This window comes from Equus caballus, chromosome 10 (assembly GCF_041296265.1).
Source record: "Equus caballus isolate H_3958 breed thoroughbred chromosome 10, TB-T2T, whole genome shotgun sequence".
NCBI classification, from domain to species: domain Eukaryota; kingdom Metazoa; phylum Chordata; class Mammalia; order Perissodactyla; family Equidae; genus Equus; species Equus caballus.
Window position 1 is genome coordinate 25,954,514 of NC_091693.1, and position 103,362 is coordinate 26,057,875.

A 103,362-nucleotide genomic window follows, 5' to 3' on the forward strand; every position below is an offset into this window, starting at 1 on the left:
TCTTCCTGTGACAAAACTTAGCACGGAAAGAAAACCACACTCCACAGACAGGCTCAGAGGGCTGAGCGACACCGCGGTCACCAGGACACACACAGCGTCACAAAGCCGCGCACAGGAGCGCACCACGGGCTCGGCCGCTGCGAGCTCCTCGCTGGGACACTCCGGGTCCGGTAACTAGGGACGCTTCTGGTCTCCAGGCGAGGGGCGGGAGAGTGGGCCTACTACGCGCCTGCGCACACTCGCGCCCGGCCCCGCCACGCCCCTGAAGCCGTAGGCCACGCCCTTCGAGCATAATCACACGCGCTGGGTCGTACGCTGCGGCGCTAAGGTCCCTCCTCCCACTCTACAGGCTAAGGACACGCCCCCTCCGCGAAACCACACCCCATCCCCGCCCCTCGCGTCGGGCTCCTCCCCTTTACCCTGCACGCCTCTGGGAGATTCGGCGCTTGCGCACTCGGAGCCCGGAGTCGACTCCCGAAGGCCTTCGGGTGAGAGCGGCTGGCTTCCGGGCTGAGGCTGGTGGGTTGTCCTGGGTGGTGGGGAGTCGGAGCCCCAGGGCCCGGCGGGGCAGCCGGGGCGGACCGCTCTGACCCGGCCGAGGCGCCCCAGCCTGTGCGCCGCTGCGCCGTCGTCCCCGTGCCGACTACATGTCCCAGGGGCCCGCGGCGCGGCGCGTTTCCTTCGGTCCTCAGGGCGGGTGCGCCGAGGCCGCGGCTGGAACCAGGTTCGGGACTGTGGGGCGGCTCGAGCAGGGTGTGTGTGAGGCAAGGGCGTGTGCAAGATCAGTGAGAGACCGGGGTGTGTGTCTGTGTGAGACAGAGCCTGGTCTGTGAAAGTCCGGAGAGGGTGCGACCGGGGTATGTTGGTGTGAGTGTGAGAGGGAGGGAGACAGACCGGAGTGTGAGAGACCGAGTGTGAGAGAGATGAGCGTGCCTGTGTGTGAAAGGTCAACAAGTGTGTGAGACTCCGGGAGAGACTGAGTGGGAGAGAGCGTGGTGTGTGTGCGTAAGAGAGAGACCTGAGTGTGTTGGTGTGTGTGTGATTAGAGACCAGTGAGCCGGTGAGACTGGAGTATGTGTGTCCTGCACGTGAGGTGTATGTGCGTCCGAGTGTGAGACCAGGATGTTAGTGTATTTGTGTGTGAGAAACCCATCTGTCTCTGAGAGAGACCCCTGAGTGTGTGTGTGAGACCATCATGTTTATGTGTGGAGAGAGGAAAACTGGCAATGCATCTGTGTGAGACCCAAGTGGGTAGGAGAGAGACCATGTGAACCATGGATTGTCACCCTAAGGCTTGCAAATGTGGCCTCTGTGGTTGTGGCGTGTGTGCAGGTGAGAAGCAGTGAGACGTGGGTGTGTGTGAGCCAATAAGATGGGGGGGTGTGTGTGATGTTTGAGTATTGCCACAGGGGTTGGTACCCATGGCCCGTCTGAGACCATTGTGCATGTGACTGCATATAGTGTCCCTTCCTTTGGCTGCTTGTGACTGTATCCTCTGTGGGATCAGGGAGTGTGTGAGGATCTGGTGTCAGTGTTCGTGTGTCACCCTGTGTGCTTCTAACAGGCCCTGTGTGCCTGTGGTGTGTACGGGGCGACTATTGGGAAGATTGACAGCACTGGCTTCTTTATGTGTGTGGCTGTCTGGAATTGTGTGTTGCCGGGGGAAGGTTCCTGGAGTGGGATTCCCGCCCCCAGTCAGGGAGTTCCAGTAAGAAGCAAGAGGTTGGGGTACTCGAGCTCCTGATGGAGCAGGAGACACCCTCAGTTTTGAGTGACAGAAAGGAGGGGAAACCAGGGGGCTGAGGACAGAGGTGAGAGTCAAGATGGCAGAATTTGGTGCTAAAGGATCCACTCCCTGGCCTGTCGTGGTGTTTAGGAGTCAGATTTTCAAACTATAGACTGTGTCAAAGCATGAAGCAGACACACAGGAAGGGGAAAAATCCACCTTTACCTATAAAATAGAGGAAATAGTAACTATTTCATAGGATTATTTAAAAAATAAAGTGAAAGAATATAATCTGTGCAGAGTACCTAGCATGTCTCTAATTTTTGTTCTAATAAGACCAAAGAATGGGAAGTCAACTTTTAGAAAAAAGATTAAATTCAGGACTTTAAGCATAAGAGAAATAGGCATAAGTTATACCCCCTTAACTGTCATACGTTGCCGATAATCTCCCAGTTATGTGGGCAGTGGGACCAAAGAAAGCCGGGAGGGAGAACGGGAAGACAGGATTTTTAGGCTGGTGGTTCTGGAAGTTCAGAGAAGGCCTCATCTTTTGCTCTCCTTTCTCTCTCCAGCGTTGCCTTCCCAGGACACGCTGTTCTCCAAGACTGAAGCCAGGAAGAGAAGGCGGAGATGACTGTTGAGCTGGTGAAAGCCGTGCCTCAGGTTAGGTGTTATTTCTTTTCTCCTCCGTGAAGGGTGGTCTTACTGTTTAGGACTTAGTAATGCTTCTTTTCTTTTGAAAATTCCCTGATTAACAATCTTGTCCAAGGGCCTGGTTGTCCAAGGGCCTGGTTTCCCCTTCTCTCAGAAGACGCTGTCTTTAGCTCAGACTGCCTAATGGAGAGGTAAAACTGGGTGTGAGGAGACATAGAGCCCTCTCTTCTTCTCACCTCCTGTACATTTTTAGTTCAATGTTGACATTTGTGAAAAGATCTGGTTTCTGTTATATGGAATCGAGGTATCTCAGTGTCAGCGAGTTGCGTTCCAAGTTAAATGTGCATCTGGTAGTCCTCTGCGGTTCAGAGAGAGCGTCAGGAATCATGCTCCCAGCAGAAGTTTGTCAAATCTCTAATTATATCCTTAGTTTCTTAAAAGTTGTTCTTTATTTTTTTATATATGACTTCCCAGCCTCATTTGTTCACCTAAAAAATCTTATCCTACTTGGCTTTTGAAAATTTAAAAACTTTAAGTGATAGATACAATTATATATACACATAGTACAAAGTTCAGAAGTCATGAAGCCTCCCTCTTGCTTCCCAGTTCCTCTGAGACAGTGACTATTCTCAGCTTCTTAGGTTTCATTCTAGGGCTAGTCTATGTATATATATATAGGTACTTTCCCCCTTGATAGTGTTTTTTGTGTCCTGTTCAAGAAATCTCTGTCTACTCTTAGGGCATGTAGATATTCTATTTTTTTTTTTATAAAAGATTTGTTTTACGCTCACAGTTAAGTTTCTGACAAATTTAGACTTGATTTTTTTCATTTTTCTATGAGAGTAAGGTTCAAAATTACATGAAATTTTTATATTAAATGTTTAACCAATCATGATAAGGAAGGCAGGGGTTCATTTTTTTTCCAGTTGCCTGTCCATATGTCCCAATGGAATTTATTGTATAATTCATCTTTTTCTCACTGATATGGGGTGCCACCTATATCTTGTACTAAATTCCTGTATATACTTGTATTTCTGTTTTTAATCATAAAAATTTAAAATATATCATTTCCAAAAGGAACTCTGAATATAAGGGAGCCCTTAATTTTCTCAATGAGAAGTTTTTCCAGGTGGAAAACATACTTTCATTATCTAGATGAAAGTCAGTGTCCACTTATTAATATTTAATTAATTTAATTACACATTTTATATTGAAAATGATATTAAAATTAATTTTTTTGCTTGGGGAATATTGGCCCTGAGCTAACATCTGTGCCAATCTTCCTGTGTTTTATGTGGGATACTGCCACAGCATGGCTTGAGGAGTGGTGCTAGGTCTGCACCTGGGATCCAAACCTGCAAACCCTGGGTCACCAAAGCAGAGTGCACAATCTTAACCACTATGCCACCAGGCCAGCCCCTAAAGTTAATTTTAAAACTCTATACTTTTTTTTCCCCACTGTCAGAGTTCATTAAATATTCATAAAAATTTACATGGATTTTGAGCATCTCTGTCTTCCTCAGCATTAGAACTACTTTATGAATCATCTAACATATTTCCAGAATTACGGTTTCTCTGTATGAGGTTGTTTGACATTGTATCGAAAGTCACAAGCACCAGTTAGCATATCATTAGGATTTTGTTTTTTTTCTCTCATTTGTCCTATAGGAATAAGTGGGGGTCTCCACGTTGTTACCACTTAACTGACTTAGTTGTTCTGATATGTAACTTTGTACTCCTGAATAATATGTTTGGAACACTCTTCCTTGATATTTTAATTTTAGATGTTATCTGTGAACCTACTACTATGGTTGATAAATGTGTAGTTCATTAATTACCCTGACACCCCAAATACACATACACACACAGTTTTCTTTTTCGTCAGCCTTCAGACATTATTTTATTACTATTTCTGTTTTAAGTCAGTGTTCAGGGTAGCTTGGTGTCTTTCATCAATTTTGGAAATTTTTCGACCACTGTCTTTTCAAATATTACCTCTGATCTTTTCTCTCATTTCCTTCTAAAGTTATAATTAAATGAGTGCTAGGTCTTTTTCACTCTGTTTTATGTGTTCCTTGTGCTTTAATTCTCTTCAACTCTCTAATTGGCTGTTAAATCCATCATTGAATTCTAAACTTCCATTATTGCATTTTTAGTTCTAGAATGTCTACTTAATTGTTTTGTATCATTTTCCATTTTCTGCTTAAATTCACCATTTTTTCTTTTAATTCTTTAAAAATATTGGTCATGATTGTTTTAACGTAGTTGTCACGTAATTCCATTATCTGAATCTCCCGTGAGTTTCTATTTTCTGAGTTTTTTTCCTCTTGATTTTTGTCTTATCTGCTTCATATTTTGGGTTAGGTGCTGGACTTTATATATGAAAAATTTTAGGGATAACTTGAAATGTTGATGTCTTCCTCTTGATAGGACTTTTAAAAAATAAACTTTGTTTTTTATAACAGTTTTATATTTACAGAAAACTTGCAGAGCTAGTACAGAGCTCACCCATATACACCAACCCAGCTTCCCTTGTTACTAACATCTTGCATTAGTCTGGTGCATTCGTTACTATTGATGAACCGATATTGATACATTATTATTAACTAAATGCCTCGGTTTGTTCAGATTTCCTTAGTTTTTACTTACTGTCTTCTTTCTGTTTCAGGATCCTATCTAGGACACCACTTTACATTTAGTAGTTCTATCTCCTCAGGGTCCTCTTGGCTATGACAGTTTCTCTTAACTTTCCTTCTTTTTGATGAGTTTGTCAGTATTGAGGAGTACCCACAAATTTTGTAGAACCTCTCTCAAATCTGATGGCTTTTTTCATCATTAGATTGGAGTAATGTGTTTTTGGAGGGAAGATCACAGTGGTGAAGTTTCATTTTCGTCACATCCTATCAAGGGGACATACTGCCAGCATCACTTATTCCTGTGCCTTGATTAGTAGGTTGAGGCAGTGTTTGTCAGTTTTCTCCAGTGAAAGGTTACTCTGTTTTGCACCGTTCCATACTGCACTCTTTGGAAGGAAGTTACTATGTACGACCCACACCTAACAAGTGGAAAGTTAAGTTCTACCTCGAGTGCAGAGTATCTTAAGTAATTCATTTGGAATTCTTACGTGTGAGAGATTTGTCTGTTCTCCTTCATTTATTTATTCAGTCACTTATTTGTATCAGGATGGACTCACGCATGTTTATCTTATACTTTAGGTTATATTCCAGTACTACTTTATTTTATTGCTCTAATTGTTCCAACCTTGGTCATTGGGTGCTCTTCCAGCAGCTCCTGTGTCCCATTGTCATACCCCATCATTGTGGGATATTTTGTTTTTTGAGCGCTGACTTTCTGGTACTGCGTATCCAAGTGCATCCTGTGTATTTTCTGCCCAGGTGCTAGAATCAGCCATTTCTCCTAGGTGGAGAGGGTTTACTGTTGCTTCAGGCAGACAGCTATGCTAGGAACAAATCTTAATCTTAATCCAATCAGGAGCTGAAAAAATTAGAGGATGGGCATCAGTCTTTGTGCAGGCTAGGCTATTTCCCATTCACCATTAATCCTGGGGTGTAGTCCTTCCTTTGGGTTCCCAACCAAAAGGCTGGGATGTTTACCAGGACCTGTCTTTGGCAGACTTAAGTGATCTGTAAACACTCTAGATTAGCATCTATTGCTGTTGTTTCTCCTGATGTTTCATTCCTCAGAAGTCCTCAACTAGTCCACTGTGAGAGTTTCATAATCTACTTCTGCTTGTGAACACTGGGTATCTCCTAACATGGGAGACCTTGGAAATAATTCATGGCATAAAGTATGTTGGGGAAAATGTTTGCCTTGTATATGGGCACTTGTGGTATTTTTTAATGTGGAAGGGCTAATACCTAATACTCTCTCATTGCTCATCTTTTCCAGAATTCTCCAGACTGTTCTTATAAGTTTTTCCAGCACTTTTTAGAATCAGGCAGCTCTTAAAAACCTCTCTCATTATTTTAAACTGAGATGTATGTCTTCAGCAAATACACTTTTGAGGGCCTTGTATGTGCCAGGTGTTCTTTTAGATTCTGAGGGTGCAGCAGAGAATAAAACAAAGGCCCTGCCCTTGTGGAGCCTACCTCCTAGAAGGGGAGAATAGACATAAAGAGACAAATTAGTATATGTCAAATAGTGAAAAGTGAAATGAAAAAAGATAAAAAAGAGTAAGTGGGAGAAGGAGTACTGGATAGGGAAGGTCTGGATTTCGCTGTTTCTAGATCGCCGTGCAAGGCCCCTTTGACATTTGAGCAGAGACATAAAGAAAATAAGATAGCAAGTACGTGGATGTCAGGAGAAGCTCGTTGCAGGCAGTGGGGACAAGATGTACAAGGGCCAGAGTCAGGAACATCTTTACTGTGTTCTGGAAGATCAGGAAGGGCAGAGCAAATGGGAGAGGAATAGTAGATGATGTCGGGGAAGTCCTGAGCGCCAGACCATCTGAGTCTAAAAGCCTTATAAGGACCTAGGCTTTTACTCTGAAGACTTAGGGGAATTTTAAGCAGAGGTGAGACATGAGGATTCCTCTGGCTGCTGTGTTGAAAGTAGACTGTAGGCGACCAAGGACAGAAGCAGGAGGGCTTGTTATAAAAATCCAGATAAGAGGTGACGTTGGCAAGGGCTGGGATGGAGAGTTTGTCACATTTGTAGATTAATTTAAGGAGACTGAAAAGCTTGAGTTTTCTTATCCTAGAATAAAAAATGAGTGTGTATTTACATTTATTCAAGCTTTTGTATTGCTCAGTAGTATGTGTTCCATCTGTTCAGGACTTGTTTAACTGCCTTTAAGAAAATCCAACAGTTCTTTTAGTGATAGATTTGGTACTTTTTCTGTTAAATATATCTGTGTGTTTTAAAGAGATACATTTGTGAATGGAATGTTTTCCCATTGTCATCTCTAGTTGCGCATTTCTAGAAAAGGGTAAAAATTTTGTTAAATATGTATCTTATATCCAGGTATATAAGCCTATTTTTATGGCTTTGTTTGCTTTATATTTTTATGTTTTTTTGTATGTGCAGATTGATGATATATCTTTTATATATCTTTTATCACATTTGCTTTTAAAAATCATTACATTATATACTTTTTATATTGGATTTTTATTTACTTCATGTCAGAATGGATTTTTAAAATTTTTTTCACTTTTTTAATGGAAAATTTCTAACATATACAAAAAATAAAGGGACTAGTTTAGTGAAATTCCCTTGCCCACCTCTTCCCATATTCCATCACTCGGCTTTAATACCAACAATCAGAACAAACCTGGTGTATGTTTGTTCTCAATTCCACATATTTGCAGCATTAAATACATTTATCCGTGACAGAAATAATTATGTTAGCATCAGTCACTTTTGGGGTTCTCCCCAGGTAAATTTTGGGTTACTTTCTCAGCTGGTTGAGGTTGCATAGTGTGCCCAACATGGCAGATTCTAACATTCAGTGTCCACTTCAGCTCCCTTCCAGTGCACCATGGTACACCAGAAAGCTAAAAACTGCATTATCTAGACTCCTTTGCAGACGAGAGTTCTATATATGACTTATGTTACCCTTAGTAGAGGCTTCCAGTATGACTTGTGGAAACAGGAAGCAGAGGCTGTGTGCAAGGAAACAGGATTATATAGCCAGCATGTTGGTACAGGGGTTTGGTTCTTCTGAGGCAACTGTGGCTGAAGTTCTGCTGGTGGATCCTAGCATGTTAGATGCTCAGCTGTGAGTAATGCTGGAGAACAGAATTTTTGAAAAATAAATTTTTTTTTTTTTTGGGTGAGGAAGATTGGCCCAGAGATAACATCTGTTTGCCAATCTTCCTCTTTTTTTCCCCTCTCCGAAGTCCCAGTACCTAGTTGTCTATCCTAGTTGTAAGTCCTTTTAGTTCTTCGGTGCAGTGCTGCCACAGTATGGCTTGAAGTGGTGTGTAGGTCCATGCCCAGGATCTAAACCAGCAAACCCTCGGCCGCTGAAGTGGAGTGCACAAACTTAACCACTACACCACCAGTCTGGCCCTGTACCATCTTTGTATAATTGGGATTTTCTCCTGATTGTGTACCTCTTAGTTGTATAGCATCCAGATCTGGTTCCTTAGTCCTCCTGGAAATCCTAGAAGTTATTCAGTACCTTGCAATAAATGTTTTTGTTCTTAAATGAAAAAAAAAAGAATGACAAGCTCTTCAAATGCTGTAAATTAGGATGTACTTCATTGAATATAAGATTATCAGTAAAAAACAATCACGGGACATACGTTGTACGTGTATATAAAGATACCTGTATAGACATTGGGAAGAATGGTATACATACCAACTAATTAACCATGAGTATCAGGATCACAAGCAAATTTGTTTTTCTGTGGGAATAGCCAAAACACCTATTTACTTACCAGTGACCAAATTGTACCAAATATTGGAAAGAATGTGACCGCTTTTTGCTTGCATCGATAAATTCATCTCATTTAATTTTATAAAAATGTGAAATGATGGGTCTCAGCCAAAATGGTGGCCTCAACTAACTAGAAGGTGAAAACCAGAATTCAGGAAAACCAGTAGTTCTCAGTCAATCTTAAAAATCTTTTAATACCTTTTTGTGAAAAATATAGTAAACATTTTTCCAAAGGTGTGTACATCCTCTAATGTCCCATACATTGAATATTGTTGTATCATGCCTTTGTTCTAAACTTGTGTTGACTGTTTAAAAGTAAATTAAGATATTCTGTGCATTGTCTTTATTAGTTAATTACCAATGTCTTTGGTAACTTTGCAAATCAGGCACTGAGCATTAAGAAGATTATTTTCAATGGAAATAAACTTGAAGATGAAAAATGCTCATAATACTTTAAAAAAATCCTTACAACCTGCTGGTGATTGTAACTGGACTTAAATTGTTTCTCTTAGCACATTTAAATCTTTAGAAACTGAAAATTATAATTATTCAGTTTCTTTTTTTTTTTTTAAGATTTTGTTTTTCCTTTTTCTCCCCAAAGCCCCCTGGTACATAGTTGCACACTTTTAGTTGGGGTTCCTTCTAGTTGTGGCATGTGGGATGCTGCCCCAGTGTGGCCTGATGAGCGGTGCCATGTCCGTGCCTGGGATCCGAACCAATGAAACCCTGGGCCGCTGAAACGGAGTGCACGGACCCAACCACTCGGCCATGGGGCCGGCCCCTCAGTTTCATTTTTATATATCTTAAGTATATATTAGTTTGTCGTACTCAAACTCAATTCACAGGTTGGATGTGTTGTAGTGCTGGGTGACTTCTCATATTGCTTCCCAGCTGCCTCTGGTATGGCATTGCATGCTAGTTCTTAATGGTATAGCATAAGAAAACTGCGTTTTAATTATATTCATAATTTTTATTGTGTAAGAAAAAAAAATCAGCCACATCAGTTCAGTGCCTCTTCCCCTCTGAAACACTAAGATCCCATAGAGTGCCATTTGTAACATATCAGTTTAGATACTCTTTTATGTTTTTGAAGGTTCAACCACAGGTGTACGTTCTTCCTTGAAGCCTCGGTTTACTGCCCTGTGGCCAACTGTCCATATTTCCCCATGCTGAGAAATGGATTAGCACCACTGTATGCAATGCAGTTTAACACTTCAATAAGTACTATTTGAGGCTGGAGGTTAATATTATAATGTGTTTAAGTTTTTTCTCCTCCAAGGGCTGTTTCTCACATAAAGTAGGGGCAACTTAACACTTCGGCTTGGAGTCATGTGTGGACATGAGCATTGGTTGATCAAGAATGTATTTGTGTTGTTCCAGGACTTGGTGACATTCAAGGATGTGGCAATAGACTTTTCCCAGGAGGAATGGGAATGGCTGACCCCTGCTCAGAGGAGTTTGTACAGGAGTATGATGTTAGAGAACTATCGGAGCCTGGTATCACTCGGTGAGGATATTTTCCCCTCTGCATAAATCAGAATCTACCCTGAGGGACTCTTTACATTTTTATTTATTATTAAAACTTTTTTTTTTTATCATATGTAAGTTAGAATAGAATCGAGAAACAAAGAGGATATTCAGAAATTGATGGAAATTTCAGATTTAGAGTCAGTGAATTTGATGTGTATCGGATACTCCCTGGGTATGCCCTCAGGCAGTTGGGAACACAGGCCATGATGTGACTCTTACTGGTCTCCGGTCTCCTGTGCTGCTTTGTTCTCTCTGTCCTACAGTATCGTTATCACTGCTAGACGGTAACAAGGTTTACCAAGAATATAGCGGGATTACTATAAATTCAGAATATTGCTTTTAAAATCTGTATCTTTTTATTAACTTTCAATAAGTGAACCATTGAAACACAAACTCGGAAAATGGCTTCAGATATTGTTGGGGAAACTAACGTGGACCCTTCTCAGCCCTGGGCCCACCTCATTGCCTAGACTAGCTTTCTTTCCTCTAGAGGCCCCTGTTATCCTGCTTGTGGTTCAGTGAGCTCCTTGAAACTAAATTTATGACTTTCACCAAATTTGAGAAGTTTTTGGCCATTATTTCTTCAATTTTTTTTTTTTCTTTTTGCTCACTCTCTTCTCCTTCTGGGACTTCATTTACAAAGGTGTTAGAACCTTTGATATTGTGCCCTATGTAAATGAGGATCTGTTTACTTTTGTAAGTCTTTTATCTCTGATTTTCAGATTGATTTCTCTCGATTTATCTTCAAGTTCACTGACTATTTCCTTGTCCTCTTCAATGTCTTGTTAAGCCCATCTAGTGAATTTTTAAATTTCACGTACTGTAGTTTTCAGCCCTAAACTTTCCACCTGATTCTTTTTTATAATTTCTGTTCTCTACTGAGAAATTACAACTATATTTTCCTTTACATTCTTGAGAATATATATAATAGCTATTTTAAATCCTGGTCTACTAATTCCAACATCTCTGTTATCTCACGTTGGATCTCCATCAGTTGTCTTTTCTTCTGAGTTGATTCACTTTTTCCTCTTTCTTCTTATGCATAGTAATTTTGGACTTTATCCTGGACACCGTAAAACACTGTAGAGACTCTGGATTCCATTCTATTTCTCTGAAGAGTATTGACTTTTTTTAAAGCAGGCACTTACCTCGACTCAAATTCCAAACCCTGTAACTAGGGGCCCTTTACAGTACGTCATTTGCTGCTGCCTGATGATCCTCTGAAAATGCTGGGCTGAATTTCTGCCCGTGGCCCCTTAGGGAACTGTTTAACCTTTATAGAGTTGACTCTTGGCATTCTCGCTAGACTATATCAGAAGCTTTCTGTAGTCTGTCCTTAAAATGTGCTGTACCCTTTTATCTAATCATTCCTATAACATTATTCCATCAGAATTAGGGAACTGGCTTATAGTTCTGAAATACCTAAAACACGACCATTTTTCATGTCTTTTTTCGTATGCAGGACTTTGCGTCTCTAAGCCATATGTGATCTCTTTATTGGAACAAGGGAAGGAGCCTTGGGAGATGAAGAATGAGATGACAAGAAGCCCATTCCCAGGTAAGTATGGGAGAGCCAATGGGGGAATCCTTTCTAGGTAATGGCTCAGCCATTTTCAAAGATGATCCCTCCTCACTTATGCTTCTTAGAAACTCTTCTCAAGGCTCCTAACCCTTGGAAGAAAGGTAAAACTTTACTACTTAGCATGGGATCCCCAAATATCTTCTCTTCTACTTGACTCTCTTCTCTCTAATAACTCGTTTCGCAAAAATCTGTATCTAGCTCCCTCCCATCCTCTCTTTCCTTTTGCCATACAGACTTGTATAAGCTTCTTTGTTTCTTAAATCTTTCTTAACTCCGAATTAGGTGTCACTTGCAAATCATAACACCCTGCTGCTTTAAATCTTTCTTTGCTTTCCTGTTATCAGTAGGAAAAACCCAAACCCTGCCAGCCCCTATGTGATCAATGCCTTCCTACTTCTCCAGCCTTATCCTCTATCACTTTTTAGCTTTTTCGCTATTCGTTAGTCCAGAGTTTTCTAAACTATGCAAGGTACCCAAGTATGCTTCAGGTGCATTACAGGTATGCCAAGATAGGAGTCTGTCAGCCTTATGAGACCAAATGGGGCCAGTGTTTAAGGCACATTTGTTCTTTCTTCAAACCTTATATTCTAGTTCACAAGGCAGGAAAGGTGGTAAAATATGAATGTGGTAAGTAAGAATGTAAGTAAATAAGAATGTGATTAGTAATAGTGATACCAATGTACATATCATTAGAAAACAATATCTTCAAAAAGACACAAGGCAAAACCCCTCTGAGATGTGGCCTGAGTAGTAATACTTTTCCTAGGCTGGTGAAAGTAAGAAGATAAATGGAAAAATCCCTTAATATGCAGGCTAAAGTTCAGGAGTCTATGAAAAATGAAGAGTTCAATGTATTGCAACACATGGAGATGGTTCATAGGAACACTATTTTCTAATTATGAAAAGATAACTCTAGGATTTTACCTAGACCCCAAGGGAAGTCACAAAGTATAAGGTATTTATGACTGCTGGGGATCTGTAGAGATTTCTGAGCAGCAGTAGTTATTTGGTGATATTGGTATTTAAACAAAGTTAACCTAGCTGTATATGCAAGTCAACAGGAAGTGGGAGAGAATAGAGAACGGGAGTTTAATTTATAGTCTGCTGTTTTAATGCAGGCATAAAATATTATTACCATTGCAGACTACTTCTCCAGGACTTCATTATCCTGTGTTTAATTTTTTTAATCATCTTTTCCATGTCCCTCTATAAGCTCTCGTTCTCTGAAGTCTGCTTGAATATTTTTCAGTTGATATGCCTGTACGTAATAGATTTTGTGGGGTTCGTTATTTTTTAATCTTTTTTTCTACGTTAAGTGTTTCCTTTGTTATAGCCCATGATAAAGGAAGCATTTGCTTTTTTGATATCTTTTAGATTGGGAATCTATGTATGAGATGCAAGAATTATCTCTGAAGCAGTTCATGTGTGATGATGTGTTAATGAAGAGAATTACAAGCTATGGACTTAAGCGTTCCACTTTTGGGGAAAATTGGAAATGTGAAGATGTTTTTGAGAGGCAGCTGGTAAGTCAAGAGACATTTATCAGGCAAGAAACAATAACTCATAAAGAAACCCTTACTAAGGAAATAGACCATAAGTATAACAAATATGGGAAAATTGTCCATCTAGACAATGTAGAAGAGAATGTTTATAATCACAAGTCAGATAAAAAAATCTTTTCCAAAAATTCCATGGTAGTGAAACCCAAGAAAGTCTATGCAGGAAAGAAACTTTTTAAATGTAATGAATGTGAGAAAACCTTCACCCAGAGCTCATCCCTTACTGTTCATCAGAGAATTCATACTGGAGAGAAACCATATGAATGTAAGGAATGTGGGAAAGCTTTCAGCCAGAGTCAACACCTGTCTCAACATCACAGAATACATACTGGAGAGAGACTCTTTGAATGTAAAGAATGTAGGAAAGCCTTCAGCCAAAATGTACACCTTATTCAACATCAAAGAATTCATACTGGAGAAAAACCGTATAAATGTAAGGAATGTAGAAAAGCCTTCAGCCAGCCTGCACACCTTGCTCAGCATCAGAGAATTCATACTGGAGAGAAGCCCTATGAATGTAAGGAATGTGGAAAAGCCTTCAGTGATGGCTCATCCTTTGCCCGACATCAGAGATGTCACACTGGCAAAAGACCCTATGAATGTATTGAATGTGGGAAAGCCTTCAGGCAGAACACATCCCTTATTCGTCACTGGAGATATTATCACACTGGGGAGAAACCTTTTGATTGTTTTGATTGTGGGAAAGCCTTCAGTGATCACATAGGCCTTATTCAGCATAGGAGAATTCATACTGGAGAGAAACCCTACAAATGTAATGTGTGTGGAAAAACTTTTAGCTATGGCTCATCCCTGACTGTCCATCAGAGAATTCACACAGGAGAGAAACCTTATGAATGTGATATCTGTGGGAAAGCTTTCAGCCATCATGCTTCACTCACTCAGCATCAAAGAGTGCATTCTGGAGAGAAGCCATATGAATGCAAGGAATGTGGGAAAGCCTTTAGGCAGAGTATACACCTTGCTAGTCATTTGAGAATTCATACTGGTGAAAAACCCTATGAATGTAAAGAATGTGGAAAGGCTTTTAGCATCAGTTCACAGCTGGCTACTCATCAGAGAATTCATACTGGAGAGAAACCTTATGAATGCAAGGAATGTGGTAAAGCTTTCAACCAGAGGGCACACCTTGTCCAACATCATAAAATTCATACTGGAGAGAAACCTTATGAGTGTAATGAATGTGGAAAAGCCTTCAGCCAGACTACTCGCCTTATTCAGCATCAGAGAGTTCATACTGGAGAGAAACCCTATAAATGTACTGAATGTGGAAAGGCTTTCAGTGATAGCTCATCCCGTGCTCAGCATCGGAGACTTCATACTGGCCAAAGGCCCTATGAATGTGTTGAATGTGAGAAGGCGTTCAGAACAAAATCATCCCTTGTTTGTCATCAAAGATGTCATACTGGGGAGAAACCTTATGAATGTAGTGCATGTGGTAAAGCCTTTAGCCATCGTCAATCCCTTACTGTTCATCAGAGAATTCATTCTGGAGAAAGACCATATGAATGTAAGGAATGTAGGAAAACCTTCAGCCAGGTTGGACACCTTAATCTACATCAAAGAATTCATACTGGAGAGAGATCTTATGAATGTAAGGAATGTAGAAAAGTTTTCAGACAAAGTGCACACCTCACTCACCATCAGAAAATTCATGCTACAGGGTCATCTCTGGGATCCAGCTCATCCTCACCCCTTATGTCACCAAGTCCTGTCCATCTTTCTGCTAAATATTTTTGGAATTCATCCACTTCTTTCAATTCTCATCGACCTAGTCCAAAACACAATCGTTTTACCTGGACTATTCCAGTTGTCTAAAAACTGGTTTCCATGCATCCTCCTTTGTCCCCTTCAAATTCATTCTTCACACTCCTGCCACAGTATTCTTTAAAAGATGTAAATGTAATTTATATATTCTTCTGTTAAAACCTTTGTTATGAAATTTTAACAACTTGATGCATATGAAGTCCTTTGCATGGTACCTGACTCAGACTAAGTGCTTGGTAAATGTTAGGTCAGCATTCTTCAGAGTCTGCTTAAAAATTATTTTTAAATAGTAAACTCTGGAAAGCAGTATATCAGTGCTAGGAGATCATAACAATTTGAAACTGAAACTATATCTTAAGGTGAATGATGATATGTTTAAAGCTTGATATCATAATCAAGTAATATAGTGGCTTTGTCATGACTCTAAGGCTGTGTTTCTTTGTTGGTGAGCAAATTCAGTGTGACTTGATACATAGAATATGTTTTAGGAAGTGTCTAGAGATCTGGATAAGACTAGAACAAAAGAATTAGAATTTGTTGGGAAGAATGTAAGATGATACATAGTCCAAAACGAAAAAATTACTAATATTTAAAACTGAAGGGGGGCCAGCCTGGTGATGTATTGGTTAAGTTCACATATTCTGCTTTGGCGGCCCAGGGTTTGCAGGTTCAGATTCCAGGTGCAGACCTACACACAGCTTGTCAGGCCATGCTGTGGCAGCATCCCACATACAAGGTAGAGGAAGATTGCCACAGATGTTAGCTCAGGGACAATCTTCCTCGAGCAAAAAGAGGAGGCTTAGTGGCAATATTAGCTCAGGGACAACCTTACACATGCACAGAAAACCAAATCGGAAGAAATAGAGAACTTGAATAGTCTAGCCCTATTTAAAGGCACCTGGGTTCATAGATTAATTCTTAACTTTCAAGGAACAACTAATTGAGCTGTTCCAGAGTATAGAAAAAATATTTAAAATATTCTACTTCTTTCATGAGGCTGACTCAACTCCGATATCAAACCCAGAAACAGATGAAATTATAGATGCATGTACTCATGCTTATATAGAGAAAGGAAATTATTAACCCCTATTGAAGGAGAACAGAGGTTCTGAATAAATGGAGATCCACACAAGTTTTTAGATGGAAGTTTCAGTATTGTAAAGATGTCTGTACATTCACTCAATTCCAGTCACAGTCCTTGTAGGATATCTTTACATTGACAGTTTTATTCTGAAAATCACATAGAATGATAAATAGGCATTACAAAGATTTTTTTTTTGTGCAAGAAGATTTGCTCTGAGCTAATGTTTGTTGCCAATCTTCTGCTTTTTTCTGCCCCAAAGCCCCAGTGTATGATTGTATATCCTACTTCTAAGTCCTTCTAGTTCCTTCTGGCAGCATGGCTACTGACAGATGAATGGTGTGGTTCTGCTACTGGGAACTGAACCTGGGCTGCCGAAGTGGTGAGGGTGCTGTACTTTAACCACTAGGCCATCAGAGCTGGCTCCACAAGGACATTTTTGAAGAAGATCATATACTTGTGAATTTAGTATATTGTAAAAGTGGTATTTTTGATGTATCAGTGGGAGGGATGGATTATGTAAGTGGTGTTTGATCTGTATTTCACCACTTACAGAAAAGTTCACTCAATATGGATTGAAGATGTAATACGAAACACAATATTAAGATTCTAGAGGAGAACGTAGACTACTTCTATCCCATTGGGTTCAGGAAGGCTTTGGTAAGCAGGACACAGAGCCCAGGAGCCATAAGGAGAAAGAGAGACAGGTAGGACCATACAAAAAATTTAAACCTTTTCTATGGTATCAAACCATGTGTGCAATATTAAAGGCATATGACAGGCTGAGAGATTTTTTAAAACATATATTAGGAAAGATATCGCCCTTATAAAAAATGCTGTTGAAAAGCAGCAAGGTCAAGATAAGATAGACAGTCTGGCAAAGCTTACCAACAAACAACTCTTAGATGAAGAAATTAAAACAATCAAATAAAATACAGGAGGTTTTAATCATGCTAATGATCAGATGTATGCAAATTTTAAAAGTCCTCACCACCAACACAAATCACAAATTTTGTGAGAATGTTGGCTAATATCAAGTACTGTTGCAGATGTAAGAAACCATATTTTTTTTTAAAAGATTTTATTTTTCCTTTTTCTCCCCAAAGCCCCTTGGTACATAGTTGTGTATTTTTAGTTATGGGTCCTTCTAGTTGTGGCATGTGGGACCCCACCTCAGCATGGCTTGATGAGCCGTGCCATGTCCGCGCTCAGGATCTGAACCGGCGAAACCCTGGGCCGCCGAAGTGGAGCGTGCGAACTTAACCACTTGGCCACGGGGCCGGCCCCATGTCAGCATTTTTAATGTAATTAATCTTTGCTGCAATTCTGTATCTAGGAATTTATCTTCTTGAAAAGGAAAAATGCAGAAATGTAGATGCATAAGCACATTTATTAGAAATATAAAATTGGAACAGCTTAAACATCCAGTAATAGTAAATCGATTACGTAAATTATGGAAGATCAGCTCAGTATATTATTATACAGTCCCTGAAAAGAATAAGATAGCTCTCTGTACTCGTAGAAAGATGTCTTGTAGTTTATTAATAGAAAATGTGATTTTCATCACCTTGTAATACAATCACATAGTTATAAATACATAAACTTTATAAAGTTAAAATTATGAAAATGTGTACATATTGGATGGTATTTGTTGTTTTTCCCTGCAATACAAATAGAAACCACACAGACACAAATGCACACAGACTTTTTCCCTGAGCTGCTCTGATGCCATTCCATAAGGTTTTGTTTGTGTCACCAGTTGTACACAGTTCACTTTACTCCACTCAGTAGAGGGACACAGGAGGGAGTTGCATATGAGTCATCTCTGGCCACCACTTAAAGGTGATGCATAAGTTCCTGCTGCTCTGCTTTCGAGAGCTGACGTGATTCATCTTCTTTCCAGGTTGTATCCCACCTCTATCTTGTTTTCATTTTAAAATTACATTAAGTTCTTTTCTAGTCAACCAAAGAAACCTAACTAATACAGAAATTGGTAGCATTGAGTTGGTTTCAGGCAAAAGGTCCTCAGAAAATGTGGATTATTATTAAAGTTTGGTTATTGGGTGAAATGCAGCAAGGGATTGTAAGGCCTCTAATCATATTTTGTGCCATGAGAGTAGCATGCATTTATAGTAACGGTAAAACAACTCATCTGTGGTCTCGATTGCCAATGCCTTGAGCAATTGAAAGAGGACGAGAAGTGCCAGTTCAAGAGGTGTGTGTGCTGCCTGTTCGTAATGGAATTGGACAATATAAAGCAAGAGAAAGAACAACTTAGATCTTAAGATTTTTGTTTCGAGGCATGTACTAGATCACAAGCCGTTTTGGTAACAGTTGAAAGACTCTTCCTCCTTATGGCTCTATGGCTCTGATTGCTAAATATCAAAGAATGAGCCTGTAGGTTGCTGAGCTACAGCGCCAGTTGGCTTAACAATTTTGGCAGGTTTCTTAAGTAAGATGTTTGACATTAATTAGGAATGGTCAGTATCCTGGTTTTTGGAATGAGGATTTGTGGGAGAATTTGGGGATTTTAAAACTCTAAGCCCCAAAGAAACCTTAAGAAACAATACCAATGAATTCTCCTTTGCCTGAGCTACCCATGGATGAAGGCAAACCAATTTGCCTTTTAGCCAAGCAATATTGTACCTCCGCTGATTTAAAAAAAGAAAGAAAGGGGCCAGCCTGGTGGCATACTGGTTAAGTTCACATACTCCCCTTCGGTGACCCAGGGTTCACAAGTTCAAATCCCAGGCGTGGGCCTACACACTACTCATCAGGTCATGCTTTGGCAGTGTCCCACATACAAAATAGAGGAAGACTGGCACAGATGTTAGCTCAGGGCCAATCTTCCTCACCAAAAAAAAAAAGATTCTAAAGTAGTCTAGAAGTTGATATAAAAAAAGAGATTAGGGAAGGGAAGAAAGACTCCTGTATTTATCAACATTTATATCAGAAGGTAGAAAATGGCTGCAGGAGTGGGTTTTAAAAGTGCTTGACCTCAGAAATTGGAACAAAATTTTGAACTGGGCTGAAATTATTTATAGGTGTACACATGAGTAATTACATATTCGTAGTGCTAATTTGTGTGGCTTATTGCTTTTCTTATAATTTTCTGGGTAGATGACTGCAAAGCTATTAAGTCCTGACTGATACTAAGTGACATTGAAAGCCCAGAAATGATCTTACCTGATACACAAGAAAGACGTGGAAAAAGTTTAGGATGCTGAATTCGCTTTCTCATGTCTGAGTTTCTCTTACCCTATCATTAGGCTCCCTGAGATGGGGCCAAAATGCCTTTCCTTGAACCTGGGGAAAGTATCACTGCCTTAGAAAGTGCTTTACTTGTCGTCAGGACGCTGCTCATACTGGAGAGAGGCCCTGCTTTTGGAAAAGGATTTCTGATCTCTAGCAAATGAGGGAGACCAGGGAAGCTGAGCCCCAGGCAGCAGCAACTCAGAAGAAGCCAAGTGGTCGATGCAGTGGTGTAGGTGGGTAGGCTCATGTGTGTGTGTAAGTGTGTTTATGTTTGTGTATAAATATCTACATGTATATGTAATATATGTATATATTATATATAATGTGTATCTGTACTATGCGTATATAATGTGCACGCATTGTATATATGTTTATATGTTATATATGTACATATATACATACATTATAACTGACAATTCAATAAGTTATATTAAAAACAAAGACAGTAGTTTGGAAACAGTGAGTTCTGAATATTTATTTCCTACATTTTACTAATGACTACATATCTGGATGGGAAACCTGCATAATGGTCCTTGAAATATTGAGTCTTCCAGTTTGTGAACACAGTATATTACTCTGTTTATTTAGATATTCTTCCGTTTCCATGATCAGTGTTTTAAAGTTTTCAGCATTTAGATCCTACACATATTTTGTTAGATTAATACCCAACTACTTCATTTCAGGGGGGAATATCATAACTGATATAATTCTTTGGAGTTTTCTGTGTAGATAATCATGTCATCCTTGAATAAAGACACTTTTATTTATTCCTTTGCAATCTGGATGTTTAGAAATGGTATTGTATTTTTAATTTTTGTTTCTAAGTGTTCATTCCCTGAGGCACTTGGTTTTTTTTTTTCCTAATCTTTTTTCCTCTATGCTTCAGATTGGATAATTTCTATTGATCTCTCTTCAGGTTTACTGAATCTTACTTCTTTCATTTCCATTCTGCTTTTAAGCCCAGTGAATTTTTTATTTCACATACTGTCTATTTCAGTTTGATGAAGTCAAATTTATTACTCTACTGCCCTTCAAGTAGGTTCATAAAAATTTAATCGAGGCAAGACTTCACCTCTTGGGCTAAGCCTTTTTCTTTTACATTTATGGTAAGTGATGACTATTCTTTATGATAAAAGACAAAGTTTATGCTATTGCTTTCCGTTCACAGAACTACTTATGGCAACCTTTTCTTTCTAGCCTGAAGCTGGAAAACCATAATTTTAACAAAAGCTGATTGAAAGTATTTGAGGTTTAGAATATTTTTATTCTAAATTTTTATTCAGGTAAAGAAGTTCCCCACCATTACTAGTTTACGAAATTTTTTTTTTTAAGTCAGAGACGTGTGTTGGATTTTATCAAATGCTTTTCCCTCATCTATAGAGATGATAGAGGATTTTTTTCACCTTTTATTTATGAATGGTGGTGAATTTCATCACAGATTCCCACCCTGGCATTCCTGTGATATAGCCTTGTAAATGAATAAAACATAGCTAACTCAGATAATGGTGAATGTTCTGGAGAGGATTTTAAAAGGTCACGAGGGTGGTATTTGTGACTGGGAGGCCGGGCAGCCCTCTAGGAGGAGATGGCAGGTGAATGACAAATAGGCGCCAGCCCGGACCCAGGGCCTGCAAGCACCAGGGGAGCGGCATTCGGAGGATGGCTGTGAGAGGTGGGGCCCGCGTACCCAGGGAGAAGCGGACCCATCTGGGCTCAAAGGTGTGATGCGAATCGGACACACGAAGGCCCGCTGCGCTCACAAGCCCCACCCCCATCAGAATCACACTCTGGAAACTGGCAAGGCCCAGAGCGTCCCCCCAACTCTGTCAGCGGTGACACCTCTGGGGACGCCCACCGCGACGACCGCGCTACCTGTCCCGCCCAGCCTCATCTCAATCATCCCTGAGGCCCCGCCCCTCGGCGTAAGCCCCGCCCCTGCAACCGAGCCTGCGCGCTCCAAGCCCGGCGCCGACTCCCAGAAGCCCTTGGGGGGCGGTTCTGTCTCTCGGGGCGTCCTGTACTTCCGGCCAGACCCGGGCCTGGTATCGACAACCACTGGGCAGCCGCGATCCAGAGGGGCAGGGAGCGACCGGCCCAGGGCCGAGCCAACGGACGCTGTGCAGGCTCGGGGCAGGTCCATCCACCTCGCTGCCTGCGCATCGCTCGGCGCCGCCGCGCCCCGGCCGGGACTACGTTTCCCAGAGGGCGTAGCGGCGGGCGGCCACGCCCACCTCCGGCGGCGGCCCCCTGCACAGTTCCTGCGGGCCTGGCGGGGTCGCGGGCTCGGCGGCCGGGGTCGGGCGCGGGGCGGGGCCGGGGCGGGGCCCGCTGGCTGCCAGGCGGGCCCGGGGCGGGCCGGGTGTGTCGGCGCGGCCGCGGGGAGCGTGTGCGCGCGCGGCGGGGACATGCCGGGGGCGGCGGGCGCGGGCCGGAGGGCACGGGCGCGCGAGCGGGGGTCCCCGCCGCGGCGAGGCGCCCCCCGCACAAAGCCCGGGGTGGGCCGAGGCCGGAGCGCGGGGCCCCCGGCCGTCTTTGCCCGCCCCGCCCGGGGAAGGCCGTGCGCGAGGAATGGCCTCTCATCCAAGGGCCAGCGAGGAGCGGTGACCGCGGGGCCTGAGTTCAGAGGTGAGATGACAGGTGGCCGGCCGGGAGGACGGGAACGACTCCATCCCTCGGGGCGAGGGGAGGGTGAGGCCCTGGGGCAGGGGGCCTCTCTGGGCCCGGGTGCTAGTGCGTGTCTTCCTGTGGCTGCGAGGAGGGGCGGGGGCGTCAGAGGGTTGGAGTTAACCTGAGTCAGAGCATCAGGCAGCGGGCAGGGAGAGACCTTGACTTGCCCAGGGTCACCCTAATCTGGCACCTCCCCGTTTCGGTGCTCCCAGAAAGAAGCCACCACCCCCGCCCCGCCCCGCGGCAGCCCTAGGAAGAGTAATGACAGTATCCCAGCTGCCCCTTCAAAATTCGTCCCATCCTGCTCGTGCCGAGCTTCTGATTCTCCACCTGTGGAAGCCCTTCCTGATTGATGGCTGAAGTTTAAGACTCAGCAGGAAGGCCCCCCTTACCAGGTTGGTGATTCCGGCGTGTGGTATAGATCTGGTCTCTAACCACTCCTTTCCCTTCCCCCAGCTCTGCCTGCCAGGGACACTGCTCTCCTCCAGGAGAGGAGGCACAAGCAGGAGGCAGCAGGGACAGGAATTGAGCTGAAAACCATGCCCCCGGTGAGTTGGCATTTCCTCTCTCCTCTCTGAAATGCAGTCTTGCTTTTCAGGACTTAGTAATGTTTATTTTCTTTTAAAAGTTTTCAGTTTAAGAGACCTGTCCTGGTTGCCGGTTCCCATTTCCTCCCATTCTGGTGAGTGATGGGCTGCGGGCATAGCCCAAGATCTCCCTTCCTGCTTCCTCGTCATCCCATTCAGTGTTCATTCTTCATTGACGTAGTGATTCAGCCCTTCCCTGGGCCACTTGTCTCAGAGGGACTCTGATGGATGGGGAAGGACTCCTTGGGGCAAACACGGCAGCTCCTTGTACGGTCCCTGGTTTGTTTGGGATCCGCTTTGTGCCAGCCTCTGGAGAAACAGATGGCTCAGCCCCAGTGCCTGCTCTCAAGTTGCTCACAGCCTGTTGGCAGAAAGTCGTGGAAGCAAACAAGGTTCTGGAGTGCAGGAGTGCTTGGAGCAAGTACCGTGAGAGGGCGCTAGAAGACCTCCTGGCTTCTGGCCGCCTGTGGGGGAGGGTAAGGAGTCTACCAGGAGGATGAGTTTGAGCCATGCTTTGAAGGGAGAGATGTTTGGCAGGCAGAAGAGGGAAGGGCAATGCTGGCGCAATGTGGAAGGGCTCAGTTGATTGTGTGGCTTCTTAGAATGCTGATAAACAGTTTTGTGTGTGTCTGTCAGCTGTGTCCCGTAAATGTATGAACCAGGTTCCACTCATCCCACCCAAACTGCTTTTAAGCAGGTCACCAGTGATTTCTGCATTACCAAATGCAGTGCTCAATTCTTAGGCTTTTCTTTGTCTCTCATTGGCATTTGAAAGAGCTCAGGGGTGGGCACACTTTTCTGTAAAGGGCTAGTAGTAGATCTTTTAGGTTCTGCAGGCCTTAAGGCTCTGCTGCAGCTACTCCACTCTGCAGCCTAGAGCTAAAGCAGTTGCAGACAATATGTAAATAAACGAGTGGGGTTGTGTTCCAATAAAACTTTATTTACAAAAACCAATGGCTGCCAACCCCTGAAATAGCTCATCCCTGTCCTCCAATGGGACCCTTTCTTCCTTTGACTTCTGGGTCACCACACTCATCTGGCTTTCCTTCCACCTTCCTGACCTCTCAGTTTTCCCTACTAGTTCCTCCTTATCTCCCTGGCCTACAGCTGTCGGCGTGCCTCAGGACTCTTCTTGGCCCCCTCTTGTCTGCACACCTTCCCCTGGGAAGGTCAGCCCATACCTCTCTGGGAAAACTAGCCACATGCTGGCCTCTCCCAAATTCACCTTTCCGGCCCCAGCCTCTCCTCTGAGCTCCAGGCCTGTGTATCCAACACGACTCCCTCTTGGATGTTGAATAGGTGACTAACACATCCAAACCCAAATTCCTGAGATTCACCCCAAAACTGGCCCCTCCCACAGTTGTCTCCATCTCAGATGAGGGCAGGTTCATGTTCTCAGTTCCTCAGGCTGGAAAGCTCGGTGTCATTCTTATCTCCTGAGTTTTCCTCACCTCCTGAATTTGGTCCATTTGCAAATCCTGTCAGCACTGTTTTCAAGTTGTCTCTAGAATCTGACTCTCATCACCATGCCCACTGCCCAGTCCTTGTTGTCTACTGTCGGCGCTGACTCTCCTTCTGTGACCACCTGCTACCTATGGTCCCCATGCTTGTTTCCCAACCAGCAGCCAGATGGGTCTCTCTTAGGTCTGTCCCTCTGCTCAGAACCCTCCTGGGGCTTCCCTGGATGAAGGCCAGACAGGGCCCCTTGTACCTCTGACACCCACCACCACACTCCCTCGTCACTCACTTTGCTATCTCAGAAGTTGCCTTCTCCTTGTCCCCATCACCCTGTCTGAAATTTCAAAGCCTCCCATTCAAATTCCTCACAGCCCTCTTCCCTGCTTTACTTTTTTAAACTCTTAGCATTTTTCAACGTCCTGCATATTTTACTTAAGTCGTCTGGTTTTCTCTTGTCTGATTCCCTTACTCCAAAGTACACTGGACACAGAGATTTTGGACAGTTTTGCTCCAGTGCCCAATACAGAAAATATTTGGTGGATGAATGTGAATATAGTTTAAAGTTCACTTGTAGCCAGTGTTTCACTATTTAATAGGGTATTATGATCACCATTTTTATACCTGAAGATGTGCTTTTTCCCTGATTATTTTCTATGGATATATTTCCAGAAGTTTTTCTTACCTTGTAGACTAAAGTTTACCAAACTTACATGAAATCAGAATACTTTTAAAATGTATATTTGGGTGGAATAGCAATAGGGCCTCAAAAGCTAGAATTCATGCTTTAAAAAAAAGTAAACATCACCAAAAAAAAATTACTACCAATTTTTCATTCCTGTGCTTTAAAAATTAACTGGGGGCCTGGCCCAGTGGCGCAGCGGTTAAGTTTGCACGTTCTGCTTCAGCGGCCCGGGGTTCACCAGTTCAGATCCTGAGTGTGGACTTATGCACCACTTGTCAAGCTATCCTGTGGTAGGCATCCCACATATAAAGTAGAGGAAGATGGGCACAGATGTTGGCTCAGGCCCAGTCTTCCTCAGCAAAAAAGAGGAGGATTGGTGGCAGATGTTAGCTCAGGGGTAATCTTCCTCAAAAAAAGAAAATTAACTGAATGAAAAAAACTTTTTAATGCATTTTTTCCTATAAAATACTTTTTTCCCCTTTTTTCCTGTAAAATATTAACACAAAGTATTTTTGTAAGGCTAGAGTTGCTTTTGTTTTAATGTCTCTATCTCATCTTCATTAAGAGTTAAAGCACCAAATCAGATTGCTGTATCAGGTGCAGATGCTGCCCCTGCGTGTTTTCTCTGAGGTGTGGTGTGATGTTGTGAAACCCGTCTGGAAATCTACACATTTACGTGATGGCAACAGGAGGAAGCCTAGGACCTGCATGTCTGAGGGCCTTTTATGTCCTAAAGCAGGTGAATCCAGACATCAGTTAGAGAATGTTTGTTTGATCTGGAAGCTGTGTTGTCTAGTGGATCTTGTTCCACTGTCAAGGTGAAGGGATATCACACATTATTGCTGTTGTCAGAGTGGAAGCTTTTGCTAGAGGCAGGGTAGTGTAATGGTCACAGGTGTGGACTGTGGAGCCAGATGGCGCGGGTTCAGACGTTAGCTCTGGCATTAATCGCAGGGTAACCTTAAGGCAACTTTAAATGACTAGGTTTTTTTCGTCTATAAAAATGAGCTTATAACAGTACCTGCCTTGTGTGGTTCTTGTAAGGATTAATTAAGCTAACACATGTAAAGTGCCTGGAACAGAGTAAGTGCCTGGCACGGAGTGAGAACTCAGTAAGTGTTAGCTGTCAGCATCCTCATGTCATTCTGATTGTTTTAGAAATTTACAGACAAGCCCCTTAGGTGACATACATTAACAGACAATATATAGTGTTCGACAGGAGTTGGCAGTCTGGCCCACAGGCCAAATCTGGCCCACCACCTGTTTTTGTGTAGCTCGCGTCCTACACATGGTTTTTACATTTTTCAGTGGTTGAAAAAAATCAAAAGAACAATATTTTATGATGTGAAAATTATATGAAATTCACATTTTGGTGTCCATAAATAAAGTTTCCTTGGAGCACAGCACACTCGAGTGTTTACATACTGTCTGTGGTGGCTTTCGTGCGACAGGGGCAGAGTTGAATAGTTGTGAAAGAGGCGATGGCCCACACAGGCTAAAATACTTGAGTCCCTGCGCATTACAGAAAAACTTTCCTCATATGGAGGTTAAGCATTGAGTATGGAGCCAGACTGCCTGGTCCCACATCCTGGCTCTGCAGCTGACTGGTCTTGGGCACATTACAGCGCTCCATTTCCCCATCTGTAAAATGGGAATAGTCGTAGCACTGACTGTGAGGGGTGTTATGGGGATTAAAGGAACCTATATATGAGTATCTAGAATTGTGTCTGGAATATTATAAGTGCTATGAGCTATAATTGTTACTATTTACAGTAAAAGACATTTGCTAACTCTCTTAGTCCGTTTGGGCTGCTATTACAGGACGACACAGACTGGATGGCTTATAAACAACAGAAATTTATTTCTCACAGTTCTAGGGGCTAAAGTCCAAGATCATGGTGCCAAGCAGATGCCGTGTGGTGGCTGGTTCCTGGTTCCTAGCTCATAGCTGGCACTTTCTCACTGTGTCTTCACTTGGTGGAAGGGCTGAGGGAGCTCCCTAAGGTCGATTATAAGGGCACTAATCCCATTCCTGAGGGTCCACCCTCGTGACCTCAGCAGCTCCCAGAGGCCCCACCTCCAAACACCCTCTCACTGGGCATTAGGATTTCAACATGTGAATCTAGGGGCACACAAACATTCAGACCATAACACTCACTAAAGTCACTGATGCTGTGCCTAAAGGGCAGTCTCTATAAACTGAGAGAATGTCTTAGAAAAATACATACTGTTAATATTGGGTCCCTCTGGAGCATGGGATTAGAGAGGTAGAGAAGGGGACACTTTTTGTTTCGGTTTGTTTTTGGTGACAAAGGCCAGCCCTGAGCCAACATCTGTTGCCAATCCTCCTCTTTTTTCCTGAGAAAGAGTGGCCCTGAGCTAACATCTGTGCCAGTCTTCCTCCACTTTGCATATGGGACATTGCCACAGCATGGCCTGGTGAGTGGTATATAGGTCTGTGCCTGGGATCCAAACCTGTGAACCTTGAGTCATCAAAGTGGAGTGCATGTACTTAACCACTACGCCACCCAGCCAGCCCTGGGATATTTCTTTCTTTTCTTTCTTTCTTTCTTTTTTTTTTTTTTTTGGTGAGGAAGATTGGCCCTGAGCTAACATCTATTGCCATATCTTCCCCTTTTTGCTTGAGGAAGATTGTTGCTGAGCTAACATCTGTGCCAGTCTTCCTCTATTTTGTATGTGGGATGCCACCACAGCGTGGTTTGACGAATGGTGTGTGTGTCCGCACCTGGGATCTGAACCTGTGAACCTCGAGTCACCAAAGGAGAGTGTGCAAACTTAACCACTGTGCCACCTGGCTGGCCCCTTTGGGACATGTCTTATTAAGAAAAAATCCCAAAAAACCCAATTGCCAAGTATAAGAAAATATTAGAACTTATGTTCTTCTCTTTAGGAGCCCCCAGATTCCGGTTTTCTTACCAATGACAAAGTTGTGACAGATGCTAGAAAAATGGATGTCATTTTCTCTTGTACCAACAGACCTATAAGTTATTGTAAAGATGCTGTAAAGATATTGTAAAGTTTTAAAAAAGATATTGTAATTTGTATACAATTTATATACTATATATAGTATATAATTTGTTTCATTTAGTAAAGAATATCTGAAAAATATTTGAAATATTTGAATATCTGAAAAAATTAAGTGCAAGATGTGCCAGGCAGGGCACATGCAGTTAGAGTTATAAGACTGGGATCAGTGGAAACCTGCCTTTTAGAATCGGCTTAGAAGGGAAGCACAGAAGGAGCGTGTGTCTTAACACCCACATCTTTGAACACAATTGAAAATCTTTGCACTGAAATGGTTTTTTTTGTTTTTAAACCACTTTATTGAGGTATGATTGATATGAAAAGAGCTGCACATTTTTAATGTGTACAATTGGATGCGTTTGGGGGTAAAGGGGTAAGCGAAACCGCCACCATTGAGCCCATAAACTTATCTATCACCTCCCAAAGTTTCCTCCTGCCCTCTTTATTATTATTATTACTTTTGGTAGTAAGAACACTTTACATAAGATCTACCCTCTTAGCTAATTTTCAGCATGCAATACATATTGTTAGCCACAAGCACCATGCTGTCCGGTAGATCTCTGGAACTTGTTCATCCTGCAGAACTGAGACTTGTCGCCTTTCACCATCGCCTCCCCATTCCCTCCTCCTCCCAGCCCTGGCCTCCACTTCTCTGCTCTCTGCTTCTCTGAGTTTGACGATTTTAGATTCCGCATATACGTGAATCACGCCGTATTTGTCTCTCTGTGTCTGGCTTATTTCACTGAGCATCTGCATTGAAAGGTTTGAATTTTAGTATACTTGAAGATTTCTACTGCTGAGTCTTTCACGATTTTCAAAATTGAAGGCATTTAACAAGCTGCTGGTGTAAAATGCAGGTCAGTAGCAGACCGACATGAACAACCCCAGGATCTAGAGCCGAGCCTTTCTGGCAAGATGGGCGCTCCTACCAGTTGTTCAGCTAGCAGATCAGTTCCTCTGCTTTCATGGGCAGGTGCTCCAACTTGCACAACTATTGTTGAGAGCTGACCGGCGTTCAGTGTAGACCAGCTCGCTCAGGTAGACCTATGAGTACCTCTTTTACCCAAGGCTCGCTAAGCAGTTCTTGGCTCTTTCCTGCAAGTATTACCAGGTGTTTTCCCTGGCCCAGGGCCTTTCAGTCTCCGGTTTAGCAGCTTTATGCCTCAGGAGTTTCCTGTCTTTATGCAAAGCAAGCTATCACTTACAAAACCCTTGTGACTTGTCTTTACACAATTCGGTTAAAAATGTCTTCAAACCTGGTGTGGGTTAGAGAACATGTGATGGTATATTACTCAACCGATGCCGAACCTCAAAGGGACTTTTGTTTCCGGGAGAATTATGTGACCCTTTAAACCAAAGGTTCAGCTGTGGGTCAGCGTCAGCACAGCTAACATTCATTGAGCACTTACGGGGCACCGCATGTGGTCTGAGTGCTGTGTGTATGCTGTCTCGTTTAATCCACATCACAGTCTATGAGATTGGTTTGTTGATTTTTCCATTTTACAAATGGGACTCTGATGCACAGAGGGGTTGAGTAGCTAACTCAGGTTTCAGAGCTGGTGAGTACCCCAGTCTGGATTTAGCCTTTGGGGTAGTTGAACTTTTTTGCTTATTCGAGTACATACTTTGAAAATCCCAAGGCTGCTGGTATTTAAATCTACCTTCGGTTAGCCACAGATTCCTGGGGTCAGAGTTTGAATTCAATAAATGTTTAAAATACGTCCGAATGGGGGCCGGCCCCATGGCCTAGTGGTTAAAGTCCTGTGCACTCTGCTTCGGTGGCCAGGGTTCAGGGGTTTGGATCCCATCTGCAGACCTACACCACTTGTCAGCCATGCTGTGGTGGCAACCCACATCCAAAAAATGGAGGAAGATTGGCACAGATGTTAGCTCAGGGCTAATCTTCCTCAAGCAAAACAAGAGGAAGATTGGCAGTGGATGTTAGCTCACAGCAAATCTTCCTCAGCAAAAAAAAAAAAAAAAACCTCCATTGGAAAGTATCAGAATTATACACTATCATAAAAATATGCCATATAAAAGTGCACCAGCAGTAGATGAGCAGCATGCCCACTATCGTACATGTGCTCATGACACCTCCTTGATTCTTCCCAGCTTTTCTGAGATGGCACCTTGATTCCCAAAGGCATTTTATTAACTAAAAGCTTTATAGTAGGGGCTGGCCCAGTGGCACAGTGGTTAAGTTAGCACATTCTGCTTCAGCAGCGCCTGGGGTTCACCGTTTCGAATCCCGGGTGTGGACATGGCATCACTTGTCAAGCCATGCTGTGGCAGGCATCCCACATATAAAGTAGAGGAAGATGGGCATGGATGTTAGCTCATGGCCAGTCTTCTTCAGCAAAAAGAGGATGATTGGCAGCAGATGTTAGCTCAGGGCTAATCTTCCTCAAAAAAAAAAAGCTTCATAGTATTTTTTGTTCTTATTATACACTTTATTTCAGAAAAACAGAATTTTTTTTTTTAAACACTCAACATCAATTGAGCACAAAGTCAGAAATCCTTAGAACCCGGTTTGGGGTTTAGTTGTGTTGTCTTTTGAGGTTCATCTCCAGCTTTATTCCTCCATTCTTCTTCTGGTCCAGGCCACTCAAGTGTCCTCATGGTGAAAAGTGCTCTGGTATTTGTTGTGCCTGGAACAATTTACCTCCGTTGTTTATTGTTTTGAATTGATGTCAGATATTTTTCTTGCATGTACCTCCTTTCACCTGCACAAAATTGCCAGTTCTCCCAGGGCAGGGGCTGTCTCCTTATTTTTCTCATTTCTCTGAAGTTTATGTATGACACAGTGAGGCCAGCTGTCCAATAATTAACTAGATTTCCAAATAATTAGATGTTATTCCCTACATGTGTAGTCTCTCACCCAAAATGGAAAGGTAATCCTTGGGCCCCTAATTGGTTTTTGAGGGCCGCCATAACACAACGCTGCAGACTGGGGGGCTTAAACAACAGACATTTATTTCTCATGGTTCTGGCGGCTGAAGTCCAAGAGCAAGAAGTGGGCAAGGTTGGTTCCTCCTGCAGCCTCTGCTGGGCTTGCAGACAGCCTTTGCTCGCCCTGTGCTCACATGGCCTTTCCATGGTGCTCACCCATTCTCTAGTGTTTCTTCCTCGTCTTATAAGGACACAAGTCAGATTGCATTCGGGCCCAACTATGACTTTATTGAACTTTTAACCATTTAACTCTTTTTTTTTATTGTCATAATAGTTTACAGAATTGTGAAATTTCAGTTGTACATTATTATTTGTCACCATGTAAGTGCTCCCCTTCACCCTTTGTCCCCACCCCCCTCCCCTTGGTAACCACTGGACTGTTTGCTTTGTTTGTGTGTTTGTTTATCTTCCACGTATGAGTGAAATCATGCAGTGTTTGTCTTTCTCTGTCTGACTTGTTTCACTTAACATAATACCCTCAAGGTCCATCCATGTTGTTGCAAATGGGACGATTTTGTCTTTTTTTATGGCTGAGTAGTATTCTATTGTATATATATGCCACATCTTCTTTATCCAATCATCAGTAAATGGGCACTTGGGTTGCTTCCACGTCTTGGCTGTTGTGAATAATGCTGCAATGAACATAGGGGTGCATACATCTCTTTGAATTGTTGATTTCAAGTTCTTTGGATAAATACCTAGTGGTGGGATAGCTGGGTCATATGGTATTTCTATTTTTTTTTTTTTTTGAGAAATCTCCATACTGCTTTCCATAGTGGCTGCACCAGTTTGCATTCCCACCAGCAGTGTATGAAGGTTCCCTTTTCTCCACAACCTCTCCAACATTTGTTATTTTTTGTCTGGGTGATTATAGCCATTCTAACGGGTGTAAGGTGGTATCTCGTAGTTTTAATTTGCATTTTCCTGATAATTAGTGATGCTGAACATATTTTCATGTGCCTTTTGGCCATCTGTATATCTTCCTTGAAGAAATGTCTGTTCATATCCTCTGCCCACTTTTTGATCGGGTTGTTTGTTTTTTGTTGTTCAGTTGTTTGAGTTCTTTCTATATAATGGAGATTAACCCCTTGTCAGATATATGACTTGCAAATATTTTCTCCCAGTTGATGGGTTGTCTTTTCGTTTTGTTTCCTGGTTTCCTTTACCTTGCAGAAGCTCTTCAGTCTGATGAAGTCCCACTTTGTTTATTTTTTCTTTTGTTTCTCTTGTCCAAGTAGACATGGTATTTGAAAAGATCCTTTTAAGTTTGATATCAAAGAGTGTACTGCCTATATTTTCTTCTAGAAGTTTTATAGTTTCAGGTCTTACCTTCAAGTCTTTGATCCATTTTGAGTTTATTTTTGTGTATGGCAAAAGACAATGGTCTACTTTCATTCTTTTGCTTCTGGCTGTCCAGTTTTCCCAAAACCATTTATTACAGAGACTTTCCTTTCTCCATTGTATATTCTTAGCACCTTTGTTGAAGATTAGCTGTCTGCAAATGTGTGATTTTATTTCTGGACTTGCAATTCTGATCCATTGATCTGTGTGTCTGTTTTTGTACCAGTACCATGCTGTTTTGATTACTATAGCTTTGTAGTGTATTTTGAATTTAGGGATTGTGATGCCTCCAGCAGTGTCTTTTTTTCGCAGGATTGCTTTAGCTATTTGGGGTCTTTTGTTGCCCCATATGAATTTCAGGATTCTTTGTTCTATTTCTGTGAAGAATGTCATTGGGATTCTGACTGGAATTGCATTGAATCTGTAGATTGCTTTTGGTAGTCTGGACATTTTAATTATGTTTATTCTTCTAATCTGTGTGCATGGAATATCTTTCCATTTCTTTATGTCATCATCAGTTTCTTTCAATAATGTCTTATAGTTTTCATTGTATAGGTCTTTCACCTCCTTGGTTAAATTTATTCCAAGATATTTTATTCTTTTTGTTGCGATTGTAAATGTGATTGTATTCTTGAGTTCTCTTTCCGTTACTTCATTATTAGAGTATAGAAATGCAACTTATTTTTGCAGGTTGATTTGTACCCTGCAACTTTGCTGTAGTTGTTGATTATTTCTAATAGTTTTCCGATGGATTATTTAGTGTTTTCTACATATAGAATCATGTCTTCTGAAAACAGTGAGAGTTTCACCTTCTTCATTACCTATTTGGATTTCTTTTATTCCTTTTTCTTTCCTAATTGCTCTGGCCAAAACCTCCAGTACTATGTTGCATAAGAGTGGTGAGAGTGGGCACCCGTGTCTTGCTCCTGTTCTCAGAGGGATGGCTTTCAGTTTTTCCCCACTGAGTATGATGTTAGCTGTGGGTTTGTCATATATGGCCTTTATTATGTTGAGGTACTTTCCTTTTATATCCATTTTATTGAGAGTTTTAATCATAAGTGGATGTTGGATCTTGTCAAATGCTTTCTCTGCATCTATTGAGATGATCATGTGGTTTTTATTCCTCATTTTGTTAACGTGATCTATCACATTGATTGATTTGTGGATGTTGAACCATCCCTGTGTCCCTGGTATAAATCCCACTTGATCATGGTGTATGATCTTTTTAATGTACTACTGTATTTGATCTGCCAATATTTTGTTGAGGATTTGCATCCATGTTCATCAGTGATATTGGCGTGTAATTTTCCTTCTTTGTGTCGTCCTTGTCTGACTTTGATATCAGGGTGATGTTGGCATCATAGAATGAGTTAGGAAGTGTTCCATCTTCCTCGATTTTTTGGAATAGTTTGAGAAGGATAGGTAATAAATCCTCTTTGAATGTTTGGTAGAATTCTCCAGAGAAGCCATCTGGTCTTGGGCTTTTATGTTTTGGGAGGTTTTTGATTACTGTTTCAATCTCTTTACTTGTGATTGGTCTATTCAGATTCTCTATTTCTTCTTGATTCAGTTTTGGGAGGTTTTATGAGTCTAAGAATTTGTCCATTTCTTCTGGATTGTTCAATTTGTTGGCATGTAGTTTTTCATAGTATTCTCTTATAATCCTTTATATTTCTGTGGTATCCATTGTAGGTTCTCCTCTTTCATTTCTAATTTTATTTATTTGAGCCTTCTCTCTTTTTTTCTTAGTGAGTTTGGCTAAGGGTTTGTCAATTTTGTTTATCTTCTCAAAGAACCAGCTCTTTGTTTCATTGATCCTTTCTACTGTCTTTTTTCTTTTGATTTCATTTATTTTTGATGTAATTTTTATTATTTTCCTCCTTCTTCTGACTTTCAGCTTTGTTTTTCTTTTTCTAATTCTATTACATGTAGTTTGAGATTGTTTATTTGAGATTTCTCTTGTTTGTTAAGGTGGGCCTATGTTTCAATGAATTTCCCTCTTGGGACCGCTTTTGCTGCATCCCATATGAATTGGTATGGTGTGTTTTCATTTTCATTTGTCTCCAGATATTTTTTGATTTCTCCTTTAATTTCTTCAACGATCGATTGGTTGTTCAGTAGCACAATGTTTAGTCTCCACATCTTTGTCCCTTTCGCCACTTTTTTCTTGTAGTTGATTTCTAGTTTCATTGTAGTATGGTTGGAAAAGATGCTTGATATTACTTCAATCGAATTAAATTTATAGAGGCTTGCCTTGTTTCCCAGCATATGGTATATCCTTGAGAATGTTCCATGTGCACTTGAGAAGAATGTATTCTGCTGTTTTTGGATGGAGTGTTCTATATACATCTATTAAGTCCATCTGGTCTAGTTTTTCATTTAATTCTTCTATTTCCTTGTTGACTTTCTGTCTGGATGATCTATCCATTGATGTAAGTGGGGTGTTGAGGTCCCCTAGTATTATTGTGTTCTTATATCTCCTTTTAGGGTTGTTAATTGCTTTATTTACTTTGGTGCTCCTGTGTTGGGTGCATAAGTATTTATAAGTGTTATGCCTTCTTGGTGGCCTCTCCCTTTATCATTATATACTGCCCCTCTCTGTCTCTCTTTACCTGTTTTATCTTGAAGTCTACCTTGTCTAAGTATTACAACACCTGCTTTTTTTTTTGTATGCCATTCACTTCGAGTATCATCTTCCATCCCTTCCCTCTGAACCTGTGTTCATTCTTGGAGCTGAGATTTGTTTCCTGGAGGCAGCATATTGTTGGATCTTGTTTTTTAATCCATCCTGCCACTCTGTCTTTTGATTGGAGAATTCAATCCATTTACATTTAGAGTGATTATTAATATATGAGGGCTTAATGCTCCCATTTTATCACTCATTTTCCGGTTCTTCTGCGTTTCCTTTGTTTCTCGTCCCATATATTTTGGACTACCAGTTCAGTTAGGTGGTTTTCTATGATGGTTTTCTTAGTTTTCTCCTTATTTATCATTTGTGTCTCTTTTCCAATTATTTGTTTAGTGGTTACCATGAGGTTTGTATAAAAAATCTCATAGATGAGGTAGTCCATTTTCTGATAGCCTTATTTCCTTAGACTAAGCTGATTCTATCCCTCTCCTCTACCCCTTCTCAGCTGTTATTGTCACATCTTATTCCATCTTGTGTTGTGAGTTTGTGGTTAAAATAACAAGATTATATTTATTTTTGATATTTTCCTTCCCTTTATCTTTAATGTTATAATTAAGTGTTTGCTAACCTGTTCTGATGGAGAGCTACAATTTTCTGATTTTGTCTACCTATTTATTTTCTTGCTCAGGGCTTTGTAACTCGTCCCCCTTTTTTTCCCAAGTATGAGGGCCTTCTTCAGGATTTCTTGTAAGGGGGGGGTCTTGTGGTGATGAACTCCCTTAGTTTTGGTTTATCTGGGAAAGTTTGTATTTCTCTATCATATCTGAAGGATATTTTTGCAGGATAGAGTGTTCTTGGTTGTAAGTTTTTGTCTTTCAGAATTTTGAATGTATCATTCCACTCTCTCCTAGCCTGTAAGATTTCTGCTGAGAAATCTGCTGAAAGCCTAATAGGAGTTCCTCTGAAAGTTATTTTCTTCTGCCTTGCTGCCCTCAATATTTTTTCTTTGTCATTGTCTTTTGCCAACTTCACTACTATGTACCTTGGAGAAGATCTTTTTAAATTGACATAGTTAGGTGATATGTTGGTTTCTTTCACTTGTATTTCCAGCTCCTTCCCCAGGTTTTGAAATTTCTCAGCTATTATTTCTTTGAACAAGCTTTCTGCTCCATTCTCCTTTTCTTCTCCCTCTGGAATACCTATAACCTTATGTTGCATCTCCTAATTGAGTCAGATATTTCTCAGAAAATTTATTCATTTCCTTTTACTCTTAGTTCTCTCTCCTCCTCCATCTGAAGCATTTCTATATTTCTGTCCTTATGATTGCTGATTCATTCCTCTATAATATCAGCTCTGTTACTCAGGGAATCCATATTTTTCTTAATCTCATCCATTGTGTTTTTCATCTCTGGTGTTTCTCATTCTTCTTTGTAGTTTCAATCTCTTTTTTGAAGAAGTTCCTGATTTGATTGAACTATCTGTATTTTCTTCTAACTTGTTGAGTTTTTTTATGGTAGCTATTTTGAATTCTCTGTCATTTAGATTATAGATTTCTGTGCCTTCAGGATTGATTTCTGGCTACTTGTCATTTTCCTTCTGATCTGGAGATTTAATATATTTTTTCATATTGCTTGATGGTGTATATTTGTGCCTTTGCATAGTGGTAATATGTGGTCATTATGTCCACCTGCTGCCACTGGATGGGAGTCAGGAGCTGTGCATTTTGAGCACCCTGCAATCTGCAGCTCAGCTCACAGCTGCTGCTTTTCTGGATCGGCTGAACTGTGGCGCTGGGCAGGGGGAGGGGCTCTTTCTTTCACCTATGTGATCCTGGGGACTTCTCACTCTGTCCTCGCTGTCTGCTCTCTTGTGGTGCTAGCTTGCTGAAGACACCCCTGCAATAGCTAGTCACCTCTGTGTGGTGCTTTCCCTCATGCTGTGAGGGACCTTGGAGAGCGACGTACCTCCTTCCACTTCCTCCAGGGGTTGCAGCACCTCCACCTTCAGACATATGGCTGTGTGGGTCTCTCAGATATCTTTTGTGTTGTGTGGATGTTCTCTGTTGGTTTATGAATGTCCTTTTCGTTGTATCTTAGAGGGGAGAGTTTAAGGGGAGAGCTCACTCTGCTGTGATATTGACATCACCCTTCCATTTAACTTTTACTTACCTCTTTTAATGCCCTGTCTCCAAACACAGTCACATTTTGAGGTACTGTGGGTTAGGACTTCAACCTATGAATTTGAGGGCCACGATTCAGTCCATAACAACCCCCTAGTTGTGTTGGGGCATGAGCACTGGTTGAGTAAGAATGTGGTTTTGTCCTTTCAGAGCTTGGTGACGTTTGGGGATGTGGCCATAGACTTCTCCCAGGAGGAGTGGGAATGGCTGAACTCTGCTCAGAGGACTCTGTACAGGAATGTGATGTTGGAGAACTACAGGAACCTGGCATCGCTGGGTAAGGCTGTTTCCCACACCTCCTCCCACCTCTCCCCTGACTGCTGCCCTCACTCTGAAGTCTCTCATCCCTTATCACTATGTGCTGCACTGCCCCTCTCCCATCAAGCCAAGAAAGTGTCATCTCAAATCTGGACCCATAGCATGACCATGTTCTACTTCTTATGTTTTTAGGACTTTGCGGTTCTAAGCCTGATATGATCTCCTCACTGGAACAGAGGAGAGAGCCCTGGATCACAAAGAGAAAGTTGACAAGAGGCCGGTGCCCAGGTGAGTGTGGGAGACCTAGGTGGGTTGAAGCCACTCCCAGTCACAGTTCAGTGACCTCAGACCTGTAGGGTCATCAACAGACCCTTCCTAAGCCTCCAGGCTTGGAGGGAAAATTGAGGCCTCTTGAGCCTGGGCTCCCAAATTTTCATTCTCCCCTTGTCTCTTCTCTCCCCTCTCTCTAAACCTCTCTCTGGATCCCATTCTTCCCTAGCTCCTTCTCAGACCCTTTGTTGTTCAGACTTAGATCATCATCTCTGTTCTTTAAAAAATCTTTCACTGATTCTGGTGTAGTTTTTAGTATCTTATTTCTGTTTGACTAGATGGTTGTTTCATTTATGGGCTTCTTTTAACTGGTGTTTCCTGGGTGTCAGCTTTGAGTAAGGCCGTCAGGTGCTGGTTGATAAGATGAGTGTAAGCCATTAAAGAATTAACTTTATTTAATAATTAAATTAATTTAGTAATTAAGTTATCTCCTAGGGGAGCCAAGACGTATCTACATAACTTAAATGGATTAGAAACTGCTCTTCTACGTATGATCAGTATAAATAGGGACTTAAGAGGAAGAGGAAAAATCATTCCAAATTGCAAGCCAGGAAAACAAGAAACTAAAGTAGAACCTTTAGCAGAAACATCAGAATTAGAAGAAAGAGGTTGGTACGTTAGGAGATGAGTTTGGGTTGGGCTGTAATAGTTTGGGTTTCAGGGGGCCTTCCCGGTGTAGACAGGCAGTGTGCACTTGGGTGATTGGCTCTCAGAAGAAAAGAACAGTGATTCTGATTTGATGGAATGTTCTTACAGATATTGTGATGATATTTATACCACTTGGGAATACAGAGATTTCAACCACAGCATTATTTCTGGAACAACAAATTAATCAAGTAAGACAAGGAATCAGAACTACAGATTTCTTCTGGAGGTTATTATAATAGGAAATGGCAATAATTGCTAAGAATTGAGAATCCTATAAGACCTCTTTGTTCAAGTCATACATCCAAGGAAAAGTTTGTATTGACAGAACGGGACAGGTTGCTCACAGTTATAAATTACGGCAACTCACGTGGGTCATCATATGGCCCAGGAGAACTCAAATGGTGTTTTTGTGAAAGTTTTCCATTTAACATCATACTCAATCACATTCTCTGAACTAGTTTTATGAGACAGAAGTGGATTTTTCCTTCTGTCGATCCTTCATCTGTTGCTGAGACTCTTCTCAATTATGAAGACTTGCACTTTTAAGGCCAGGATCTGACCTTTTGTTAGTTAACACTAATGAAAAGCACAGGGCATTGTAAAAGAAAAAAAAAAGAGAGAGCTAGAGATAAAATGGAGAGTCAAAGCGAGTGTTCCTTAATAATGCTGAAATAAGGATTGTATGGCAATTCTCTTCTATGGCCTCCCCTCCCTCTTTGTATTAGCCACATCTTGTCTTAGATTTCAATTTTTATGAGCTCTCTTATCTCCTGCTCTTCAATTTCTTTTTCTAGTCTCCTGCTAAAAACATAATGTGCATGGCTTGCTCAACGTTTAGATAAGAAAGTTCATATTGTGTCCTTTAGGATTAAAGCTGCACAGATTTGGGAATGTAAGGTTGGTTGGTCATATAAAAAAATTTTCAAAACAATGTGCTTTTTTGAGGATTTTAATTCATCTCATTACATTTTTGAAGTTTTCTTCATACTAATACATAACAAAAGAGATATTTACTTTCTTAATATTCTTTTAGACTTGAAGGCTGTGCCAGAGACCAAGGAGTTACCTCCAAAGAAGGACTTCTGTGAAGAGAAGTTATCCAAGGCACTGCTGATGGAGAGACTCACGGACTGCAGTCTGCAGTGCTCCGTATTCGGGGAAAACTGGGATTATGGTGCTCTGTTTGAGAGGCAGCCGGTAAGTCAGGAGATAACCCTTAGTCAAAACACGATAGCCTTCATCAAGAAAGCCTTCTTGATAAGAAAGGAGACCATGACTGCAGTAAGTATGGGAGACGTTTCCATTTGGATACAGTGCTTCTCGTAGACAGAGTCTCCCCACAGAAGAAGGAGTATGCAGCCTTGATACACAGAGGAAAAGTGGGGAAAAATTCAGCTGTAATGAATCACAAATGTGTATATTTAAATCAGAAATGCCTGACCTGTAATGAAGGTGAGGACTTTGAGCAGGGTCTCAACCCTTCGTTTTCATCAGAGGTTTTGTATGAGAGAAAAACCTTGCCGATGATTAAATAATACGTATTGAATGTGGGAAGCCTTCAGTCAGCATTAGAAATTCATACTGTGTGTCAGTTCATGCTTCTCTGCAGAATTACACATTCTCCATGGCAGAAACAGTTTCTCCTCACTGTTTTTTTTTTTTTCCAAAACATGTCTGATATAATTAGGCCCAGTCACTATGTGACCTGGGTCACTCAAAGCCTAAGTGTCAATTCTTGGTACCAAGTGCCTCTTTCACAGCATGTGGATGCAGCCCACCCCAGAGCCACTGTGGGGTCATGAGCATGGTTTGATCAAAAAACATCTTTGTGCCGTTTCAGGGCTTGGTGCCCATCACCAGTGTGGCCGTAGACTTCTCCCAGCAGCTTGAGCCAGCTCAAAAGAGTTTCTGTAAGAACGTGATGTGGAAGAACCATGACCTGGGGCCAGTAGGTAAGGATGTCCCTCTCCCAGATCTGAATGTGTCTTCAGGATCCACCATTTTCATTCCTCGGTGTTGAAGTGTGTGTGAGTGTGTTGCGGGGGCTGGGGTGGAGGGGTGTCTTCTGAAGTGTTGAGCTGCATCTTTGCCTCCAGTTCCTAAGATAAGAATTTGACATTTGTGGAGGTGAAAGTTGGGATCTTCATTACGGTTGAAGCATTGTCTTTGATGTCTTTCAGATGCCCCTCACTTTTCTTTCTGCTGCTTCCTGTAATGACACTTTTCTCTCAAAGCCAAGGAACTGGATCTCAATTTGAGAATGCCAAGAGTATGACTGAACCCCTTGTCCTTTCACACATGCAGGATGTTGTGTTTCTAAGCCAGATTTGGTCTCTGTATTGGAGCGAGAGAAGGAGCCTTGGCTGGTGAAGAGAGAGCTGACAAGAGGCCTGTTCTCAGGTGAGCACCAGAGGCCTGGGGTGGAATTGCCCCCGCAGGTTAGAGCGTAGCTTTCACTGGAGAGGCCGCATGCTCGCTGCTGTTCAGTGGAAGACTTTACCAAGTCCTCCGAGTCTGGAGAGAAAATTGAGATCTGGGCTTTCACAATTATTCTCTTTCCTCCTCCTTTGCCGCCTTCCCTTGAATGGGAACTCCTTCCCTGTAGCTCCTCCTGTTCCTGGCCACTCACGTGTGAATCAGCCCCTTGGTTCCTTAGTGACCTTTTCCTGACCCCCATGTACTTTTGAGCTGTCTTCCAAAGGTTTACTCTTCCGTGATCAGATGGCCCCTTCCCTTCATTAAGTGTCCATTCCTGTAAGAACCATGGCTTGGAAGTTATTTGAGGGAGCCACTCTGCTTGGCATTGGCAGGCCGTTGGAGAAGGAGGGGATTTACACATACATTGCAAACCATCAATTAATTACTCTGATAAGAGGATAAGACACGTTCGTGGGTAACTCGCATGAAGTAGCGTTTGCAGATTTTCCAGTAGGGTGTTACATGCGCAAAGGAGAGGATTCCCACCAGCTTCCTTGTTCCAGTTGGACAGGGTGGGCAAAAGTCAAGTTGCAAGAAGACGTAATTGGAGGGTCTCTTCCTCTTTCCATACACAAGGGAAGGAAAAGAAATTTCTTTAGAAAATACTGGTTTGTGGAAAGTGTAATCCTATCACCTGTGTTGTCTGCAGCCGCAAAGGGCAAGGAATGACAGGTACCGCCAGGGCTACTTGGTTGTTGAAGCAATCAACGTTTATTGATAAAGGGAAACACAACAAGGAGCAGGGATAAAGGGGAACAGCAAATCGGTACTTACAACATCCACACCACAATCAGCCGGGGAAGTCCCAATAGTTTGTACAGCGGGTGGGAATGCCGATTGTCCGGGTCCGAGGCAAAGCGTCCTTTCCTCAGTGAGACTCCCAGTTGTTCTATGTCTCTAACTCCCTTTTATCCTAAGTTTTCTCTGGGCTCTGACTCAGGGTTTCAGACATTTGGATACTTTGAGTTCTTTCTTCTTGTTCCCACGGATGGGGTGCTTCTATCTTTTTTGTTCCCACGGATGGGATGTTTCTAAAGTCCAGTCAGGTGCCCATCAGGGTGCCCAGCCCAGACAAGGAACATGACACAGAACATATTCTTGTAATTTGTGCCTTAGAGTCAGGGCCAAACTGGCCACCTTTGACCCCGAGCCCAGACACATTCCTTCACGTAGGGCCCAGGCCCAGTGTTCTTGGAAGACGGGGAGGTCAATGAACTCTGTACAACCTGTCTGGAAAAAGAATAGAAAATCATGATCACATGTTACCAAGGCAATTCTAGATTCTTCAAGTGATAACAAACATATTTTTTCACAGAGTAGAAATTGCTGTGTGTCTTCAGTTGCAGTTTTTCACATGCTTTACATGTTGTATATGCCATTGCTCTATTAGATTATTTTACATTTCTTGATATTAGAAATATAGGGGCTGGCCCCGTGGCCGAGTGGTTAAGTTTGCACGCTCAGCTGCGGTGGCCCAGGGTTTCACTGTTTTGGATCCTGGGTGCGGCCATGGCACCACTCGTCAGGCCACGCTGAGGTGGTGTCCCACGTGCCACAGCTAGAAGGACCCACAACTAAAATATACAACTATGTACTGCGGGGATTTAGGGAGAAAAAGCAGAAAGAAAAAAGAAAAGATTGGCAACAGTTGTTAGCTCAGGTGCCAATCTTTAAAAAAAAAAGAAACATACTTATAATAGGTATCTTTATGTAAGTGAAAATGATACATTTTGGGGATTGCCATATCCCTGGATATGAACATCTGCTTGGCTTTGAAAGTTTTGTTTGCATTTAGTGACTCTAGCAATGACTGGCTGACCAGATGTCTGGGTTTAATTGCATCCTCATAGCACCAGGTATTTTTAACGAAAATGTGTTCATATTATTTGGTGAAAGATTATAGCCTGAAGTTATTTTTTTATTATGAAACAGGTTGAATACTTTCCCTAAATTTACTTATTCTCTTTATCCTTTTGTAAAATGTTCCTCATTTATACCCATTTCTCTGTTTGTATTATAAATGTTTTCTTAACATTCCCAGTGACTTTTTTATATAAAATAGTAATTCTTTGATGTATTGTCTCAAACTCTTTTTCACATATGGTAATAAGAGTTTTTGTTTTAATTAGACCTTTTAAAATTGTGATATGTAAAATTTTTAAAATTTTCATATAGTCTAATAAATTATTTCTTTTATGATTTCTCCTTCTATTTGTGTCCTTAGAGACTTGATCTGTGTAGTTCTCCTTCATTATTTTAGTGGGTGTCTAGTATTACAATATATGGAAATACCATAGTTTACTTAACTAATTTACTATTGAGGACATTTGAACATTTAGGTCTTTTCAGTTATAATAAACAGGGTCTAGTTTGTATGTATCTTTTTGCATGACCAAATTATACATATTTTTAAAGTTTCATGGATATAGTGCTATAACAATTGGTGAATAATTTATGAGAATACCTGTTTCTAGACATCTTTACCAATAATGACTATTTTGTATTTCTTTTTTTATTTTTGCCAAGCTGTTGGGTGAAAATTGAGTTTTGTTTAATTTTTATTTCCCAGACTACTTGTGATATTGAGAATAAATGCATTTAAATCCATTTAGAGTTCATATTCTGATAATGGTGTGTTCGTACTCATCACCCACATTTCTACTGGGTCATATTGCCTTGCCTTTATATAGTATGAATATAAATCCTGTTTCATAAATGTGATAAATTTTTCCCCAGTTTCATGTGGCCTATAAGTTTGCATATGATGTTTCTGACTATACAGTAGTTTAAATAGGGTGGTATCTTCACTTATAGAAGCGTTTACTTTGTTGACCTTTTGTATCACTCGTAATTTTTTGTTAAAATTAATAGATGTGTGATTCCCATTTGTACCACGTAACAAATTTGTTGGGTCTTGTTTCTATTATGTATTTAATTCTTTCTTGCTGTCTTCCCATCCATGAACACAGGATGTCTTTCCATTTATTTAGGTCTTCTTAATTTCATTCAGCAATGTTCTGTAGTTTTCAGCATACAATCTTGCACCTCCTTGGGTAACTTTATTCCTAAACAATTTATTCATTTAGTGCTATTTTTCATGGAATTTTTTTCATAATTTCCTTTTCGGATTGTTCATTCCTGGTATATAGAAATACAACTGATTTTTGTGTGTTGATCTTGTATCCTGCAATTTTGATGAATTGATTTGTTAGCTCTAATAGTTTTCTTGTGGATTCTTTAGAGTTTTCTATGTATGGGATCATGTCATCTGCAAATATAGTTTCACATCTTCCTTTCTAATTCGGATGCCTTTTATTTCTATTTCTAATTGCTCTGACTAGAACTTCCAGTACATTGTTGAATAGAAATAGTGAAAGCAGGCTTCCTTGTCTTGTTACTGATTTAAGAAGGAAAGGTTTCAGTGTTCAGATGTCATAAAAAAAGACTATTTTCCCTTTTTTAAGATCATCTTTTTCCAAACGTTTGACTCTGCATCATCTCCCCAATACCAGTTTCATCTGTTTGCATTTATTGAGATATAGCTATACATGCACACGTTTTTGGTACATGCTAAGTAATTTAGCAAAGGAACTCAGGCATATTCACTCCTGCCTGTAAGCCTATAGTCTGAGATAAGACATATACTTGTTCAGTAGTGTATACGATATAATTAAATACGCTGTCAGCACTCACTATTTTTATAAAAACAGTCTCTTCAAAATGAGAAATTAAACCGCAAGGCCCTATCCATTAATAAATGGCCAAAGAAGTGAGGATTTTCTCAGGCTTGTGGAAGCAAGCAGGTAAACGTAAAAATGCTTTATGTGACTACTGAGCTTCAGCCATCAATTGGCAATGTGGGTTTTGTTGAAAGTAGTCAAATAAGATATGGTTAACAGAAACTCTATTTTCTGGTTGTAGGGGAATGACCGGACTTTCAGATAATCCTAATGAATGTTATAGAATACATTGTCTTTTTTGTGCTTTGGCATGCTTCCTGGAACAACTTCTGTGATGTGCTGACTGCTCTGGCATTGACGCAGCATAGAGAGTGAGAGATGGTAAAGGCAATGAATGTCATAGCCTATACTTTTAGATGGTGTGATTGCAGAACATTTTTCGAACTCTTTAGTCTTCTGATATGTAACTACGTTCACATATATTTTTTTTTTTTCTACTCACCTCTCCTAGGTTCCTGTATAAATTCAGGCTGGGGTCTTCTTACATACATTATAGACTGCATGTTTACATGTTTAGAAGTACATAAGTTATGTGGTTTAATTCAACAATTAGTGAATTCATTAACAATTTTCCTTTTAGCAGATTCCTCTTTTTCTATCATGTAATAAGGGAAATGTTTGTTTCTTGTTATTTTCTTGATATCTTTCAGGTCAGCAATCTATACGGGAGATCCAGGAATTATTTCCAAAGCAGCATTCATTTTCTGAAGTGGAAACAGACAGAACTTTAAACACTAACCTGGAGTGTTCCACTTTCAGAGAAAATTGGGATTCTGGGGGTATGTTTGAAAGGAAGCTGGTAGCTCAGGAGGCACAATTCAAGGGAGAGACACTCACTCATAACAAAACCCTCTCTATGGAAAGAGAACGTACGTGTAACAAATCTGGAAGATGGTTCCATTTAGATGTTTCAGAAGAGAGAGGTCATAATCGTGATTCAGTTAAGAAAACTTTCCCCAAAAATTCAGTGGTAATAAAACATACAGGAATCTATGCAGGAAAGAAACTTTTTAAATGTAGTGAATGTAAGAAAACTTTTACCCAGAGCTCATCCCTTACTGTTCACCAGAGAATTCATACTGGAGAAAAACCCTATAAATGTAATGAATGTGGAAAGGCCTTCAGTGATGGTTCATCCTTTGCTCGACATCAGAGATGTCACACTGGCAAGAAGCCCTATGAATGTATTGAATGTGGAAAAGCTTTCATACAGAACACATCCCTTATTCGTCACTGGAGATATTATCACACTGGGGAGAAACCCTTTGATTGCATTGACTGTGGGAAAGCCTTCAGTGATCACATAGGACTTAATCAACATAGGAGAATTCATACTGGAGAGAAACCCTACAAATGTGACGTGTGTGACAAATCCTTTCGGTATGGCTCATCCCTTACTGTCCATCAAAGGATTCATACTGGAGAAAAACCATATGAATGTGATGTTTGTAGAAAAGCCTTCAGCCATCATGCGTCACTCACTCAACATCAAAGAGTGCATTCTGGAGAAAAGCCTTTTAAATGTAAAGAATGTGGGAAAGCTTTTAGGCAGAATATACACCTCGCTAGTCATTTGAGGATTCATACCGGAGAGAAACCCTTTGAATGTGGGGAATGTGGTAAATCCTTCAGCATCAGTTCACAGCTGGCCACCCACCAGAGAATTCATACTGGAGAGAAGCCCTATGAATGTAAGGTTTGTAGTAAAGCATTCACCCAGAAAGCTCACCTTGCACAGCATCAGAAAACTCATACAGGAGAGAAACCATATGAGTGTAAGGAATGTGGTAAAGCCTTCAGCCAGACCACACATCTTATTCAACATCAGAGAGTTCATACTGGAGAGAAACCCTATAAATGTATTGAATGTGGGAAGGCCTTTGGTGACAACTCATCCTGCACTCAACATCAGAGGCTTCACACTGGCCAAAGACCTTATGAATGTATTGAATGTGGGAAGGCCTTCAAGACAAAGTCATCCCTTATTTGTCATCGCAGAAGTCACACTGGAGAGAAACCTTATGAATGTAGTGCATGTGGCAAAGCCTTTAGCCATCGTCAGTCTCTTAGTGTACATCAGAGAATTCATTCTGGAAAGAAACCATATGAATGCAAGGAATGTAGGAAAACCTTCATCCAAATTGGACACCTTAATCAACATAAAAGAGTCCATACTGGAGAGAGATCCTACAACTATAAGAAAAGCAGGAAAGTCTTCAGGCAGAGTACACACTTTGCTCATCAGAGAATTCATACTGGAGAGTCATCAACACGCACCCCTTTACCTTCCACATCAAATCCTGTGGATCTGTTTCCCAAATTTCTCTGGAATCCGTCCTCACTCCCATCACCATAGTCTCAAAACATCACTGTTTCAGTTAGACTATTCCAATATTTTAAAAACTTGTCTCTCTGCTCTTTTTGTTTCATGTTGGTTTTGTCCTTTACAAGTTTGTTGTTCACATTGCAGTCAGATTGATTTTTTTAAGTGTAAGTGTAATTCATTCACTCCTCATGTAAACATTTGTTGAGATCTTTTAAATTGGTTAATGCATAAGATGTTCTTAGCACAGTGCCTGATCCATACTAAGTGTTGAGTAATTTTATCTCTTTTAAAAATATTATTTGGAGACATTGAAGAGTTACTGTAGTTAGCTCTGAATAAAAATGATGCATAGAATGAGGCTAGGAGAAACCAGAATTTAGATCAGAAACAGGAGTTTCAAGGTAGTCAATGAGGCTTTGCCAATGTTGGTGTAAAACTTCATTCTGTAAGGTTGAGTTAGTATTGTGCCTTCCCATCTTAATCTGCAAAACTGTAAGGTGATGTGACCCTGTTGGTGAGAAAATTCAACTTTACTATACATCCGCCAGCAGTCTTAGCAAGTGTGTGGAGAGCATGGATGACTGGGCCACTTGGAACAAAAGAACTGGAACAATCAGAACAATGCAAGATTTACATGCATAAGTTAAAACTACTGATATGTTACTCAAGAACTAGAAAACTTAGCAAGATTTGACCTATTTAAAGTCACTTGGGCTTATGAATGAATTCTATTAAACTTTCAAGGAACGGTTAACCTTGAAGTAAACTGATCTAGAGTAGGTGTCAGCAAACTGTGACTCATGGCCAAAGTCTCACTGCCTGTTTTTGTGTGACCCATGATAAATTTTAAAAAAAAGTTTAATGGTTGAACAAGTGAAAATAGTATTTTATGACAACATAAAAATTATATGAAGTTTAAATTTCAGTGTCTCTAAAGTTTTATTGGCTCACAGCCACACTCATTAGTTTACATATTGCCTGTGGCTGCCTTCACCCTACAATGGCAAAGTTGAGTAGCTCTAACAGACAGTATGACCTGCAAAACCTCACAGAGTTACTCTCTATCCTTTTACAGAAAAAGTTTGCCAACCCCTGCTCTAGTGCAGAGAAGAATATGCAAAAGGTTTTAATTATGTCTATGAGGGTAATACAACTCTCACATCAAAAACAAGAAATACCATGAAACAATTTATGAATAGAGGTGAAAAATTATTAAACTGTATTGAACAATAGGAAAAATGTCAATAAAAGAAATATGGTATTTTTCTAGATGAAATAATACTATTAAAATGTTTGTAAATTGTCATTCACAACAGAGTCCCAGTAGGATATGTTTACTTTGACAGTTTTAGTTAAAATAACACGAGGAAGGATAATTTGGCAAGCATAGCAGGGAAATCTTTGAAGTAGATTTCTTCACATTTGAGATTTTGGCATATCATAAAACTGGTTTTTCATTATTGGGGAGATGATGTTTTGACAGTTGGTTATCCAATCTCCAAAAAAAAGTTAGAAGCACTCTTTCACCTTAGAGAGAAATATAACACAATTGTATTTGACATCTCTAATAAATAATGTGTTGGAGGCAAACATAGAGAAGAGGAAAGCTTCACTAAGTAGGACGTGGAGTTGTAGAAGACCTAAGGAGGAGAGTTAGCTGGGCTGTACAAGGATTTGAAACGTGGTCATGGTGAAAGGCGCCAAAAAGATGTAAAAGGCAATTGCCAGAAAATATGCACAACTTGTATGAAAGAATATATCATTTAGGAAGAGAGTGCCATTACACATACAAAGCAGTGGGAGGAAAACTGGTAGTGCTTACCAACAGGCATGTCACAGTTGAAGAACTCAAATGAATAAAGAAAATTTGTGAAGTTCTTACCCTCATTCATCAGAAAATTACAAATTAAAATTTCTTGGCTCTCAGATGGATTAAAATCTAAAACTTGGATAATATTCAACACTGTTGTCAGTGTTGGAAGATAGGTACTTGTTCATCAATAGTGTAAATTTGTCTCCTACTTTTTTGGATGGCAATATGGCATGACCCGTCAACGTCATAAATGTGTATTTCCTTTGAAACAGTAATTCTAGATCTAGGAATTTTATCCCATTGGAATAAATAGGTAGATGTAAATAATGTTTACTGCAGAATTGTTTTAATTATGACAAATAGGATTTCAGTGTCCTGCCAAGCAGATTGATTAAATTGTGATTCTTCAATACTGTATTGTCCAGCTAGTAGAAAAAGTTTAAGCTCTATGTATGCTTCTATGGAGAGTTGTCCGTGCACAATATATTAAATGAAATATGTGATTTGCAGAACCTTATGTATAAAATGATCTTGTAGTCTTAGAGTCAAAATTAATATTGAATATACATATATGTGTGCGTATATATATGTGTGTGTGTGTACATATGTTTATATATATTCAGTATATATGTTGAAATCTGTTTTTGTCTTTAACACGCATATTTTCCCTAGCTCTTTGTTGACACTTTTTGTTTCTTTATTTTATATTGTTCAGGTGAACTGCCAGTTACACATGCCTCCAATTAAGCCAGTCAGATTTTTCCTTCTTTGTACTTTGATTGGATACACAGGGACAGTAGCAGGGCCAATATTCAGTTTTATGTATGGCCATAAAGGATATTTTCTTTCAGTCAGTATGCATTTTGATTGGTTGGGGCCCGTACTGTACTAGCTGTTAAATATATGAAATGTCACTCCTGGACTGGAAGTCACTGGAATTCACTCATCCTTTTGGCAGCAACCTCAAGATTTCTGCATCTCTATACCTATCACTCTAGTCCATTAAAATGACTCCTGCTTTCTCACATCCTAGTTTTGTTCATTTCTTTAAATCTGTGAGGCACCTGGTATTCTTCGAATATTTAACTTCTCATCTTAAGTGAGAGTCGTCATCTTTCAACCAAAGAAAGCTAGCCCATATAGAAACTGATACTAGAGAATGATTATCAGGCTGTAGAGAAGCAGAGTATTAAAGATTGATTATTGAATTAGATCAAAAGACACAGAAACTTGTAACCCTGTTTTGCACCAGGAAAGGATATTCACGATACAGCGGGATCATAAGCTCACTGTGCCCAAGGGGCTGGACAGCTCTTGCCAAAAACTAAAGGTGATGAAGAAGGCTAGTTCCAAAAGTACATGTGATGCTTGTTTATAATGAAATCGGAAAAGTAAAAGGCCACTTGAAATTCTCACTTTAAGCAAGAAATTGAAATGAGGGCCCTGTTATGATTGTGTTAGGAATCATCTTACTGCTTCTAACCATGGGGCTGCAATTGCTGAAGGTCAGATGTAACAGTAGATCCAGTTAGTTGCTGAACTATGGTGCTTACTGAATTCCAAACCTTGCCACTTCTCTTAAATGAAATTTAAGCCTTGGGAAAGATTTGAATCCATGTTATTGGAATGGGGCTATCATAAAGGATTCAGGGGTCTTAGAAAACTTCAGCTCTCGCTCACATCTTAAGAAACCTAATTCTTGCCACACCTGCCTCGGGACAGAAAACTCTCAGCTGAGTCTGCTCGTCTACTTCCACCATCGTTGCTTGGTCGGTAATTGAAATCTGAATTTAATACGACCTGTAGCTTGAAATACAAAAGATAGGGAGGAGATTAAACTCACCCAGAAATATTTAATGTCCTTCACTAATTATAATATCAAAAATCTAGGGAACATTTTTGGAAATGTATTTTGAGGGTTAAGTTATTTTGCATAACATATAAGGACTTGAAAGGATTCAAGAGTTTGTAATGCTGGATTAGATCATTTATGTCCATGCTCCCCACCCATCTTTTGCAAAGTCCTCTGTCAGGACCCCGTAGCCTTTGTATGTTCTTTTGACATAAAAGAAGTGCCAGCATGTTAAATTTTTCCTTATGTCTCCTCTAAGTACTGAGACTTCTCATAAGGGTGATTGCACTTGGAGAAGGTATCTTATTTCTGTGGTGAACTATGGCATGTGTAGTAGCTGAATTACAGGGCATGAGTTAACCATGTGAGGAAAGTGAAATGGTCACAATAAGCCTCACACGCCAAGAAGGTTCTGATAGCTGATATTTCCACTGTATTTAATAATTGATAACCAGAATTGAAACTACACTAAGGTTTTTGTTTTAATTAAAAACACTCCATGGCATGGCATCCAAGTCCCATATTGACTTGAGCCAGTTGAAAAGGTACTGAGTACTCTTAAGTGATTGTTACTAAAATCACTATGAACATTTCCATTGGAATTCGTAAAAGACTTGCATTTATGTAGAGTAAGGGCTTTTGGGGAAATTCTCACCTAATGTAGCTTATAGCAGGTCCAGTGCCCACAAACCCATACTATGGTTATTTCCCCAGGTCCTGGGTATGTATGTGTTAATGATATCTGTGATATGACTACATGGCCACCAAAAGTTTGTGCTTCCTTTCCATTGTCTGGAATTGATTCTGGAATGTCACTGCCCAGGCACATCCTGCGTTACTCATCCACTATTGCTTCTAGTTGTGGCTATAAGATTAATTTTCTTTGATGTGGTTTGAATAGGAGTGATGCATGTCACTCAGGGCTTGATTATTAAGAAAAAGATGTCTAGCTGGAAGAAGACTCACAATATTTAGGATGCAATAAGAATTATTAGATATATGAATATTTATCTATGAAAAAAACAAGAAAACAAGCCACATTCAAGAGGAAAAAGCAACTGAGGCCAGTCCTAAGATAATTCAGATATTGCTGTTAGTAAACAAGAATGTTAAAGCAGATATTATAATTTTACTGAAGGATATATAAAAGAATGTGTGGGATTAATGAATGAGCAGATGGGAATTTTAGCAAATGAACACAATTTGGAAATGGGATTTCTAAAACTGAGAAATACAGTATTTGAAAGTAAAAGTGGATAGGTTTAACAGCAAATTGGAGGTGGCAGAAGAGTCAATTAAGTTGAATATAGATACATTAATCTGAAAGAGGACTGAAAGAAAATGGATAATGCTTCAGTGGCTTGTGTGATAATATCAAAAGATCTAACGTAATTGGAGTTACAAAAGGAGAGGAAAAGGGAAGGAATAGAAAACCTGTTTAAATAATGTCCAGAAATTTCCCAAATTTGGTGAAAGATACCTATTTCCACGTTCAAGAATGTCATAAAACCCCAAGCAGGATAAATACAAAGTAGACCACAGCTGGGGGCATCATTATGAATTTGCTGAAATGCAAAGATAAAAAGAAAACCATAGGGGTCAGCCAGGTGGTGCAGCGGTTAAGTGCGCACATTCCCCTTTGGTGCCCCCAGGTTTGCTGGTTCGGATCCTGGGTGCAGACATGGCACTGTTTGGCAACTCATGCTGTGGCAGGCGTCCCATGTATAAAGTAGAGGAGGATGGGCACAGATGTTAGCTCAGGGCCAGTCTTCCTCAGCAAAAGAGGAGGATTGGCAGCAGATGTTAGCTCAGGGCTAATCTTCCTCGAAAAAACACTTAAAAATGGCCAAAGAAAAATGATACAAACAGGAACAATGATATGAATGATGGCTGACTTTTCATAATCAGGGCCAGAGGACAGTGGAATACTCTTTTAGGTGCTGGGGGAAAAGGAAAGAAAACCTTTCAAGCTAGAATTCTATATCCAGAGAAAATATCCTTCAAAAATGGAGGTAAAGTAGACATTTTTAGAAAAACAAAAGCTATGAATTTGTTACTAGCAAATCTACATGACAAAAAATGCTAAAAGGAAGTTTCTCAGGCTTGAGGTAAATATTGGGTGATAACTTGGATTTTCAAGAAGGCATGAGGAGCACCAGAAGTGGTAAACATGTGGGTGAATTTTAAACACCTAATAATTATTCTCTCTGTTTTTACAAAATTCATTTAAAACATGATTTTTAAAGTCCAAATTATAACATTGTATCATGGAGTTTATAGTGCATATAGATGTAACATATATATCTTTCATAAGTGATGGAGACATAAGTAGAACTATATGTTGGCAAATTTCTTACATTTAATGTGAAGGGATGCAATATTCAAGTACACTGAAAAGTTAAGGATGTATATTATAATTCCTTGAGCCTATATTTATTCTACAATATACTAAATGTAGCATAAATGTAAAATATACTAAATGTAAAGAATTATAGCTAAAAAGTCAATAATTAAAATAGAGTTCTTAAAAATACTCAGTTAACTTAAAAAAAAAGGAAAGGAGGACAAAAGGACTAAAAACAAGTGGTTAAAAAAAGATAAAATAGCAAAATGATAAACCTAAATCCAACCATATCAATAATTACATTAAATGTAAATAGACTAAATACCCCAGTTAAAGTTCAGAGATTGTTAGAATGGATAAAAAAGAAAAGGAGTTAAGAAAGACTTAAAACTAGATGATAAAACACTCATGGCTCAAATGGTGGGAAAATTAAGTTTTAAATACATTTATCATGAAATTAGAAAGGTCAAGAACAAAGTATGTATTTAAGTAAAGAAGCATGTTAAAGAGCAATTGGACATAGGCAAAAACACAAAGGAGAAAATCAGTGAAACGCAGAAGATTAACAGAAGCAGAAGCTCTATCTTTGAAAAGATTCAGAATATATCAAAGCCTCTGATGAGAGAGCAAAAGAGAGAGGAGTTTTTTTTTTAACCAACTGAACAAAAAGAAGAACAATGCAGAATAGAAAAGAGCAATAACCTTAGACACAATAGAGAATTAACCAACTATGTAGTTATTAAATTTGAAATCCAAATAAAGGGGATAAATTCTTTAAAAAATTTAAAATTGCACGAGAAAATATAAATATTAAATCGCAACGTTTCTCCCCAATCTTTACTGTGAGAACTTGATGGAGTTCCTGGAGGTAAATCCATGAAAGTCTAGGGGCCCCTCTAAGACTAGGCCCCTCAGATTTTTTAATTCACAAGCTGGTCCACACTAAGTCTCCAACAGTTCTTCAAGATTACCAATTAAGAATTCCTACCATTTCATGGCTCCAGCAATTTTTGCTTCAGGTAAGCTGATACTGGCTGTGATTTTCTGTATTCTCTTGTCTCTCCAAATTTCAGGGTAGTGGTTTCCTTTGTGACCTCAATTCTCTAATGGATCTAAGAGAAGTTGATTTTCATTTTGTTGAATGTTTTTCTTATTGTGAGGATGGGAGTGAAGATTTCCAAGCTCTTAATACGTCAGTTCTAAAACAAAGTAGCAGTGTCATTTTTATCCAACTTGAATAACCAACCACAAAATGTTAGCAACACTAAGATTCCATTTGCAATTCCTTAGAGATGGCATCTTCACAGCTAGAATTAACTTCGTTATGGAGTCCATGAAGTCTGAGGGAAATTGGATCCCGGAAAGCTAGAGTCTAAACGTGGCTGTGTGGGTTTGAGTGATTGGGTGTGTCTGAGAGAGGAGCTTAATTTTGGGGTGATACGTGGTGGACCAGTCTCTGTACCTGTGTCACGATGACACTGCTCATGTTAAGTTGTGATTTTTTTACTGAGCACTTACCATGTGCCAAACACACTTTTAGTCACTGGGAATACGACCCTAAACAGGACCAACAAGCTGTGTGTCTTCCTGGGACCCTCATTCTAGCAAGGAGGGACAAAATGGGCTGGGGGAGTAGAGTATATCAGAGACAGAGGACCGGGAGGCATGAAATAAGACAGGTCACACACACACACACTCAAAAATCACAAATCACAAGTGCACAAGACACCAGGCAAGATCCAAGCCTCCACTCCTCAGATCCCGAAGGCTCCGCCCCTACACCTGCCTCTCCTAAGCCCTGCCCACTTTCCTTGGCCTCCCCCGGCCCAATGCGCCTGCGCGCTCCCCGCCTCCTGCGACCCGAATCTGCGGAGCGCGGAGAGCTAGGTCTCGGCTGTCTGCACCTCCTCCGAGCCCGGCGAAGGCTCCCAGAAGCCCCCGGGGCTCGGCCCGCCTCTTGGGGGTGGCTTGTGCTTCTGGGAGCCAGAGTAGGAGCTGGGAGGCTTCTAGTCGGCTCTGTTCCGGACCAGGAGCCACTTGTATGGGACAGAGGGTTGTGATCACCAGGCCGGGAAAGGAACCGTGCTTGGCAGCCTCACCGCCCGATTTCAGAACGCGGCCGCTGCCCCTGTCAGGACTACATTTCCCAGGGGCCATTGCGCTGGGAGGACACGCCCACTTCCGGCGAGGGCTCAAACTCCGGGCGTGAGCGAGTGTGACCGGTTCTGAGGAGGAAGCCGGCTCGGGTGGCGGCAGTGGCTGGGCCCGGGCCCCCGGAGACCCCAAGGGGTTGGCGTTCCGGTCCGCGCATGCGGGGCGGGCGTGAACGTGTGCGCGCGACTTGGCAACTGACAAGCGTGGTGTGTGCATGCGTTTGAGAGGATGTGTGACTGACGGGGAGGAGGAGGCGGGTACGTGTGTGAATGGGGCGGTGTGTGCAAGTGTGAGATGTGACTGGCGGGGCGCAGGAGGGATGTGTGTGACCGCGGCGTGTGTGTGTGCGCGTCCCGGCAGCGCGTGAGAGACGGCGTGCGCCGGAGTGAAGGAAGGATGTTACGCGGCTGAGAGTGGAAACCCTCCTGGCCGAGACCTCGCTCCCCTCCGACCCCACCCCGGAGCGCCCCCCCTGGGCCGAAGCCCCGGAGTCCGGGCGGGTGCCGCCTGTCCCACCTGAGGGGCGGGCCCCGGGACGCGTCCACATGTCCACGGACGGAGCACAGGGGTAAGAGTGACGGACGGCTCGCCTGCGGCCGCAAGGGTGGAAACTGAGGTTTGGGGGTGCTGTCTTCGGGGCCCGTCCTGGAGGAGGATGTCCCCAGCCTCAAAGGCTGATGGACCTGGGAGTCCAGAGGTTTGGAGGGTCCCCTTGGTCAGAGTATGGAGCTGCATTTAGGGAGGGCCCTTGACTTGCCCAGAGTCGGCCAGCCAGCCTCTCCGCTTCCAGGTCTTTGTGGGATCTCCGGGGACGCGGGGGAGAGAGCCTTCCCGCCAGAGCGCGGCCCCTGGGCGCCCTGCTGCTCTCCGAGGAGGCCCTCAGTGTCTAACTTTTCCCTGTCCGAAATTCAAGAGTGGGATGGGGCCTGGGAGGAAGGCGAGGTTCACAGCTTCACCCGAAGTGCCGAGCGACACCAGCCTTCCCATGGCTTGGTCGCCTTCTGGTAAATGAGCGAAAATACTCCCATTCCTCCCTCACACTTGTCTCTCCCCCTCCCAATCCCAACTCTGATAACAAAGGAGGGAGGGGGGAAGAAGCGCTGCTCGAAGCCATATCGTTCTTTGCTTGTTCTGCTGCACGCAGTAATAGCAATAACAGCTAATGTCTACTGAGTGCTTACCGTGTGCCAGACACAGTTCCAGGACCTTTTGAGGATGTTAACACCAACCCTCACTACACCGTGAAGTGGGAACTAGCTTACCTTCTTTTTACAGATGAGGACACTGAAGCGTAGAGAGGACAAGTGTCGCAAGTAAGTGGAGGAGCCAGGATTCAGATCCAGGACAGCTGACTCCAGAGTCCTGCATCCTGGCTCTCGTGTAATCCCCTCGACAACTGCTCGAGGTAGGTGTTCATACCCACTTGTGACTGTCGAAGAAACTGACTCGGACAGGGTTAAATAACTTCAAGAGTTCCGATCCTAAAGCCTCTACTGAATAGGTGTCTTTTCCTTAAACTTTCCAACCCTCGATTCCTCTTAAGTAAAATGGAGATGATAATATTAATACCTTATAGGACTGTTATAAGGATTGAACCAGCTCATACCTGTAAAGCACGTGACGTAGAAAGTGCTCAATAACTGTTCATTCTTGTCATCACTATAATAATGCTTTGAGAAAGCAGTGGAGTTTAGAGAAAGAAGCCAGGATTATGTCTGATACTTTCATCCTCTTCCTGATTGAAGAAACTTGTCTCAGGGGGACCAAGGGAATTCTTCAAAACTATAGATTGTCACAAAGCAAAATGAGAACCTGGGTCTCCTGATGGTTTTTGGTCCAGTTATCTGCAAGCCATGTGAACTCTTGGTAGTAACAAAGGTAGTGCCTCTCTCTGGGAAAGATGGCTTTTTCCAGGTCTCATAGAACCTTTGCAAATCCTGAGTAGTTAGTCTCACGGGGTGCCCGTTTCCTGTTATATTCTGGTGTCCGCTTGGGCAGATAACTTGGGTGGTGCAGCAGGGCAGACCTAAGTTGGTGGCTGGTTTCCGTAACTGACAAGCTCTGTAACTCGTGCAGAAGCCTTCAATTCCCGGAGCTTGCACATCTGAAATGATGACAGTATTCCCCTGTTTTCACTGAAGATTGTGACACTTGTCAGTGTTCAGATGTGCAGCACCCGTAGTACATCTCTGTTGTTAATTACTGGGCGGCTTTGAGAGAGAGAGGTTGTGCTTAGCCTGAAAACCCAGAGCAGAGCGGAACCCCACTGTAAACTGTAGGTCTCCCAGGAATGCTGAGGGGAGGGTGTGGTGGGAATGGGGGAGTGAGAACAGAGGGAACTGAAGGGCAGAAAGAGTTTGTAGGCTGTGACTATTAGAGCTACTCAGCCTCTCACTACTCCTTTCTCCTCCCCCAGCTCTGCCCTCTCAGAGTAAAGCTCTTCTCCAAATGAGGAGCCAGGAAGAGGAGGAGGTGACAGGAATTGAACTTCTTAAAGCTATGTCCCTGGTGAGTTAGTATTCCCTCTGTCCTCCCTAAAATACAGTCTTGCTTTCTAGGGTTTGGTGATGTTTGTTTCCTTCTGAAAGCTGTCTGCCTTAGAGTTCCACCCTTGGGCCTGGTTCCCATTTTTTTCCTTTCTGATAAGTGATGGGGCCACAGGGATAGACTCAGACGGCCCAGTGCCCTCTCAGAACTTCCTCTTCTTCCTACTCAGTGTTTATTCTTCATTCAAGAATTGACCCAGTCTGAGCCCTTCCCTGTGCTCAATCTTCTCATAAGTATCTGAAAAAGCGTAAGTAAAGTCCTTAGAGGAAATTTTAGGGCCATGATCTGCCTAGTCCCTAAGTCCCCATCCTGGCTCTCAGCCTATCATCCATTGGAGAAATGAAAAGGCAGTGAACGTTTATTTATACAATGTGATAAGTGCTGCAAGTGGAGAGTAGACTTCTGGTCTCTAGTAGAGGAAGGACCATTAATAGCTCAAATGGGGCCTTTGGGTGAATTAGAAAAAGGTGCCCCTCCCTGTGGACTGGTGAAGCTCTGTGACAGGCCACACAATCTGGCAAGAGGAAATCTACTTTATTTTAGCTCCTTCTTGCCTCCTTGGTGAGAGATCCTCATGCAGAATATAGCCTGCACAGTCATACTGTTGGAGGGAGGAAGGGCTGGAAGGACTTCACAGAGGAAGTAATTACTGAGTTGCAACTTGAAGGAGGAGATTGGCGGGCACAGGTGAGATGGGTGGCATTTTGGGCAGAGTACGCAAAGCTTTCCCCTCCCCAGTTGACTGTGGAGCCATGAGTGTCTTAAAATGCCAGGGAATACTCTACACTCTTTTTTCTTTCTAGAGTGAATACCAGAATCTATTTAATCAGCCCCTTGTTGTTCCATAGGTAAATTGTTGTCACTGTTTTGCTATTTAATAGAATTGCAGTGATCATCCTTGTAGTTGAATTTTTGCCCTCAATTGATTATTTTCTTTGACTAAATTCCTAATTTTTCATTCCTGGTGGATTAGTTTCTCAAACTTACTCTACTCGAGAATGTTTTTAATTCTAATACTTTTATGACCAACAATAGACGCTTAAGAGCCATAATTCATGTTCTGATTAAAGTGAATGCTAAACTAGTGTCACCAGCAAATTAGTTATTGTAAGAAATGATCAAGTTTTATTTATAAACTTAAAAAACTAATCAAATAAAAAATAACTTGAGGGGCTGGCCCCGCGGCCGAGTGGTTAAGTTCACGCACTCCGCTGCAGGAGGCCCAGTGTTTCGTTGGTTCGAATCCTGGGTGCGGACTTGGCACTGCTCATCAAACCATGCTGAGGCAGCGTCCCACATGCACAACTAGAAGGACCCACAACGAAGAATATACAGCTATGTACTGGGGGGCTTTGGGGAGAAAAAGGAAAAAACTAAAATCTTAAAAAAAAAAATAACTTGAATACTTAAATTGTTTTTATTTTATGTCAAAGACAGTGAGCAACTTATGGCAAAGCAAAACACCTTTTTTATCAGCTATAATGTCACAAAACATGCACTACCAATGGAACTTGCTTCTAAGTACATTCAAACATTTTAAACAAGAGCATAATTATTATTTGTCAGAGGAAAATATTTTAAGAGTGGCAGAGTATAGCGGAAAGGTTAGCAATATGGACTCTGCAACCAGACTGCCTGGGTACAAATTCTAGCTCCACTATATACTAGATATATCACCTTACTTTCAGTTTCCTCAACAGTAAAATGGGAATAATAGTAGTACCAAATTCATAGGACTGTTGTGAGGATTAGTGAGTTAATATATTTTAGGTATTTAGAAAAGTACCTGACACATAGTGAGCACCATATAAGCATTAGCTGTATATGCTACTATTTGCCTATGTGTGTATGTGGTTCTTCGTGCGCCCACACGCACACACACACATATACACACACATGCATATATAAATTAAAGAACTACAATATGGTGTATGATTCACAAGAAGCACTGAACATCAGGAGGCTTTTTATTTCCAATGAAATAATAATTTACCCTGAATTTGAGAGGGTCCTGTTTCTGGGTAATATGGACTGAGGACAATCCATCCTTTCCCACTGAAAGCTGCTATAAAACCAGAACAGCATGTGCGGAGCAGCAATTTAAGGTCTCTAAACAGTAGCAAGCAGATTAGGGAAGAAGCTCAAAATTTCGAGTACCACTAAACCTGTGGTGTGTTTACCTTATTCCCTTTGCGCCCCCCACCCCAGTATCTCCTAGCATGGATTCAACAAACCCAAAACCTAGAAGTAGGTATTGTTATGGACAGAAAAAGCTGCAAGAGAACCTTCTAGTTCAGGCTTAAGAAGTGGAAAAGGGATTTAATGCTCAGGGAGGGGGAATTCCCCTTTAAAAAAATGTTATTTGTTTTCTTGTGCCCTGATGATGGCAGTGGGGGTCCGCAGGAGTCTTAAAACTCTGAGGGAGGTGAAATTTTCTCTGTGATTGGAGAGTCTGTGTTCCCCAGACCTGGGGTAAACCCTCATTGCTTTTTTTCTGCTTCCCTCCTCTCTGTGCGTCGTCCCAGGTTTGGGTACAGTTATGGGAAGTGCACAGTGGAATGTAATAAATAAGCCTAAATTATCTGGCCAGAGAACCAAAAAGAGGAGCCCCAGGGAAACAGAAAGTACTAGAGAGCTCACAGAGAGAGAGGAGCTTTGGAAATCAACCACATAAAGTTGTTTATGAACTTCTGGACTTACTCTGAGCTGCTTATGTATGTAGCTGACTCTAAAGAGCATATCATTCTCTTTGAGATGTGAACTAAGGGGTAGGCCACTATCCAGGTCTCAGGCTGGCCACTGGGTGGTGTACAAATAGAACAGTTTAACTGCAAAGGCTTTGAAAATGGAACTGACGTTGAAACACAACCCATAGAAGGCTGGTTAGAACTTGCAGCCTGAACAAAATATCAACATTCTCCATAGGGTTTAGACAAGATAGAGAGTTTCATAACATAATATCCAAAATGTCCAGGATGCAATCTAAAATTACTCAGCTAACAAAAAAATAGGAATATCTCAATTCACAAGGGAAAAGACAACAGATACTAACATTGGTGTGACACAGAGGTTGAAATTGTCTGATAAAGACTTTAAAGCAGCTATTATAAAAATGCTCCAACAAGTAAGAGTGACCACCCTTGAAACAAGTGGAAAGATAGAAAGTCTCAAGCAAAGAAATAGAAAATATAAACAAGTGAAGAAAAATAAACTCACTAGATGGGCTTAACAGCAGAATGGAGGTGACAGAGGAAAGAGTGAACTTGAAGATAAACAGAAGTTATCTAATCTGAACCCGAGAGAGAAAAAAGAGTGAACAGAGCCTCAAGGCCCTGTGGGGCAATACCAAAATATTTAACATTTGTATCATTGAACTCCCAAAAAAGAGAGGAGAAAGTAGAATATAGAAAACCATTTGAAGAAATAACGGCGGAAAAATTCCCAACGTTAGCGAAAGACAAACCTATGGATCCATGAAGCTCAGCAAACGCCAAGGTGATAAAGAAATCCCTGCCTGGAAACTTTATAATCAGACTGCTGAAAACTAAAGACAAGGAAAAAAGATCTCAAAAGAAGCCAGAGAAAAATGATGTATAACACATAGGGCAACAGTGGTTTGAATAACTGGATTTCTCATCAGAAACCATGTAAGCCAGTCTAGTAGAACTTTTTTAAAGTGCTCAAAGAAAAGAACTGTCAACCCAGAATTCTATGTCCAGTAAAAATAGCCTTCAAGAATGAAGGTGATCTCGTAACAAGAGACAAAAATTCTGTAACTATGTATGGTGATGGATGTTAACTAAAATTATTGTGGCAGTCATTTCACAATATATACAAATACTGAATCATTATGTTGTACACCTGAAACTAATATAATGTATGTCAATTTATGCCTCAATTAAAAAAAATGTGGCTAAACCAATGTTAGACCAAAAAAAAAAAAGAATGAAAGAGAAATACAGTTTGTCATATGAAGAAAAACTAAGAAAATTTATTGCCAAATCTCTAAAAGAATTACTACAGGAAGTTCTTCAGATAGAAATTATACCAGAAGAGAACTTGGAACATCAGGAATGAAGGAAGTGCAACAGAAATGGTAAATATATGTATGTAAATACAATTGACTGTTCTCTTGAGTTGTTTTAAATATCTTCAACAGGTGAAAATGACACTAATAGCTTAGGTTTACTAAACAGAACAGTTTGAACATAGGTGATCTGGCTTCAGAGACCCTGTTCTTAACTAGTAATAGATAAAATAAATTATAAGGAAAACTTATATTGAAGTATTAAACCAAATGTTTCGCTTGTTCTTGACCTTCTCTTCCTCCTTTCCCATCCCTCCTTCATCATTATCATGGGTAACAATTCTTGAGCAATTAACTTGTGCCAGGTACTGTATGCCTGTTACTTCATTTAATTCTCACAATTCTGCGATGAGGTAGGTACCAAAATTATTCCCAATTTTAAGATGGGGAAACTGAGGCATATGGGAGTTAATTAACTTGGACGTGATCACCCAGCTAGTCAGTGCAAGAGTCTCAATTCTTTGGACTAATCTGAGCTCTCTCTCTCTGGTTTGATTCAAGACTGGTATTTATTTAAAACTACTTAGATCTTGATATAAGTGAACTCACAAAATGAGAAATGGAAAATCTGCCAGCAACCACAGAATGGATGACTGGCATCACCTTGCTGGTTGATTAGGAAATGCAGCTCATGTAATAAAACAGGTTGCTGACATGTGCTTACCTCACATGCTCCCTTGTGATACTTCTCCATAGATTTTTAAAAACCAACTTTCCACGTGTGTTCTCTCCTAATCCAAATATATTTTTATTTGAAAAGAAAAGCATATCACTAGGCATTTCTTTTCTTTCATTTTTTTAGGCATACTTCTTAACATCTCAAGAACACTAAGATTTCTCAGAATACATTGTGGAAATTGAAATCATGTTCATCAGGTCAGCATCCTTCCTTGAAAGTTTCTCTTGCAGTCCTCGAGCTCCTTGATTTCTCTATGTAGAGTAGTGCTCCAGCTCCTAACCTAGATAACAGTTTGGTACTTGGAGATACCTTGCTTTGAATACAGTCAACATTTTTTCATATGAGAATGTCTTCTCACCACCATAAAACTGGAAATGCTCCAAGAGCAGAGAGTATCTTTCATATCTTCTTTTTCTTAATACGTGCAATATAACTGGGCAGAAAAGTTGTCCGGTAACTACCTGACCTGGATCGTTTAGACTCCCAGTGCAATTACTTATACACAATATTTTTATCCAAAAGTGTGCAGCATAACCCTTTACCTTAGAGCCAGCTAAGTGGGGGCATGAATACTTACTGAGAAAGATGATATTTGTGTCATTTTAGGATTCAGTGACTTTCACAGATGTGGCCATAGACTTCTCCCAAGATGAGTGGGAATGGCTGAATCTTGCTCAAAGGACTTTGTACAAGAAGGTGATGTTGGAGAACTACAGGAACCTGGTTTCCTTGGGTAAGAGTATCGTCCCCCTTCCAACTGCCCATAACTCATTAGTGCTTCATGCCCTTATCAGCATTTTCCTGTAATGCCCCTCTTCTCTCAGTACCATTTGGACTGGGTCATAGCTCTGGAATATCCACAGATTAACCAATTTTATTATTTTTTCTTCTATGCAGGTCTTTGTGTTTCTAAACCAGATGTGATCTCCTTATTGGAACAAGGTAAAGAGCCCTGGATGATGAAAGGAGAGATGACAAGAGGCCTATGCCCAGGTAAGTGAAGGATAAGTAGAGCTAGGAAACTCTTCTCAAGATGTTTCTTCTCTTTGGTACTTGTTGGAAAACACCTCTCAAAACCCCTCCCAAATTAAAACTTTTTGTTCCTCGCACCATTTTTTTAATGGATCTTCTCTTCCCCACAACTGTGACATACCACCTTTACCTTTATGAATTTCCTGTAAATACCACAGTCTGTTTCTGAACTCTGTCATGTTCCATTGGTGTTTACCTAGTTCTGCTTAGCTACCCATATTGTTATAATAATCACTTACTTTCAACATTTCTGAATTCTTTAGGCAAATTTGTGTTTAGTTTTTTGAACTGGTTTAAATATTTTCCATTCTTTAAAAAGTGAGTTTATTGGGTTAACAAGTGTTATAGCTATATTCTTCTCTCTGCTTTTAATTATTTTTCTCTTTGGTGTTTTTTTGTTGTTGTTATTTATTTTTGTTTTGTTGTTTATATCTGTTTTTTCTTTTTTTCCCCTTCACACCATCCTACCTCTTGAATTGGAAAGGTTTTTAGTCTGACAACTTGTTCCTTTATGTGTTTATAATAATTTTTAATCTGTATTTTAAAATTCATCCACTTGAAATTGAAGACATCATCTTTTGCTATCCATATGAAAGGTGAAGAAATGAGCTCGTTAATGCTACCTCCTTCCTCTTTGTCCATAATCTCCCCACTTTTGTTGTACTCGTTGGGATTTTTGGCCCAGTGTACTTTCTTCAAGTTTATTTATTTGTTCCCTGCCTTACTTGAGAGCCATTTTTCTGGTTTAAAAAGCTAGATAAGAGATTATATATATATATTGCAGAGAAATGAGCCACAAGTGAGATGGTTGCAGTTTATTCTGTAGCCTATAGTGTGGCCTAATTTCTTGTTTTCACTTCTCATAGTTTCAAGAAGAGGATTATTGGTAGGTCACTTGTAGCCCTAATTATGTACATTAATAAATAAGAAATAGTGAAAAATAAATGAATTAAGCATTCGATTCAAGATACTAGAAAAAGAACAAAATGAATCTAAGGAAAGTTAAAGTAAGTTACGTATAGTAATTTATACTTTTAGAGATAAAAGTAGGAATAAATAAATTAGAAAACAATAGATCTAATGAAAATAAATCAAATAGGTACTTCTTTAGAAAACCAATAAAATATTTAAACTGTCAGAACAGATGAGAGAAAACAAATTAGAAATAATGATAAATAACCATAAATCTATTTTTCTCAACTCTCTGTAAATAATTTGAAAGCATAGATGAAATGGATGATATTTTAGGAGAATATAAATGACCACAAGTGACCCCAGAAGAGAGAGAAAATTTAAACAGACCAGTTAGCATAGAAGAAATATAGAATGTCTTAGAACTGCCTCCCCAAGAAAAGAAGCAACAACCCCAAATAGTTTCACAAATCAATTCTATAAAACCTTTAAGGAAAAGCATCACCAACATTGTTTAAAGTGTTTCATGACAGAGAATAAAAAGGAGAACTTTAAAAAAAAAGTGTTTATGAAGACAGCATAACATTTGATACCAAAATAGCACAAAAAAAGAAATTAACAGACAAATCTGAATTATGAAGTGGTCCAAAGTCTTAAATAACAGGTTATATTGAAATAATATACCATAGCCAAGGAAAGTTTATTCCAGAAATGCAAGGATGGTTGCATTGCCTAGCTTTATCTAAGAGTTTTCAGAAACATGCCCTTCTTGTGAGCTTCAATAAGTTTTTGAGTCACATGGTTTTAGTTTGGAAGTTTCTATTCTTCTAGCATTAAAGGAGACATTTGCTTTCTTAATATCTTTCAGACTTGGAATATGTGTGGATGACCAGGGAATTATCTGCAAACCAGGACATTTTTAAAGAAAAATTATCCCAGGCAATGATAATGGAAAGGCTTACAAACTATGACCTTGAATCTTCCACATTAGAGGAAAACTGGGGAAACTGTGAAGACCTGTTTGAGAGGGAGCCCGTAAGTCAGAAGACACATTTTAGGCAAGAGAGAATCACCAATATAGATACCCTTACTGAGAAAAGAGACCATTCTAACAAATCTGGGAGAATTTTTCATCTGAATACATTATCTTATATAAAACAGGTATTTCCCATGGAAGAGAGAATATATAGTTTTGACACAGGTAAGAAAATCTTAAAAACACATTCATTTCTTAAGAAAAACAAGCAAGTCTATGGAGAAAAGAAACTTTTGAAATGTAATGACTGTGAGAAAACTTTCAGCAAAATCTCAACCCTTACTCTTCATCAAAGAATTCATACTGGAGAGAAACCCTATGAATGTATTGACTGTGGGAAAGCCTTTAGCCAGAGTGCCCACCTTGCCCAACATCAGAGAATACACACAGGAGAAAAACCCTTTGAATGTACTGAATGTGGGAAAGCCTTCAGCCAGAATGCTCATCTTATTCAACATCAGAGAGTTCATACTGGAGAAAAACCGTATCAATGTAAGCAGTGTAATAAAGCCTTCAGCCAGCTTGCACATCTTGCTCAACATCAGAGGGTTCACACTGGAGAGAAACCCTATGAATGTATTGAATGTGGAAAGGCTTTTAGTGATTGTTCATCCCTTGCTCATCATCGAAGGATTCACACTGGCAAAAGACCTTATGAATGTATTGACTGTGGGAAAGCTTTTAGGCAGAATGCGTCTCTTATACGTCATCGGAGATATTACCACACTGGAGAGAAACCCTTTGATTGCATTGACTGTGGGAAGGCTTTCACTGATCACATAGGACTTATTCAGCATAAGAGAATTCATACTGGAGAGAGACCTTACAAATGTAATGTGTGTGGGAAGGCTTTTAGCCATGGGTCATCCCTGACTGTGCATCAGAGAATTCATACAGGAGAGAAACCTTATGAATGTACTGTCTGTGAGAAAGCCTTCAGCCATCGTGGCTCACTTACTCTTCATCAAAGAGTTCATACTGGAGAGAAACCCTACGAATGTAAGGAATGTGGAAAAGCTTTTCGGCAGAGCACACACCTTGCTCATCATCAGAGAGTTCATACTGGAGAGAAACCTTATGAATGTAAGGAATGTAGCAAAACTTTCAGCCAGAATGCACACCTTGCACAACATCAGAAAATACACACTGGAGAGAAACCTTATGAATGTAAGGACTGTGGTAAGGCCTTCAGTCAAATTGCACACCTTGTTCAACACCAGAGAGTTCATACTGGCGAGAAACCTTATGAATGTATTGAATGTGGGAAGGCCTTTAGTGATGGCTCCTATCTTGTTCAACATCAGAGACTTCACACTGGCAAAAGACCATATGAATGTCTTGAATGTGGAAAGGCATTCAGACAGAGGGCATCCCTGATTTGTCACCAAAGGTGTCATACAGGTGAGAAACCTTATGAATGTAACATTTGTAGGAAAGCCTTTAGCCATCGTAAATCCCTCACGCTACATCAAAGAATTCATACAGGAGAGAAACCTTATGAGTGTAAGGAATGTAGCAAAGCCTTCAGCCAGATTGCCCATCTTACGCTACATAAGAGAATTCATACTGGAGAAAGGCCCTATGAATGTAAAGAATGTGGAAAAGCCTTCAGGCAGAGTGTACATCTTGCTCATCATCGGCGAATTCATATTGGAGAGTCATCCTCAATTATTCCTTCCTCCTCACCCCCGTACCACCAAATCCTCTAAATTCATTATTTTAAATACTTCTAGATACACCTACTTTTTTTCCAGTCCGTGTCCTGTCTTGATAGTCCAAGATGCAACCATCTCATTTGGATTTCTGCAATAGCGTTGTAACCACTTTCCCTCTTGTTCCTCTCAAGCGCATTTTTAACACAGTAGCCAGCTTAATCTTTTAAAAATAAAAATATATATTCATGTTACTTTTCAATTTAAAATGCTTGTTTTGAAGAATATGTTAGGTAATCCATTTAAAGAATTTAGCACGCAATCCTTTTCAGATAATTAGTGCCATTAAGGTAATGGTTTCCTTACAATCATATTCAGCTGTGAGTAAAAAGAAGTAGTAGGTCTAGATTAACAAACCTGCAGATTTTAGAGCAGGAAGAGGACTCTTTATTCTCCCAGTAGGTAGGAAAGATGAACACATTCAGAATTGAAAGGTTCTATGATGTACAAGGTAATATGGTGGCTTACCACTGTCTGTATGAATAGGACACATAGCATTGTTGAGGACTTCTCACTCCACATGGCACCTAGAAGTGAGAATAGGCCAATTAGAACAAAAGCATTTGATAGAATGTAGGACTAGCCCAGGGGATAGTATTAAAAACTAGAATAAACCAGCTAGAAAACTTTAATAGATTAATAGCCATGAACTAAACTGAAAAAGGTAGTTGAACACTTTCACCTGTAGAAAAGCCCCAGAGATAATTCCTGTGAGATTTAAATTGTTCTAGAGCATAAAATACTGTAAAGCTTCCTATCTTGTTCTGTGAGACTGATACCAAAACAAAAACATATACTGCAATTGGCTTATGAATGTAGATGTTAAAGCTTAAACTTATTTTTTAAATATTTAAAAATAGAGTAAATGGAAAGCTAGACATGTCTCTATATAGAAAGACTCAGTCTGACAAAGATATTTCTCCCCAAATTAAATATGTAAATTTATTGATATTACAGTAAAGATCTTGATGTATTTTTAAGTTGAAAAGCTGATTTCTGACCACCTGTAGAATTATCATATAGCAAGGAATGTAGTACTGCATTGGGAATGTAGGACTCATTCAATTAACATTAATTGAGCATTTACTAATGTGTCAGGCACTACTTTAGGTGCTGGGGATACAGCAGGATGCAAAATGTACAAAAAATTTTGCCCTCAGCTCTGGTGGGAAAAGAAAAAAAATTGAAATACATACTATGTAGTAAGAATGTGATGTGTATCATGACAGGAAATGGTCTAAAGAGGGAGCTAGGGAGTGCTGGTCGAGGGTGCCTTCGTAACCCCAGAACTTATGGGCATTAGCCGCAGAGGGTGAGGGAAGAGCGAGAGGTAATGTCAGACACAAAGAGCATAAAGAGAATACAGTCATGCATTGCCTAACAATGGAGATATCTGACAAATGCATCGTTACACGATTTTGTGTGAACCTCAGAGTGTACTTACACAAACCTAGATAGTATAGCCTACTACACACCTCGGCTGGGTGGTACTAATCTTATGGGACCACCATCGCATATGCAGTCTGTTGTTGACTGAAACGTCACTATGCGAAGTGTGACTGTAGTCTTAATAGTTCCAAGGCAGATCATTAATCTGCTCTGAGTGTTGGAGGAAGAGAATTGATGGTTTAACAAGGATCATGAGAGCTCCATTCACTCTTTATCAATAGTGATTTAAGGCTGTTGTTTTGTTTTTTCGGAGCCTTATTGTGATATAATTCACATACCATACAAGTCACCTATTTAAAGTATACAATTCAATGACTTTTAGTATGTTCAAAGTTGTGAAACCATCACCACAGTTAATTTTACAAGCTTTTCATCATCCCAAAAGAAATCCCCTGCCCTTTAGTAGTTACCCCCACCTCTGCAGGAGGACTCCTACCTGGAGCGCCCAGAGCTCCTGGGTTCCCTCTTGACTGCTGCCTATGGCAGTATAGAAGGCCACATGAGGGCAGCTCTTACCAAGAGGACATGACTGCTAGAAAATGGAGCTTTGGGGTCCCTCTTTACTTTAGGATAGAGGCTAGGGGATGGGCGGGCTTATCCAGAGCACATGGAGCTTTTAGACTCTCCTTATAGCTGATAAGAATTTTTCATTGCAGGGGGGAGATGATCAAATGGTGTTGGGACACTTAGCTCTCTGGACAGACATAGATATATACTTTACACACTAATGAAGCTCTGAAAGATTAAAGATCTAAATGTAAGATACTAAAGTACAAGAAAAACAGAGTATAACCTTGGTTTGAGGCAGACCTTCTTAAGCATTACACATAACCCAGGAGCTGACATTAAACTAAATAGCATGTTTGGAAAACATCAGAGTCAAAATTAATAGACAAATGAGAGACTGAAGGTAAATGTTTGCAACAAATATAACAAAGGATAATAACCCCTGACATTCAAAGCACTATTACAAATCAGTAACACCTGCAACTCTGCAGAAAAACGGACAAAGCTAACATCTGGTTAAAAGAAGATGAAATAAAAACAGCTAATGAAAATTACCCAATATCACTAGTAGTCAAGGAAATGAAAAATGAAATGATATATCTACTTTTTTTCCCCCAATAGATTGATTTTAAATCATAGAAGAGTGATAATATCCAATTTTGGTGACTGTGTGAAAAACAAGACAGTTCCATTGTCAGTTATATAAATTGCTGTATGTATATATCATTTGAATCAATACTCTTCAGAAACCAAAGTGTACAAAGGTAGGTAAATGTATAATGGCAAAAAACTTTTTTCTCAAGCGTCAACTATTAGAAACTATTAGGGTAATGGGTAAATGGGTAAGTTAGTCATGCTTTATTCATTCAATAGAATTCTATGCAGCTGTTGAAAAAGGAAATATAAATGTGTATAGTCATAGAAAGATAGCTGTGCTATATGATATGAAAAAAATTTTTCAGACCTGTTTTCTAGTATAAACTCATAATTGTAATATCAAAAATAAAACCGAAAATATATATTTTTCTGTTTTTCTCTGCCAAGTTTTCCTTGCCTCCTCCTTTTGACTGCACCACCTCTTCTTTTCCTTCGAGTAACTGGCCATCCTGCCATGTGGTTCTGATGGACCTGGCCAATCCCGTTCCCTCTGGAGTTTAAAAGAAGCAGTTGGATCTGTGTCATCCAATGGCAGCTCCCTAAACTGATGATGCCAATGTTCCCGTAGCTGTGATCTTTAGAGCCACCCTAGTTTTTGTGCTTTCTAAGGCTGTAATTCCTCAGAATACCCGTTATCCTTCCAATATTTCATTTTTGGCTTACATTGCTCATTTGCTTACAATTAAAGAAACAACCAATTCAGAATTTGGTATGAAGACTCGATAATAAGCAGTAGAATCTTTGGAAATTTTGAGGTGTTAGGGGTTGGCTTTTGGGAGAGATGGGGCAGGTAAAACTCATGTTTCTTTTCTAGCCTAGGAAAGTAACAACTTGTGGTGTACACTGGGCAAAAAGCCAAGTGAATTATTATTAGTTGTAGCCACCTGAGATGAATAGCGGTGATTCTAGGGTCCTGGATAATGACAGTTTAAAGAGGAAGAGAGATGCTAAGCCCAAAGCCTGTATATGATGCTAGTAGATAACTGCTTTGTGTAATTTAAAACTCAGATCTTGAATTTCCAAATTTCAACTAAGGGTGTTTGTATGACATTGTTGAAAGATGTCTTAGACTGTTTGAAGTCGTAGGGTTAAGGTTGCTCAAAACCAAATTGAGAGACTCCTTTTGTGGGTTGCTAAAGTGAGATGCTGGTTAAATTCCATATTTTATTGTGATTATCTCCCCCTCCCCCAAATTCATATGTTGAAGCCCTAAACCCCATGTGACTGTATTTGGAGGTAGGGCCTTTAAGGAGGAAATTAAGGTTAAATGAGGTGATAAGGGTGGGGCCCTAATCTGATAGGACTGGTGTCCTTATAAGAAGAGGAAGAGACACCAGAGCTACTAGAGAGAAGTTGTGACAACTGAGAAACGTTTCTGGCAATTTACCTCAGAAGGACTGACCTTGACCTTTGCAGGAAGTTGGTCTAGAGGTGACACTGGAGCCATGTGATAAGTTGAGGCAATCAACATTTCTAGATCACAGCGGGAAAAACTCCCACCGCCTGCTCCAGATGTGGCCTTCACATGAAGTGTCTGTGCTCCTTAGATCCAAGGAGCCTGGAACTCAGATTGCATGTACCTCATAGAACGTTCTGGAACATTCCTCATATGAGCAATAAATGGTCATCTGGAGGCTGCTGTTTCTTCAACTAAACATGAATACATTCCCAAAAGGAGACAGTCTGACTTACAAATGATTCAGAGTAACTCAAATTGGGACTAGCATCATTGAGGATTTCTTTCTACCCAATAGTCCGGAGATTTTAGTTAATATCATTATTGGCATTTTAAAATATAGTGTTTTCACAGGAAATAAGAGGCTTTAATAAAATTCTGAGTAATTTTAAAGGAAAGGTGAGAGAAAATGTGCCTCAACAGGTTAGATAGACATAAGTGGCTTAAAATGAATGTTAATGTTGAAAAATCAAAATTTAGAAAGCACACATTATTTTGAAAACACATAAAACAGGTGTAAGGTTTTCTTGGGGTCCATAAAATAAATCAATTACATAAACCTATCAGTTGAAACTTTTTAAAAAATGTGCTATCTGGGGCCAGCCTGGTGGCATACTGGTTAAGTTCACACACTCCACTTCGGCAGCCGAGGGTTCTCAGGTTTGGATCCTGGGTGCAGACCTACACACTGCTCATCAAGCCATGCTGTGGCAGCATCCCACATACAAAATAGATGAAGAATGGCATGGATGTTAGCTCAGGGACAATCTTTCTCAAGTAAAAAGAAGAATATTGGTAACAGATGTTAGCTCAGGGCCAATCTTCTTCACCAAAAAAAAAAAAAAAAAAAAGGTGCTGAATATTTCCTTCTTTGGGGAAGAAAAATTTAGATAACCTGAAAATGTTGCTTTACTAAGTAGAACAAGAAGAACAAGAGTCTTTAGAGCAAGACTCAAGATGAAGTGATGAAATAATCTTTTAAAATGCATGAATGTTTTGTAAATAGCTAAATGCACAAAAAGTTGCAAATCGTTCCAGACTTCCAGAAAGTGACAAAGGAGAAAAAAGTTATCAGAATCTAATTTTTTTAAAAAGAAGAAGAAAGAAAAAAAGAATTGCATGTAAAAATTGGGTACCAGCTGGACTCTCACCCTGGGCTCCTGAGGGTGGGAGGGGAGGCTCAGCCTGGCCACTCCACTATGCTCTTGCCAGGGCTGTGCCTCTGGAGAGGTCACAGTTCTTAAATCAGAGGAGACAGTTGGTTGCCGGATTCAAGAACACAGACCCCAGCTCTTGGATTTGGAAGGTTCTGGGAAGAGTCCTGGGAACGGGAAGGGTCTGCTCAGCTGGTGTAGAAGATCCAAGTGGGGCCATAGGTGATGAGGAAGCCAGCTTTGTGAGCAGTGAGGCCCAGGGCCAGAGCTCCCCTTGTTCCACAGGGACGGTGCTATAGACTAAATATGTCTTCCTTCCCCTACCCCAGTTCACGTGTTGAAACCTAATTCCCAAGGTTATGGTATTAGGAGGTGGGGTCTTTGGGAGGGGATTAGGTCATCAGATCATTAGGTCATGGAATCCTCGTGAATGGGATACTAGCCTGGCTCACAGAGGGGGAGCCCACACTCCATCCCTTGTGTCCTCCCAGAAACCAAGTCCATACCTGGCACAGGCACTGAGAGCCCGTCATATTGGTAATATTGGTAATGCTCTGACAGTAGGTCCCCTCTCTCTCCCTAGAAGTAGTATGTCCCTGTATTCCTCATCTGGGCATCTCTGATGCTCAGGGGGTCCCTGAGCAGACGCATTGGCTCTGGGTCTCCTCTGGCACTTTTTGGGCTGAGTCATTTGTGGCCACTGGATCAGAAAAATGAGTCTCATCACAGAACCAGTGCCTGTGAGCTGGGAACACATCAGACAAGATATGCTGGGGGATGGAGGGAGGTGCAGGACACCTGGACACACAGGCCCGCCTCAGCATCACCCAACTCCCACGCTGCTGGCTGGAATCTTGGGTCCTGATCCAGATGTTCTAGAAGAGACAGAGGCTCAGGCTGCAGCCCTTCCCTGTCCGCCTCACCTTGGGCCCACTCACTCTTTACACACACACTGCCTTGGTACCCTGTGGTTCCCAGAGCTCCTCTTTCTGGGAAGGAAGAGCAAAGGCAGAGAATGGAAGCCCCAGCTGGAAGTGGCTGGGTGAGGCTGGGATGGTGAGTGTGCCCAGAAGAGGAACTTCAGACCCACAGGACCCCAGGGCTCTGGCAGCTCTGGAAGAGCCTCTGGCTGCCCCTCCCCCAGTGCATCAGTTTGGTAGGGCTGCCATAATAAGATACTACAGACTGGGCAGCTTGAACACAGAAATTTGTTTTCTCACAGTTCTAGAGGCAAGATCAACATGTTGGGGCGTTGGTTTCTCCTGAGGCCTCTCTCCTTGGCGTGTAGATGGCTGCCTTCTCTCTGTGAATTCACTTGGTCATCCCTCTCCATGTCTCTGGGTCCTAATCTCCTCTTCCTATAAAGACATCAGTCAGATTGGATTAGAGCCTAGTCTAGTGGCCACGTCTTAACTCGGTCACCTCTTTAAGGACTTTATCTCCAAACATGATTACATTCTGAGGTACTGGGTGTCGAGGCTTCAACATATGAATTTGGGGGGGATACAAGTCAGCTTATAACACCAGATTTCAAGGTCTCTAATGCAAATTAAGAAGAAAGTGCAGTCTCGTATCCCAGTAAAAGTTTATCACAGGTGATAAGGGCTGGAGGCTCTGCTCCATTCAGTGTCTCAGGGACCCAGGCCCATCCATCTTATGCCTCCTCCATCCCCCAGGGACTTTGAGTTCTCATACAAATGTAGAATTGTCTACATTTTGTAGACAGGTGAAGGACATAATACATGTCTGATAAAGGACTTTTGTCCAAAATATACAATGAACTCTTAAAACTCAACAATAAGAAAACAACCCAATTGCAAAATGGGCAAAGGATCTGAACAAACACCTCACCAAAGACACACAGATGAGAAATAAACATAGGAGGAGATGCTCACCATCATATGTTGTTAGAGAACCACAAATTTAAACAACAAGGAGATACCACTACACACCTATTAAAATGATAAAAATCCAAAAGGCACTCGCAATATCAAATGCTGGTGAGGATGTGGAGCAAGGATGTGGGGTGATGGGAGCTCTCATTCATTGCTGGTGGGAATGCACTTTAGAAGACAGTTTGGCAGTTTCTTACAAGGCTAAGCAGAGTCTTACCATACCATCCAGCAATCACATTCCTGAGTATTTACTCAAACGAGTTGAAAACATTTCCACACAGAAAGCTGCACACGGATCTTTATAGAAGTTTTATGGAAGAGTTGGAGAAGAGAATTCCTCTACCCTCTCTAGGTCCTTCTGGCTGGGCTACAAATTAAATTCACATGGGACAGAATAACAGGAGAAAATCAAACAAAGCTTTATAACATGTATACATGGGAGAAACCCAGGAAATTGGGTAACTCGCTAAAATGGCTGAGCTGTCAGCTTAAATATCATCTTCAGCTAAAGACAAAGGAGGACGTTGGGGGCAGTGGTTTGGGACTTCAAGGGGGTAGAAGGCAACTTCCATGGAGATGGAAGTGAAAATGGGCCAACTACAGACAATGTGACCTGAGAGACATGTTTTACATTACAGTTATCTTATGGTATTAGCTCCTTCCTGGAACAGGCCATTCTATTTTAAATTCTTTAGGCAGTTGGGGGTAGGTCAAAGTTTCTTTCAGAGTCTTGTTCTCAAAAATAAGCAAGCCAAAAAGACATATGTTGAGGTGGCCAATCCCGATCCCCCACAGAAGCAACCAAGATGTCCCTTAATAGGTGGATGGATAAACAGACTGTGGTACCTATAGTCGATTATTATTCAGTGATAAAAAGAAATGAGCTATCAAGCTGGGAAAAAAAAACATGGAGAAATCTTAAATGCATATTAAATGCTAAGTGTAAGAATCCAGTCTGGAAACGCTATGTATTGTTTGATTCCAACTATATGATGTTCTGGAAAAGACAAAACTATGGAGACAGGAAAAATATCAGTGGTTGCCAGGGGCTCATGAAGATGGAGGAGCATGAATAGATGGAGTACAGGGCATTTTTAGGGCAGTGAAACTATTCTGTATGCTGCTGTAATGGTGGATACATGTTATTATGAATTTTCCAAAACCCACAGAAGAATACAACACAAAGAGTAACCTTAATGTAAACTATGGAGTTTAGTTAGTAATAATGTGTTAATATCAGTTCATTAATTGTAACAAATGTGGCACACTAATGCCAGTGTTTAATAATAGGGGAAATTGTGTGCAGGAAGCTGGGTATATGAGAACTCTTTGTACTATCTGCTCAATTTTTCTGTAAACCTAAAACTGTTCTGAAAAATAAAGTCTGTTAATAGAAACAAAAACCCCACAATGAGATGTCAGTACACATTTCTAAAATTGCTAAAATAAAAAAATGTATAATGGCAACATCAAATATTGGCAAGGATTTGGAGAAACTGTATATTTCATAAATTGCTGGTAGGACTGTAAAATGGTACAGCCACTCTGGAAAATAGTTTGGCAGTTTGTTTTTAAAAAATACTAAAAATGCAAATACCATACAATCTAGAAATTGCACTCCTGGGCATTTATTCCTCAGAAATGAAGATTTATGTTCACACAATAACCCATAATAAGGAAACAACAGTGAAAGGGCAACCTATAGAATGGGAGGAAATATTTGCAAACCAAATATCTGATAAGGGGTTAATATCCAAAATATGTAAGGAACTCCTTCAACTCATTAGCTAAAAAAAGCCTGACTAAAAAGTGGGCAAAGGACTTGAATAGAATAGACATTTCTCCGAAGACATACAGATGGCCAACTAGTATATGAAAAGGTGTACAACATCACTAACCATCACAGAGATGCAAGTCAAAACCACAAAGAGACATCACCCCTCACCTGTTAGAATGGCTATCATCAAAAAAACAAAAGTGTTGGTGAGGGTGTGGAGAGACTGGAATCCTTGGACACTGCTGTGGGAATGTAAAATGATGCAGCCGTTATGGAAAACAGTATCGAGTTTCCTACAGAAAATCAAATAGAAATACCATATGATCCAGCAATCTCACTTCTGGGTATTTATCCAAAAGAATTGAAATCAGGATCTCGAATAGATATTTGCACTTCTTGGTTCACTGCAGCATTATTCACAATAGCCAACATGTGGAAGCAACCTAAATGTCCATTGACAGATGGATGGATAAAGAAAATATGGTATAATATACAATGGAATATGATTCAGCCTTAAAAAAGAAAGAAATCCTGCCATACGCAACAACATGGGTGAACCTTGAGAACACTGTGCTAAGTCAAATAAGGCAGACACAGACAAACACTGCGTTTATACGAGGTATCTAAAATAGTCAAAAACATAGACGCAGAGAGTAGAATGGATTGTCAGGGGGTGGTAGGGAGGGGGAAATGGGAGTTATTGTTCAACGGGTATGAAGTTTCAGCTATGCAAAATGATTAAGTTCTAGAGATTCGCTGTACAAGATCGTGCCTGTAGTTAACAATACTGTATTATGCACTTAAAAATTTGAGGGTAGGTGTCATGTTAAGTGTTCTTACCACAATGGAAAGAAAAGAAAAGGAAAAAAACCCGGAATAGCCTCAGATTGGAAGCATCCCAGATGTGGTACCCAAATTGTGGCACATCCATACCATGGAATAACACCAGGCAATAAAGTGACAAACTATTGATACGTATAACAGCTTGGATGAATCTCTAGAGAATTATGCTGAATGAAAAAGATGCCTACTGTATAACATTTTTTTCTTCTTTTTAAATGAGATTATGATAGTTTACAACATTGTGAAATTTCAGTTGCACATTTATTATTTGTCGTGTGTCCCTCCACTGTTTGTGCCCACCCCCAACCCTTCTCCCTCTCCCCTTACCCCCTTGCCCGCCCTCCCTGTCAATCCCCCCACAAACCCCGCCCCTTGGCTGCGGTGCCGCGGGGACCTCTGGGAGATAGATGGGCGCGGTCGGGTCTCGGGATCGGCTCCACTCGGCTCTGCTCGGTCTGTTGGGTTTCACTCGGAGGCGGCCCGAGCCGAGGCGGCGGCGCGCGGGCTTCTGGGAAGTGTAGTCCGGCGCCTTCCGCGCAGGCGCAGTGTGGGCGGGCGGGCCTCGCGGGCGCCGGTCATTGTCCTGGCTGAGCGGCGCGGTGAGTCCGCGGCGGGGGAGGGGCGGGGCGGGAGGAGAGGGGAGGGGCGGGCTGGCCCAGGTGAGGGGCGTGTGGGCGCGGGGAGGGCGCGCAGGCCCGAGGAGTGGGGTGCGGGCCGGAGAGCTGGGGTGCGGGCCCGGGGGAGCGGGTGCCAGCTGGAGGGAGGGCGTGCGGGCCCGGGCTCAGAGAGGGTGTGCGGGCCGGGAGAGGAACAGAGAGAGCTGTCGCCGACCTGGTCCGATGTGTCGGGGAGAAGGCGGGTCTGTGCGTGCCTGTGACTGCTGGGCCGAGATCCGGCTTCGGCCGTCTCTGCGTGTGTGTGTCTGGGTGGCCCCTGTGTCCTTGCCTTTTCGTGTGAGTGTGTGTGCCTCTCTGTCTTGTTCTCTGTGGTGTCTCTGTGGCAGGTGTCTCTCTGGGTGTCCACCTGTGTCTGGTCTTTGCCTGTCTCTTGCGGGTATCTCTGGGTGACTGACTGTGTCTGTGTCTCTGGTTGTGTGTGTGTGTGTCTGCCTTTATTTCCATCCTTGGTGTCAGGGTGAGGGTGCCTTCCGGGTGTCCACCTGTGTGTAGTCTTTCCTCTGTGTGTCTCTGTCTCTGGGTGTGAGTGTGTTTGTGAGCGTGGGGGTGTATCTCTCCCAGGGTCCACCCCAGTCCGTGTCTTTACCTGTCTCTGTGTGTCCACCTGTGTCTCTCTCTTCGCGTGTTATTGGGTGTTTGTGTGACTGTGTGTGGGTGCGTCTGGGTGTGCCCCTCCCAAACATGTGTGAAAGACTGTGTACACCTGGACAGGTGGGCCCAGCAGAGCTGCCTGCCATCCTGCCCGCGTGGGTCCTAGTGTGGGACCCCCAGCCCCCAGCCCCTTCCTCCCCTCACAGCTTTCCCTGGCCCATAGAAGCCTCTAGAGGGGCTGGGGGCCTGGAAGGGCAGGAAGTGTGTGGTGACAGGATGTGGGGCTGGGGGTTGTTTCTTCTCTCGCCTCGCACAGAGCCTTCTTAAAGTGGGGGTCAGCGTCCCCTGAAGGGTCACTGTCCCCTACCCTTCCTGACCAGGGCTTGGTTTGTTTAGACAGTGTGTATTGGGTGCCCGAAGCACTATTCGGTGCACTTTGCTGGGACAACCTCATTTATAGGCCTCCATTTATAGTAACTCCAAGGTAGGCCCCCCTCGTCCTCATTTTATAGTTGGGGAAACTGAGGCTCAGAGTCCTTAAGTGAATCATCCAACTCCACACCCAGGCATCCCGGTTCCAGAACCCTCACCCTTGACCACCAGACAAACGGGAAATCTTTTTTCCTTTCCGCTCTCTGAGGTAAAGCTGCAGGATTGTTTCCCCGTGGCAATCTCAAGTTAGAAACAATGGAAGGAAGGAAATGCCAGGAAGCTCAGGGGAGGAAGAGAAATGAGGAAGCCACTGGCTTTGCAGCCACACAGATCGCAGGCCACACCGGGTTCAGCTGTCACATGTGCACATGTCCAGCCCCGTGCACATGTCACTCTCCGGACTGTGGTGACTTCGTTGCCTTCATGGGCTCCTTTTTCCATTAAAAAAAAATAGTTTGCGATTGTATTGCTGTAAAGACAAATGTAACCCAGGGTGGTTTAGGGTCACCTTTTTTTCTTATGATTTTAGAAGAAATTAAGACATTCTCTTGGGCCACTAAGGTACCAGGGGCCGTGGGCTCCCTCTGCCTCCTGAGTTAGTCGGCTCTGGTGGCATCCACGTCTGGCCAGAGGAGCCATTGTCGCTGGCCTCCCAGTGCAGGGAGAAGAGTCAGAGACGGTTAGTCCAGAAAGAATACACTTTTTTAGATTAAATTCTGTTTAAAAAAGTGTGACAGTAATCTGAAGTCACTGCACCCAGGGAAACAAAAGAATACAAAGGGAAAACATTAATAAGTCCCCCTTCGCATTCCCACTGCGTGCCCTCCAGACACCAGCTGGTGTCCCTCATTCCACCATTCCACGGCCTTCCCCAGGCCTGGACACACGCGCAGAGCACCCCCCCGCCCCCCCACGTGTGTTGGGTTGTTTTCCCACAGAGGGTGAAAGGTATGTGTGAAGCTGGGCAACTTGCTTTTCTTACTTACCTACGTGATGTATCTGTGACGTCAGACTAACTCCTGCTTTCTAGAGGCGGCCTGAAATTTCCTAGAATGGGTGCCTGCCATTTATGTGACTGTGCCTTTGCTGTTGGGTACTTACTTTGTTTCCAGGTTTTTTATGATTGTTGGTTGGTTCATTTTTGCCTCTTGGAACAGTGTTACAATAAGCATCTTTTTTCCATGTATAACGTTTTACGTGGAGCTTTGGTTGCTCCGGGCAGAGTCCTGGGAACAGGGTGGCTGGGTTATGGGCTTTGCATATTGTCAGCCCACTTTCTAGAAAGGTTGAGGGACGCTTGTCCCTTCAGCTGTGTGTGGAGCCCCTGTCCTTGTGTCCTGGCCAGTGCTAGAAGTTGGCTTGTTTATTCATTCATCTCGCTGTTTGGGCGCCTCCCGTGTGCCAGACATTGTCCCAGATGCCAGAGACACAATCCAAAAACATTGTCTCTGCTCCTCCGAGGCTTCTATTCTGGTGGAGGGAAGACAGATGACAAACTTGAAAACATCTTTGTAAAAAGACAGTTGTCGATAATGAGGTGTGCTGCAGGAAGATAGGGGGTGGGGGTGGGGGCCAGGTGCTGCCCTTACTCAGGAGCCTGGAGGTGGGAGATTTCTCCAAGGAGGTGACATCTGAGCTGACATGTGAAGGAGCCAGCCATGGGAAGAGGTTTCCTGGCAGGGGGAACAGCAGGTGCGAAGGCCAGTGTGCCTGGGGCCCAGCGTTCCAGGGGGAGCAGAGCGGGAGTGGGAAAGTCCAGTGGTGAGGATGGGGTGATTTGTCATGCTTCTCATGGGAAGCCACTGGGGTGTTTGAAGCTGGAGGACATGTTCACTGAGGGCTGACTGCAGGCCAGGCATGGTGCTGGGGAGTGTGCAGACGTGAAGTGGGGAGGGACACGAGCCCCCAGCTCTAAGAGCCATCTCATCTACAAGGGGACTTCTTAACCTCCACGCTGTTGACCCTCTGTTGTGGGGACTGTCCTGTGCATTGTAGGTTGTTTAACAGCATCCCTGGTCTCCACCCACTAAATGCCCACAGCTGCACCTCTCCTCCAGGCTGTGGCAACCACAGATGTCTCCAGACATTGCCAGATGTCTCCTGCGGGCCGATCGCCCCCTGGGGGAGAACCCTGGCTCTAGCGGCTTCTGCCAGCCTGTCCTTGTGGATGCCCCCAAGCAGTGAAAATCACTTAGCATTTTGCTTATGAAAGTTGGGGCTATTTGGCTTCAAAAAGACGCTTCTTTGACTTTAAGAAGATCAGAATCATCACAATTGTTTGGAAATTCTGATTCCGGGGCCTCATCCCAGATGGTTTGATTCAGAGGGACTGGGCAGGGGCCTAGGAATGTATATTCTGAATAATATTTTAATAAGCATCCCTAGGGATTCTGGCACTTTGAGAAATGGCGCAGTAGCTAAAGGACTTTTGTGTAGGTGAGATCTGGGGTTTTTCCAGCTGACCCTGAGGGGTTGGAGATTTAGGAAGGCATATTTTGGCTTACAGCAAAAGGAAAACTTGTCTCCAGTCAGAGGTGTTGGTGACACAGGTAGTGAGCTTCCTGTCGTGGGAGGCATGCAAGTCCTGGCAGGTCACTGTGGAGCCAGATCTGAACCATGTCTTAAACTCCAAGAATTTGCCCTAACCTGTGCCACTTGTCCTGTGTTTTACTTTGTCTTTTATTTAAATTGGCTCACTGGTTTATTTATTTTTTAATTAAATCAGCTTGGTTTAGAAGAGCACTCTGTGTGACTGCTGTAAATGGAAGCTGGGCATCGCTGTAAAAAAGGAGACAAGCAGTAAAACAAATGGAAATAAAGCCAGGTAATTCTCACTAGATCGCATGGTCTGCCTATGTCGGGGGCCTGAGCTCTGCTTTTGCTCAAAGGGGAGAGTAGGGAGGGGCGGGGGGGGGTGTGAGGACCTGCTGGCTGCCATGGAGCCTTTTCTCCTGAGCGTGTCAGAGGACTGGGAGGGAATCGGGCTGGGGGGCATCTCCCTGGAGAGTCCGTGTCACTTTGCGGCGCCCCCCTGCTGCTGGGAGCCCTGGGCGACTGCGTCCTGCTCTTCGCAACGTGCTCAGCTGACAGCAACGTGATCCAGAGCAGCAGGGGTGTGCTGAGCTCTGACTGTGTGCAGGGTTGAGCCTCACAGGAACCCTGTGAGGAGTGGGCAGGCGCCCGTGGGGGTGGGGACAGTCTTGGGGCATCTGGTGGGGCCTGGGGCTGGTACTCACAGCCAGGGGCGGGCAGCGGGTCCTGTCGCTCCCACAGTCTGTGGGACTGGCAGTATGTGTGTGTGCGCACTTGCGTGTGTGTTGGGCGTATACGTGTGTGGTGTCCGCACATGCATTTGAGAGACAGTGCAGCCTAGTGGTTAAGCACATGGGCCCAGATGCACTCAGCCCAGCTCCAATCCCTGCTGTCTAATCCTGGGCGAGTGGCTCATCTCTTTGGGCCTCAGTTTCCTCATCCGTGAAATGGGGTGGGTGGAACTCATACGCACCATGTAGGGGCGTTAGGAGGGTTAAATGAGAGATGTTTGTCAAGTGCCTTGCGTGTGATAAGCACCCTAAGCGTCTGCTATTAATGTGTGTGCATATCCTGCTCTGTCTGTCCTGTCCGCATTTTGAGGCGGGCCGAGGCCTGGTCTCACCGTGCCTCCCTCTTTCTGCCCCTCACAGCCTGCCCGTCCCCCGGTCACCGTGGGCAGTGGAGGGATGGCCGCCCAGCTGCTGACTGACGAGGCCCTGGTGAGTCATGTCGCCCTCTCACAGTCCTTTCCAGCCCAGGATGACCCTCTGACTCCCTGACCCCTCCAGGGCCCACGGCCCTGGCCCGCTCTCCCAGGGGCTGTGTCTGCCCTGATGCGGGAGGACAGTGCCCTGACATTGGTTTCAGTCAGCTGTGGGGGAAAGGACAGCTTGGGAGTGACCAGTCCTGCCCTGGTGGGCACCTGGGAGGTGGTGGCTTAGACACTGTACATCAAGTGTGCAAAAGGCCCCTGCTGGACGCGTGACAGCGGGCAGACAGCACTGAATGTCCCTTCTGCACACCCACATGTGTGATGAAGTTACCAGCGCTGGAACAGGCTGCACACAAGGCAGTGGCCGCCTCCGGGCAGAGGGAGGAGCGGCCTGGGGTGGGCACTCGCGCCCTCGGCTCTCCCAAGATGTTTTATGACATTTTAGTGGGTGGTTCGTGTATGGCTGTGGTTGCGTTTTTCTTTAACTTCTTTAAACTTTCTTTTATGCAAGAAATATTTCATAATAAAAAATAGGTATAAATGCTTCTTATAAATTATGGGGAAAATCCAGTGAAGTGTAGGTGAGACAATATAATTCACCCCTAGTCCCTCTACCCAGAGATAACCATGTGGGTGTTTCTGTCTTCATTTATTGTCTCCCTTCTCTGCTTGTTATTTTTAAAAATTGGCCAAGTTTTGGCTCTGCCATTTTGATCTCGTGGGTTTTTTTCATCGAGCTGTATGCAGTAGGTGTTTCCCCTGCCTTAGTTTTGGCTGCGTAGTCAGTGTGCCCAAACGTTCGTCCAGTATTGGTGGGTTTGACTTTGTTTTAAATCATCTTTTTAAATTTTTAAATTTTATTTTTGTGTGTGTGAGGAAGATTCGCGCTGAGCTAACATGTGTTGCCAGTCCTCCTCTTTTTTGTACATGATGAAGATTAGCCCTGGGCTCACATCTGTGCCAGCCTTTCTCTACTTTGTACGTGCGATGCCTCCACAGCATGGCTGATGAGTGGAGATCCAAACCCTCGAACCCTGGGCCGCCAAAGGGGAGCGCGTGGAACTTTAACCACTCGGCCACAAGGCTGGCCCCCTAAAATCATTTTTTGATACTGTAAATCATAAAAGAAAATTCCTGGTAGGTGTGGAAATGCATAATTGTTGTGAAAAGCTCAGAAAACCCAGAAGAACCAGCTAAGAGATTCAGAGTCACTGTGGTCTTACCCCAGAAAACAGCCACGCTCGAAGGTTTGTCTCTTTCCCTGGATGTGTGTTGTTTTGCAAAAATAAGAATTGCTCTGGCTAAGCAATTTCATATCCTGCTTTTTCATCGAAGATTTCGTCCTAAGCGTTTCTTCAGATGGTTAAAAACTCCTCGGTAACGTCCATTTTAAAGGCTACATAAAGATTTCATCTAGTGGCCATCCCTGCTTCACCTACTGGTTCCCTTATTGTTGCACATTTGTTTCCACTTATTTGTGGTTTTAAATAATGTCACGAGGGACACGGGTGGGCATAAGTCTTTCCGTGCATTTTGTATGATTTCTTCTGGAGTGATTCCTTGAAGAGGAACCCTGGGCTGGATATTTTGGGGGCCTTTCATAAGTCTCCATAGTACTTGCCCAGTTGGTTGGGGCAGTCTGTCTTCCCACCAGCCTCACGGTTTATGCTGCCATTGTTGGGTGTTTATGCTGCACGTTGGATATAAATGATAAATGGATATAAATGACAAATGGTATAAACCCTGAGTGTGGTAGGTGACAAAGGGTGTCACATGATCTCTTTTTCAGTAGCACTGTTTGTATTATTAGTGAGGTTTGATTTTTAGAAAATGGTTATTAGCCATTTCTGTGGGTAAGTCATCTTTGTGCTTTGCCAGTGCACAGAAATCTCAGCATTCTTAAAGACTCTACAGTGTGTGTGTGTGTGTGTAAATACTTGTGGCAAATATTCTTCCCAGGTTTCCTGTTTATTTCTTTCATACTTTTAAGTACAGAAGCATTCCATATTTTTAAAATCGAACCTGTTGATTCTGTGGTGTCCTCCTTTGTCTTTAAGCTCTAAAGGGTTTCTCCGTCCACAGGCCACGCAGCGCCTCTGTTTGCTTCCTTCTCTCCATTTATCACTTGGATGTTAACAGCGAACTTTTGAATCTTTTGTATCCACCTGGAATTTATTTTAGTGTCTAAATGTGTCACTTCACTTAGCTGTGAGTTTTGGTTTGTCCTGTCCTTGTTAACACCTTTATTGAGATACACCCCACGTGCCCCAAAGTGTACCATTCGTGGGTTTCTGCTATACTTGCAGAGTTGCACAACCATCACCACAATTTTAAAGCATTTTTAAATGCTTTAAACCCCAAAAGGAAATGTGTACCCATTAGCACTCACTGCCATTTTCCCCTGTCGACCCCCAGCCTCTGGCAACCACTGATTTATTTCTTGTCTCTAGATTTGCCTATTCTGGACATTTCATACAAATGAAATCATACGCTATGTCATCTTTGGCGTCTGGCTTCTTTGACTGATCATCTTGTTTTCGAGATTCACCCATGTTGTAGCCTATGTCAGAGCTTCATTCCATTTCATGGCTGAATAATATTCCACTGTATTGACAGATCACATGTTATTTATCCAGTCACCAGGTGATGGACATTTGGGTTGCTTCCACTTTTTGGTTATTTTTAGCAGTGCCACGGTGAACACTAGTGTGGGAGTTTTTTGTTTGGGTGGGTGTTCTCAGTTCTCTTGGTGTAGACCTAGGGGTGGCATTGCTGGGCCATGTGATAACTCTCTTTAACCATTTAAGAAACTCTTGAACTATTTTCCAAAGGGGCTGCACCATGTTGTCCTCATTTTTAACTTGCTGTGATCGTTGTCTTGATTTCTTCTTTTACCTACATTGTTTAGAAGGACTTGTAATTGTTTTTATTTCAATGTGGTTGGAATTTTTGGTTTAAGTTTTTTTTTCTTAATCAGTTGTACAGTAATTACTTTCTGATAGGTAAAAAAAAATAGAGCCTATCTGATTTCAGCTCTTTGGAATTTGGTGAGGTTTCCCTTGTGGTTTATTGGTTTGTGCCGTTAGATAGGAAACTGAAATAGATGAGGCGCTAGAATGAGTGGCCTCGGACATGTACATGCAAAGAACTCAGAGGGGTTCGGCACATTAGGGGTTAAACCCACATCTAGGGGAATCTCCCCGACGCGGCAGAGAAGGGGTGCCCCTGCCACCGGTGCTCCCAGCATCCCCCTGCCCTCCCAGCATCCCCTGCCCTCCCAGCCTCCCCCTGCCGCCTGCCCTCCCAGCGTCCTTGCTGTAAGGTGTGGGCCCCAGGACTGTTTTGTTTTCAGTGCATTCCTGGTGCCAGCCCTGGCTTGGTGCATGGAACCTGCTCAGTCAGTATTCTATTGAGTGAGTTAATTGAAGTGGGGCCTACTTAGGGAAGACTTTCAGAAGGAATTATTACATTTTAAAAATTAAAATAAAATAAGAAATGAAGGGGGCGGGAGGAAACTTTGGGAGGTGATGGATAAGTTTATGGCCTTGATTGTGGCGATGGTTTCACAGGTGTACACTTATGTCAAACTTACCAAGTTGTATGCGTGAAGTGTGTTCCACTTATTGTATGTTGATCCTTCCTCCAGTCAGTGGTTTAAAAAAATAATAGCTGGGCTGGCCAAAGGATATATTGGGCCAAAGAATCAAATAATAATAATATAATAAAAATAAATAAATATATGTATGTAAGATATATGTGAAATGTCAAAATTAATCAAATGATAATAGCAGTAGTTGATGTTCATGGGGAGCTTACTCCACACAGCTCTGGAACCATATATGCATTACCTCATCTCACCCGCACGACAGCTACTGAGGGGGACATTGTCATTATGAAGCCCATTGAGCAAACGAGGCTCAGAAAGGTTAAGACAGTTGCCTAAGGAAACACAGCCGTGGAGGGGCAGAGCCAGGATTTCATTGCAGGCTGCCAGGCTCCAGAGCCTGGACTCTTCACCACTGGCCTGACTGCTCCCTCATCAAGTGGTGGCCCACGAGGCAGACAAGGCCAGCAGGGGCGCACTATCGCCGGGCATGTGGGACCTTGGAAGGACCGGCCAGCAGGTGAGGCCTCTGCTCAGGGACAGTGAGCCGTGCTTCAGGGTCCCTGGGTGGGAGCTCTAGTGAGAGCCAAGGACCTGTGAGTGTCAGTAACAGAAGCTGACGCTTATTGAGCACCTCCTGTATGCTGTGCATTGTTCTGAGTGTCAAACATGGACTAACTCATTTAATCTTCAAGCCATCCTTACTCATGGATCCATTTATTCATTCCAGAGCTGTTTATTGAGTGCCTGCTGTATGCCAGGCATCCTTCTGCACACTGGAGATGTAATAGTAAGCAGACAGATTTATTAGTCTGCTCAGGCTGCCGTAACAAAGTGCCACAGACTGGGTGGCTTAAAGAATAGAAGCTTGTTCTCTCTCAGTTCTGGAGGCCCGAATCTGAGCGCAAGGTGGCGGCGGGCCTGCTCCCTCTGCAGAGGCTAGGGAAGGCTCAGTTCCAGGCCTCTCTCCTCGCTGCAGGCAGTTCCTTGGTTTGTGGCCACAGAACTCCTGTCTTCACACCGTGTCCTCCCTCTCTGCGTGTCTCTGTGGCCCAGTTTTTTTTTTTTTTTTACAAGAACACCAGTCATGTTGGATTAGGGGCCCACCCTTCTCCAGTATGACCTCATTGTTTTGTTCTTGTTTTTTTTTAAAGATTGGCATCTGAGCTAACAACTGTTGCCAATCTTCCTTTTTTTTTTCCTGCTTTTTCTCCCCAAATTCCCCCAATACATAGTTGTATATTTCAGTTGTGGGTCCTTCTAGTTGTGGCATGTGGGACCCCTCCTCAGCATGCTTGATGAGCGGCGCCATGTCTGCACCCAGGACCCGAACCAGCGAAACCCTGGCCGCTGAAGCAGAGCGCGCAAACTAAACCACTTGGCCACCAGCCGGCCCCCCGACCTCGTCTTAACTAGTTATTTCTGCAATGGCCCCGTTTCCAAATAAGGTCCCATTCTGGGGAGCTGGGGATTAGGACTTCAACATGGGAATTTGGGGAAGGACATAATTCAACCCACAGCAAGCACTTAGAATAGGACCTGGCACATAGCACCTGCATAACAAGTGATAGCTCTTGTCACCGTTCTGGTCGACATCCTCACCGTCGTCGTCGTCATCCACCTCCTGGGCCATGTCCATCTCACCTGCAGGGTTTGCGGCATCAGCCCGGCGGCGTCTCCGCTTCCACCACGTGAGCTGCTTACCATCCCTGTGGGCTGATCTGCTGTGTAAGCCTCAGGTCTTGATCCAAGCTTCCCCCACCCGCCACCCCAGCCCCCGCTGAATCTCTCCCCAAGGATGCACCCACTAATTCTCTCTCCCCAGACTGCACTCGGTGTCACCTTTCCCAACTCTTCCTGGGTGCCCCCTAAAGCTGCCGTTGCGCCGGCGCCTGGAGGATTTTGTTCAGACCTTCACAATGGTATTGACCAGATTGTGGGTCAGTTGCATGTGTTTTCGTCTGCCTCTCCCACGAGGAACTACTTCTTGAACCTTCCGTGACTGGATCCCAACACCCAGCTCAGCGCCTGCAGCTTAGCAGGGGCTCAGGAAAGTGTGTTGAACCACTGGATTCCATCTAGGATTCTGCTGCGGCTGGGCTCCGGATGCGTGTGTCCGTTCACTGGGTTGTGAGCATTTTGCCTTTGATTCCTTCTCTCTGTTTCTCAAATCTGTGACTTTCTTCCCTCAACAGTCTCCTGTCTGTTTTGTTTCTGTCTGAGGACCATCCCAATATAATCAGGCACTGAGAAAACTGTGAGTGGTCGGTCCCTGCAGAACTCTGCACCTTGTTGAAATCACTTCAGATACGTCCTGTCTGCCCTCCCTAAATCCTCGTAGCTTTTCTGGCCATTTCTCCAGACCTCTGTAAGGAGGGCCCTGCGGTGAGTGGTTGTGGGTTTCCTCTTACAGGAATCAGTGACGTTGAGGGATGTGACTGTGGACTTCACCCAGGAGGAGTGGCAGCAGCTGGAGCCTGCCCAGAAGGACCTGTACAGAGATGTGATGCTGGAGAACTACAGGAACCTAGTCTCACTGGGTAAGGGGGCAGCTTCACTGAGTTACTTGCCATCGGCCTGTCACTTGAGGACTACAAAGAAATAAGAAAAAAGAGTGACAGATTTGGCTACGTAGAAAGTTTAAATTACTCTACTTGAATCTAAAAATAAAGTTATAGGTGATGAAATGGGGAATAATATTTACCACATATATAATGGTCAAAGGATTATAATTATATAAAGAGCTCCTAGGAATAAATAAGAGGAAGATTAAGTGATAGAAAGATGGAAAAAACTTATTAGCTGGCGATTCCTAGATGTAGAAATTCACAGGGTTACCCTTTATAAAATATTTTTAAACCTTACTAATAGTTAAAGAAATACAAATTGAGTCAAAGAAATAAAGTTTTTGCCCATGAGGTACACGGAAATGAAAAAGCAGTATGATAGCCTGTATTATCAGAGTGTAGGGAAAGGGACTCTCTCATTTTAGGAACATAAAATTGGGACAACTCTTTTGGAAGACAGGCATTATCAGCCAATTATCAGCCAAAATTTTGGACAATTCTATTTTTAGGGATCTGTCCTTTAGAAATCTTCCTATAAGTGTGCAAAATTTTACATGGGAAGAAAAATAGAGAAACGACTTAAATGCCCACCTCTGCAAGACTGACTGAACATATCAAGGTGTGTCAGGATGATGGAAACCATGCAGCTCTTCAAAGATGAGCACTCTTTGTAGGCATTGACATGGAAAGATGTCCCTTGATATATTTTTGGGTAAAAACACTAACTTTCAGAACGAGGGTATGGTCCTATTTCTTTAACAGCTTTTCTGGAAGTATAATTGACCTACAATTAACTGCACATTTTTAAGGCGAACAACTTGACGCATTTTGACATCTGTATATACCCGGGAAACCATTGCCATGATCCAGATAATGAGCAGACCCATTACCCCGGAAAGTTTCTTGTGCCCCTTCATAATGTCTGTCTCCCCTCCTGAAGCCCACCCTTCATGCCAGGCAGCCACTGGTCTGCTTTATGTCCCTGTAGTTTAATTTACATATTCTAGAGTTGTATATCCTTGGAATCATAGAGTACATACTCTTTTTTGGTCTAACTTCTTACACTCGGTGTCATTATTTTGAGGTTCACTCATGTCTGTATCAGTAGTTGGCTTTTTTGCTGAGTAGTATTCTGCTTTATGGATAGGACACAATTTGTGTATCCTTCCCTTGCTGATGAACATCTGGGTTGTTTCCAGTTCTGGACTATCACAAATAAAGCTACTAGGAACGTGTGTGTTCACGTTTTTCCATAGGCACGTGCTTTCTTTTCTCTTGAGTAAACACCAGGGAGTAGAATGGTTAGATGCTTTTTAAGAAACTGCCAAGCTTGTTTCCAAAGTGGTCGTCCCGTTTTACATTTCCTCCTTCCGTGTGTGGGGCTGGAGCCGCTCCGCGTGCTCGCTAAGCTTAGTACGTCAGCTTGTTCATTTTAGCCGTTGTCCGGGGTGCGCAGTCTGCCCGCACTGTAGTTTTCACTTGATATTGAGAATCTTTTCATGTGCTTATTTGCCATCTGTGTATTCTCTTCAGTGAAATATCTATTCAAGTCTTTTGCCTGTTTTCTTAGTTGGGTTGTTTGTTCCTTATTATTGAGTTTTGAATGTTCTTTATATATTTATTATCATTAGTGACATAAGTCCTTTAGCAGATAGGCTTTGCAAATATTTTCTCCCATTCTGTGGATAGTCTTTTCTCTTTCTCGATGGCGTCGTTTGAAACATGAGGTTTTAAATTTTGATGTAGTCCAGTGTGTTTATTTTGTTGTTGTTGTTGCTTGTGCTTTTGGTGTCATATCTGAGAATCTATTGCCCAACTCAAGGCCACAAAGATTTACTCCTATGTTTTCTTCTAAGAGTTTTATAGTTTTAGCTCTTCATTTATGTCTTTGGTCTGTTTTGGGTTAATTTTTGTGTGAATGATGTAAAAAGATCACTTTTGAATGTGGATATGCAGGTGCCCAGCACATTTGTTGAAGAGCAGAAGGTTTTGATTTGATGAAGTCCAATTTATCAGTTATTGTCATTAAGGATTGTGCTTTTGGTGTCAGAGCTAAGAAATCTTTGCCCATCTCAAGGCCACAAAGGTTTTCTTCTATAAGTTCTATAGTTTTAGGGTTCACATTTTATTCTATGATCCCTTTAGACTTATTTTTTGTAATATGCAAAGTATTAATTCAAGTTCTTCTTCTTTGTCAAGTGGATGTCCATTTGTTCTGCCACCATTTGTTGAAAAGACTGAAGTTTTCCATTGAAGAATTTCCACTGAATTTTCTCCACTGAATTGCCTTTGTGCTTTTGTCAGAATCAGTTGTCCATGTATGTGTGGCTCTAATTCTGGACTCTCTTGTGTCTCATCCATCGATTTGTCTGTCTTGACACCAATTCCATGTCATTTGCTCTGCTCTCAGTTTTTCCCTTTATGAGTGGAGCTCTGTCTCAGATGACATATCCTCCTGAGACCCTCTCAGTGTCCTGCCCAATGCCCCTGAATTACCTGTGTAAGGAACGTGGCCGCTGGTGTGAGAAGGCACTAACCCAGCCCTGTGTCGGCTCCGGGGACTGTTTTCAGATCCTCTTAGATGGTTTTCCCCATCCTTGGGTAGTTTCTGTACTTGTGTGTTCTGATCGGTAATCTGAGGGCTGGAGGGGCCTCATGATCTCCGCAGCTCTGTCTGCCCGGCTTTCCTCTCCTGGACTCTGTCCTGTGAGCTCTACCTGCCTGCGTCGCTCAGTTCCATCTCCTCAACTCGAGGAGTCTGCTGGGCTTTGCCTCAGTTTGCCCTCCTATGCCACGGCCTGCAGACTCACCAGTGCGTAAGCGGGTGGGCGCGGGGCCTGCCTCTTTTGACTCCCATCTCTCAGGAATTACTGCCCTTCCTTGCCTGATCTCCAGTGTCTTGAAAACCTTAGTTTTATATATTTTGCCCTTTTTTTCCCTGTTGTAGGCTGGAGGGAAATCTTGTCCCTGACACTCTTATCTTGGCTGGAAGCCTCGTTTTAGAAAAAAGGTGTGCATTCATATGTGTGTGTGTGTACAGGTGTGTTGTGTGTATTTGTTCAAAAGGTATGCACTGGGGAAAAAAATTCTAAAACTATACACCAAACTGCTAACTCAGATGGGTGAGATTACAGAGACTTCCCTTTCAGAAGTTATTTTTTGATGTTTGATGCTTTAATAACAAGTGTGAATTACTTTGTGATCAGAAACAATTGTAGAAATACAGAATATGGAAAAACAAACTATGAAGAACAAGAAACCTAGCACCGTGAAAAAAGATAGACCCACATTTAGACCAAAAGGAATGAATAGCATTTCACACGTTTGCAGCTTTTTGCCAAACAGGCTTCTGCAGAAATTGTGAACATTTCCCTTGACTGTGGGCAGGAAGGCCCGCGTCCATGCACCATCGCCCGCCACAGAGGGCATTGAACACTTTGCTTTTTGCCAGTCTGCTTGGTGAAAAGCCGCGTGGTGGGGTGGTTCTCATCTGGCTGATGTCGAGCTCTGTGTTCACAGCTTTTCACCGGTGAGAGCTGGGTGTTGGCTTTTTTGCTGATAGTCTCTCTAGAAGGGTTTCAGTCCGTGAAAAGGAGGCTGCTGCCTTTCCCCTGCCCCTTAATCTCCAGTTTTGCTGGCTTTCTGCCTCCAGCTGTCCTGACGTCTCCAGTTAGGATTTACTTCAAAGACTTCCACCTGTGTGCACAACCAGGACTCCCCGCGCACTCTGATCTCTGAGCCACTGGCTGGTTTATTTCCCCGGTGCGTCTCAGACCCCATTGGCCCCAAACCCAACCCACTGTCACCTTTCCTTTCTTCCCACTGAGAAGTGACCCTGTCCCACCCACAGCCTTCATGCCCCAAGCCCCTCTCTGCCCTGACATCACTGAACCGGGGTCATTCTCCAACTGTGTCTCCCAAACCCTTTCCTCCTGGATGGGGAAACGACGCATGGCGAAACAGTGACTCCTCGGGCCTGTAGCTCTGGACTGCATGATTCCCAGCTCTGCTTCCCATGTGCTGTGTCACCTGAAGTGTGTGACTTCGTTCTCAGAGCCTCACTTTCCTCATCTGTAAAATGGGTCTGATCCCCAACAGGACCCAACTCACGGAGGGTCGTCAGGATCATGAAGAGATCGTGCAGGCTGCTTAGCGCCATGCCAGGCACAGTACAGATGCTCTGTAACTGTCTACCTGGCACCTTCTGTGTGCCAGGCACTCTTGCAGGAACTGGCCTGGGCAAGCTCCTTGCCCTCCTGGGGCTCACTTCCCACAGGGGAGCCGGTAATAAACAGATCAAGGGATGAATGAAAGTTGCCACGGGCCATAATGAGCACTCACGATGAAGCAGGCAAGAGACTAGCAGGAGGGCCCTTCTTTCCACCACTGAGGTGGCCTCCCTGTGGAGGATGAATGCCACCCGAGGCCTGAAAGATGAGCGCCCATGGGAAGGCTGGGGGGACACCAGGGGCAAAGGCCCTGAGGCAGGAAGAACTTGGTGTGGACACGGGAGCAAAAAGGAACTACAGGGTGTGTGTGGCTGACGGAAACTGAGTGGGAGAGGGTGGCGGGTGGGAGGTGCGTCCCACGGGCCGTGGGAAAGCATCGGCTTTGATCTCGGTGCATTGGGAAGACGCTGGAGGGTTTGGTCTGACTCTAAGAGGATCCTCATACCGCTGAGTGGAGGCTGCGTTGGAGAGGCCGAGGGTGCAGGCGCGGGCGGGAAATCTGTGGTGGCCGACTAGGTCGTTGGCAGTGGTGACGGAGAGATTTGGTCCAGTTCAGGCTGTTTTGTGTGTCCAGTGGCATTTGTTAACTGTCTGGATGGTGGAGGAAAGGGGTGAATCAAGATGACCACTAGTCTTTTTTTAAAAAAATTTTTGGTAAAATATACGTAACATAAAATTTACCATTTTAACCATTTTGGGTGTACAGTTCAGTGGCACCGAGTACATTCATATTGTTCAGCCCACCACCATCCATCTCCAGAACTCTCACCTTCCCAAACTGAAACTCCATCCATTGAACACTGACCCCCACCCCTGCAGCGCCTGGGAACCGCCTTCTGCTTCCGGCTCTGGGAATTGACTCCTGGGTGCCTCGTGGGAGGGGAATTGGACAGCGTTGGGCCTCCTCTGTCTGACTTATTTTGCTAAGTCTCTTTGACGATCCTTTCTTTCTTTTTAATTGCTTTTTGTGGGACAGGAGTTCTGAAATCACAAGTTTCATATCAAATATGTTAGGTTTGCAATATCCAAGAGGGACGCCAAGTCGGCCTTTGAATATTTGTCAGCAGAGCTCAGAAAGGAGGTCTGGGCTGGGCGCATAAATTCGGGAGGTGTCAGCATGTAGAGGATAATGCAGTCGGACCCCCTTGGCAAGACCTAGGGGAGGGAGGTCTCACACTCAAGTGATCGTGAGGCCAGCTGGGGGTTTAAATGAGGCAGCAGGAACTGTGGCCTCCACTCCAGCTTATGGTTGTCTCATAGGAATGGGGACTCCCTGGCCGTCTCGTCCTGTTTTTTATGAGATTTTGTTGAAGATCTTACAGTTTGTTTGTTTGTTTGATTATTGATTGATTGATTGATTGATTGGAAGGTTAGCCCTGAGCTAACTGCTGTCAATCCTCCTCTTTTTGCTGAGGAAGACTGGCCCTGAGCTAACATCTGTGCCCATCTTCCTCTACTTTATATGTGGGACTCCTGCCACACAGCATGGCTTGACAAACACTGTGTAAGTCCCACCCAGGATCCAAACGGGGAACCCTGGGCCGCTGAAGGGGAACATTCAAACTTAACTGCTGCGCCTCTGGGCCGGCCCAGATCTTACAATTTTTAAATGTTGGGAGTGGAGCTGTTGGGTCGATGATACAGAGTCCGGACCTCAGGAGAGCCCCCAGACTGGAAGCGGAGATTTAACAGGATGCACGCAGGAGGGGAAGGAAGCTGCGGCCTGGCTGTGATCACCGGGAAGGAGGGATATGCAAAGAGAAGCGGGCCTGGCACCAGCTCCGAGGGACACCTGCTGCTCCAGGACCGGGCAGCGGAAGCGGGAGTGAGGGGGCAGCGGGCAGGACAGGGAGGGAGGAAGCTTAGCTGGTGGTGGGGGCGGGGACACGGACGGGGAGGGAGGGTAACCAGCGTGTGCCCCAGAAACGTCAGCTGTTAGTTTATCATTTCTAATAAAAATCGATGCTCGATGCTTCGAGAGGCGTATCTGGTCGGGGATTTTCAGGATGAACCCTGGAAGTGAGGAGCCCGTTGCAGTAACTCCTCACTCGGGTTTGGGGAGCCTCTGACCCGCCCCCTCCAAGCCTGGCGGGCGTCCCTCCTGTGGTTTCCCTTCAGGTCTCTCTCCTCCAGCCCGGCTGCTGGCCGCTGCTTCACCCCCCTCCCGAGGGACATTTCTCGTTCCCTTTGCTCGCTGGGCTTCGCAGGTTGATTCTGCCGCCTCAGCTCCTTGCTTCCCCGCTGATCCGCAGGCTGTGGTCTGCTCCTCACTCTGTGCCTGTCTGTCCCCCCCACCCCTCCGTGTCGGACTTCCTGACTCCCAGCATTGTTAACTACATGTATTTCGTCTTCTCTTTCCCCTGCCCCAGACTTGGAGACTAGACCTGAAATGAAAGAATCGGATCCGAGGGAGGACGTTCTGGAAGACAGACCGGCCGTCGGGGTGGTCGCGGAAGGACCTCCGAGGAATGGTGGCTGGGGTTCCGCCTGTGAAGGAGTGTGGACACTGGGTGACCGGGCGGAGGGGCAGCAGAGACACGCAGGGGACTGTCTGGGGCACTTGGGATCTTCCTGGGAGTCAGCCCCCCAATGCCGTGAGTTCAAGGCCCTCATCAGCCAAAGCTCCACCCTGATCCCCCCGGGACCCGGCGATCCAGGAGAAGCGGGGGTCGGTGCGTTTGCCATGCGTGGAAAGGACTTCTCGGGCGACACGGCCCTCAGCCCTCCCCCCAGGACCTATGACTGCGGGGAGTGCGGCAAGGCCTTCCGCCGCAGCTCGTCGCTCGTGAAGCACCAGAGGATCCACAGCGGGGAGAAGCCCTTCGAGTGCCCCGTGTGCGGGAAGCACTTCGTCGAGCGCTCGTCCCTCACCATCCACCAGCGGGTGCACACCGGCGAGAAGCCGTACGGCTGCGGGGACTGCGGCAAGGCCTTCAGCCAGCGCATGAACCTCGTGGTGCACCAGCGCACGCACACGGGCGAGAAGCCGTACGCCTGCGCCGTGTGCGGGAAGGCCTTCCGCAAGACCTCCTCCCTCGCGCAGCACGAGCGGGTGCACACCGGGGAGAAGCCGTACGCGTGCGGGGACTGCGGCAAGGCCTTCAGCCAGAACATGCACCTCGTCGTGCACCAGCGCACACACACCGGCGAGAAGCCGTACGTGTGCGGGGACTGCGGGCGCGCCTTCAGCCAGAACATGCACCTGACGGAGCACCAGAGGACGCACACCGGCGAGAAGCCGTACTCGTGCAAGGAGTGCGGCAAGGCCTTCAACAAGAGCTCCTCGCTCACGCTGCACCAGCGGAACCACACCGGGGAGAAGCCGTACGTGTGCAACGAGTGCGGCAAGGCCTTCAGCCAGAGCTCCTACCTCATCCAGCACCAGCGCTTCCACATCGGCGTGAAGCCCTTCGAGTGCAACGAGTGCGGCAAGGCCTTCAGCAAGAACTCGTCGCTCACGCAGCACCAGCGCATCCACACGGGCGAGAAGCCCTACGAGTGCTACATCTGCAAGAAGCACTTCACGGGGCGCTCGTCCCTCGTCGTGCACCAGACCGGCCACACGGGCGAGCGGCCGTACCGCTGCGGCGAGTGCGGCAAGGCCTTCGGTCAGAGCGCGTACCTCATCGAGCACCAGCGCATCCACACCGGCGAGAAGCCCTACAGGTGCGGCCAGTGCGGCAAGGCCTTCATCAAGAACTCGTCGCTCACCGTCCACCGCAGGATCCACACCGGCGAGAAGCCCTACCGCTGCGGCGAGTGCGGCAAGACCTTCAGCCGCAACACCAACCTCACGCGGCACCTGAGGATCCACACCTAGGGGCGCGGGCCTCGCGGTCTGCCCCCGGGGGGCCCTTAGTCCGGGCGGCCAGAGCGAGCTTCTCGTGCTGGAGCCCACGGGCAGCACAGTCGGAGGAGTCCCGCCCCAGTCGCGCTTTGCGGACGTGGGGGCCGTGGACAGGCGCTGCTCACACCGCCCCCTCCTCACGCGGCGTCCGCACGTCCCCAGTGGGAAGCGAGTCCCGACAGGTCTAATGTATTTGGGGACACGGTGGGGCTCATGGTGGCTGGTAACTCACGGGAGCTCCAGGGACGCAGGGCGTCAGGGCTCCGGACCCAGCTCGGAGGACGTGGTGGTAAGAGCTTGGAGAAAGCGCTTAGTGGCTCTGGGTCTCCCTTCCCTCCATGTGAAGTGGGGGTGGGGAGAGGCGGAGGGGGACTTGATAACTGACCATGGGGACGTTTCTCCCTTTGTCACACACACCCTCCATCTGGTCCAGATGGCAGGTTGTCACCTTCTGTGAGTTTCCTTGAGGAGGTAAGAGCTAGGGGGCCCCTCTCGCCTTCCCGCGTCCCAGCCCCGGGCAGTCTCCCCACAGTACCTGCCAGAAGCCCCCAAGCTGATAAGCCGTGGGAGTCGGCACATGGTTATGAGGAGAAGAAACTTTTTTTCAGAGTTAGCAAATAACAGTAACTGCTTCAGATGCCAAAGTTTCTCATTGTGGTCTGTTAAATTTTTTAAAAATAAAACTTTTAATTAAGGGAGGCCAATGTCATTTTAAACAGTCATTGGTGCGAAAGATACAGGTAGGGGTTGTCCTGTCAAAGTCAGTTTAAATGATCATGGGGAGGGTGGAGGGCAAGTAAATACCAACAGGCTTGATGTTCGGGTTTAAATACTTACTGGATTTAATCAGTGTCCACATGTGAGCACAGACCATCTGTTTTTGTAGTTATTTCCGCACTTGAACTTAACGGTAACTCCGAGTGAGTTGCCTGCAGCCGCCCTGAAGCTTCGTTTGCATGTAGAGTTCCCCCAGAGTCTCCTTTCTCTGGGGCCTTTTACACCACCCTTTTTATTTTAACATTTGATGCCACTTGTCATGAATGTCCTGGCGTTTCCAAATGCCCCACACTTCCTAACACTGATGGTAATTCATTTTAAGAAATCCTTTATATCTGTAAGCACACTTTTGCATTCCTAGTAGAAAAAGCAACCAGTCAGGCATGCATAAACAAGGCGGGCAGTTCTTCTTATGTCTGGCAAACGTGTGGGCATCAGGGTGGCTTTGATCCAGACATGCGGCATCAGTGTCATAGCTGTGGTTCTCTGATTCTCTTGCTCCCCTTTTGCGTGTTGGCCTCATCCTCAGGCTGGCTTCCCACGTGGTTTCATGGTGCTTTCCAGCAGCTCCTCTTGATTGTGCATATTCTCAGTCACATCCACGTGGAGATGGACCTCCTCCAGTCAATGACAAAGGAACCTAAGCTTCCTTCTGTTGGACTCACCCACGAACTAATCACTGTGACCAGAGAAGTGCCGTGTGTCCAGGTCTGGGCTCCTCCTCCTCTCTGAGACAGGAGCGTGGAGAGGGGATGGAAATGATTGCCCCAATGGGCCTGGAGCACCGTCCACCCTTGACGTGGGCTTGGGGTCAGTTCCACCCAGCTCACAATCTGGGAGAAGTGGGCTGATGCAGAGAAGGCAGCCCCAGTGTCGTTGTGCTATGGGGTTTAAAATCTGACACCTGTTCTGGCTGTTGTCATGAAGTGAGGTCTGCCACTTGTGACCTCTTCTTTGGGAAGTCTGTCATTGTCCTGGTCACCAGAAGGACCCCCAGCCCTGTCTGTCCTCTGTACCCCCTTAACCCAGCCACAGGGTGGGGGCAGGGCAGTGCGGGCCAGTCCCTGGGGCCAGGTAGAGGGGGCCCAGAGTGACTGCGAGGTCCCCCCTCACGTCTGCTTGTACTGATGTGGCTCATAGGCCTCCCTCCCCACTTCCATTCCTGTCCTCAAAGTAGATGTCACGCAGGCCACTTGCTGCGGGGTGGCTGGGAGGGGGGGGTGTACAGACTTGTAGTGACTAAATCCACAGGGGCACATGTGGCCGACCTTGTGAGAGTGACGACAAGTGTGACACGCATTTGGACGGAAGGCAAGTGAAGAGGAAGAGGATGGTGAGCCCCCAGCTGTGTGGCCCTGTGCAAGTTTCATCTGAGCCCTTGGTGCTGCGGGCTCCCCATCATCCCAATGAGGGTAATGATACCTCCAGAGTCCATTGATTGGCCAGGCGGGGATGGCAGAGCTGCTGTCACAAGTGGCCCCACAGGCACAGAGCCTTAGAGAACAAAGCCCCCACTCTTCCCTCTCCCTCCATGTCTGTCTCTGGCTGTCTCTCTGTCTCTCTCCCCTCCCTCTCCTTCTCCTCCCTCTTTCGTTCTTAAACAAAAAGATCCCAAACCCACTCCTGCCCAATCCACGCTCCATGGGGTCGTTTAGGACACAGGCTCCTTCCATGCCACTGCTATGCCGTCCCCAGAGACACTTGCCACCACGTGTTTGTTCCAACTGCAGCCCAGAGGGAGACGGCCTGGAGGCGGTAAGTCCACTCTCTTAGCACCTGGACACCAGTGGCCCACATCACTCCTGCCTCATTCCGTTGGCAGCTGGCTGCATCCACACTTTTGGGGGCTGGGAAGTGTCACCTAGGCGACGTCCTGTCATGTGGGATGACGTGGAGATGACATTGGGCTCCACTCTGACAGACCTGTTAAGTCAGATCGTGCAGTCAAGAAGGGGCACGAAAGACGGTCTTCCAATAAAATGGGCACATGGAAGCTTGTAACCTTCTAGGCCCTTCCGAGAGCTGAGAGGCGGGTCTTGTGCCAGCAGCGTCTGTCTCCACCTTCTCCTGTGCTTCCTCATCTCATCATCTGCGTCACCCCATGTCCACACTCTGCTGCATCTTCACCCCGACTCATGAGCCAAGACCCTGGGTCTCTCCCCTGGACCTTTCCATGCCCTGTCCAGTTCCCATAAGGCAGGAGAGGATGTGGGGGAGAGAGGAAGGAACCACAGCTCCTGATTCCCTCACCGCCACCTGGTCCCTGGGAGGTGGGAAGGGATGGGGTCACTGAGCCCTCAGACAGTGAAGCCCCAGGGGAGTTAGCAGAGGCCACTCGTTCAACAGCATCTGCTGAGTACCAGGCGCAGTTCCAGAAGCAGGCAGTGGAGGTCCAGCACCGAGCAAGTGAGTTCCGCCCGTGATGGAGCTTCTGTTCTACTGCAGGAGACAGACGCTAAATGAGGTAAATTAGGGTAAAATACGGTGTTGGGCCGCGGAGGAGAACAGAGCAGCAGAAGGCGATAGAGCTGGGTGAGGCCTGAGGTGGCTTTAGGTGGGTGGTCAGGAAGGCCTGGCTGTGGAGCGGACGCTGGACAGAGACTGAGTGAGGAGGAGAGTTCATCCCCAAGGGTCCCGGGGAAGTGATCGCAAATTCAACACCATTTTCATCAGGGGGTGGAGGGGGCACTTTATCCTGAATGTTAATGTGTATTGGATGCTTGGGGTGTGCCAAGGACTTGACACAAACGATGGTGTTTTCTTCACACCATCCAAATTGACAGATGGAAAGTGAGGCCTAGAGAGGCTCAGAGACCTGAGCAAGGTCACGGCCGGGAAATGAGGGTGCTGGGATTGGAGAGTGGGGCCACGTGGAGGCAGAGCCGGTGATGGCCAGCCCACGAATGCAGACTTCAGGAGACCCCCAGGAGGAAGGTAGATCATATTTTTATCATGTTAAATAATTTACTTGAGCCATCAAAATAATACTTGTAAAAAATTTGGAATGGAAGCTGGCACAGAGTAAGTGGTCAATAATCTTACTGAGTGTGTGCTGTTACTATTACTACAACGAGAAAAGATGCCCTCATTTGATAGATGAAGAAAAAGGGGCAGGATAAGGGAGCCAATAAGAACAAAGGCTCTGAAGCCAGACTGCCTGGGTTCAAATCCAGACTCTGACTTCACTTGCTCTGTGCCTTTGGGCAGGTTCTTAACCTCTCTGAAGCTCTATTTCCTCATTTGTGAAATAGGGGTAATACTAGTCCTCACCTTATGCATTGGTTGTGGGGAATAAATGAGTCTTTATTCCATAAAGACTACAGAACACAGGGTTGCCATAGACTGAATGTTTGTGTCCCCCTAGGAAACAATTTGGTCTCTGCCGCCGATTCCTGGCACAGGGCTCCTAAATCCCTTGGAATTTCCTCAGTGATAGGAGTGTCTTTTGTTCTAATGAGGTGACTCTGGGTGGGCTCCTGGATCAGGGCTGGTCACCAGAAAGACCAAGCTGTGATTAGAAGCGTGGGATTTTCAGTAACACAGCGCTGCCCCTCCCCCCACCCTATTCTCTAGAGAGGGGAGAGGGGCTGGAAATGGAGTTAACAATTCATCATGCTTACGTGAGGAAGCCTCCATAAAATCCCGATAGTATGGGGTTGGGAGAGCTTCCGGGTTGGCGAACACATCCACATTCTGAGAGGGTGGCACACCCCACCTCCACGGGGACAGAAGCTCCTGCACTCAGGACCCTCCCAGACCTCACTCTATGTACCTCTTCATCCAGCTGTTCATCTGAATCCTTTATCATATCCTTTTATAATAAACCGGTGATCTAGTAAGTAGAATGTTCCCCTGAGTTCTATGAGCCACTCTAGCAAATTAGTCGAACGCTAGGAGGGGGTTGTGGGAACCTCTGATTTATAGCCAGTTGGTCAGAAGCACAGGTGGCAACCTGGACTTGCAATTGGTGTCTGAAGTGGTGGGGACAGTCTCGTGGGACTGAGCCCTTAACCTGTGTGCTCTGATGCTATTTCCAGGTAGATAGTTGAGTTGAATTGTAGCACCCCCAGCTGGTGTCATAGAATTGCTTGGTGTGGGGGACCCCAACACATCTGGTGACCAGGAGAAGTGGGTGTTTTTCCTACTCAAGCTAAACATACATACTTATGTATGTGATATACAGGCACAGCTCGTTTTGTTGCACTTTGCTTTATTGCACTTTTTATGAGACCCTCCAGCAGCAAAAAGATCACGAATCGCTGAAGCTCAGATGATGGTTAGCATGTTTTAACAATAAAGTATTTTTAAATTAAAGTATGTACTTTTTTTAAACAAAATGCCATTGCACACTTAATAGGCTACAGTATAGTGTAAACATAACTTTTATATGCACTGGGAAACCGACAAATTTGTGTGACTCACTTTATTGTGGCATTCACTTTACTGTGGTCTGGAACCGAACCTGTAATATCTCTGAGGAATGTCTGTACATATAATATATATGCTATAATATAATTATATATTATAATTGTAATATATCATGTTATCATATATTAATATATTATAACATACATTATATATTATATATAAGATGTATATAATAAGCTATATATACAATGAGATATATAATAGGATATATATAATAGATCTATATGAGACATATAACAAGATACAGCTTCTGTTTCTCAGGGACACCCTGAATGCACGAGGTCCTGGCTTAAACATCACCCTCCCTGGTCTCCCTCTTTGAAACTGGAGCTCCCTCCCCTGCTCTGTTCCTCCCCCTAGTCGGTCTGGGTACCCACCTTCCCTCTCTCTCATCCGCCTCCCTCCCTGGAATGGGGGCCCAGCTTTGGGTTTACCCGTTTTGCTCACTGTTGTTTCGCAGGACTTAGAACGGAGCCTGGTGCACAGCAGGTGCCCAGTAAATGTTCGTTGAATGACGGAGTCAGCGGCAGGCACTCAATAAATGCTAGCTGACTGGATCATGAATAAGCAAGTGAGCTTCTGAGGTCCACCCCTTCCATTCTGACCTAACGTATTCCCCAGAGACTGGATCCGACCTGTGTCCCTCAGTCCCACATCCACAGCCCCCACAGGAAGGAACGGGTGAGCAGGCTTAGGATCAGCTGGTTTGAGTCATTTCAGCAGCTCTGGGACACAGGGGCTGCCCCGAGTGGTCTGGCACCTGCCCTGGGCACTGAGGGCAGGGGTAGTGGTTGGAGTGTGAGAGCCCCAAGGAGGAGGGAGTTGGCTGTGGCCTCTGGGTTGGTTTGCATTTGAAAAGTCCATTTACAGTGAGTACTTTCCCATCTCCAGGAATTAGCTAACCCTGGGAGGGGCGGTCCCTCCAGGGTCAACAAGGACCTGAGATGTCAAAACCTCAGAAAATAAAAGATACGGTTAATACACTGTCACCCCAGCCCCACCAATCTCCCCAATCCGGCCTCAGCTTGGGTGGCTGGACAAGGTTCCATGCCCGCTTTTGGTCAAGCGGCAGCCCCAGGACACTCAGGCTGGAGGGAAGTAGCCCTTCCACTCTTACCTGCCTGGACATTCCCCACTGTTGGAGACCCCACCAGACCCCCAGGAACCCAGCATCTGCCCCTCGCAGCCCAGGATTCCTGCCCTGGGAATGGTGGGACCAGGAGGTTGGGCCCCGAGCCACAGCTGCAGATATGGAGAGAGGAGGCTCTTCCCGCTGAAACCCGGGGAGGCAGCAAGCAGCCCTCGGGTGGGGGGTGGGGTGAGGCAGGAATCTCTGGGACGTTCCAGAATTACAGGAGGACAATCCTCTCTCAAATCCCAGGCTAATGCCGGACAGAGTTCTTGTGACAATAACGTGCTTCGAGTCAGGAAGGTGCCTTATCCAGCATAGGCCTCATCTACAGCCTGAAGATTTTATTTATTTTTTATTATTGATAATAGAGCTGTATTGTCAGTAATAAATAGTAAATAATAAATATAGTAATGGTGCTCTATTATTATCTATAATAAAATAAGATATTTATTAACAAATAAGTAATTGCTATCTAGAGTACTATTATCATCCCAGTTTTTCAGCTGAGGAAACCGAGGCTCAGAGCACTAATGCTTTG

General features: G+C 43.4%; 2 protein-coding genes and 1 long non-coding RNA gene across 10 annotated transcripts; 2 read left to right on the forward strand and 1 right to left on the reverse strand.

The window, feature by feature from the left end:
* Nucleotides 1–420: 420 nt before the first annotated feature.
* LOC138915962 (zinc finger protein 471-like) lies at nt 421–49,727 on the forward strand. Of its 2 annotated transcripts, XM_070224917.1 has the most exons (8): nt 21,282–22,197; nt 22,696–22,787; nt 37,260–37,386; nt 37,560–37,655; nt 39,379–39,542; nt 40,186–40,297; nt 40,650–40,745; nt 45,214–49,727. In XM_070224917.1, exons 1-8 carry the CDS (start codon nt 21,297–21,299, stop codon nt 46,917–46,919), a joined length of 3,294 nt encoding a protein of 1,097 aa, XP_070081018.1. In that variant the 5' UTR covers nt 21,282–21,296; the 3' UTR covers nt 46,920–49,727. The 2 variants fall into 2 exon arrangements, with proteins under 2 accessions (XP_070081019.1, XP_070081018.1); XM_070224918.1 differs by lacking the exons at nt 21,282–22,197; nt 22,696–22,787; nt 37,260–37,386; ... (3 more) ...; nt 40,650–40,745; nt 45,214–49,727 and adding exons at nt 421–488; nt 2,299–2,389; nt 10,161–10,287; nt 11,773–11,868; nt 13,267–20,350.
* A 5,359-nt stretch (nt 49,728–55,086) lies between these two features.
* ZNF470 (zinc finger protein 470) lies at nt 55,087–97,185 on the forward strand. Of its 7 annotated transcripts, none has more exons than XR_011422515.1 (8): nt 55,093–55,620; nt 56,328–56,457; nt 57,469–57,560; nt 62,972–63,098; nt 63,263–63,358; nt 65,178–66,746; nt 69,635–69,777; nt 71,087–71,689. XR_011422515.1 is itself a non-coding variant. In XM_070224951.1 (8 exons), exons 3-8 carry the CDS (start codon nt 57,501–57,503, stop codon nt 96,458–96,460), a joined length of 3,030 nt encoding a protein of 1,009 aa, XP_070081052.1. In that variant the 5' UTR covers nt 55,093–55,620; nt 56,328–56,457; nt 57,469–57,500; the 3' UTR covers nt 96,461–97,178. The 7 variants fall into 7 exon arrangements, 5 of the variants coding, with proteins under 5 accessions (XP_070081051.1, XP_070081052.1, XP_023507254.1 ...); XR_011422514.1 differs by lacking the exon at nt 71,087–71,689 and adding an exon at nt 70,058–70,375; XM_070224951.1 differs by lacking the exons at nt 69,635–69,777; nt 71,087–71,689 and adding exons at nt 77,965–77,976; nt 95,498–97,178 and having other exon boundaries at nt 65,178–66,949.
* LOC138915968 (uncharacterized) lies at nt 63,773–71,253 on the reverse strand. The gene is made up of 3 exons (XR_011422519.1): nt 71,073–71,253; nt 67,526–67,584; nt 63,773–67,220 (listed from the first exon to the last, which is right to left on the reverse strand). It is a non-coding gene; the product is annotated as an uncharacterized lncRNA (long non-coding RNA).
* Nucleotides 97,186–103,362: the final 6,177 nt, after the last annotated feature.

What these genes read in the sequence shown, in the direction of transcription:
- ZNF470 (XM_070224951.1), top strand. Translation starts at nt 57,501, where the DNA reads ATGAGGAGCCAGGAAGAGGAGGAGGTGACAGGAATTGAACTTCTTAAA. An exon ending in CAGGAACCTGGTTTCCTTGG is followed by an intron (nt 63,099 to 63,262) that starts GTAAGAGTATCG and finishes TCTTCTATGCAG; the next exon opens with GTCTTTGTGTTTCTAAACCA. An exon ending in GACAAGAGGCCTATGCCCAG is followed by an intron (nt 63,359 to 65,177) that starts GTAAGTGAAGGA and finishes AATATCTTTCAG; the next exon opens with ACTTGGAATATGTGTGGATG.
- LOC138915962 (XM_070224917.1), top strand. Translation starts at nt 21,297, where the DNA reads ATGCGAATCGGACACACGAAGGCCCGCTGCGCTCACAAGCCCCACCCC. An exon ending in CGCGGGGCCTGAGTTCAGAG is followed by an intron (nt 22,198 to 22,695) that starts GTGAGATGACAG and finishes CCCTTCCCCCAG; the next exon opens with CTCTGCCTGCCAGGGACACT. An exon ending in AGCTGAAAACCATGCCCCCG is followed by an intron (nt 22,788 to 37,259) that starts GTGAGTTGGCAT and finishes TTGTCCTTTCAG; the next exon opens with AGCTTGGTGACGTTTGGGGA.